At 41.6% G+C, this 144,179-nt stretch overlaps 3 protein-coding genes, 2 long non-coding RNA genes and 2 pseudogenes across 11 annotated transcripts; 3 read left to right on the plus strand and 4 right to left on the minus strand.

Annotated features, from left to right (window-relative positions):
* Positions 1–380: 380 nt before the first annotated feature.
* Positions 381–2,854, plus strand: LOC134474004 (uncharacterized). The gene is made up of 3 exons (XR_010044546.1): positions 381–802; positions 1,488–1,595; positions 2,518–2,854. It is a non-coding gene; the product is annotated as an uncharacterized LOC134474004 (long non-coding RNA).
* A 5,757-nt stretch (positions 2,855–8,611) lies between these two features.
* Gne (glucosamine (UDP-N-acetyl)-2-epimerase/N-acetylmannosamine kinase) lies at positions 8,612–56,634 on the plus strand. 4 transcript variants are annotated; one of them, XM_063225394.1, is made up of 12 exons: positions 8,612–8,747; positions 24,014–24,219; positions 33,210–33,661; positions 36,682–36,834; positions 39,168–39,380; positions 41,239–41,326; positions 42,370–42,580; positions 44,782–44,911; positions 45,450–45,671; positions 48,897–49,079; positions 51,719–51,835; positions 54,200–56,634. In XM_063225394.1, the coding sequence occupies exons 1-12, from the start codon at positions 8,697–8,699 to the stop codon at positions 54,433–54,435; spliced, it is 2,262 nt and encodes a 753-aa protein (XP_063081464.1). In that variant the 5' UTR covers positions 8,612–8,696; the 3' UTR covers positions 54,436–56,634. The 4 variants fall into 4 exon arrangements, with proteins under 4 accessions (XP_063081464.1, XP_063081476.1, XP_063081469.1 ...); XM_063225406.1 differs by lacking the exon at positions 8,612–8,747 and adding an exon at positions 20,479–20,603; XM_063225399.1 differs by lacking the exon at positions 8,612–8,747 and adding an exon at positions 20,646–20,784.
* Positions 16,884–20,426, minus strand: LOC106027876 (uncharacterized). Its single transcript, XR_010039542.1, has 3 exons — positions 20,010–20,426; positions 18,523–18,701; positions 16,884–18,344 (listed from the first exon to the last, which is right to left on the minus strand). It is a non-coding gene; the product is annotated as an uncharacterized LOC106027876 (long non-coding RNA).
* On the minus strand, positions 46,393–48,899 carry LOC106027915 (large ribosomal subunit protein eL37-like; annotated as a pseudogene).
* A 2,135-nt stretch (positions 56,635–58,769) lies between the features above and the next one.
* Positions 58,770–79,014, minus strand: Clta (clathrin light chain A). 4 transcript variants are annotated; one of them, XM_003470871.5, is made up of 7 exons: positions 78,673–79,014; positions 71,610–71,647; positions 70,500–70,617; positions 66,408–66,519; positions 61,356–61,409; positions 60,170–60,205; positions 58,770–59,218 (listed from the first exon to the last, which is right to left on the minus strand). In XM_003470871.5, the coding sequence occupies exons 1-7, from the start codon at positions 78,869–78,871 to the stop codon at positions 59,047–59,049; spliced, it is 729 nt and encodes a 242-aa protein (XP_003470919.1). In that variant the 5' UTR covers positions 78,872–79,014; the 3' UTR covers positions 58,770–59,046. The 4 variants fall into 4 exon arrangements, with proteins under 4 accessions (XP_003470919.1, XP_023421289.1, XP_003470922.1 ...); XM_023565521.2 differs by lacking the exon at positions 60,170–60,205; XM_003470874.5 differs by lacking the exon at positions 61,356–61,409 and having other exon boundaries at positions 78,673–79,013.
* Positions 79,015–79,173: 159 nt separating this feature from the next.
* Positions 79,174–85,305, plus strand: LOC100731107 (Y+L amino acid transporter 2-like; annotated as a pseudogene).
* Positions 85,306–118,100: 32,795 nt separating this feature from the next.
* LOC100734261 (calicin-like) lies at positions 118,101–120,027 on the minus strand. Its single transcript, XM_003470870.4, has one exon. The coding sequence runs from the start codon at positions 119,894–119,896 to the stop codon at positions 118,130–118,132; it is 1,767 nt and encodes a 588-aa protein (XP_003470918.1). The 5' UTR covers positions 119,897–120,027; the 3' UTR covers positions 118,101–118,129.
* Positions 120,028–144,179: the final 24,152 nt, after the last annotated feature.

Here is a 144,179-nt window from a genome sequence, read left to right on the forward strand (position 1 = left end):
CTGGAAATGTGGCTCAGTGGCAGAGCACTTGCCTAGTATAAAAAAATTTTTTTGTTGCAAATTTAAGTTTTGTTGTAGGCAGAGATTGCAAGGACAAGACAACACAGGACACAGAATTTGTAACAGTCACCCAAAGAGTTAATTACAAGAAGTTCAGGAAATCTGTCCACACATGAAGACCTAAGGAATCCAGCTGAGGGCCTGGATCCCACAGCGATGTCCTGCATGAGTCCAGCTGAAGCCCTAGGGCCCATAACAATGCCCCTCCACCATGAGTCCCACTGGAGGCTTGGAGCCCACAACAATGACTCATGCAAGTCTGTTGCACAGATCTGCTCTGGGAAGGCCCAAAGGTCAGCAGTGGAAGCTAGAAAGTCTGTGCAAGTGGGGTGAAGGAGCTGTGCCAGCAGATGAGGGTTCTACAGTGGAAGCAGGAAGCAACACTCAAAGTTAAGCTCCCCTGGAAAGTACCACAGCCACCCTCAGCGACAGAGAAGTCTCAAGCTATACCAACAATGAAAACAGCCAAGTGATACCAGGAAGCCAGCGATACAAGCCTCTGCTGGAGATTAAACAGCCCACTATCTTCCCCTCTGGAGCCAGGAAACAGTAAAGACCTAAGCTCCCCCAAAGTGAACCGCAGCCATTCGCAGCAGCACCAGGGTCCTGAGCTCCTCTGACCATGAGAATAGCGGAATTTATATCAAGAACAAAGCTCAACAAGCTCGTCTAGGAGAACCCACGCCAACAGGAGAGCCAACAACGCCAGGAAGAACCAACACCACCCCCACTTCCTCTCCAGGTCTGCTTTTAATCTTGGCAGCAATCTTCAGGTGGACCATCCACACTCAGCACTACGCTGATTCGGTTCAGCTGGTGTTACAAGCTGACCACTGGTTATGGGTCCACCACAAGTTTATAGTAACACTTTCGGGGGAGGGGTGTTGAAGGTGTGCAGGGGTGGACGACTGAGGGTTTACAAGGAAGGGAGCAGTCTGTGGAGGGCAACCTCTAATAATGACTGCTTCTCCCCAGGGCTGCCCCATGGAGGAACAAAATGGTTAATGGTAAAACTGGCCCCCCAGTACCTCTCCCTAATGCCCATCATGCTCAGTGAGAGGAGAATCCCTATAATCAGAGGCTGAGAGTGAGCAGTTGGTTATGGTAGGAACCAGGGTGTTAGATCTAGGTAGCCCCAAGCTGACTCTGTGGTACCCTAGAGTGAGAAAATGCCATGTCTTCCTCCTAGAGCACACTGTTTATGGATAGTCACTAGTAGTTGGGGGGAGGGGTACTGGGGATCGAACCCATGACCTTGAACTTGCCAGGCAGGCACTTACACCACTGAGCTAAATCCCCAGCCCCTCCTAGACCACATTGTATGTGTGTAACTTTTATCTGGAAAATGTGTCCAAAATATGGAAACAAATTATAGGTGACAGGAGTGAAAAAGTGAAAAATGACCTTTTTTTTTCCTGCAATACCAGGGTTTGGACCTAGGACCTCACATACGTTAGGTGAACTCTTTAAGACAGAGCTGTATCTTCAGCAAAAGTTCCTGCTTATCCATGGGGAATGCACCCGAAGAATCCCAGGTGATGCCTGTAACCATGGCTTTTATATAGACGTAGTTTTGTATTCACTATGTATATATCTAGTTGTTTTCTAATACATACATACCTAAAGTTTAATTTATGCCACAGTAACTGATAACTAATTGAAGACTTGCTCTGGATGGTATCTTTTCCCCTTAATCAACTTCTTCAACTCAGGAAAGTGGTGTAATCTTAAACCAAGGAAAGCTGAGGCGGGAGGTTTGAAAATTTGAGTCCTGCCTGGTCAATTTTGTAAGGCTGTGTCTCAGAAAGAAAAAAAGGTAGGGATGAGGATGGAGATATAGCTCAGAGTGCTCTTGGAGTAGGAAGAAAAAGAAGGAGGAAAAGAAGAAGGAGCCAGGGGTTTAGCTCAGCAGTGTAAGCGCCTGCCTGGCAAGCGCCAGGTTGTGAGCTCGATTCCCGGTACCAAAGAAAAAAGAAAAAAAAAGAGAGGAAAAGAAGGGATAATAATGATAATAATAAGTAATAATGCAGTAGAAGTTTCCTCATCAGCAGATGCAGGCTGTCCAGTATTCTTATATTTTTCGGCCCAAACTTATTCCTGGAAGACCAAGAGATAGTGGGAGAGGAGAAGAGGAAACTCAAGAAGAGCTAAAGTGTGTTAGGTCCACGTACCAACTGCCGCCATGAGTGTAATCATTACATGCCATAAATATGTGCCAATAAGAATAAAAGTTAGAAAAAGTATCCTGCACTTGTGTAGCCAACCCTCACTTCCAGTAAGAAAAAAAAAAAAAAGCTGTGAGCTGTGCTGAAATCCTGGGATAGCTTCAGTGCTAGAAATAAATAGTCCAGAAATGTAAATTAATTCTTATTATGGCACATGATTCTAATTGCCCTCCTATATTATTAGTTATTAATGTTTTTCAGTGCCTAATTTTTCAATTAAACTTTGCCACAGGTACCTATGTATAGGAAAAGACATGGGAACATACACAGTTCAACACTGGCCACGCTTTCAGGCATCTGAGGAACATCTTCAAAATTCTGCAAATAAAAATCTGCAAAACCATTAGCAAAACCATTCTGCGCCCCCATTGCCTCTCTTTTTCTCAGATTCTCCTTTGAATCTGTATCAACATCTTACTGATACCCTCAGTAATCAGTGAGTTGAATAAAATCGTTAGCCCTCATTAATTTTTTGTATGCACAGAATTATATTTTTATATTTAAAAACATTGTAGAGCTGAGACAGGGTTCAGTGGTAGAATATTTGCCTCGCATATATGAGGCCTTCAGTTCAGTCCCCAGCACCACATACACATATGCAAAAGGCAAATAAATAATAAACATTTTAAAAATTACACTTTAACAGTTTTAATTCTTGCAGATTTTCTTATAGCTAGGCTGACCAGAAGGAAGCAAATGTCACAATTTTCACAAAGAAACAAACGATAACTTCTAGAAACTCTTCCTGGTGTTTGCTGGTTTTTTGTTTTGGTTTCTCCTTTGGATTCAGTCCTTCCTGAGGATTGATCCTAGGGACATTCCATCTCTGAGCTACCGTCCTCTTTTATATTTTTATTTTTATTTTCAGTCAGGGGCTTGCTAAATTGTCCTGGATGGATTGAATTTGCAACCCTGCTGCTTTGGTCTTCCAAAATTCTGGGATTACAGGCATGTGCCACCACACCCAGCAACTTCAGGAATTCTAAATAGATTCCTAAATAGAAACTTTGAGAGACTAAAAAAGTGGGAAAAACCCATTTACTATGTAATTGTCAATTACAATGCTAAATAATTACATACATTAATCTTCCCTCATCCTCAGGGAATCTTTGAAACAGTATTATTGTCCTAATTTTGCAGTGGGTAAGGAAGTATTCGGAGCAGGTTTAGTAACATCCAGGTGCAAATCAAGTCTTAATATAAGTGGAGAGTTACAGGAATGGCTTGTGAACCCCATTGTTAAAATGGCACAGTGTAAATAAGGTTATGAACTCCAATGAACAGGTGAGTGAGAGGACAGCCAGCAAGATTAAAGTCATAAACAGAGAACCCATTGCTTGGGTGGGTGCTTTTAACTACCTGAGCAGAGCACGAAGGTGTTTCCAGATATCCTGTTTCCTTAGGCTCCGTTAGAGTGACCTTGCCGCACCTTCCCAGCTGGGAAGGAAGCTCCGAATTCACTTCAGAGCCTGGCTTCCTGTGTCAAGACTCATACTGTGATTCTTCAGGGCCATGCATGCCAGAGTCAGAGTGGCCCCAGTGACCAGGAGTGACAGAAATGAGGTCCTCCTTTCTGTGTGTACGTGTTTTATTTAACACTCCCACCACACACACACACACACACACACACACACACACACCACTGCTCAGATTGGTGCTTCAGGCTTACTAAGAGTTCTTTGAAAAGGAGCCTGGTATTTTGAAAAGGAGCCGGCTTTTGCAGAGTAGCCCGCTTGCTTGCATGGCACATGACATTGCGGTGGGCCTGGCCACACAGTGGGAAGGAACCCGGGCTCCAGCATTGTGCTACCCTAGGAAAGCACCCTGTGTTCCTCTGCTAGGCACCTGAATGGCAAAGCACGGCAGTTTCTATTGGCTGTAGGCAGAACCTTTTGTGTTTAAAAAGATTCTGCTGCCGCCTGGCCCACAGGGGCATCTGTGCGGCACTCAGACAGCACTAGTCATTAGGGTGGCCCTGAAACAGCCGAGAGGACCAGCGCCTGTGTCTGGAGTCCCCTTGATCCTTTCTTCCCCTTCAGCATCACGTGATTTCGGTGTCCGACAGGAGGGAAAGAGATTCTGGGGACACATAAAGGGCAGTGTAGGGCACCGGTGTGCTTGGTTGGTTTTGGTTTTGCCATAAAGGTAGATGTTGGTACACAAAAGAGAAAGCCTGAGGAAGAAGACAGAGATATAATCACGTAAAAAACAAAGGAAACTCTGGACAGCCAGGACTCAGGGCAGGAAGCGGTGAGGAGCCTGACCGAGACTGTGACACTCCAAGGTACAAAATCAGGCACTACCAGGCTGCGATCTCAGCTACCCTAAAGCTGGCATCTCCTAGCCCCAAATCTGCATCTTGAGGTCTGATCAGGGAAGGACACTGGGTCCCAGTGCAGTGCTGTGTAGAGGACAGAGGGCTGCGGGGGACGGACGAAGGGTAAGCATGGCTGGCTTCCCAGTCACTGCAGCTCTGAGCCGATTCATTCTGGTAGCTGCCGAAAGGAGAGAAAAAGAGAACGCACACAGCGCCAGACCACAGAGCAGACTTCAGTCTGCCTTCAGTCACCTGAAGGAAGAATCAGATGAAAATCAAGAATAAGGGACTCATCTTGAGAGGCCACTAGATGCCCAAATGTTGGTGAAATGCGCTGCTCTGGTCCTTGGTGTCGTAGTCCGGATGTTTGCGGACTATAACCCCGAAGCAACAGTATTAGGATGTGGTGCCTTTGGAAGGTTCTTGTCGTGGGTCCAGAGCCCCTGATGATATCACCTCTTATTACAGAAGCCCAAAGCAGGACTCCCCTCATCCCCTCTTCTCTGGACAGTGAGGAGTCCACTATGGGGCCAGAGACCTCACAAGACAGCAGACCTGCTGGCACTTTGATCCAAAGGTCCAGCCTTCCAGAATTATGAGAAATTCCTGTTGTGTGCTGGCCACTCGGTCAATGGCAAGTTATTACAAGGCCGGAATGGAGTAAGATGTCCTTTCTGAGCTACTGGTCCGCATCAGGGCACTCCAGGTTTCTGCCCGGAGGGGAAGGCAGGTGGGGCAAGCTCCTCCGGTGACTGCCCCTCAGCACCCCCAGCCACCCCGTTTCCTCCCACCGCCCCACTGATAGTGGCCGGGCGTGGAAAGCCGGGTGAGCAGGACCTGCCAATTACAAGAACCGAGGCAGCTGGGGACCCATGTGTAGAACTCCTTGCGGGCTCCCAGGAGATGTGGAGCCGCAGAAGGCCACTGCCCCAGGGAGTTTGCTCCACAGTCCCCATTTCTCAGACCCCGCGAGCACTTTTACTTTTGGTTTTATCTTCTTTTTCTCTTTATTCGGTCCAAGTCCGTTCCGCAGAGCTGGTGCCTCTCGTACCCATTTACCCACACTTTTCCAATAAACATTTGTCCTGCTTGTGGCTTATCTTGTCCATTTCTTTCTTCCAGGCAAGAAGGACTGGAATCCTTTGAGGGCTGGCCTTGCTGAGGGAGCTGCCCTGAAGCACAGCCCAGCGTCTGACTCTCCCCTGCAGCTCAGGGAAAGACAAGGGCAAGCAAGTCTTAGCTAGATGTGCTGTGCAGCCCACCGTGAAAACATCCTGGAGCCCCAGACTGCAGAATCCCAAACAAAGCCACTTGTCCACCTGGGAGCAGAGACCAAAGCCCCGATTTCACTTTTGTTGTTTCTGTCCTCCACGGGGCAATGTCTTATTGGAAATCACAAAGCAGTAGTCCCAGGGAGGTGAGCTACACCGAGTTCCCCAGGCAGCTCAGCTGTAGCTGACTGAAGCTGTAGTATAGGTTGGCCTTGAACTCACTATGTAGTCCAGACTGGCCTCACACTCAAAGCTATTCTCTTGCTTTAGCCTCCCAAATGCTAGGATTATAGGCATGTGCCACCACTCTTGGTTAAAATAAAATTTTAAAGCCTGCAAAGTAAAAAAGCTGGTGTGGCAGTGCACATCTATAATCCCAGTACTTGGGAAGCAGAGCAGGAGGATTGTTAAGAGTTTAAGGCTAGCCTGGACTAGGTAAGTGAGCTCAAGATCAACCTGAACTACACAGAATGACCCTGAGTAATAGTAATGATAATAAATCAAATCAAAATCCCAGTTGGAGTTTTTCATGGAATTTGCAAGTTAACCCCAAACTATGTAGAAGAGCAAAGAATAGGGAGAAAAGAGCAAAAGGCATCTGACTATGAATTCTTTTTCAGTTCCTAAGAGCTAAGTGAAGACAACATTTTCTGTTTGTGCTCTGTTGAGTGCTGACTTGCTTTCAGAGTGAAACATAGTTCATGACTCCAGTAGAACTATTTATCGATTTATAAAATGTATAGAATACCAGACAGGGCATGGTAACACAAGTAATAAATAAGCTTGCAGAGGGAAAAAAAGCAAAGAATTTCTTCCAAAACTTACCTTTTTCTTGGCTTTTTTCCCTCTGCAGGCTTGTTTATTTATTGCAACATGGGCAGGGACAGGGAGCTGAGCTCAGGGGCACTCTATTCTTGAACTACATCCCCAGTCTTATTTATTTATTTATCTTTGATACCGGGGATCGAACTCATGACCTCACACTTGCCAGGAAGATGCTTAGGCTGCTGAGCCAAATCCTTGGCAATAAGACAGTATCTAAGTTGCTCAGCTGGGCTTAACATAGTGACCCCCCTACCTCAGTCTCCTGAGGAGTTGGAATTATAGGAACACCTTACAGTTTGTTTATATCATATATTTTAGCAACTCTTTATAGTTATTAAACCTATAGTTATTATATATGTGGAACATCCTTTTTTCTTTTATTTGGCAAATATTTTCTCCTCTTTCACTATGAGGAGTTTAAATTTTCTATTTAATAAAATTTGTTTTTTCTTAAGACTTTTGATCTTTACCACCTCATGATTATAAAGATATTCTCTTTTATTTTCTTCTCTATATATTATAAAGTATATTCCTTTATACTGCTATAATACTACTATGCTATAATGTACACATTCTACTTTATAATGTAGCTTTGAATCAGTTTGTTGCTCACTTGTGCCATAGTGGGGATTGAGCACAGGCCTCCACATTAAGCTACACCTGCAGCGCCTTCCTTTTTCTTTTTAAAAACTGGGATCTCAGTAAGTAGCTAATTTGCCCAGCTTGTGTGCAAACTTCCAATCTACCTTCCTCAGCCTCCTGGAGTGCTCGGATCACAAGCGTGCACCACTACGCCTGCCTGTGGAATTTATTTCTGGTAATGTGAAATATGCATTCACTTTATTTCTTCCTTATGAATTTCTTATTGTCTCATAACTAGTTTTTGAATAATCCTTTATTTTTCCCCTTTAAGGATTCTCTTTTAGTTTGTTTGTTTTTGAGACAGGGTCTCATAAAGCAGCCCAAACTGCCCTCAAAATCGAGGTAATCATCCTGCTTCAGTTTCTGACGTCCTGGGATTAGAGGTGTGTGCCCCACTCCGGGTGAGACACAGACATCAGTTGGTCATTAAGCATGATCCTTATCATACATTGTTACTACTATTTTATTTGGGATCCTTTAAATCGACTTTATACAACTTCAGTGTGTGCCAGTCTCTGCCAGTTCAGTAAAATATGTTAGTTGGAATTATCGTCTGTATGCTTCCCATCCCAGTCATTCATTTTAAACCGGAAGTACACTCCTCTTAACAGCGGGTTACTTTATTATAGCTTTACTTACGTGTCATGCAAAGCCACGTGGCAGGTAAGGCTAAGTGTGGCAGGGAAGTGTGCCAAGGAGAGGTTTGTATCGGATAACGAGTAGCCCATCAGCCAGCATTCCTTGCCCCTGATCTGGCTTTGGGAGTCCCTAAAGACCCAAACTACAAGATGTGTGCTTTATAAAATGTAGTACGTTTTCTATCCCAGTGTAGCTTAGATGAAGTGCAACAACATTGATTTTCCTTTAATTTCATGAAACTACAGTACTGTATCTTGACGTCTGCGGCTATTAAGGAAGCTGTAAGAAAATCCTCCCATTAAATCTCTTTATTTTTCTGCTTAAAGTAAGGTATCAATAAATGTTTTGAATGCACAGTACCCATCTGTGAAAAGGACTACTGAGATTTTGATTACAGAGTTTTGCTTTTATGTTCAGAAACTCAGAAGGAAAATTTTCTAGTGAAAGAAAAAAAAAAGCCACTGGGTAGAATGAAAACATTCAACACAGGGAAGTAACGCCAGGTGCCAAGAGTTCTCCTGCTTTCAAGGCACTGTCCAGGAACACAGGAAGCATTCAGAGCCACGGTTTGTCCTTCCTTTTCAGAGAGGCGGGGCTTCAGAGTGTCTACAGTCAGATGCTTATTAATGACTGCTCCGTGGCAACTAACCCAGAAGGACAAACAGCTGCTCTGGCCTTTCTTTCAAACCACACCAGTCGCAGAGCTGATGCTACAAGATGGAAACCAACCTGTATCTTTCCAAGGAATCTTGCTATCTAGGACCTCACGTAAGTAATTCAGCAATTCTACAGAGCTTTGTAATTGGCACTGCTTTCAGAAAGGGGATGAGTGATTCAGGAGGAGGAGAAAAGCTTTGTCTTAAATCTATCATATCCAATACTTTTTAGATTTTTTAAATTGCTAACTCAGGTTAGTCATGCTCTGGCTGCTATTTGTTTCTCAGTTGTTGTGCATTGTCAAACTGAAAGCTGAAAATAAATTCTTTCCTCCAGACACTTGATGCTTTCATTAGATAAAATGGGTTAGCTTTTATTTTTTATTCTCCTGCTTCAAAAATAGTTTCTCTCTCCATAGCTTTACACATTGTGAAGTTATATGTGCTTTTACTTTTTTCTCTGTATTTGTATTAATTTCTCTAATAAACATGCATTATTTTATTAAAAAATAGATTATCTTCAAAAGACATTACAATATTTGCTTTAATTTTTCTTTGTTTCCAAAACATGGCGTGTAGAGCTACATAGTTTATATCTCATTTCCCCCACTTATTTCACCGACCACATGGAAAGGAGGTACAGAACTCTGAGTTAGTGTGTGAGCCACAGTGAAAGAAAATTTCTCTGTGTATCAATGTACACACATGCCACGTAGTTTATTTAACCCAAGTTTGTTGAGGTTTGTGGCTACCTAGATGTTTTAGAAAATCATCACATTTCCAGGACATATTTTAAAGACCACTGCAGTCAAGGAAGGGTTTCTAAGAACTTTTCAGACAATGTTGTTCCTAAGTTACTTTCCATAGTGTATTTCTGGCTATACTACTAATGCAGTAGCAAAACTAATTTCAATTTTCTTTTTTTCAGTGAGACTATCTTATTCCTCAGTATTACGTAAATATAAATTCAAGGTCAGATTTTTTGAGCTTCTAGCTGGAACTTCTAAGTTGTTTTTTTGTTTTTGTTTTGTTTTAGTCTTCAGTGAAATTTAGTAAGAAATCTTTGTCTCTACTCACAAAGGTAGCAGTTACTCGAGATATTACTTTATTTTTCATATAACTGACTTTCAAACTGTGGCTTGAATATACCATTTCATTTGACTGCCTAATGTTTGGTGGTTTCTATGACCACATCAACTATGAAATTCATTATGTAGTCTGGTCACTTGATAATTCAGTTATATTTCCCAGTACTCCTCAATGAAACATTTCTCCTGTTGGCTGAGTTTCCCCTTTCTACACTTCTTATTCTCGTGTTTTGATTTTTTGTATTCGATTACACTGTGTTCTCCTGTAGGAAAACTCTCTCTTAAACTGCAAAATTGATAGATTTCATAGCATATTGAATGTGAGAAGTAAAGGCTAAGAAGGAGTCAAAGGTGTCTGCCAGGTTACTGGGAAGATGATACTGAGCATGAGAAGAGAAGAGAAAGCCAGGAGGAGGGGAAGATGAAAATTTTGAACAAGCTGACTTGAAGGGCCTCAGGGCACATCAGATAAAGCTGGCCGATAAGCAGTTGGTTATTGAGTTTGGGCCGAGAAAAGCGGGCTGGAGATTCAGATTTAGGAATAATTTTACATGATTGTTAAGTCATGTAAGCGAATGAGGTCAAGATGCAGGAATACTAACATGAGATACAAGAAAGCTCAGTAAGACTTTGGGAAACAACATTTTATACAGGGGTTTGAGGAAATATGGCAGCCAGAGAGATTGGAGGTAGACAGGAAATCAGGTGGCTTGGAAATCCAGGAAGCAAAATGTTCCAAGGATGAAGCAATGACCGACAGTGAAAAGGATGGGTTAAATGAAGCTGGGGGCAGAAGAGCTTTAAAGGTGTGTGGGCAGCTGGAATAAAAGAGCCGGAAGAGAAAATAGAGCCGGACAAGCACCCCTGAAAGTTTACCATAACATACAATAGCTCGGGGATTTCACAGAAACTTACACCTTATTAAACTTAACAATGCCTAAGAGATTTATGTCTAAAGCTGAGACAACTACTTGTAAAATACCCGTGTTGCTGGGTGTCTCCAGCCCCACCAAGGAGCTGAAGTCCATAGGTGCTCAAGTTCCTTACGTATAATGCTTGTATTTGTGTACAACCTACACACATCCTTCTGTATACTTTAAGTCATCTCTAGATTACTTCTAATGCTTACCACAATGAAAAGACCATGTAAAAAGTTGTTATATGATATTATTTAGGGAATAATGAACAAGATGAAAGCCCCTACATTTCAGCACATTTGCAATTTTTTTCTGAATATCTTGATTCAGTTGTTTGAATTCACAGACGCTGAACCTGCAGCTCTAATAGGCTGACCATGCAGTAGAGGAGTTGTAAATTGACTAAAAATGAGAGTATTTCAAATCAGTAATAAGGTACAAAAAAAAATCCAAGGAAATGGACAAGATGAACAGGGTAGTTGGGTGTCTCAGATGAAGAGTGACTGTGCAATTTTTCTTTTTGTTTCTGTTGTTTTAAAACTGGGGATTGACCCTAGTAGCTTCACTTAGAGCTACACCCCCATCTCTGTCCCCTGCCCTTGTGTCCCAGAGGGGTGGGATTGCAGGCCTGTTCCACTATGCCTGGTTTTCCAGATACTTAGTCTCATTAAAACATCTTGTAGTGCTGCGAGTTTGTATCCAAAGTTAGCGCTCCCATTTTCTCATTTATTCCGGCTCATGCCAAAATCCATCCCGCTGCCTGCAGCACAGGCCTTGGTCACCCGCTCTCGCCAGTCTTTCACCGTTACCGTTACCTGTGCAGCGCTCCCTGCCTTTCTCTGCATTCTTAGAGCCCTCTTAATTCCCATCGCTATCAGCAGGTCCTGAAATATTATTCCTAACGGGTGTCACTCCCTCCTCACCCCGATCCAACAGCCACAATTCTACATAAGCAAGTTTAATCCTGCCGCTTCCCTGATTAAGAACTTGCTCAGTTACAGTAAAATAATCTGATCTCCTTCATATGACATCATCCACGGATTCACGCCACAGTTTTTTAGCCACATCTCTGGTTACTCTGTTTCCACACATCTGTGCTACACCACACTTCCTGCTCTTCAATTCTCCATTTATTTTATTTTATTTTTTTGTTTCTTTTTTTTTTTTTCTTTTGAGACAGGGTCTCGCTGTGCAGTTCAGGGCTCACTTCGTAGCCCTAGCTGGTCTCAAACTTCCAAAAATATGCCTGCCTCAGCTCCTGAGTGCTGGGATTATAGGTGTGTGCCACCATGCCTGGCATTTTTTTTTTTTTTGTATCAGGGATCAAACTCAGCCTCAAGCTTGCCAGGCAGGCACTTGTGCCACAGAACTAAGTCCCCAGCTAGTTTTGTCTTTTTGAGACAGGGTCTTGCTATTCAGTTCAGGCTGGCCTTGAACTCACTTTGTAGCCCAGGCTGGTCTCGAACTTGCAACGATCCTCCCACCTCAGCCTCCTGAGTGCTGCTTGTGCTCTCTCATAGTTGGTTCATTATTGAGACTGAAAAATACTATTGTAGTGTTAGGGTCATAACCCCAGATGTTGGAGAATGGCCTAGGAGGGAAGCTGAATACAAGTGACATGGACCATAGAGAAGAATAGAGATGGTGACGAATCTTTGGTAAATACTGTAATCCTCCTTTGACTCAACGCTTAGTGGCTGTTTCTTTTTCTTTTCTTGTTTTTTTTTTGGGGGGGGGTGGGAATTGAAGTCATGACCTTCTGTTTGCCAGGCAGGTACTGACTGTTACTTACATAAGGCACAACACAAGGATCAGTCCAACACGCATATGTAAGGGGCTAATTTCAAGGAATTTATGATCTGGTTAAAGAAATAGGTTATATATAGCAAGGCGAGGTGATTGACTGTATATATTCAAAGATGCCACATAATTTACAGTAAATACTTAAGCCAAGTGCTACAGGACTTCAAAGGAGGAAGGATCATTTTGGGAGAGAGTGCTAGGGTTGCATTTCAGAATAGAGGATTGAAGGCTGAGGGAGGTGTAAGTAGCAGAGATAAGAAATAGCCTGCTGAAGGGAGCCAGGGATGGGGAGGAGAGGAAGGAAGGGAAAAGAAAAAAATGATGAGAAAAGAAGGAGACAACGGAAACAAACTTTTATAAATGGGGGAGGGGGATTTAAGGGAGAGTAAGAGAATGGAAAAAGAGAATCAAGTTGTGTCATGTACAGGGTCAAATTCCCTGTGATGAGTGTGATCCTTATGTATATCTCAAATGTACAATGAACTTAATTAAAAAGAAAAGCAATAGCTGTCTACTGCAAACAATGGCAGAGAGACAATGTCCTAGACAGAATGACGTGGGGAGAGGAATCATGGTGAAATCAGCCAGAGACCATGGTCCTCAAGTGGTAAACTTGATACCAGCAGAGAACAAGCCACACCTGGTTTTCTTTCTTTCCTTTTTTTTTTTTTTTTTGTACCAGGGATCAAAATCACAACCACATGGCAGCTTTTTTGACTTTTTTGTTTTGGTTTGGTTTTTTTCATTTTTATCGGTACCAGGGATTGAACTCACAACCCCACACTTGCAAGGCAGGCACTTACACCACTGAGCTAAATCCCAGCCCCTTGACTTTTTGAGACAGGGTCTCACTATGTAGCCCAGGGTGGCCTACAAATCATGGCAATACTACTGCCTTGACCTCCCAAGTGCTGGGATTACAAGTGTGCACTAGTGCACCCGGGTATTTTTGTTTCTTTGTTTTGTTTTGATTTTTTTTTTGTCTTTTTTGAGACGGGGTCTTGCTATGCAGTTCAGGCTGGCCTTGAGCTCACTTTGTAGCCCAGGCTGGTCTCAAACTTGCAATGATCCTCCCACCTCAGCCTCCCGAGTGCTGGGATTACAGGCGTGAGCCACCACGCCCGGCGCTACATAACTGATTTTTGTAATTACTAACTATACATCAATATATACATTAATTATAAAATAAATCTTGACTTTAGGTTTATAAAATCATAGGAAAAATAGGCATCTCAGAATTAAGGAAATAAAATGATACAGAAGACTTGAACAAAGAGTGTAGGAACGCAAAGGGAAAAACACATTTGAGAAACATTTTTAATTTGGTCAATTGGGTGATAGAAATTAGAGTGAGATTAAAATTCAACTTTGTGATTTTGAGTGTGAACGAAAGTGTAGCAGGGCAGGACCCATAAAAGCATGCCGGGCATAGTGGCACATTCCTGTAATCCCAGCACTCAGGAGGCTGAGGCAGGAGGAGCCTTGCAAGTTTGAGACCAGCCTGGGCTCAACGTGAGCCAAAGGCCAGCCTGAACCCTACAGTGAGACTCTGTCTCAAAAAGGCAAAAATAAATAAATTTTAAAGAGCAATAGGGAAATCAGAGTTTGAGGCCACTGAAGGTATGAACCTGGAGTTAGGAGGAAAAGTCAGCCTGGGATAAGTATCTAAGGAATTACATGGAAATCCAAGTGGGAGACTTAAGCATGAATGAAATTCTGGCTAGGTATGGAGCCACACAGCTGTAATCTGGATACCAGGAAGGCTGAGGCAGGAAGATCACCAAGAGTGTAAGTTTCAGGCCAGCCTGGACTCCATAGTGAGATCCTATCTTAAAAAAAAATAAAACAAAACAAAAATAAACAACGCAAACAAACAAATAAAAAATAGTAGGGCTGGGGATTTAGCTCAGCGGCATAAGCGCCTGCCTTGCAAGCAGGCAGTCGTGAGTTCGATCCCTGGTACCGGTAAAAACGAAAAAGACAAAAAAAAAAAAAAAATAGTGAATATAACTCTGTCAGATTGCAGAAGCAAGGGCAAAGCATAATCATGAGTGTTCACACTCGCGTAGGAAGAGATATAGGGAAGAAAAGTAATTTGAAAAGTAGGATTCGATTCGTTCAAGAATAGGGGTATGAAGGACATGAGAATAGAGAGGCTGAGACCTTCTGTTCATGATTAGGCTTTGAGGATGTTAATTATGCATCTCTGTCTGGAGGTGTCTTAAGCATCTGTGCAGGATGGTGTTGTTTGTGATGAGACCTTGCGATGTTACTCAGGTTGGTTTTGAACTCTTGGGCTTAAGAGAGCCTCCTGCATCAACCTCCCAAGTAGCTGGGCTACAGGTGCATACCAAGGGTGCACAGGTATGTGTACCTTGCTTTATGCAGGTATTAAAAAGCCTACTTGAGTGTCCCCAAGGAATGTCCCTGTGAGACCCCTCAGTCTGCTGCTTGCTGACTACTGATGGTGGGTTATTACTCAGCGGCAGGAGTTCTGGTTATTTCCTTAGCTTATGTTGGGAAGTTCTAAAATTTCCCCAAAAGCCTGTTGCTGTTATTGTGTGCTGTTGATCCCTTAAAGCTGAAAAGAACATGCTTCCTATGTAACTTTTAACGGGTACCTATTTTAGAACATAATTGTGCAGATCCAACTGTTTATAAGAGAATCAAAGTTAAAGGCAAACTAGTTTTCCACACTTTTTCCAGTCCTGCTGGAAGAGTTGTGCCAGTTAAACTTTCTAAATTTCTACCAGTCAAAGGTAACTGTGTGCCCTCTGGTTTACGTCATTTCCCTAACAGCCAGGTAATAAAATAATTTACCTTGTGGTCCATACAGAAATAATACATTATAAAATCCAAGTAGAGGACAATATTTCAAAAAACAAACACTAAGTTATATTTACATGTACCTGTATGCAACATTTGGAAAAGCAAATGTGGAGATAGCTCACTGTCACGTGCTCTAAAAAGCTGACCAGCCTGGGCTTGGTGGCACTACCTACAATCCTAGCACTTTGGGAGGCTGAGACAGGAAGATCAAAAGTTCAAATACCACATGGGTGACAAAGATTCAGTCTAAAAATAGGGTTTGGGGGGCCCTGGGATGGAACTCAGTGTGAAGGCCCTGGCCTGAGTTCAATCCCAGGACTGGGGGAAAAAAAGAGCAAGCAAGCAAGCTAGCTGGGTAGTGTGATAAGATGATAGCAATTTGGACTATGAGCAGGGATTAAATGGCTCTAAAATAAGAATTTCCAAAAAGCTTCTCTTCCAGCCTGGAATATTTTAATCAGTACATCTGTAAGCATATCTTTCATTCTCATGCTTTTGCAAACCAGAAGTTGACATGTACAGTTTAGGGTGCTACTATTTCAGCCAATGTAATCTTAATTCTTGAATGTTTTTTCCCTAAGGGAAAAAAATGCTTCTCCTGTATGGTGTAGGCTCACAAGGCTGTGCAGTGTAATAGGAGCCAGTGTGTTGTGAGGAGGCTATAAATGGTCTGTTCTGCCGGTGCTATCTGGTTTGTAAGGTGTCTTTGATCTCCATACACTAGACACGCTGACAACTAACAGTTGTCCGGGTGAGGAGAACAGCTAAAGGAAATCTTTACTAACCAGACTGTCCAGCTTAGTATGGCAATTCGTTGTTTCTCATCTTCTTTCTGCATCTCTTGATCGATTGCTTTATGACACTGGCTCAGGACAGAAATGGCAAGCAAATAAATGATACTCTCTCTGCCTCCCTTCCACCATTGAACTTTTTCTTGTTTCAGAGTCATTTTTGACACTCTAGGCAACCATTATCAATGAGTTGGAGTTTGAGACTTAAATATAGTAATGGCCAGAAAATCTAATTTAAGGCTTTGTTTTTAGTGTCTTCTGATCCCATGGAACAGAGTATCTTAAGACCAAGAGGATTTATTTTAAATTAATTGAAACCAGAAAGTTGTTTACATGCAAAACAAGTCAGGTACTGGGTTCTCTCCCAGCAGCACACCTATCCCAGCACAGGTGTGTCTGTGTATTTTATTTCATTTTTGGTCTGAGACAGGGTTTCACTCTGCAACTCAGGATGGCCTTGAATTCACTTTGTGGCCCAGGCTGGCTTCAAAAGCACAGTGATCCTCCTGCCTCAGCCACTGGAGTGCTGGGATTATTGGTATGCACCACTCACGTGGCCTGTGTCTGTGTTCTTAATGTGCATTTTCCCTCGCATTCAGATAGCCAACCCTATTTGCCCCTGTCCAAATTCTCCAGAGAACTAGTTTAACATATTTAGTTATTACCATTGTATTAATTAAATAACCAGAGCTTTGGTGCCAGTTTTTGGACAGCTCTTGAGTTACCATGGCCACTGGTAGCATTTTTTTGTTTTTGTTTTCTTTCACCTGGCAGTGTTTTTTTTACTCTGTGAAAATGTAAAATTCAACATCTGCTTAGGTATTTGTAAAAACTTTTTAAAAATTAATTATTTATTGGTACATTTTAGGTGTACATAATGATCACATTCATCATAGGGAATTTATACCTGTACATGACACAATTTGATCCTTCTTTTCCCCACCCCCAGCTGTCCCTTAACCCTCCTTCCCCTCCTTATTTACAAAAGCTTTGTTTCCAAGTAAAAATTTATTTCACAAAAAGCTTGTGTAAACTGGTATCATTTTTTTAAAAGACAGTGTAATTTCCTTTTTCCCTTTCGATACGGGGGATTGATGCTAGGGGCTATGCACATTTTTGACAAGTGCTCTATGTGTGAGCTGAATGTTCAGCCCACATTTTATTTTTCTGGAAGTTTTATTAAACAGTAGATCAGGAGATTGCAATACACATTTATATTTTGATTTTAATGAAGTTATATTTAAACATATCTTATAACTGATATAATTTAGAGATTTAAGATGGATAACAGAAGAAGCGTGTGAATTCTTAAGTAACCAAAAAGTTCAGACCAATTTGAGCACAGGTTTCTGGCGTAATATGTAAGGGCTGACTGCGACACCTTCACTTTCTGTGTGTTGCTACCTTTATTTACAAAATGACAGAATGCACATCTTAAACTGGTTATGAGTAACGAGTGAATGTAGATATTTAGAATAGTAGGCAACTAATATTGTAAGGGCAAAATGATAGAATAGCAAATTATAGACACTTTATAATAGAAGTTAAGAAATCAGTTAATGGCCTGTAATTATGCTCACAGGTTATCCTCTAAGCTCAGTCAGCCTTGGCTGTGTCCAGCTGCTTCTCCCAAATAAGACATTAGGTCCACCTAACTGTGTCCAGTTGTAAATGCTTGTGTTTTTCCAGCTTGCTTCAACGCCTACCTGTCTGGGACAGATAGTGTGTCCAGTTGGGGACACAGTGAACTCTACCTGCTCCACTCAGGCTCCCTGCTTCCTTCTCAGAATGTTCCTACCTTATGATAAATAATTCCTTTCAAGTAAACCTACTTGGAACTAGCTCGCTTGACAACGTATGACTTAATTCATGTAATTGGTCATGTAATAACTTGCCATTAGCCTTGTGCTTCTGGCTTGCAAACTACATTTAAACTAATGTACGGCTGGTGATTTGGAGCTAATTTCCACCAGCCTGTTAGTGGACTACATCGTCTTCCAAACTCCTCAGTGGGAAGTGCCTTCCCTTTGGTTCAGTACCAGGTTTCTGCAGCAATACATGGCTAGAATTTACAGAGTAGCAGAGCATTTTATAATAATGAAATCACCAAATAAAAGCCAAAAGTGTTTCTGAAGTGATCGGTGAGCATCTCCCAGGAGTGCTGCAGAAGCATCCCCTCCTTCGATAAGACTTGATTAGACATTCTCATAAAATACAGGATTCTTTGGTAGGCTCCTTATATTAGGAATCCTGTAAGTTATATTTCAGTTTAGGAAGTTATCTGTAGAAAAATAAGATTTTTGTTACACTGCAAATCCACAAGTACCTTTTCGCGTCTTGTGGAGCACTCATACTAAAGCCAAATGACATCCAACAAAACCACTTGGGAAGATTTTCAATATATAAATTAACATGTTTAGATAGTAAGGTAGCAGATCAAAAAATATAATATTATTTACCCATAGAAAAGCGATCTTGAAAAGCAGGAGAAGATACCTCTTAAGGGCAACTTGCTACACTTTCAGCTCAAGAGTACAAAGGGAAAATTTTGATTTTTTGGTACTGGTAATTGAATTCAGGACCTTGCACTTATCAGGTAGGTGTTTGTGCCACTGAGCTATGTCCCACAGAAGAAAACCTGAAAAAGAAATGATCTCATTTAAGGTTGACTCCATGAGAGCTACCTGACTATACATGGAAATACACAATTTTCAATGTTGGTCAAACATAAAATTTAATAGAGGTCTAAAAAGTGTGCACAAATTCCCAAAATGTGTTACTTACTGTTAAAAGTGTTTATGTTTATAGTTACATTTTTCCTAGATTCGATCTTAGGCATTAAGTATTTTGAAAATATATTTCAGTATAACACACATACAAAAAGGTACACATATATTATGTGTACTATTCGAATTTCTTTTTCTTTTTGAGACAGGGTCTTGCTATGCAGTTCAAGCTGGCCTTGAATTCATTATGTGGTCCAGGCTAGCCTCAAACTCAAGGCAACCCTCTTGCCTCAGCCTCCCCAGCGCTGAGATTACAGGTGTATGTCACACCCGACTTCTTCGTGTGTGTTTGTGTGTGTGTGTGTGTGTGTGTGTGTGTGTGTGTGTGTGGTATTGAGGATTGAATCGAGGGCCAGGCAGTGAGCTACAGCACCAGCCCCTGCCCCCTTTTAAATTTTGATCCTACTAAGTCACTAAATTGCCCTGATTGGGCTATGGCAGTCCTCCTGCCTCAGCCCACCAGAGGGCTGGGGTTACAAGTATGTGCTACCACACCTGGTTTACAACTTAAATTTTTACAAACTAAACACACGTATGTCATTAGCATACAGATTTTAAAAAATAAACATTAAGCACTATTAGGCTATCTTACAGGATTTCAATCACAGTATCCCAATTTAAAATTTTACTCTTTTCCTTTCCAAGCCCATTTTCTCAGCCTTTTCCACCTTAGTAAATGACACAACCAAGCATCAGTAATGACAGAAACCTGAGTCATTCTTGATACCTTCCTTTTCTACCATTTCCTTATTTCTAATCCAGTTGTTTCATTAAATTTACTTCCCCCCAATATAAAGTGCATCCACTTGTTTCACTGACCACAGTTTCATTCCTAACCAATTTTCCACCCAACAACCAAAATAATACTTTTTAAAAAAGAAATCTGACGGCACTTCCTTGCACAAAACCCCTTAATTTCTGCACTCTTAAGGGTTTTCACCTGTAGTAAATCATTTTAATGGCTGTATTGGAAAACCTTTTAATATCTTGGGTCATCAACTCAAATTTCCATTAATGGTGATACAGGCATTTAAAAACATCAAAATTCTTCATCAGTATCTATTCCTGCCACACCTCTCTGAACCTCCCTGGGCCGGAGCCCCTAGGTAGGGCTTTCCTGCAGTGGAAATCGACGCTGAAGCGACCGCAAATTCAGCTACCTCTTTGCCTGGTCAGGATTCAACCTGGACTACAGGAGACGCGGCCAAGAGAGGCGAAGCTTACTCTAGGGCCACCTCCGGGTCGGGCGGGCTGCACGGCAGTACCGCTTGGTGACGCTTCTGAAATGACTGAAGGAATGGAAAGAGTAAGAAATCCCAATTTGGTACAAGGCCAAAACGACTATCCCTTGGAAAGACGTCTATGGCGGGCGAACAGACCGCGGAGGGTGACAGGTCAGCGAGCAGCTCCAGGAAGGGGCAGCACAGCCACGACCACGGAAGACTTTCATGCCCGCCGGGCATCCGGCCGCCAGAAAAACCTGGGAACTGGGCGAGTGGAAATCAGCCAATCACGAGCGCTCTCGCCGATGACGTCACGGCGCGCTCGTTGATTCGACGCTCGGGGGGGTGCGGAGGGGCGTGCGGAGTGCGGAGCCCGAGTTGAGCGACGAGTCATCGGCCCGCGGGCCCGGGGAGCGGAAGCCGCGGGGGGCGGGCCTGCGCCCAGCCTTTCTGGCGCTTCATTGTGCTGCGGGCTTCCAAGTACAGCGGCAGCTAGAGGCAGCGTAGGAGAGCGCCTCTGACCCGCACTCGGTGAGAGCCGGCGCTGCGGAGCGCATCCTGCTGGCCCCTGGGGCCTCCTCCTCGGACCCAGTTCTCCGCCCGCTGCCAGCTCTGCGCCGCGCCCGCAGCCGAGCATCCCGCGCCGGGCCTCGCCTTGTGGCCCGCAGGACTGTCCAGGGGACGGCAGGTGGCCCGAGGCAGAGCGGCTCGTGTGAGTGGGGCTGGAGGGAGGCCTGGCTCTGCTCAGCCCACAGGCAGTGCTGTCCGGCTAGGAGAGGCAGTGAGTGGTGAGGTGCGCGGCGCGCGCGAACGGTGGAGAGCCGCGGGCACGCGGGCCCGGGGTGTCAGTGTGGCCCTGAAAGATGGGCTTGAAGGCCCCGCCCGGCTCTGCCTGAGTCTCGGCTGCCTTGAAGTTTGATGGGCGGGTGTTGCTCCACCCCACCTGAGCGCCCTTGTAAAATTGTTCAGAACATGAGGAAGTAGGCTTTGCTCCTCTGATAGAAGGTGGTAGGTACAGCGTAGCAGTTCGGTTAACTGGTTGAGCCAACTTTCGGAGCTCTGAAAGGACTCAGACCAAATTACTGCCTGGGAACGGGGTTTCAGATCTCTTTAGCCCTTTTGTGCTTATGGCTGTGAGTCATTTCTCCTTGTGGAGCAGGATAGATAAGAAACCGTTACAACCGTAGCTTAGCTCCCAAGGTGAAGCATATGGTTGAGGAGCACAAGGTCTTACCTGTGTAGTTCAGGTTCGCTTTGAACTCATGTAGCACAGACTGGCCTCCTACCTCAGCCTTCTGAGTGGTGAGATTACAGACGTGCGCCCTACAGCTTTTCCATTTTAGATCATGTAAATATACTGCCTAATACTATACATATATCTCCATCCTTTACTATTACAGTGTTGTCTTTTTAGTATCATTTTTTTAGCCTTGGTGTTGAAACTAACATTCTTATATTTTTAAAAATTGATTTATATGGCTGGCTTATTCTACTTAGGTAGAATCCTCCTTTAGTAACCTGGTCAATACTGAGCACTGCCAGATGGAAAGTTTACTGATGTTTATAAAACAAATAAAAGTGGATCAATCATGAATAGTTTGCTTTACCTCACCTCCTAAACTGAGTATCAGCAACAGTGTATTCAGTTCAAAACCAGTGTTGATCAGTGCAAGAAGGCTTAGGTAACTGGGCATGGTGACACATGCCTGTAATCACAGCACTCCAGAGGCTGAAGCAAGAGGGTTGTCACGAGTTTGAGGCCAGCCTCAACTATATAGAGAGACAACAAACACTGAAACAAACAAAAAAGGATGATGTAAACAGACACTTAAGGTAGCCATTTTGCAAGTACATTTTTACCACTTTCTGACTAGTGCTTAGGTTTTCTGACTATGACTCTCTTGGCAGAATTCTCATTTTATTATCTAATAATGCATTCCACTGGGGAAATTAGATTTTACTAGGGACTAAAATCTGAATTAGCCCAGTAATGGGGCATTTGGCCCAAAGATGGAGCAATAGGCATGTTCTAGATTGTTTTTTTTTTTTTGGCACTGGGGATCAAACAACCTCATGACCTCATGCTTGCCAGGGAGGCTATTACACTGCTGAGTTAAATCCCCAGCCCCATGGTCATAGATTCTTCCCTTAAGGGGATGGAGGATCAAGGGGAAAAGGCTACTGATGGGGTTTCCAGTGAATTTCAGAGAGAAACCCTCCTTGGTTGACATCTTACTCATGGCTCTGAATTCCTGGTTACAAATTAGTCTCAGTATTTGTGCACTTTTTGAAATCTAAGTATTGAGATCACAGTCCTGACATGAAATTTTACATTGAAGTAGGGATGTTTAAAATGATAAAATAAATCTCTTATCTCTTGCCTTGAATTTTACTTGTTGAATGGAGGGTAATGGTATGAGGCAGAGGAGGGGCAGAGGAGTTGAACAATAGTGTATTTGTGTGTGATGATCCACGGTCCATGATAGCTGGAAAGGAAGGTAGCATCTTGGTAGGTTTGGGTGAGAAAGAATGAAGTTTATAAGAATCCTTTCCATAAGAGGTAACACTTACACTTAGTTTTGAAGGGTGAGTAGGCATCTAGGTAGGAAGGAAAGGTTTGGGTAGAGGTACTTGTGTCTGTGAAGACATAGCCAGGAAAATTGAAAGTTGACCTGCAGGCAGTTTGGTATGGTTGATGCTTTGGCACAGGGTAGGGCTGGGTTTAGATCAGCACAATGGATTTTATAGTGCTGCACTGTGATACATTGTGATGTAATGTGACAATCAGATATGAAATTTGAAAGGATCACTTGCAAGCTGTGAAAGGCTTTGACTGGACAGACAGGTAAATCACTTACCTGTTTCAGTAGATTAGATCCAAGGTCAGAGACTGTACTAAGGAAGCTTTGGTTGGGATGAAAGGTGTTCAGGAGGAGAATTGAGAGGGTTTAGGTGGTACTGGTGAGGAGCAGAAAAGGCAAGGGTGTTAAGGCATTTGGATGAGTGGATGTGCACAGCCAAGAGAACAGTTAAGGGGGAACAGGTCTGGTAAAGAGGAGTTCAGTTTGGGACACTTGACGTTCAGTGTTCATGGGACACACAGCAAGATCTGGTGCAGGTGTTCAGTTGTCAGTCCTGCCAGCTGCTGGCATGTGGGTACTAATGAGTTGTTAAAGGTAGGTTTTTATCTTACTCATCTTTCTATCCCAGTGCTGCTTTAAAAGAGTGCAGTATGAGGGTGAGTAGATTATATTCCTTATAAGATGTGATCTTGAATCTTGGGGAAGTACTTTTCCTTCTCTGGACTTGTGTTTCCCTTTCTGTAAAGTGAGGCAGTTCAACTACATCAGTGGTGTTCTGTAACAAAGTTTTGTAATAGTCTCTTGTGTTGGGCTCAATTATAAGATATGGTAGGTAATTTTTAATAATAAGGAGCTAATATCTGTTTGTCTTTAAAATGAGAGTTAAAGCCAGGCACTGAGTTGGTGCATGCTTGTAATCCCAGTATTCCTGGAGGCTGAATGGCAAGTTTGAGCCCAGCATAGGTAACATTGTGACTTAGCAAGGCGTTGGCTCAAAAGAAAAAAGGGACAGGTGATACAGCTTAGTACAGAGGTCTTGAGTTCAATCCCTAGTACAAAAAAGAAAGAAAGAAAGAAAGAAAGAAAGAAAGAAAGAAAGAAAGAAAAGGAGCGTTGATTGGTCACTCCTTATTCATTGCATTGCACTGTTTTTCTTGACTGTGAGGGGAATAGGTGGAGTTACAATTAGTGCTGGAATTTCATAACTAGCTATCCTAGCGGGAATGTAGCAGCAGTGGAGAAAACAGAAGTTTGAGAAATGCTGGAGTAAATGGTAGGACTTAAAATTGAAAAGTTCTGTTTTTATATTGAAGAATTATTCTGATTAGAAACAGTAATTTTTATTTTTTGCAACTTCAGGAACTCTATTTTAAGAAACTCTTGCAACGAAAACATCAAGTCATGGAGAAGAATGGGAATAACCGAAAGCTTCGGGTTTGTGTTGCTACGTGCAACCGAGCAGATTATTCTAAACTTGCCCCAATCATGTTTGGCATCAAGACGGAGCCTGAGTTCTTTGAACTTGATGTGGTGGTCCTTGGCTCTCACCTAATAGATGACTATGGGTAAGATCAAACTTCTCTTGTTCTTCTTTGAAGCAGTGTACTGAAGAAGTCTTGGACTTTGTAGCCATATGGATCCAGCTGCCTATCTTAGTTTTAGCAGAGTGTGTGGTGTTCGCCTATATTCCCAGCACTTGGGAGGCTGAGGCAAGAGAATCACCGTAACTTCAAGGTCAGCCTGAATGGCATAGCAAGACTGTCTCCAAGAAAAAAAAAAGCCCGTAAAACTCAGGTTTACCACTTAGTTTTTATGTGACCTTGGAAAAGTTGTCAGGCATCTCTGAGCCTCCTTTTTTTTCAGATGTAAAATGAGCAAAACGCTAGATTGTAAGTTATCGTGAGGAATAGTTAAATGTCCGTCACAATGATACTGCCTAAATATTTATAAATGATAAGTATTGTTATTACATTTAGGAAAATTGTCACTTGTAAATATAGATAGGATATGATTCCATGTAATCTGTTCTGTGAAGTTTTTGTTGTCATTCTTTTGTTAGGAATGGAACCAAGGACCCTCTATGCATGCTAAGCAAGTCTTCTCCTATTTAGCCATCACCCAAGCCTGTTTGACAGTTTCTAGTGGCCATTCTTCAAAACTGGTTATAGGTCAAAAGAATATAAACTGCTATGTATGGAACAAGATTTTAAAAATTTTATGAGGTAATGTAGAAATCTTACCAAGATCATTGATAACTATCTTTGTAGCATTAAGTTTGTATTGATCATAAGGTGTATTTGGAAAATGAAGGTTGAGTGATTTTGGTGGGAACAAAATATATAACACACAAATGAACTTTTAAAAAAATTTTTATTTTGAGAGAGGGTCGTCTTACATATTTTAGACTGGCCTTGAACTCACTGTGTAGCCCAGGCTGGCCTTGAATTTGCACTTCAGCCTCTCAGTGATACGATGCCTGGATAATTTTGCGTTAGGTAGTAAAGAAAGATGTAGTGCACCCTTGTGGCATTAAGATGTTCATACAGTCTCCAAATATGTTAAGAAGTATTTTGTTATATAGGAAAGAAGTTTACATCAAAATTGTTATTTTTAGGCTATTCTCTATAACCCAGCTGAGCATGGTGGCACAGGCCTGTAATCCTAGCCTTGAAGAAAGAGGATGTCAGTTCAAGGCCAGATGGATCACATAGCAAGACCCTTCTCTAAAGATGAACTTATATATAATAAGACAAGCGAACAACAGTAAAGCAAACCTTCAAAAACCAGCTTGACAATTTGCTCTAAAACAGTATTTAAAAAGCAGAGAAAAATGTTATGGATAGCTCAGGGATCCATAGAGTTTTTAAAAATGTAAAATGAATTCTGAGTACCTATGAAAATCTGTGGGTGAGAGGACAGCAGAAGAGAAGTTTTACCTGGAGCCAGATATGAAAGTCTGAGTCTTTTACTTCTGTAATGAAACTCTGATAGAAAGACTGGTAGGAGAGAGAGTGCCTGGAAAACTGCAGTAGGTTTCTTAGCTCCTACGATAGTAATCAAGGGTAAAAAGGTAGTTTGTCTGGTGAGATTAATGAATAGGAAATGTTACTAGTACTTAATGAAAACATATATTTAAAATATTTTGGAGGCCGAGGATTTAGCTCAGCAGTGTAAGCACATGTCTGGCAAGTGTGAGATCATGAGTTTGATCCCTGGTATTCCCCCAATTTTTTTTTTTGGCTGAGTGTAGTGGTGCATGCTTGTAATTCCAGAACTGGGAAGGCTGAGGCAGGAAGATTGCTGTGAGTTCAAGGCCAGCCTGAACTGCATAGTGAAGCCTTGTCTCAAAACAAAACAAAAATTCTAACTCAAGAGATTGATTGCTTCTGGGGAGAGGAATTGGATGACTAGAAGACAAAAGTAGGAGACTTTTTACTATATAATCTTTTGAATTTTTTTCTTTTTCTTTTCTTTTGAGAAAGGATCTCACTATGTAGTTCGAACTGGCTTTGAACTCACTATGAGCCCCAGCTGCCTTTGAACTTGCAGCAATCCTGCCTCAGCCTCCCCAGTGCTGCAATTATGGAGAATGCCACCATGGCTGGCCTTCTTTTGAAATTTAACTATATGAATATATTATTGTTTTTTTCTTAGGAGATGAGATCTTGCTATGTTGCCCAGGCTGGCCATAGACTTGTGGGCTCAAATGATCCTCCTGCCTTGGTCTCCTGAGCAGCTGGGACAGTAGGCACCTGCCACTACATGAGGCTGCTATTAGTTATTTAAAAATACTAAAGCAACAGAAAAAGTAAGCTACCTTCTGTTTCAACTGCAGACAGTCCCAGATTTACAGTGATTCAACTTAGTTTTTCAACTTTATGATGGTTGAGTGGTGCATATGTGATACGCATTTAGCAGGATTTTACGTTCAGAATGTATTGCACAGTTTGAATTGTGATCTTTGCCTGGGCTAGTAGCATGCTGTATCATACTTGTTCAGAATGCTGGGCAGCAAGAGCCAGCCTCAGCTCCTGGTTAATCATGAGATCAAGGGATAAATATCCACCTGGGTTGTAATCCTACCACTTTGGAAGGCTGTGGCAAGAGGACCTCAAGTTTGGCCCAATCTGGGCAACTTAGTGGTTCAGTGAGACTTCTTAAAGTAAAAAAGTTTGAAGAGGGGTAGGGATGTAGTTCAGTGCCAATGCCCTGGGTTCAATCCTCAGTGCCAAAAAAAAAAAAAAAAAATGATGATGATGATGATGAAGAAGAAGAAACAACTTACTCTCTACCATGTACTATTTTTCTTCTTCTTCTTTTTTTTTTTGGTACTAAAAATCAAACTCAGGACCTCATGCTTGCCAGGTGTTTTTGTGCTGCTGGGCTATATCCCCAGCAATGTAGTGTTTCTCTTTCTTTCTTTTTTCCCCCTCAAATCCCTTTTATTTCAAGGATAAAAAGAAAAAGAAAAAAAAAACTATAAGGAAATTTCAAAGCATATCAATCAGGGGTAACAATGGTGTCATCCCCAGATTATTCACCCAGGGAACATAGCATCTGCATTCAGCTGTCTGTACTGTGTTTCTTAGTTACAATGCTTGGTAGTTAGCTATGTCAGATACATTTTCAACTTGTGTTGTTTTCATTTTAGAGTTGGGTTACCAGGACATAATCCCATAATAAGTTGAGAGGATCCATACTTGGGCATTTTTTAAAAATCAGCATTTATGGGCCAGGGTTTAGCTCAGCAGCATAAGTGCCTGCTTGGCAAACATGAAGTTGTGAGTTTGATCCCTGGTACAAAAAAAAAAAAAAAAAAAAAAAAAAAAAAAAAAAAATCAGCATTTGTGTTTTCTGAAGAATTGAGTAAAAAAGTAACAACAGCATACTTGGAAATTCATTTCTTCAATTTTTCATTTAACAAATAGTGTTAGGTAATTGGCATGTGCCAAATGGCAAATAAGATGGAAACAAAGTCCTAGTTTTCATAGAATTTACATTCAGATGGGGGAGATGGATGATATTTAGAGAAGTCAAAAACAAAGAAAAGAATAAAATGGAGATAAAGTGATAAAGGAAAACCTGTACTAATTTATGATCTAACATACTTTGATTAGCAGGGAGTAATTGAACTAAATATTCAATTTGTAAAATACTTTCTAAAGAAAAAGCCCAGGCTCTAGTAATGGCAGGGAAGTTTCTATCTGACTCATTCCCACAGTGAGCTCTTACAAACTCTGGAAAATATTTTTGAAAATGTTCACAAGCAGTGGAAAACAACCAGCAACAGGCAGAAATTGCAGGAGATTCAATCTCTAAAAAAGAAACAAAAGGGAGTAGATAAGATACACGTTTAGTTCTTCCTCAGAGTGTCCTATAACCCACATGGTGTAGGTTGGCTAAAGCTCAAGCAAAAAAGCCACCATTGTTTAGGCGGGTACTTGAAAACGGAACTTGGAGGTTATAACATCTGAAAATTGAGAGGAATAATTCTAGAAATGAGGGGTCACAGAGGGGAAGTCCAGAACCTGCACATTAATTATTTTCAAATTCTTGGTTGACTGCTGAGCTGCAGGTGCGTGGGACTCCAAGAAACTCATCGGAAAACAATAGCTGGAGGCCCAAGAAACTGAGAGCAGTTTCATCTGTTGTCTGTTTCAGTGGAGACTGTTTAGAGTTTGAATCCTACCAGGTTAGAGGGCCTTCACAAGTCTCTCAGGCTTTTCACGGAAACCCCAGAAACTTGTATCCTGAGAATATAAATTGTGTCCAGTTTACTCCTTAGGAAAAAAACTAAACCAGATTTATCCTAATAACATTCATTCATTCATTCTTTTGAGACAGGGTCTCACTATGTAATTCAGGCTGGCTTCAAACTTGTGATCCTGCTGCTTCATCCTCCCAAGTGCTGGGATTATTATAGACGTGCACCAGTATCATAATAATGTTTTAAACCAAGTTTCTACAAATTGCACATCTAGGAATGTTCTGCCCACTCAAATGAAAGTAGATCTTACGAAGAGGATAACAGAACTTGGAGCTGGAAGCTCTTCAGTGTATCAACCACAGTGTTCAGTGTATAATCATCAATTACTAGATTTGTGTAGAAACCAAAAAATTTGATCCAATGTCAAGAAAAACAGTAGTCAGTGAAACAGACCCAGGGATGATCAGATGTAATTAGCAGACTCTCAACAAGCAGCTGTCACAGCAGAGTCAGGGAAACTATAAAAAATAATGTAAGACTGAAAAGCACAGTATATAATATAAAAATTCAATTGATGTAGATGCCAAAGACAAGATAGGGTCAGTGAACTTGAAGACAGATAAATAAAAATTAGGTAAAGAACAGATCAACAACAAAAATTACGTAAAATGAAAAATAGAGCTTCAGTGACTTTTGGGACTGTATCGGAAGCAATCTAATAAAAGTGCTATTTCAGAAAGGAGGAAGAAAATGGGGCAGCAGTCTTTTAGAAGAAGTAGTAGCCAGAGCTTTCTAAATTTGGTGGAAAAAAAAAAATCAATGTGTAGGTCCAGGAAGGTCAATAAACTCCCAAAAGGTAAATACAGAAAAATAACACCAAGGCACGGCATAGTCAACTTGCTGAAAACTGAGAAAAATCTTGACAGCAGCATGGGATAAATGCTGCTTCCTGTAGGGGACAGTGGTGTGAAAGATAACTCTAAAATAACAGAGACCCAAAGATAGTGAACCATCTTTAATATGCTCAGAGGGAGGGAAAAAAGCCCTGCAGAAATACTTATTCTGTGAAAGTATACTTTAAAAATAAAGGTGAAGCAGGTTGAGTGTGGTGGCAAATGCATGCTCTGAGGCAGGAGGATTGCAAGTTCCAGTCTAGACTGAGTAATTTATCACCTTAGTAAGACCCTGTCTTTAAAAAGGGTGGGGGGGGGGAATATATATATATGGAAAGAGAGAGAGACAGACTTCTGACAGACACTGGTTTAATCCAAAGGCCCCAAGTTCAGCACACAGAGATGTAAGTAGATTTAAAATTATGACAAGAGTCATACAGATAGGAAGGGGTGTTTATTATTATGAAAATCTTATCTTGCCATACATAAAGTGGTGTAATAAGGTAAACGGGAAGATGTTCACTTCCCTAGGAACCCCCCCCACACACACACACAAAAATACAGAGATGTACAGATAAAAATCCAGCAGAGGACCAGGCATAGTGACGTATGCCATGATCCTAGCACTCCAGAGGCTGAGGCAGGAAGATGGCTGTGAGTTTGAGGCCAACTTGAACTACATAGGGAGAGTCTCTCTCAACACAAAACAAAACAATTATAAAAGCCCAACAGAGGAATTAAAATGGCCTGCTTAAAAAAAAATTAATGTAAAAGAATGCAGGTGTTTTGGCCACCTTCTTCCCATCCCTGGACACAGTGTCTGATACCTGCGACTTAAGGAGGAGTTTATTTTTACTGGAATTCAGTCCATGGCTGGCTGGCTGGCTCTGAAACAGAATGGAGGACTTGGGCGTGTGGGGAAAGGGGGCTCTATCCCAGGTGGGTGGAGGAAAAAGGGCTCTACCCCAGGTGGCTGGGAGCAGAGAGGAGCCCAGACAAGGACATCCCTTTCCATGTTACACCTGCCCGGTGGCCTGCCTCTTCCAGCCAGGCTGGATCTGTGATTATGAGGCTTTCGGAGGGACATTTTAGATCTAAATCATAATAACAGCATCAGAGGAACAATGACAAAATGCATAAGGGACAAAAAGGAAACAAGTGACACAAATACACTTAGTGATATCAATAATTCTACTCAATGTAAATGAATTTATTCAATTAAAAGGCAATGATTGTCAGAGCAGATGAAAAGCCTGCATGCGATTTACTAGACACAGAGTATAAAGGTACTTGCTGATCTAAAATAAAATGAAAAAGGTAACACCATGCCCAAAGTAAACATGAAAGCTAGAGTGACTGTGTTTATATCTAGACTCTCATATAGTGACTAGGACGACAGGAACTGCTATTCTTTTTTTATTTTTATCTTTTTCTTTTTTTATTGGTACCGGGGATCGAACTCACGACCACACACTTGCAAGTCAGGCACTTATGCCGCTGAGCTAAATCCCTGGCCCCAGGAACTGCTACCCTTACAGATATTAAAATGGTACAAGATTAACTCCTTAGGAAGCTGTAACAGTCCATATGCATCTCATAACAGTTTTAAAATACGTGAAGCAAAACCTGAGATAACTAAAGGAGATCCAAACAAACCTGCAATTAGAGTTGAAGATTTTAACTTTTTTTAGGAATTGATATAATAAGTAAATAGAAAATCTCCAAGGATTCAAAACCCTGGAGCAAAACAGGTGATGACCTTTAAACCTAACTGACATTTAAAGACAAGTTTTCCCAGTTACTACAAAATACGTGTTCTTTTCAGATGTATATGAATATTCACCAAGATAGAGCAGGTCATGGAGCGTCAGCTGAATCTGTGAATTTCAGAAGACTGAACATTAAGAGAGTACATTCACTGATCACAAAAGTTAAATTAGAATTTAATAACAAAGATAACTAGAAAAGCTCAAAATATTTGGAAACTCAACATATTTCTTCAGTAGTCCATGGCTCAAGCCAGAAGTCACAAGGAAAATTAGAAAATATTTTAAACTGAATATTGTGGCATATCAAAATTTGTGGAGGGCAATGAAGCAGCGCTTGGGAGAAACTTACAGCTTTAAATGTTTATATTAAAAAAATTTTTTTTATCGGTACTGGGAATCAAACTCATGACCATGTGTTTGTTTGCAAAGCAGGCACTTATGCCGCTGAGCTAAATCCCCAGCCCTAAAATTTTTTTTTTTGTTTCTTTGCTTGCTTGCTTGCTTGCTTGTTGAGATAGGGTCCCGCTGTGTAGTTCAGTTGCTCTGGAACTCACTGTGTAACCCAGCTGGCCTTGGGCAATGCTGCCTCAGTCTTCCAGGTGCTGGGATTACAGGTGTGCACCCCACACTTGGCAAAAAAGGACTTTAGAGTTAGTGAGCTGTTTCTGTTTCAATACACAAGAAGATGAGAACTATTAAACCCAGAGCATAAGGGAGAAAACTTAAGAATGGCAATGAATAGGATGTAACAATAGATAAACAATAAATTAACAGAGCCAATGGTTAATTCTTTAAAAATAATAATAAAACTGACAGACTTCTAGCAATGCCTAAGGAAATAAGAGCATAGAAGTTACTAATATAAAAATGACAATGGGTATATCACTGCCAACACTGACAGGATAAAACGGGACTATTTTGCCAATAAGTATGACAAGTCAATTTGGATGAAATGGACAAATCCCTTGAAAAAAAGTGCTGATTACAAAACTGATGTTGAAGAAGTAGGAAATTTCAATGGCCTAATATCTGTTAAAGAAATTGAGGTTGGTACAGTGGCACACGTCTGTGCTCCCAGCACATGGAGGCTGAGGCAGGAGGCTTGCCAGTTAAGGTCAGCCTCCACTACCTTGTGAGTTCGAGACCAGGCTGGACTGCAGAGCAAGACCTTTTTTACAAGTCTATCTCAAGATTAAAGACCGGAGTGGAAATTTTTATATTCTATAATTATATTTTATGATCTTGTCTGATGTAGATGAAGTAGATTAAGAAATTGTATGTACAGTGTGTTTTTAACTATGTTAAAATATTTGCATAAAATGGAAGAAAATTATATTGTTGATTGGTAGATTTGTGAATAATTTCCATATTGTGTGTTTTTAAGATAACATATAAAGAAAAGATCCTATCTTAAAATTTAGTCATGACAAGAACTTTCAGGCATTGAGAGTTGATGTTAGTATAGCATGAAGTAATCTTGAAGTTGCATTTCACTACTGCTTTAATTCTGTGAAAGCTGCTTTTTCGTTCTCTACAGAATTATCCTTGCATTAGTGGTACCATAGAAAGCAAATTGGGAAGATAATTTCCATTATTCAAAAATTCATAGCACAGTGACATGTTGGGCATCCTGATTTCCTATTCTTTTTTTCCTAGAAAAAAAATAAGCTCCGCTTTCAAAAGTAATATTTTTTCTTATTAAAGTGCACATTTCTTTATAAAAATTGCTATTGAAAAACAAATGGCCACTTTTAATGTTGGATTCTTTTTGCTTAATAAAAAGAATTTTGTCTTCAGATGTTCTCCCTCCAGCTGCTGCTGAGGAGGGTACAGGGAGACTCCTGAGGGGAAGCATGTGTTTCATCTTGATCTGGGTGATTGCTACACAGCATGCATGTACAAATTAACCAGTCTGCAAGTTCACCTATAGTCTCTGCTCTTTATTTTCTGTTTAAGATATATCTTAATTTATTTACTTTGTTTCAGCTAGCAAAAATTTGAACATGTTTCTCCCTACATGCAGCGCTTTTTGGTGTGTTAAGAATGTGACTGTAGGGCCAGGGAGATAGCTGAGCAGTACGGTGCCTGCCTGGCAAGCGCAAGGTCATGAATTCAACCCCCAGTACCATGAAAAAGAAGAAAAAGTGTGAACACACTCTCAGAGTGTTATTTTTCTCCTTCTCTAGAAACACGTATCGCATGATTGAACAAGATGACTTTGACATTAACACCAGGCTGCACACAATCGTGAGGGGGGAGGATGAAGCAGCCATGGTGGAGTCCGTAGGCCTGGCGCTAGTGAAGCTACCAGACGTCCTCAACCGCCTGAAACCGGATATCATGATTGTGCATGGGGACAGATTTGATGCCCTGGCGCTGGCGACCTCTGCAGCCTTGATGAACATCCGCATCCTTCACATTGAAGGAGGAGAGGTCAGTGGGACTATCGATGACTCTATCAGACACGCCATAACGAAGCTGGCCCATTACCACGTGTGCTGTACCCGGAGTGCAGAGCAGCACCTGATAAGCATGTGTGAGGACCATGACCGCATCCTGCTGGCAGGCTGCCCCTCCTATGACAAACTCCTCTCAGCCAAGAACAAAGACTATATGAGTATCATTCGGATGTGGTTAGGTATGTATGTCAGGCTTTGTCGGCTTATGGCTGTTTGGTCAGAACATGTTGGTTATCTTTCAGCTCTTTTAGAGACTCAAATCAAATATTCCATCTGCAATCAGAAATTTAACCACTTACCAGTGTACCTCAAGCCTCTCGGGCAGTACCTGTGTTTACTGATGAAGCATTGCTGGGCCACATGTCATTTCAGCAGGTTGATTTTTTTTTTTTGTCTTTTTGAGACTGGGTCTATCCATGCAGTTCAAGCTGGCCTTGAGCTCACTTTGTAGCCTAGGCTGGTCTCGAACTCGCAATGATCCTCCTGCCTCAGCCTCCCGAGCGCTGAGATTACAGGTGTGCGCCACCATGCCTGGCAGCAGGTTGATTCTTGTACTGAATAAATTTTTTTTTTTAAGTTTTTTTTTGGTCTTTTTCGTTTTTATCAGTACCAGGGATTGAACTCACGACTGCCTGCTTGCAAGGCAGGTGCTTATGCCGCTGAGCTAAATCCCCAGCCCCTGTACTGAATAAATTTGATAAAATTGTGGTTCTTATATTTCCTGTTATCTTAAAAAAATTAACAACAAATGCAACTTCTGGTTTTTCTGTATTTAAATAATTGGACTGGTGATTATCTTGCCCTATTATATATACTACTTTATCTCTGAGATTCACTTTTTCTGTAAAATAGGTTTTCTGACTGAACTTTCAAAAAATCTAGTCTATATTTATAGAATGGAATGCTTTTAATTCATTAAATATAATAGAGGTGAATAGTTACAAGGACAGTTCCTAGCCAGACATGGTTGTGCACACCTTTAATTCCAGCACTCTGGGAGGGTAAGGTAGGATTGCAAGTTCAAGCCCAGCCTGAGCAACCTAGAATGTTAGAGAAACAAAACAAACCAAAAATCAATGACAGCTAAAATAAGGCCCTAGATTCATTCTCCAGTACGTACCCCCACCAAAAGTTACAAAATTACATGTGTAATATGGTGCTCCCTCCTTTGCATACCCAGGGTCTTCCTACTGAGCTACATTCCTAGCCCTCTTTTTAAAAAAATCTCTTAAGTCACCCAGGCTTGGGCCTTCTGCCTCAGCCTCCTAGAGTGCTGGGATTACAGCTGTGCGCCACCACACCTGGCTTATTTTTATAAACACTAAATCGGTGAGAAGGTTAGGAAGTGTGTACACCAAGTCATTTATCATGTTTATGATGTGTGTGTGTTTATTTATTTTTGTCTTGTGCATTTTATTCTTTACTACAAAGGAAAAATTATTTTAATTTTCAGTGCTTTTTTGGTGATACCGTTGGAATACTCAGTGAGATAATGAATAGTAAAAGTAGTTAACAAGTCTTAAATTCTTATCACTGTAAGACAGTTTGATAATTATTGTAGAAAAGCAAGTCATCAGTTTGTTGTTTTTGTGAATAAAGTGTTTAAGTCTTTAATTTTTCAGTGATCAGTGATCTAGCTTTCTGAATGTTATCTTTTGGTAGTGAGGGATAAAGTAACAAGTTTACAAAACAATGCTAATTGGTTAGTTTATAGTTAGACTACTATGCAAGAGAAAAGTGAAGACTGATTGTGATAGGAATTTTTTCTAAAAAGTAAATGTATTGAATAATGGGATAGAAAAAAGGATTGGGTGATTGTGTAATCAAAGAAATTGTGTGTATTTTTGTCCAGGTCATGTTAGAACAGAAAAAGAATTGGGCTCTCTTATTAAATTAATCCATTCTATTTATTTCTTATTCTTGGGCAGATTTATAGTCATCAAAGAACCTGCCAAGATAATGTTGGATGAACAAATTTTTGTCACTTATTCTATTTTATTTCATATACTTCTGAGTCATACTATTAGCTCTCTGTGTATCAGGAAAGACTTGTGTCACAGAAGAACTTAAAATGAATCGGGAAAAGAACATTAGAAAACAGACTGCGGCAAGATTATACTTACAGGGCTTACAGTCTTATTTGGGGTCATTTAAATAGTTCTTTATGAAGGGAAGGATGATAAAATAGCAAAAACTGGATTTTGTTTTGTTTTTGAAATCATGAGGAAGAAACCTCCAGACGGTGAGCCAGAGCCATCCATTCGTGGCAGTGGTATGTTTTGCACAAAGCTTGTACTTGCTTCTGGATGAGCAACTCCTCCAGTTATCATTGCCTATAGGAGAGCAGGGCTCGGGTGGACACTTAGAGCATGCTGCTTTGTAACTAGACCAGTAATTGGTATAACAATCTAATTAAAATACTAGCAAAGTGAAAAAGGGTGGAGCCTAACCTGGACAATTTAGTGACTTAGACCCTGTCTCAGAAACAGAAGTGAGGCGGGTAGCTGGGGATGTGTTGTACTGGGTTTAATCCCCGGTGCAGGGCAGGGAAAAGTGAGGGTAGCTTATTTTTAGTTTTATGGAATAATATAGGCCCTGGGATACATGTTCTATATTGTTTGGCATAGCATTGTGAATCCAAACTGATTTCACTTTAAGTATTTGCTAAGGAATGTCTTGGTATCCCCAAAACAAATGAAGTCTTTTCAAATCTTTGAACAGAGTTACAGACACCTTGGCATTCATTGACTCTGGTAGGTGATGATGATTCAGGGAAATGCAGTACTTATGCATTAGTTGAAATATGTTTAATGCTCACACAATCTCTGAATTCCTTCATTTTACAATATACTATTAATAATGCTTCATTAAAAATAGAAATTGGAAATACTTTTAGTATTTTGGAGTATTTTGGGTTTTAAGACAATGAATTTCTAGTTTGTGCTTGTTAAAGGTATATTTTGTTTATAGCATTAATTATTAAAGTTTGCTGATTCCTTCACCACTTGCTCAAAGTTCTTATTGTTTGTTCCTAATTTGGATGCCCTGCTTAGAACATGACAAACTGGTTTGTTTGTTTTTTTTCACTGTAGAATTTTTTAAAGCACAAATGTTAGGGCCTGTCTTGCTTTTAGAATTTGCTGTTGCTTTTTAGGATACTTAACTATTGGAGAAATGTGATTTGCTTTTTTTTACACAGGTGATGATGTCAAATGTAAAGATTACATTGTTGCACTGCAGCACCCGGTGACCACTGACATTAAGCATTCCATAAAAATGTTTGAATTAACACTGGATGCACTTATCTCATTTAACAAGCGGACCCTTGTTCTGTTTCCAAATATTGATGCAGGTAATTGAATCATGTCACCCGTCTCTTCAGATTTTGTTTCTGTTACCTCTTGGTTGCCTTCCTGTCTTGCCTATCTCTAATGGAAGGCCACTGTACTCTGAAATGCATTCCAGTTTTCAAAGAGTTACCTGTTTTTCTAAGATCAAAGAGTTGTGATGTTTTTGTTGTGTGGTAGAAACTTAATTAAAAAAAATAGATTTTTTAAAAAATCGCTAATCTCTACTTTAGCCTCATTTGAGTTTTCACCAACAGCCATGAGACATAAATCTTAGAAATCAAAGTGAAAGAGTAAAGTGATTCCCAGGGAGTGATTCCCCTGCTCACAGTAAAATGTCCATAATTATTATTCCTTGTTGTTTTTGTTTCTAATTTATGGTAGCTGTACCTTAAAGTAATCTCGAGCATAAGCAGTTTGGATCTGGAGTCCCCAGCCAGTTGATCCTCAGGCTGCCCTGGTTGTCATCTGCTGGTAGGTGGTACAGTACTGAGGGCTTGGTACTAGGGAGAACTTAGGACCAGCTCATGGACAGATGAGGTACAAATGAGAAAAGCTGGAGCAGACTTGCCACAGAGGAACTATCAAATACTAATGGTTATTGTTAGCCGAGACTGTTCATTGCTGAGTGCTTAGGCGTTTTTTGATAAAGAAGGATTTCTCAGCAATGCCCACATCCTCACCATCTGACTCTGAATGAATCGCCCTTTTAATGTCCCTTGAATAATCTTTTATGTTAAGAGAAACAGATAAGGTATTAGTTGAAAAAAAAAAAAACTACAGTTATACCCCAGTTCATGAGTGCTTCTGTTTGCAGATGATTTAGTTTGCAAGCAAAAGTGTTTGGCAAAATTTTGCTTCCCTTTGCAAACTCTGTATTGGGTGATAAACCATGGCAATCTTCCCACACAAACACAAATGCAGCCATCTTCCTCCAAATTGTGAAACACATTAAGTTCATAAACTGAAGCACAATTGTACTGGGTCCAGATTTTGTTCAGGTAATGTATAAATATTTCAGAAAACTAATATTCTTTCCTAATCCTTTAAAGCTGTATAAATATTTATAGTGTATTTAAGTATCTTTCAATGATACATTCTATTTGTAATGTACTTTTCTGAATGTATACACCTTAGAGTAGAACTATGTTTCCTCTGTAAAAATAAAGGGCCCCATTATTTAAAGGTGAGTATTTAAATCATGAATGCCACTATGGGTTTTTTGATAAAATGTATATAGGGAACAATAGGGAAGTATAAAAGCTTCACTTTGTCCTTATCTGGGCCCTATTCCCCAATATAGAGTTTTCTAGGAAACTACATTAGTGTACATGGATTATTGCTAAGAGTCCAAGTCTGAATCTTGGAGTAGAATACCTCTGCTGCCCACTAGTAATTACAGATGAGGACTGGTATGCTCTGGTAAGACCTTATATAGAAACAGATGGCCTGGTGTGATCCAAGGAGTGAGACCCTGTCACGTAGAGGAAGTTAGAACACACATGCACAGCTCCTGCTCATTCAGTGGCACCTGCCCACTCTGGGCACCTCTCTGTCTTGTAACCATTCAGAATAGCAGATTTTCCTTCCTGGGCTAGAAGAAATAAACCAGAGTCACAAACAGAGAGGCAATGAATAGAAGTTCCTCATCATAGATCTTTCAAAAAAATTTAAATCAGGCATTTAAGATAAAATACCAATCTAGGGGTATAGCTCAGTGCTTAAAATGTTTGCCTAGCACACTGGGTTCAATCTCAGCACTGAAAAAAAAAGTGTGAAAGAAACACAAGATAAAACAGCAGCACACTGTGTTCTTGGAGCTTTGTCTGCACACGTGGGGTGGACCCTGATGAACTGTTAGTATGAGTGTGAGCAGAGCTCAGCAGGGGGTCTGATCCCCTTGGGGCTGGAGCCTGTGATGTTTCTGTTTAGAGATGGCTGTGCCTGTTTAGGATAAATGTTTTTACTGGGTTCTGTTTGAGGATAGGTTTTTTTTGTTGTTGTTTGTTTGTTTGTTTTTTGGTACCGGTCATCAAACTCAACTTCAGCTCACCAGCCAGGCGCTTGTACTGCTGAGCTAAATCTTCAGCCTGGCCCTTTACTGGGTTCTGTTTGAAAAGCTCCTACTGCTGCTGTTTGGAGACCCTAAAGGAATTGAAACAGAACTGGCCACATGTTTTAGATGCTTGTTATTCATGGAAATGCCACTGGTTACAATTACTATTCCCCAGTAACTAAGGAGAGTGTTTGGGGAGATTTCTTTAGGGGGACACTTGCCAATGAAGAGGGCTTCTTTGTCTCAAGAACTGTTTCATAATCATTTCTTTCCATTTCACAGGGAGCAAAGAGATGGTTAGAGTGATGCGGAAGAAGGGCATTGAGCATCACCCCAATTTTCGCGCAGTTAAACACGTACCATTCGACCAGTTTATACAGCTGGTTGCCCATGCTGGATGTATGATTGGGAACAGCAGCTGCGGGGTACGGGAGGTTGGAGCTTTCGGAACACCTGTGATCAACCTGGGCACACGCCAGATTGGAAGAGAAACAGGTGTTTGCTTTTACTTATGTTTTACCTACTTAGGCTTTTCATATTTGTATGGTTTTTATGAGGTGTGTGTATGCCAGTGAAGATGTATATTCCTATGAAGTGTGAGCAGATGAGATGAATATTAATAGCCTAGGATCTACAGATAATCTATAAATAGCACATAGTGATTACCGAAGTTTTTAGGGTTCTACTTAGGTTTTATTACATTTGTAATATTAGGGCTAAGTGATTGTGAGTTAATTATGATCTCTAGCCAGGTGAGATAAGTCACACCTCTAAGTCCAGTACTAGGAAGCTGAGGCAGGAGGACTGTTACAAGTTTGAGGCCAGCCTGGGCTACACAGTGAGTTCAAGGCCTGTCTGAATTATATGGCGAGACCCTGCCTCAGAAAAAACCCAACAAACAAAAAACCCAAAATAAAATACCGTCTCTGATGGCCTTGTTCAAGAGAGAATAGTAGCACACACCTGTAATCTTAGCACTTGGAAGGCTGAGGTAGGAATGCTGCAAGTTCAAGGCCAGCCTGGGCTACATAGCAAGACCCTGCCTTGAAAAACAAAACAAAATGAACAGAGAGGGAGAGAGGATGTGGCTGAATCTGTCATGGATGTATGAGTACTGCATTTTCATGCACTGGACCTAGGGTACTTTCAGCTCATACTTGAGAAGATGGCGATTCTCTGTAAGGTGCTTCCTAGTTACAGTGTAAGTAGTGGCGGTACTGATGACTGTGTTGAGGTAGATCCTGTTAACATTCGCCCCTATTCTGATAACTGTCCACATGCGGGTGTCTTTGTGTAGCTGAGAGAAACATGTGTGATGTCATGGAGAAGGAGCTGGACTAGGACCAGGGGACCAGTTCCACTGCTGGTCCTTCTTCTACTCTCCAGAAGTGCCACCCTTACTTTCTGTTATCTTCAGATCTCTCAGTCTTAGAATGCTTAACGCTTAAGAGTTCTGGTGAAGAGGGAAGGCTGGCAAGGGAGACTGAAAAGGAGCTGCCAGTGAGGTCAGAGGAAAACCAAGAGGTGTAGTATCATCAAAGCCAAGAAAATGAAGTGTTTTGAGGTAGTGGTGCTGAAAGCTGCAGAGTGTTCACGAAAAACAGGAAAGGGATTGGTAAAGTGGTCTCTGCTTTCTGCCCCTGCATGGACATACATGTGGGCACCCATCTAAGAGTCCTCCCCTTCTCACCTTTAGAGTGGAGTGGGGAGAGAAGTGCGTGTCTCCTGCCCGTCACAGCTCGTCCTCCTCCCCGCTGTGCTCTAAGCCCCATCCCAGCTGCCTCCTCAGGAACCTGCCCATCTGTTATGCTTTCTCTTCCTGTGTGGTTAGCCTTGTCACCACTTAAACATGTAGCTGCCTAGCGGCCTAGAGACGGTACAGACAGCCTTCCTCTGATCTTGCATCCCTCTCCATCACTCACTACTCTTCCTCTCTTCATGGCCAGGCCGCTTGACAATTGTGGCTGTCCTTTCCTTGCTGCAGTCACTGTCTCACACTGGTCAGCAAATGTGTGTGGAAAAGTGGCTGCTTGAGCGGCTGGCTGGCCAGCTCTGCCTGCCCAGCTGAGTAGACACATGGAGGGCGGGGCGGGTTGAGGGGTGGACTTGATAGGTGACAGGGAAGTTGGACATGGGATGCCAGATTCAGCCACTTTGTTTATGCCAGTAAACAAGTGAAACTATGCTTTACACCTTTGGGAATTTGCCCTTAAATGTGTAAAAATTATACCAAAAGTGCTTGGCAGTCTGCTGGGTTTCAGGATTGAATTATAAACATAACACACTGCTGACTGTTTGTTCTTTGGATGCTTCTACTTCCAAATCACTGAAATGTGTCACTGGATTTACCCAGGGGAGAACGTCCTTCATGTACGAGATGCTGATACTCAAGACAAAATACTGCAAGCACTGCACCTTCAGTTTGGTAAACAGTACCCTTGGTGAGTATGGCATCTCTCTTTTGGAGTGGTTTAAAAGGAGAGTGCCTCAGAAACTATTTGAAAGCTCCATGTTGCATCATCTGAAGAGGATTTTCTTCTATGCTTAGGGTGCCTTAGCTGCAGTGAGACGGAGTAGCAGATACATCTTTCTTAGTGCTCTGCCACAGTTCCAGTGTCTTTTTTTTTTTTTGTCTTTCTCGTTTTTGTCGGTACCAGGGATTGAACTCATGACTGCCTGCTTGCAAGGCAGGCGCTTATGCCACTGAGCTAAATCCCCAGCCCCCATTTTCTGTTTTTTTTTTTTTTTTTTTTTTTTTTTTGTCATTTTTATTGGTACCAGGGATCGAACTCACGACCGCCTGCTTGCAAGGCAGGTGCTTATGCCGCTGAGCTAAACCCCCAGCCCCCTTTTTTTTTTTTTTTAAATTTGTCTCAATTAAGTAATGTAGTACTTTGGCTGGGAAATACTTCTTTAGCATAATTTGATGTTCTATAAGAATATAAAATTGTATATAATGATTTTTCTAGGTGGATTTATGTTTTGAAGTGTGTATACATTATAGAGATGTTACTGTATTTTTTGAAGTTCTGGAGATTGAACCCAGGGATGTGCAAATACTAGGAAAGTACTATATAACTGAGATACATCCCAGCCCAGAGATGTTAGTTTGTGTGTTTTTTGTTTGTTTGTTTGTTTTTTGGTGACTATATTGGAAATTCAGTCCAGGTCCTTCTCACTAGCTTTCATGAAGTTGCCCAGAGTGGACTTGAATTTGCAATTGTAGTATATGTTAGGATTATAGGTGTGTACTACTATACCCAGCTAAGATGTTATTTAAATTTTTTTTTTTTTTGTTAGTACTGGGAATTGAACTCATGATCTCGTACTTGCCAGGCAGGGGCTATGCCACTAAGCTATATCCCCAGCCCTAAGATGGTATTTTAAAAAGCAGACCATGAACACTTTTTATATTAAATCCTGTCTGTAATACAGTGTAACATGCATGGCAGACGCACTTAATTGTCTTTTTTGAATACTACAGTTCAAAGATCTATGGGGATGGAAACGCTGTTCCACGGATTTTGAAGTTCCTCAAATCTATTGATCTTCAAGAGCCACTACAAAAGAAATTCTGCTTTCCTCCTGTGAAAGAGAACATCTCCCAAGATATTGACCATATTCTTGAGACTCTGAGTGCCTTGGCTGTTGATCTTGGAGGGACAAACCTTCGCGTGGCAATAGTCAGCATGAAGGTAAAATCACTGCTAAGCTCTTGGGAGTAATTGATTTTTAAAACTTATGTTTAGAAGGGAGGATTGTCAACAGACAGAATCCATGGAGGTCACCAAAGTAGAAGTGGGGAGCACTGACTCACTTCATCCATAGGGTGGTTTAGAGGTTCATTGACTCCCGTTTTCAGGACATGTCAGTGGGAGGCATAAAAGGCTTTTTTTGGCAGAATTTTAAAAATACACACGAGAAGAAATAGTCTACGGGCCCTCGAGGGAATCTTGTGGTCTCGAGCTGGGTATATTTATAGGGATTTGAGGATGTTCCTAAAATGGGCTGTCCAGAATGTGGATCCTAGCATACCAGGTCTTGCCCATTTGGCGGGCTGTGTTAAAAGGTAAACCATTTGTGTGTGTGTGTGTGTGTGTGTGTGTGTGTGTGTGTGTGTGTGAAGTTGAGATGTGCTGTGTTCTTAATAGCATGCTTCCTGAGTAGGGGTGGGAAAAAGGCATAGTCAGGCCCAGAGCCAAGTTTTCAGGTTAGTTAAGGCTCCTAGGTTTGGTGTTTTTTTTTTTTGTTTGTTTGTTTGTTTTTTCCCGTCTTTTTCCTTTTTATCAGTACTGGGGATCGAACTCACGACTGCCTACTTCCAAGGCAGGCGCTTATGCTGCTGAGCTAAAGCTCCAGCCCTCATAGGTTTGGATTTTTAAAGGAATCTTTAATACACAAGAAGTCATTTCTTGTAGTGATTTTAAAAAGTATGAGAACATAGAACAGAGGTTAGTACTTTAAGATTTAGTTTTGTAAAAGCATGTTGACAAATATTAATTTTATCTGCAGTTGAACACTGAAACAAATTAAAACAGAAAAATTCAATGTCAATACTGATCTTTCATGCCTAATTGGATTTAGGTATTGAGTAATTTATATTTTATGGAAAGAAACTTTCAAAGTTTCTTCACTTCTTTCATCGTGTGCTATCATTCCTTACCAAAACCTTCACTGAAATTTTAAAACGTGCTGTTAAGAGTAATATTTCTTTTCTTGAATATTCTATAATGTACCGTTTTGAATTAACTTTCAAAATTTTAGACCATGAAATATACATGAATAGAGTACCCAAAAATATGTTTTAACACAGGTTAACTTTGTTTATAATTATGACAGAAACATCTTTACCTTTAAGATAGTAAAAACAAACTGAAAAATCCCCTTCAAATATAAAAGGTGTCTTGGATCAAGTTATTTCCTTGTACAAATAATAGTTTCTCAGTCAAATTCACAAAAAAATTAAAAAGTTATACTTTATTATTGTTAAGCAGTGCATTTAATGTAGTGGAAAAAGATACAAGAATTCTGATTTAAAATCTCAAACTATTATAACTTTTAAAATAAGAGATGTAAAAGTGCTAAATTTTTTAAAATGTCAGCATTTCCCAAGTTGTATTATAAATTTAGCATTAGTCAATATTTCCATTGGATTTTTCAAGTATAACAAAATTATCATAAATCACAGTGGGAGTTTTGAAAGTTTAAAGGCATTTCTAAAACTTGGTTAAAATAAGCTGGGCGTGGTGGCTCATGCCTGTAATCCTAGCACTTTGGGAGGCTGAAGCAGGAGGATCATTGTAAGTTCGAGACCAGCTGAGCTCAAGGCCAGCCTGAACTTCATATTGAGACCCTGTCTCAAAAAAGACAAAAAACAAAAAAATCCCCTGAGTTAAAATAATGAGATAAGCAAAGAAAAATGTAAAAGCAATAAGTAGAGATTATACCTGTTTAGTATTAAAACATATCACGAATGCACAATAATTTAAATGATGCGGTATTTGAACTAGCCAGCAGGGCATTTAAAAACAAATAAACAAAGAGTATTTATAGCATTATTGGCTTCAAATATGGGAGATGTTTAAATTTAGCTACTTAGGACACTTTGACTCAGTATTTAAAAGAAAATTTTGTCAGCCAGACAGAGCGAACTATGCCTGTTTAATAAAGTAGATTCAGATTACTCACCATTCACGTTGGTTTAAGAGAAGGCCATCTCCTGGGCTGTTAGGCGGTCGTGGCTGGGGCAATCCTATTAGGACAGGTCCCTAACACTACTCAGGTTACTCAGCTGCTCCCTCCCCAGGAGTCTTCTCAGGCTGCAGAAAAAGACCAGAGGAGTCACAGCATGCTCCCTAGCTAAGATCAGTGAGAGGTTTTGTTTTTTCTCTTTTAGGGTGAAATAGTTAAGAAATACACTCAATTCAATCCTAAAACTTATGAAGAGAGGATTAATTTAATCCTGCAGATGTGTGTGGAAGCGGCAGCAGAGGCTGTGAAACTGAACTGCAGAATTTTGGGAGTAGGTGAGAGTAAATTACAAATCCAGGAAATGTTTACTTTAATGCATACCGTCTCTTAAGTGGTTTGCTTCGCTGGACATCACGTCCGAGTCTGCCCTGAGTATAAATAGTTCCACTTTCTGTCTGTGACCACAAGCAACACAGCAGGCATCAGGGAGAAGCATGGAAGGTTCTGGTTTTTTGGTACCTACGATTGAATTCATGACCTGGGACTTAGCAGGCAAGTGCTTGAACCCCTGAGCTAAGTCCCCGGCTCTGTGTTAACAGTTCTGTACATAGGTGGGGAGTTACAGATTTAAATCAAAACTGTCCGGGGCCTGGGATTTAGCTCAGCGGCCTAAGCGCCTCATTAGTAAGTGCAAGGTCATGAGTTTGATCCCTGGTACAAAAAAAAAGAGAAAACTGTCTGGTGTTTTGTCGTAGTCCTTGGTAATGTTTGTGTTAGGAGTTTGGGGTGCTGTAATTTATGTTTGGAGCTGAGAGAAGTTAGCATTACTTTCCTAGGATTGCTAATCCGAATTATTTCACTTGTGGGTCTCAGGCATTTCCACAGGTGGCCGTGTAAATCCTCAGGAAGGAATCGTCTTGCATTCAACCAAACTAATCCAAGAATGGAACTCTGTGGACCTCAGGACCCCACTGTCTGACACTTTGCATCTTCCTGTGTGGGTGGACAATGATGGCAACTGTGCCGCCATGGCAGAAAGGAAATTTGGTCAAGGGAAGGGCCTGGAAAACTTCGTGACACTTATCACCGGCACAGGTATGAGGGGAAGGGAAGCTTGCTTAGGGAGCTGTAGTGTGCACAAGCCTGAGTCCCTTACTCAGCCGGTCACAGCTCTGCCTCAGGCTTCACTTGCAGCTGGAGTGGAGCGCTAAGGCACGAGGTTTTCTGAAGTCTTTTTGAGCCTTGCTGCCAAGCTGGGCATACCTGTGGACATTCTAAATTCCCAGGAGCTTTCAGCTGTTCAGAGTTCTCACGTTCCAAAGCTTTTCATTCCGGTTTACGTTCCAGTTTTTGGTTAGTCTCTTTGGTTACTCTCTTTGGTTATGTCTCAGCTGTTATGCTTTGTTCTGGGAAGCAGAGAAAATATATTTGTCTTTAAATGTTCTTATTCGATCTCCAGTACAAAAAAAATGTTCTATATAAACCTCCCCATGCAACTTCCCTGAGCAGAGGGATAGACCCTAGTCAGGTGAGTGTAAAAGCAAGCCTTTAAACTGCCCCGCCATTTGCAGCCAGGTAGGTCAAAACAGTTTTTGAGTAAGTCATTTTTGTTCTCTCAGTTACTGGTACACAGTACTTATATCTGTATATCAGTGCTGGAAACATGGCTGTTGTTCAAGGTGACTGTCAACCCGGGAAGTGAGTGCTGGGATGAGGGTAAACCTCCAGAAAGCTCTCCAATTGGGATTCAGCAGATTTTCTTTCTTTTCTCCTGCTCCCCGCCCCCCCCCCCCCGTTGTTATAATTATTGGTTCCTTTTAGGCTCCAAAAAGGTTGATTCTGTTTTACCAGATAGTTCATTGTGCTAGTAGCAGGGTAAACCTAGGGAGTTCCCTACTCTGTTTCATAAATATCCTAATTTGCTTGTGTTTTGTTTTCTGTTTTATTTTCATGGTGTATGTCATAGTTACTTTTCTCTTGTTGCTGAGACAAAGTACCTGATGCCCAAATTAAAAGAGAGAAAGGTTATATTTAGCTCACAGTTTGTAGAGGTTTTAATCCATAATCAGCTGACTCTAAAGCAGGGTTGTAGGCTAGAGATGTGGCTAAGTAGTAGAGTGCTCACCTAGCATGCACAAGGCCCTAGAGTTGAATCCCCAGTGCCAAAACAAAGCAGGGTGTCATGGCTGAGGGGCAAAGCAAAAGAGGGAAGCACAAGTCTCTTTTCCTCCCTTATAATACTATAAGCGGGATGCCTGCCTTAGGGAGCAGGTAGCACTCACACAGGATGTTTTACAAAGTGAAAACCCTGGCCCCCTGCTGAGTCATTTGGTTACCCTTCTAAACTTCTCAAATTGACACAATGAATTAACCATTACAACACCCTACAGCTTAAAGAGTTGCCCTAGGACATGTCCTCTACCCCAGGATGTAGAGTTGCTAGTTACTTAGTTAAGCTTTTAAGCTCCTCAAGTTGACACAGTGCATCAACCATTACACTGTATGTTTAAGTGCATACTTTGTTTTTAAAATGAGGACACAGACTTAGCTTGTGATTGGGTCTGCATTTCATCTTAGATGTGCCTAATTTTAAAACTCAGGAGTACTTAAACATTATACCACCTCCCCTTTTGGCTTATGTCCACATACACTTCTTTAGCTTAAACTCCTTTTCCTAATCAATAGTTGTCAATAAGTTGCAAATGAGATGAGTGGGGGTGGCAGAACACCTCTTAAAAAGCTGAGGCTATGTCTGCAGGAATACAGCTCAGTGGCCTCAGTGTCTGCCTGGCAAGTGCAGGTCCTGAGTTTGATTCCCAGTACAAACGAAAGCAAAAGCCCTTCTAAGGCCAGATGTCCTTTACTCCGTAGAAACTCTAAACTCCATAATAAAAGACAGCAGTCATTTAAACTTGCAGCTTTTAAAAAAATCTTTTAAAACCAAGGCATTTAATTGTTGAAAGTCTCAAGATGAACCAGATGCTATGACAGCTGCTCTCTTGGGTGTAGGTGTTGTTCCTTCACAGATCCATGGCTGAATCTGCGGTACACAATTTTTAGGTGCCTCGTCTGCCCGTTTCTGGTGGTATTTCCCCTTTAGCCTTTGTACTCCAGCTATATATTCTCTTGCCCCTGGCAGTTCAGCCACGTTTGCACCTGGTCTGCTTCTGAAGGTGGCAGGCCCTAGAGCCACAGCGGCGGCACAGTGTGTGTGCATTGTCACAGCGCTTTCCAGAGGGCCACGTTCCCTTCTTCATCTCTCCTGTGCTGTTAAGATCAAAGAGCTAAATTTGTAACATTTGATTCACAGATTCTTAGACATGGCAGCATCAAGAAGAGGCAAAAATCAAATTTCATAGTCCTTGTTTTAAGAAGCAGGTGCTATGTGATAATATTCCAGGTTTGGCGGGGGGCAGTTACCAGAGATTGTACTTTTCACTGAGCTACCTCCCTAGCCATTTTTTTTGGACAGGCAGTCGAACTCGGGACCTTACACTTGCCAGGCAGGTGCTAAGCTGCTGAGCTATGTCTCCAGCCCCCAGCCATTATTATTATTAATTTTTTTTTTTTTTAAATTTTGAAACAGGGTCTCACTCGATTACTCAGGTTGGGCTCTAACTTGACAGTTCTCCCGTCTCAGTCTCCCAGAGTACTGGAATTACAGATGTGTACCACTTCAGCCAGCTTAGAAAAATTTTTCTTACTGTAGTTTTCCCTCAATGCAGAGCCCAATACAAGGACTGAGGAACAGGTATTTTCTTTGGGAGGTGATCCTGAGAAGCAGGAGGTAGGCAGAACAGGAGGAAAGCTATTACAGGATACATTACCAGTGCTTCAAGGACAGGGAGGGCTGCAGGCTCCTAGGCCTCTGAAAAGCCTGTGGAGCACCATGAGAGCCCCATCTCGTCACCCCTGGCTGCAGGTGGCTGTGTGGCTGACAAGACTTCCTTGAGTGTAGAAGGTCTTGGTGTGTGCCTGCAGGAAGTCCCATTAACTGAGGCTGAGTCACATGTCCTGCGCTGGCTGCTGCAGCTTTATCTGAAATCATAGTGCACTAAGCAGATGTGACACAGGGGATCAGGAGATCTGCTAGAAATATTTCCTGTCAAAATGCTGCCAAATAACATTGTGGTGCTCAGTAAACTTAAAAAAGTGAAGGGGGGTTTCTGGTGTGGGCATCCTCGCTGAATGGAAGATGAGTGTGAGCAGGATAGTTCCAGAGTGACTTCCAGGTTTCTGGTTGGACTGCAGTTGCAGCACTGCTGTATCGTAGCTATGCCCATGCAAGTGCCTCCGAGTGATTACCAGGTCTCACTACAGGAATTGGAGGTGGAATCATCCATCAGCACGAGCTGATCCACGGGAGCTCCTTCTGTGCTGCGGAACTTGGCCACCTTGTCGTGTCCCTGGATGGGCCTGACTGTTCCTGTGGAAGCCACGGGTGTATTGAAGCATATGCCTCTGGGATGGCCTTGCAGAGGGAGGCAAAAAAGCTGCATGACGGTTGGTATCTTTTTAGTGATGAAGGGGCCGAGTAAAAGATGGGTGCTTCAACATAGAGGTTCTAAAAAGAGCTGAATACTTTGGACCTCCTGGAAGATGAGCACTGCTCCCTCCTAAACGAGGAAGTGTCCTCGGTCCTAACCCAGGTTAATCCTCTTCCTCACCGAGGGTAGAGGTCTTCTCTTGGCTTTCCCCCGGAATAGAGCCAGGCATGGCCTACAGACATTTTGTTTTTTTGAGGTGACCCTGAGATGCACAACGGAGTGGAAGAGTAGAGCAGGAACAAATCCATGAAAAGATGTGTTGTCAAAGCTGAGCCGTGAGGACCTGGAGCTTTAAGACAGCAGGAAGGTTTTCATGTTTGTTTTCTCAGCTGTCAACACAGAGTGGATACTTAGTACACATTTTAATGAAGAAATAAGTAGATGAACATGTTACAGTTGTTGCACACTGCAGGATTATTTGAATTAAAGGCATTTATAGACATGATAAAAGTCAGGGTGGTTTCTAATTAATGCAAAGGAGCTACTGTCATCATAACACAATATGCCAGCTGTGTTGAGAACAAGAGCTAAGGAACACAGATGCACATAAGGACATGGAAGTCCCTCCCTCCCCAAGGAAGGGCGTGCCAGGGTGCCATCCTGGGAGTCAAGCATCAGATTCATGGATTAGCCAGTATGGCAAGCATGGATGGCCAGTGGAGGTCTTCTGGGCATGGAAACAGTGCTGTGGGTGCCTGAAGGGCAAGACAAAGTGTAGTGCTCCAGGAGGAAACCAGAACCAGTAGGTCATAAAGCATTAAAAAGCGTGCAGGGAAAAGGCAGAGATCTGCATGTTAGATTCAGTAAACTGACTTTTTGTTTCTGGGGTGGGGGATCCTAGCTGAATTGAAGATGAGTGTAAGCAGGGTAGCTCCAGAGTGACTTCCAGTTTTCTGATTGGACAGTTCAGGGTTGAGAGTCTTAAGAGGAGGAACAGGTTTAGGTGGAAGATGATGATGGTGGGGTGCATGTGGGACCTCCAAGTGGAAATGTCAGGGAGGCACTGGAAATGGATCTGCAGCTCAGCAGAAGTGACTGGATTAGAGGGGACTTGGGACTCGTCAGTACGATATGAGGATGGTAGTGAGGCCAGGTGTGGTGGCATATGCCTGAATCCTCGCATTCAGAAGGCTGAGGTGTAGGGGGCTTACCAGGGGTGTGAGGCCAGCCTGGGCTACATGTCGAGTTCAAGTCCAATCCAAACTACATAGTGAGACCCTGCCTCCAAACAAAGAAGCAAATGGTTAGGGTGGTGGGAATGAGACCCAGGGAGTGGGGCAGTAGAGGAACAGGAAGAAAAGTCACAAAAGGAGAACAGCACTTACGTGTGGTGAGGTGTTGCAGAGAACGTGTAGTTAGCTGTGTCCAGTATTGGAACACTGGAAAACTCCACTGGCTTTGGCCCTCAGGACATCATTTAGTGCCCTAAAAACTGCACTTCTTACTATGTTTTCATTATTACCTGATGACACTTTTAGATGTTTTATAATTATTTCTTTTCCACAAAACATTGACACCTTGGATCCACTGCGTATCTGTTAGTGTTCTATGTGTATGTCTGTGTTTTCTACATAAAATGAGTAAGATATTTTGCTTTCAAAATGAAAGTGTGAGCATAGGCTGAAGGGAAGGAGACAGTAGGCTTGGACGGCAGGTGGAGCACGCTGTCAAGGACTGGTGTGTGGTCCCTGGAGAGGTGGGGAGAGGTGAGCTGCACAGTGAGAGGGCTGCACAGTGAGAGGCTCCAGAGAGGACCAGAAGCGCAAAGGTGTGCAGACACTGGTGTGTTTATTTGTGGGGGCAAAGGAGTAGAGGAATCCTTCCTGGTGGTGTCTTTTAACTGAGGTAAGGAGTATGGAAATCCAGAATGTGAAGGTAAAGAGAGCAGGAGGGAGAACAGGAGAGAACTGGAAGCTGCAAGGCCCAGGAAAGAGAGAAGAGCAGAAGTTGCAGTTGGGGACTTTATCAGAGCCCCAGAGCAGATCAGGTGGCAGACTGAGCTGGGTTGACACCTGACAGAGAAGGACTGGTTAACAGAAACTCCCGCCACTCACTTAGCATTACTTTGGCCAGCAGTGTAAGTATTTTGTGTCCATTGTCTCATTTAGTCTTCCAAATAATCTGAGGTATCACTGCGCTGGTCTTTTAGAAAAAAGAAACATGTCGAGGTGGAGTGACATGACCAGGTCCGTGGAGCCAGCAGTGGCACAGCTGGACCTGCATAGTCTGTCCCCTGGACCATGGGCCCTGGGGAGCAGTGCAGTGTCCTATCCAAGATGGCTGAGCAAGGAGCAGAGTGCAGAGTCTGATCACCTGGGAGCGGGGCAGAGGAGTGAGGGACCCTTAGGGCCTCTGTCAAATACTGCCACTGAGAAGCAAAGGAGCCAGAGGGGAACGGGGCTCTGGTGAGACTCAGGGTCTCCTAGCTAGGCCCCTGGCCTGTGCACTATAGCCAGCTAACAGGAGGGCAGCCAAAGCATGGGGTAGAGCCCGTGAGTGTCTATGCTGAGTGGCTCTGAGATAATGAAAAGGAGCCCTTCTCACTGGGCTCACTGCCAGCAGGCACTAATGACTGCTTCTCCTCACTTGGCTCAGAGGATCTGCTCCTGGTGGAAGGGATGTCAGTGCCCAAGGATGAAGCTGTGGGTGCACTTCACCTCATCCAGGCTGCAAAGCTTGGCAATGCCAAGGCCCAGAGCATCCTAAGAACAGGTGAGTCTGGTTCCTGTGGGCCTGCTCGTGGTGACTCAGACACTGCAGTGCTTCCTCTGGGGCATGGTACTTTGCATTGTCTGTTCAGAGCTATTTTTTCCCTGAATTGAGAGAAAAAAATGGGAATTCATTTAAGGTATTTGTCAGCACTACCGCATTACTTTTTTTTTTTCTTGAGATAGGGTCTTGCTGTTTACAGGTTCAACTCAAACTTGTGGCAGTTCTGCCTCAGCCTCCCAAGTGCTGGGATTAAGGTGTACACCACCATGTCTGATTAGCATTGCCCGTTTGGTTTTGTTTTTTGAGACAAGGTCTTGCTATATAATTCAGACTGGCCGCAAACTCACGATGTAGCCAAGGTTGGCCTTGTACTCACTGCAATCCTGCTGTCCCAGCCTCCCAAGTGCTTGGATGCCAGGCGTGCGCCACGACGCCTGGCTCTAGTGTTGTGGGTTTTTTGTTTTGTTTTTTTAGAATAAAACCAAACAAAAATAAAATAGGATAAAGCCAATCAAAACACAGGATTTCAAAACAAGATAACAGGAAATCAATAATGGTTACCATAATGCCACTTGTCTTCAAAATAGCTGCCATATCTTCAGTCATAGTAAAATCAAACAAAACAGAATAGAAAGAGTAAAACAAAACAGTGAATGCAATACAGCACTTCCAAACAAGATAACAGTAAATCCAAAATGACTATCCTAATATATCATCTTTGAAATAGCTGCCCATACCATCAGATACAACAAAAATCACACAAGATAAAAAAGAATAAAACCCAACCCAACAGAACAATGAGAATGATCAAAACAAGATAATAGGGAATTCACAATGTCCACCGCCTTGGACATTGAACATAGACATAGACATTGAACATAGAAGGAGATTCCTCACATATGCTACATTGCGTATTATCCTCTGAATCAGGCCATCAGCTTTAGGCTGCCGAGTCAGTGAAACCCTAAACACTGTTAGCATTCAGTTGTATTTTACCTCATTGGCTATCATCACTGCCTGTGTTTCTCTGGATCAGCCATTCCCTTGTGGGGTGAGGTGTGGGGGTTGGGAATAGGACGCAGGCTCTTCTCTCTGCCCGCATGCAGGAAGGGGCTGGCGTCCATCTCTTCCCCCAGTCAGCTGCATGGTGTCGACTCACAGGAGGTCGTGGCTTCTGGTTGACTTCTTGCTCTCCTCCCCTGCAGTTCGTGAATGGCACCAACTCATGAGAGCAGACTGGCATCTGGCTCTCCCCCAGTCAGCCTGCACATAGCATTGTCTTTTGAAACAAGTCCTCGATTTGGTCTTACAACTACTGAAAGTAATTTGTGGAATGGTCTGTTTCATAGACTATTCTATTCTACTTTATAGAATATTTTTTTTTTTTTGTCTTTTTTTTTTTCATTTTTATCGGTACCAGGGATCGAACTCACGGTTGCCTGCTTGCAAGGCAGGTACTTATGCCGCTGAGCTAAATCCCCAGCCCCATAGAATATTTATAGAAATATAGGTGAGCAGTAATAACAAGTATCACAAGTTTTGTCATTCAGAATTATCAACTTATTAAAATCTTTTCCAGTGTATTTTATACTTTATTTATAACAGATTATATTGTATAGTACAGGCAATTTTTTTTTTTCTTTTTGAGACAGGGTCTTGCTATGTAATTCAGGTTGGACTTAAACTCACTGTGTAGCCCAAGTTGGCCTCAAACTCACAATGATCCTCCTGCCTCAGGCTCTCCAGTACTGTGATTACTGTTACATGCCACCCATGCTGGCTAGTATAGGCAATTTTATACCCCACTTAATGCTGTCACATAAGCCAGGAATGGAGGTACATGCCCGTAGTCCCAGCACTCATAAGGCAGAAGGAATATCAAGGCCAGCTTTGACTACGAGCAAGTTCAAGGCCAGCCTGGGCTACATAATGAGATTTTTGTGGTTTTCTCATATCAAGAATAAGTCCTGGCCTGTGCCTGGAGGTCCTACTACTACTGACGAAGTGCTGCAGTAGATGGGTCTCTTGAGCCTAGAAGTTCAAGGCCAGCTGCAGTAATAGACTCCCATCATAAAAAAAAAAAAAAAAAAAGGCCAGCTGCAGTAATAGACTCCCATCATAAAAAAAAAAAAAAAAAATAAGAAAAAGAAAAAGAAAAAGAAAAAAAATCAGGAATAGTCTTTAAAATAATGTTTCTTAGCTAGGGATACAGTTTATTGGAGAGCACTTGCATAGCATGTGTGAGGGCCTGGGGGTCAATCCCTACCAAAAATAAAATGTTGCTATGTAATGTATTTTACCTTTTTTTTTTTTTTTTTTTTTTTCCCAGTTCTGTCCTGGAAACTAATTTGTGTTTTCTTGTAGCTGGAACGGCTTTGGGTCTTGGGGTTGTCAACATCCTGCACACTATGAACCCCTCACTCGTGATCCTGTCCGGAGTACTGGCCAGTCACTACATCCACATCGTCAAAGATGTCATCCGCCAGCAAGCTTTGTCCTCTGTGCAGGACGTGGACGTGGTGGTTTCGGATCTAGTAGACCCCGCCCTGCTCGGTGCCGCCAGCATGGTTCTGGACTACACAACACGCAGGATCCACTAGGCCTCACGGGAGTGGACACGGACCGAGACTCTGTCACCCTAGTGGAATCTACTGCTCTTTCAGATGAACATTTCTTAAAAATCAAGAGTGATATTTAACTGTAGGTGATGCTGGCAAAGTACTTTTGCTTTTTTTGTATCCTCTTCCAAATCTACCTTTTCCTATGCCCACTTTTGTAGATGCTGCTTTCTGATGTTTTCCTCATAGGAATCACTTTAGTGTAAACCCCATAAATTCTAGTCACCACTTTCTGTGCCAGAAGGAGCCACAGCAGTGGACCCAGAAGCCTTAGGACTCTTCTTGCCAAGGTACCACTGAGACCTGCAGGCCTGCTTTGGGATGCGAGCGGTCTGCGTATATTTGGTTAACAGTCTTCCTTCTCTCCCCCACCTCTCACATAAAAGGAAATCCAGTCAAGGAACAGAAGAAACTTACAGGAAAGGCTTTTAAAACTTAAAAAAACAGCTTTATTGACTTATTTTTAAAGCATATAATTTAATAAGCTTTGGCTTATGTATTTACCTGGATACCATCAAGCCATCAAGACATTGGACATTGTCACCCTCAAATGTCTTTGTGGAAAGATGTTATTACTCTAGCAGAACTTGAAAGGCTTTAAACAAGGGATGTAAATTAAAGTGGCCTTAGTGACCTTGTCCTTATCTTCTTAGAGACAGCTAAGAAGCCACTAGGATTTAAGAGCCTCTAAAAGATTACCCCAAAACAGTCTCTGCTCCTGACCAGCACACACTTCTCCTTTGAAGAGCTTTTCGTTCTCTGTGGATTGTGACCCAGAGGGGCTGTGAAAGCAGTGTTTGCCTGTTTTATACCCACAGCCCAAATCTGAGGGCCTGGACTCTTGACTAAAGAAGATTTTTTTAACCGATGGCAACCCCTCCCCGCAAAGTTCTATTAATTGTAAACTAGAAGAAATACCGCAGCCGCTTTTTTTCCTATCTTTTTGAGACAGGGTCTCGTTGTGCAGTCAGGCTGGCCTTGAGCTCACTTTGTAGCCCAGGCTGGTCTCAAACTTGCAGTGATCCCCCTGCCACGGCCTCCTGAGTGCTGGCATTACAGGTGTGTGCCACCGTGCCCAGCTGCAGCCACTTATTAAGTGCCTACTGGGTAGCAGGCTCTACACTAGGTGCTTCATATACATTCTTAAATCCTTATGACCCTTGAGATAGGTTTTGAATTCTCACTTTATAGAATCCAGCGCTTAAGTGTGTTTAAATGACATACCAACAGCTATGGGGTAATGAGTCTTAAGAAGGTTTGATGGGTCTCTTTCTGCTAAGCCACACAACATTCATTTCAAAAACACATGCAAAATGCTAATACTCAGTTTAGGCTAACAAAAGCTTTAATAAGAATATCTGATTTGCAAATGACTCAATTTATTTTTGATCCTCTTTCTCAGCGATGGAAGTTAATCAAATATTCTTCAGTGCTACTGAACTGTTGCCAGTACAGTATTTGGTCTTCTGACAAGTTTTTATGAGTATTTGTAGATGATCTAAAATAAGCATATATTTTTCAAAAGTTTATTTTAGAAAGCTTGAAGGTTTCCACAGTGCATTATTTCAGGCAGGCATTGTGCCACTGAGCTACATCCCTGGCCCTTACAATGTATTATTTCAAGTGCTGACATAATTAAATTAAAGCAATCAGTGACACATTTGAATGACTTCCTTCCCAGTGAGTTGCCCTTCATTTCCAGGGTTTAGAGTCTGGTTTTTAGTGTCTGGTTTTGTTTCAACATTTCAGGTAGATCAGGCCAGTCCTGGAGTGAGGTTGTCCACCATGGAGGGACATTAGTAGGTCCTTGGTTAAACCTGTTAATACTATACACCAAACAACTGTGCTGCTACCAAATTTCATGTCAAATAGGTGAAGGGGTGGATGGTATTGAATCAAAAACCAAATCTTAGGTTTCATTAAATTTGTACACGTTATTCTGACATAAATTATTGTTTAATCACATCCCCTAATTTATTTTAATGTAAATATTTTTATGTTACTGTTCTGATCCAGATTCTCAACAAATATATTTGCTTGCTGAAATTGTAACACTGTTACATAGTTTTGTTCTTAAGCATTTCCCTTCCCAGAGACCTGTATTATTGCATTATTTAAGGTTATATAACCTAAGGCATCTAATCAGTGTTTTCTTAATAAAAGCCTATTAATAGAAAGCAATTATACAACATTTAAAATTTGATGTAAAAAAGTAAAGTGCTCCAAAAGAGGTTTGAAACTAAATGTTAAGCATCCACTAGGTCCCTCCTTTTATGCAGCCCCCAGGTTGGTAAAACCTGCACTGAAACAATCCTGTTAACACTACTGTGCAGCATCTGAAAGAGCTGCCAACAGTTGTTCTGAGATTCTGTGCGTCCAGAATTTGGGAGAAGAGCTGTACTTGGCAGGTCTGGCTCAGAGGACTTGCACTTGTTAATGGCTAGAATAGCAGGCAGTTATGGTATCTAGGAATTGGCAGGGCATCAGGTGTTGTTCTGTGGGGGCTACTTTGGTTTCTTCACAGTACGGCAGGTTCACGTGCTAGAACAGTGGTGGCAAACCTTTGGCACTCATGCCATAGCGTTACGTCATTGACAGCTCTGAAAGGTCCCCCTTCGCTGTGTTAGATCTTTTAATGTAATGGCTCAGGGCTACCAGCTGGTATGTTCCAACAAATCAACATTTTATGACTCATCATTGAAGGTCACACAGCATCATTTCTGTCACATGTAGTTAGTTACCTCTTGATCTAGACAATGTCAGATTTTGTTTACCTTTTAAAACTACCACATTCCCCTCAAGTCCTACCTGGTATGGGAAATGAGACTGGTTAGGATTATAATACCAAAGCAGTACCAAGCAGGCTTTCCCAGGCAGAGGGTCATGGGCTGTAGGAGGGAGTAAAGGCAGGCATTGTGGAGGTGGCCTTTTGAGTGGTTCCTCAGATTGTGATGTCTTGAACAGCACTATGAAGATTCTATAGTAACAAATGGTTTGTGAATGGCACGGACTGCTTAATTTAGAATGTGCCAGAGACTGGGAAAGCAATCCTGCTGTGACATGTCACCCCACTGATGGCCAGGATTGATGCGGTTGATGTGGCTGGCTAAACAGATGTCCTTTCTTACTGATCCATGTACATCCTTCCCAAAGCTGTATGCTCAGTCCAGAGGATGCCATCCCCAGGCGGGGAAGTGCCTTCCTCAGTCGGGGATACAAGTAGCTGCTTCCCTGCTAGAACCTCTAAACAAGCTGTCAAGAATGTGCCAGGTATGGTGGTGCATGCCTGAAATCCCAGCACCTGGGAAGCTGAGGCAGGAGGATATTCATGAGTTTGAGGCCAGCCTGAACTACATAGCAAGACCATTTCAAAAGTGATACAAGAATGAACACAGTGAATGTGAGCGAAATCAAAGAAAGCCCAAGCAGCCAGTGCAGTAACAAAAGCTCCACAGGTAACTAGCAGTGGAGGGATGATGAATTAACCCAAGTGTGGTATTACTGGAGTCTGCCTCAGTCTCCAGTTTGGAAAGATCAGTAACTATGCAAAAGGTCACTGTAACACAGCTTTATTACTTGCTTGAAATATCAACAAAGAAGTGAACTACATCAGGGTCTGAGGGCAGGTGATGGATGTGTTAGAGCACTGTCTCTTAGATGCACCCATTGTGTACACTGATGTAGTCCAGGAGCTTTCTGGGAGGAGGAAATGTTCCACAACCTGCACTCCGATACCACCTGCCCACTTCTGGCTAATGAGCACAGGGAATGTGACTGGTGCCCATGATTATTTTTAATCAAATAGCTACTGTGCTTACAGAGTACTATAATGGACAGCCCAGGTTTGGATGGAGCTCTTTATGAGAGAAACAACGAACTAAGAACTTCAACATGTTACAGGAACTGAGGAGGGGGGATTACCCCATATTCATGCCAGCCTGACACTTCTACTGCTGATCTAAGAGAAGATGAAAGGTCTTACTACAGACCACACCCTCCAGACAGATTGCTAGGGAAATATATGGTCCCAGAACCTAAACCAAGGAATGGTGACAAAGTACGAAATGTCTAGGTTGGTGAAGGATTCGGGATGTGTCTAGGTGACAGGGAACTAATGTTTAGCATGCAACTCCCTTTTCTGATGAGAATTTCTACAGAATTCTACTATAGGAAACAAACTTAGAGCTGTTTTAGTTTAAGGTAGGGATGGGAGCCCAATGGCTGTGCTTCCTCAGTCCGAGAAAGGATAGAAGAGAATCCCTCTTACATTAAAGCCTCACTCCAAACTACATCTTGAGGTCAATAAAGAAGCTTCATTTATATTGTTTGAAACAAATTTATTCTCAGAATAATGCACGAAAGCACAGGTTTGAGGCTACTGCTGGCAGCTTCCACCCTTCCTCTTCTTCCCCCCTCCTCTCTGAATGCCAGGGAGAACACAGTTGAAGGAAACATGCAATCACAAACAATGATCAACTCTAAAGACAAAAGGTTTGGTCCAAAAGAACTCAACATAATTAATCCAATTACTGTGAACAGCTTCACGGAGTAGGATTAAGATATTGCAGATGTAGTGTTTCCAAGGGTGGCTCTTCAGTGCACCAGGGGGGCCTGCTTGAGGGAGATGAGGACCGAGCGCATGCGGGAGACGTCTTTGGCCTGCTTGCTGGACTTAGGATTAAAGTCACACAGCCGGGCCACCCGTTCCCACTCTGTGCCTGGGGACGACTCATCAATGTCATTTACAAAGGCTTCTTCTGCTGCCCTGGAAGCAACAACAAAATATGTTGGTTTAATGTAGAACCCTCTTTGAGTAACCTCTTGGCTGCCTTGCTACAGAAAGTAACTGTCTCTTTAAGCTTGACTCAGGGTCCTTCCAGCTTTCCCAAGAGTAACTGTCCCTGGCCCAGGTCAGACATAGGGGCAGATACATGGCCGGTTCTCCTAGGCACAGGGTGCCAGGCTGCTGTGTAAAATGGTGGAATACAGGTGTTTGGTTCGGGTTCACTCTCTCCGTCTAGCTCTCTTTGCTCCTAAGGAGCGTTACAAAAGCAAGTCATTGGCCAGCTATATACTGCTTTCACTAACAGCAAAGCAGTAAGCTGGTCAAAGACTTGGCCAGTAGCTTACGCTGGGCTGTAATGCGTTTCATGGAAATTTCAAGACTTCTAAAAAGCCCGCAGGCCACTGCACAATAGCCTCTAGACTTATTCCTGAGGCTGGAGAGAAATAGGGCAGATAAAAAAAAATTCAAGACAAAGCTCCCATGCTAGCAGGCACTGAGACTACAGCCATTCTGGAAGGGGTTTATTAGAACATTCTCAAATTCAGCCAAAAGTTTGCCATTTTTCTCTCCAATCAGGTGCCTGGAGCCACTCAGGGTGCATTCTGGCAGGAGAGGCAATGTGAGCTGCTTTTTGGGAGGATGCTGCTCTAAAATTTTTCACACCAGTTAAGCCCACCCCCCAGTTGGAAACTAACTGGTGGGAGCTACAGCCCAGAAGGACAGAGGTTAAGAGGTGGGAAGACACAATTCATCTACTCCAACAAGCATCACGGGCAAAGCAGAAGCAATGGAGATGACCGGTCCGTGGGGACAGAGGGGTGGCACTATCACAGGGATGGCCGTGGCAAACACCGCTGAAGCCCAGAGCCACTACAACACTGCGACTTCATGGCACACACAGGTAGGGGCAGTGAGAAAGATTTACTTAACTGTTCTAGGCTGTAGCAAGGATGGTTTATGTTTGTGCTTAAAGGTGAGAAGAAAAGAAACAAGGAGAGAAACTTTAGGTCAGATATAGAAAGTGAGAATGAGCTCAATGCAGATGGTCAGTAAGCTAGACATGCCCTTGCCACTCTATCTACGCTGGGGAACGTGCAGTTGGCTTTGCTGGGCCACCCTGCTGCCCAGCAAAACCAGACTTGACCTTTCCATCCCCAGAGAGAATGTGTAAAGAGTCCAATCAAACAGCACCTGTAAGTCCAACATTTCACAATTCTCATTGCAAACGTGCCTGGAGGCCCAGAAAGCTCAGTTCTATCTTTCAATGGGTGAACATCAAGGTCGCAGGCCCTAATCTACGGAACTTAGGTCTGCCACCTCCATTCCGTCCTCATCTCCCTTTCATAAAAAGCTGGACTCAGTTTTTAATGAGGAAATGTGAGGACTGTTTCTAAATCTTCAGCAACGTTGCTCTGTCAACAGGAAAACTTCCAAAGAGGATGCAATATGAGGGGGAGCTAATGTCACCTATTTCAGACAGTCTTGGGTATCTAGATCTTCTTATAGGGTTGGGGAGTGGGCATCTGAAGCTGGCCACTGAACAGTAATTTCTGACATGTAAGATCATGGAGAAACAGTGACAGACGCCCATCAGACAAACCTTTCTGCCTCACCCTGAGAGAGGCAAGCAGCCCCACATTTTTGAAAGACTGAGTGCAGAAATGACAGTGCTCCCACAGCTGACTTTGGTAATGCAAGGTGCTGCTGCTCCCTGGCTCCTAACCTCTGGGATTTTTACCTGCTTCCAGGTGGAGAATCTTCTCTTTCCTACCCGGAGCAGGGAGGCAACAAGGCCATAGTAGCAGTGGCAGCAACAGCAGAAGGTCAGAGTTCACCCAAGTCCTAACCCTTCCCAGACACGATCACAAAGGACCCACATGTTTTGTAAGGGAGTTTCCCTCCAAAACCCCAAATATGGAAAATGGCCATCAGAAGGTGCAGGAAGTGTTAATTCTTTAAGACCAGCAATGAATCACACCCCAGTTACCGACTCTCAGGCAGCCCCCACAGTGCCAATTTGAAATATTTTAAAATGCAAAGCATCTTGTGACATAAAAGGAGCATTAACTCTAAACAAGAAATAGAATCAAAACAAGGAATTAGTTTTGCAACATACACATAACCAATCACGTCAGCGAAGGGTTGTCTGTAGAAAGCTTCATCTGCCACCCTAGACAGCAAGAGGTCCCAAAGGCAGGCAAGCAGGCAGGAGAAAAGAGAGAACATTGAGAAGCAGTGACATCTCAAATCCACAGCAGAGGTGCGGCTCCCGGCTCTGTCCTGGTCCCTGGGAGGCTTCCAGCCCTGGACGCTCCAGCGGGCCGAAGCTTCCCACTGGCCTCCCACATGCGGCTCCTCCATGACAGCAAGCAGGCAGCTTCAGCTCTGGGGCTTCCCCACAACACTTTAAAAAGCACCCACTTGTGAGCTAAGCCCCTTCACATACGGTATGTTGATTCAATCCTAAATAATCTATGCCACTGAGCACTCTCAGCCCACTTCACAGATGTGGGTAGCTGAGGTTACACTGAGATAAAGCAACTTGCTCAGTGGCAGCACAGTGGCAGTATTCAGAAGCCACAACCTAGGCAGCCTGGCGGTAAGTTCATTTCACTACATCAAACCTGTTCCCTAGCTGGTGTGTGCTCAGGAAGCCAAGTCACCCTTTTGCCAGCCTTGAGGCAATATCACTGGGCAAGAACACTGCTGGTCACCAGATGCCATTGGTCCTAAAGATGTAACCCTAGATCTCGGAATATCCAAACATCTTGCTTTAATACACTGGCTGGGAGGGTAACTTTCTGGTCTCTGGAGAAGAGCCCTGCTTCAGAGGAAAAAGCAGCTGAGGCTGGTGGTGCAGGGAAGAAATGTGGGCTCAGTCCTAGTTTCTGTGTGTCCCTACTTGAGTAAGGCTGGAGTGCTTTCTGCAGACCACGCTACACCAGACTTGGTGGCTTTGACGAAGGGCAGCCTAGATGCACAGCTTTATCCCTCCCGCTCTCCTCCCTTCCTTCCCTCCCTCCCTCCCTCCCTCAGAAGAGACAATGGACCAACATGGCAGGGTGCTAGCACTTCTGTGCAGGAGGGGGCACACTGCAGAAACAGGCCGGCTTTGACTTTGCTGCCCCAACTGAACTCCGAGCCCAGCCTCGCTCATCCACTCCCCTGGCCCCGGCTGAGCTGGCGGAGGGTGGAGACAAGTGGGATGGTACTTTTTAAAGGGTAATCATGCCCAGTCATTAACTTAAATACACATATTTATTTGAAGACAAATTCTAGTAATCTTAGCTTCAGTTTATTTTGAAACTCACACATACCCTTTTCTCTTCCATTTGGTTTATACACAGGAGGTGTTTTGTAGAAATTTAGAGAAAGCAAAAAGAGCAGCCTGATTGTAAGTCAAAGTGACCCAGCAGGGAAACAGAGTTGTTTGTGGATCAAGTGAGGAGAAGGGACAGGAAAGACAGGCCTGAGATCCTTTATAACCCTGAGATCCTTTCCTCCTTTCCGTTTACACAAAGGGCTATCCCTAAGCGATTTCAAATCAGCTTGCTCTTGACTGGAAGAGAAAAAAGGCTTGGTGACTCTTGTCAAGGCATCACCACCAAAAGGCCTGAGTGCCAGCCTCTGCTCCTCTGTGGCTGGCCTCAGGACCAGAGGGCTTGTCAGCAACAAGCACAGCTCCAGAGGGACAAGCAGAAACTTCCACACACTGGGCATGGGCAGCAGCATCTCCTCTGCTCCCCACTTCTAGGAGGCCCTGAATGTGGTGACTGTCAGCCTGGCAGGGTGGGCCCAGGGATCCATAGAGGACAAGGAGAAAGAAGGCCTGACCAAAGACAAGCTCTGGAGGCCTAAATACAATGCACAGCTCATTCGATAAATAGCCCCAAACAGACAGGTAAAAACAGAAAGAAAAGTGTGCCACTGCTGAAGAGTCATGGGTCCCCAAACTTTATCACACCTCCAAAGAGCTCGAAAGTCTCAGCACCAGTCACCCATAACAAAGCAATCTTTCTTTTGGCTTGGAAAGGAACCTGTTCTGGGGTTGCTCTCCATCAGTGAACTGCAGGAAAGGTTAGTGCTCTGACCCCTGAAAAAGGAGTTCTTTTACACTGAATAATTCATGACTATGCAGTGACACTTAGGCCCTGACTGATTAAAAGGAGACAGATGCAGTCTAAGGACTATAGGCCGCAGACTGTGCATGTGGGACAGGACTCACCTCCCTGCTGGATACTCTGAACCTCCCCTGAGCTTGGCCCAGCTCTGCTACCAAGCCTTGGTGACTGAGCAGGGAGAGAATCCAGACAGCAGGCTGCCTGGGACACACAATGAGCTACACCCCCCTTCTGTCTCTGAACCTCCTCTTTTGAGCTTTTCTGGGGTTTTTGCTTCATCTCTGGGGTTCTCTTAACATGCAGCTATTGCAGAAGTCACCAAGGGAGAATGACACTTGTTTCAAATGAGCACCCATCTTCTTTTCTAAAAATATTATTTACCTACACACAGATAAGGACGATGCAGCACTTCACTGACATTTACGGCAGCTTGTTCTTTAGACTCTAAAGTTTAGAGCCAAACATGGGTGGAGGAGGGGCAGTAGTTAGCAACAGCAAAAATCTCTAGGGAGGGCACATGCCATTAAAAGCAACTCTCCAAATGGTTCTTAAACAGTTACTGCCTCCACCCACTGAGGAGCCATTGAAATAAAGTGTGAAGACCATCCCTTCTGTCCTGGTTACGACGGCTAACATATCACCACCTGTAAGAATACAGTCTCAGGTGCATGTGGCAGTTTCCACAAGACAGATGACCTGGTTTCTAAACAGCTCTGTGCAGTGTGTGCTGGGAAAGTCTCTGCTCTCGGGAATTTGAGAGGTCTTAGACCAGCCCTCTGATATCCCACAATTCCATGTAGGCCTGGGCTGTAGCTCAATGGTAGTGTGCTTACCTAGCATGTGCAGGGGCTGGGTTCATTCCCCAGCACTACTAAAAACGAAAAAAGCACCGACAACCACACACAGAGTTCTAAGCAAAGAAGCTATTATAACCCCAACCCCAGAGAGAGTCATCACAGGCTGAGTGCTCATAACAGGTGTGCGTACTCTCCCATGACACCTGATTCTACACAGAGAGGTAAGCCTATTCTTTAAAATTTTTTTTACCATTTTTTTTGGGGGGGTCTTTTTGAGACAGAGTCTTGTTGTATAGTTCAGGCTGGCCTTGAGCTCACTTTGTAGCCCAGGCTGGTCTCCAACTCACAACAATCCTCCTGCCTCAGCCTCCCTGAATGCTGGGATTACAGATGTGCACCACTACACCTGGCTTTTTTTTTTTTTTTTTAAAGAGAATAAAACCAAACAAAAATAAAACAGAATAAAGCCAATCAAAACAGACCAACAGAAGCAATACAGGACTTCGAAACAACAGGAAATCAATAGTGGCTACCACAAAGCCTCTTGTTATCTTCAAAATAGCTGCTCAATGGGGCTGGGGATTTAGCTCAGCGGCATAAGCACCTGCCTTGCAAGCAGGCGGTCGTGAGTTCGATTCCCGGTACCGATAAAAAATGAAAAAGACAAAAAAAAAAAAAAAAAAAATAGCTGCTCATTTTAAATAGCATTGTAGCAAATAGGACTTGAAAGTATCTCTGCAACAGGAAGCTTGTTTCCAACATATTTATTATTTAAGTCTGAAAATCTGTGTCCAAGTGTTGCAGCCTTGGAGACCCTGTATGGGGAGTGTCAACCCACTGTGCCGAGTACAGTGGGGCAGCCCCAAGTGCTCAGGCAGCTTGCTGGGAACATCACCGCGTTCCCTCCTCTTTTGTTACAGCCCTGGACTTGCACCCGAGGAAATCCCCCAGAGCAGACACGTGGCCCAGGGGCCTACTTCATGCTGATCATAAGCTTACGAAGAAGTCCCAGACTGCTGGGTGGCAGCTACTGCTTCCTGCACCTGAAGCTCACCACTCAACAGTCCCCACCATACCTCCCTAAACTATCAAATGGACCTGACAGGTACTCAAGAAAACATCCCTTAGAGGAAGATGACCAAGACAGAGGTATGTGCCTGGCACCGAAGAGGCAGCTGACAGAATAAAAATGACCAAGGAACACAAAGAATGAAGGAAGGGCCGCTCCATGAAGAGTCCATCTAATCGGTCACAGCTGCTGCCTAACGGCATCAGTTGGCTGGTGAAGGTGGTGAGCCCACTTTCCCACAGACATCCAGCCAACAGAGATGCCAGAGACAAGGGCACATCACACAATCCACTTGCTTGACTACAGAAACCTAAGTTTCTATTTAGAGAATTAAAACCGTTTTCACACAAGGTGAGAGGAGTGACGACTCTTCAGCAAGGGTGAGCTCTGAACCTAGCAGAAGAAAGTGACCAATCCGCCTTTCCCAAGGGAAGCAGGCTGCATAGTTCTCTCTAAGCTACTTCCAAGAAGGAAAGACTTCTCAGAAGTAAAGTGTATTAAACACCACGGTTGGCTTGATAGTGATAAGAGAATGAATGAGTTTTCGCCCAAGTATTTAACCATCAGTAAGGGAATAAAAGATATTCTAAAAAAAATATTTTAAGATTTTCCTGTGGAATACAGTTTTCCTGTGGAATACAGATTTTTCTGTGGATACAATTAAGTATCCAGTGAGCTAAATTTTGAAGTCACTGTGTTGGATTATTCTTGGCTACCTAATTACAAAGCCTATTTCCATGGTAATGGGTCCTTTTACAAAACACCCTTTAGATGGGCAGGGTTGTATTCAGGGGATCCAATCTAAGCAAGTCTTTATCCACCGCTAAAGTAATGAGACCCTTGTCCATTCATGAAAATGGCCAGCTGAAAATTCCACATCATCCACAAAGACTTATGAAAGAATTTTCCCTTTCCTGAATTGCAAACCAAAGTTTAGAGCTGATGCAAACCAAAGTCTTAAAGAGTTAAACTGGCTACCATTTGGGATGACTCAAGAGGGCTGAAATTGTGCTCACTAAACCGAGGAGCCTTGTGACCACTGTGTTTCAAGTACCTTTTTGCAAACCTGCAAAGACAAGGCACACTGAACCAGGCAGCACTGAGAACCGAGGCTGAGCGCTCGGCCATGGACCCGAGTCAGCCCTGGAAAAGCAGCAGGGCCGGAGCTGACACAAACTCACCTGTTGTTCGCTTTTGTTTTTTGCAGCTGCTCGTCCTGCCTTGCATACCACTCTTCTAGCTCCTTTATGGCTTTTTCTTTCCACTCGGCTTCCTGCTTCCGAGAATTGGCGTCTTTGAAGGGAAAGACGGGATAGATGAAGGAAAGCACAAATTTAAGTTTTCTTCCATTTATTTTAATCTTACTAAATTTATGGTGGGTGTGGGTATGGGAGCCTATGTGTGTCTGAGGAAGAACAGAAGGGAAGGGAAGATAAAATTCCATTTTCCTCTTTTTTAATGATTAAACCCAGGCCCTCTGCAACTGAGTTACATCCACAGCCACTTTTTATTTTTGAGACACATGTCACCTAAATCACCCAGGATGGACTCAAATTTGTGATCCTCTTGCCTCAGTTTCCCAGAATGCTGGAATTACAGCTATGAGCCACCACACCAAGTTCTATTTTCAAACTTTGTACAACCAACCCTTTAGATTTTAGCAATCCTCTTTCTGGTCTTTCAGCATATCCCAGTCCACTGATACCTTGAGGAGTCATTAATTGACCCTAATTATGAACCAACTGAATTCAAATCAGGAAGCAAAAGGAGGGGAAAGGGTGCAAAAATACCAACTCTTAATAAGGGTGGGTGGAGTCTTTTGGTGCACCAACTGGGGAAAAGACAATCAGAGATGCCGCTTTAGTAACGGTGTCAATATTAAGTTTGGACTGAGGTATTCACATTAGATGATCAATACAACTACAGTCTTCATCCCAACTTTGACAATTAGTGGTTTTATAAAATACAAGATGCCACTCTTATAACTAAATATGGGAGAAGTGCTTCCATGAACCAGGGTCTGTGAGGAAAATTACCAGAGATAGAGCTGATTCAGGACTCCACGAATGGCAGATGACAGAACATTAAGGTCAGAAAGAACCGGTCCTAGACAGACTGCAGAGACTTCTTGGCAGAGCCAGGGAAGACTTACAAAAAAGAATTCCAATGGAAAGACTAGCATGGCTTCCAGTTACCAGTTCACCAAAGGCTCTAGAAATAACAGTAAGAAATGCACACCAGGCATGTTTGCCAGAAGGAAGTCTCAAACCAAGTCTCTTAGGCCTAAATAAAGTTTTCCCTACAACACACAGTTAAGTCAGTACACATCACCTCAGCTGATGTACTTGATACTTAAGTTACTCTACTTCAACAGGCTACCAGTGATTGAGACAAAGTTCTAAACATGCAGAGCAAGAGCCAACCTACAACTAGTATCTTTGCGAAGAATAAGAACATAGTGACAATGTCAAGTGGCAATGTCAAGTAACTACTTGAAGGGAAAAAGAAAAAAAAAAAAGCCAGTGGCACTCTTGGGTATTTTTAGTCTTTGCAAGAAATGTCTTACAGAAGTAAATTCTAGAAAGCTGTTTCTACAACTAGAAGAAATAGCCTCAAAAGCTGAAAATTCTCTTAAAGCTTCAGACTACAAAGAACTTTTCAGAAATTATCTTACTCAGACTTTCTACTGATGGCTGTAAAGTGGATCATTAAACTCCTGCAATGCGCCTAATCGCAGCGGAGTGTGAATGTGTAGTGGGGTGCATGCTGCCACAAGGTGCTATGGGTGGGGATGCCCTGTGAGCAAGACGCTGAAAAACACCACACACTTTAAATGCAAGCTCTCCTTTGACAGTGGGGAAATTAACTTCAGAAGAGCATTTTATGACTGGGGAGTACTCACTTTCATTGTTCTCTACCAACCTTTAATAAACCTTTTACTATGTACTAGGACTATCATGGAATTTTTCAAAAATAATTTTGGAGGGGGCTGGGGATTTAGCTCAGCGGCATAAGCGCCTGCCTTGCAAGCAGGCAGTCATGAGTTCGATCCCCAGTACCAATAAAAAGGAAAAAGACCAAAAAAAAAAAAATAATAATAATAACAATAATAATAATTTTGGAAAAAGCATTCTAAATAAAAACTGAACCATTTGTAACAGAGGATAGTTACTGCATAAAACACTTCACTGTGACCTGGCACTGACATTTAAGAAGTGCCACTGGCAATAATAATTCAGTTTTTCAATGTTTAGCCTGACAAGATAAAACATCCATGCCTGGAACAATCTCTTTTGAGGCCAAAAGGGTGGAAAAGATAAACTGTCCCCCTTAGCGAGCAAGGCACACTGACAGGTACCTCTTCTGACTACTTCATTATTGTCTGCAGACAGGAAAATTATTTCGGAACACAGTCAGCAACCACGCTGAAAGCCACTGACACTGATTCTCTCTTAATGTCTTGTGCTTTTTCACAGTACTCACAGGGAAAAAGGTGATAATTGAAGAAACACCTTATTTGCAAACCAATTCAACTGGAATGTAAGGCCAAATGTCCACCTTTCCTCAAGAAGGTCTTAAATTAAGAGAACAACTCTCAGCCAAGCATGGCGGTACACACCTATAATCCCCGGATTTGTAAGACTAAATCAGGAGAATCAAAAACTGAAAGTCAGCCTGGGGTACACACTGAATTCAAGGCTGACCTGGACGATATCGGGAGACACTGGCTCAAGAAAGAATGAAAGAAAGGATAAAAGAACAAGAGAAAGTTTTCCACCACCAAAGAATATCTCTATGAAGAGGACAAATTTTGCTAATGTTAGGAAAAGAAAAGATAAACTAGGTTCAATAATGCTAAATATATGAGTATCAGCTAAGTACTGTCTTTAAATCTAACCAAAAGATACACAAAGAATAAGTAAGGACTACAGTTGCTAGCATCTTAAGACCTATGTTCACTTTCCTAAGCTGCACTTATCTGACAGAGCAGCTACTATGCAGCTACTTTCAATAAATTAATTTCTCAAAAGCTGGACTGGTGGTGCATGTCTGTAATCCCAGCACTCAGGAGGCTGAGGCAGGAGGATCACTGTGAGTTTAAGACCAGCCTGGGCTACAAAGTGAGCGCAAGGCCAGCCTAAACTACATAGTGAGACCCTGTCTCAAAATAAATAAATAAATTCATTAATTAATTTCTCAGTCACACTAACCACATTTCAAGTATTTAAGAACTGTATGTCGGTCAGTGGCTGCCATGCTGAATAGCGCAGTATTGAGGATTTCCATCATTAAAGACTATTATATAGTACTGTTGTTCAGGTTCAAACTTAGATACATCTTTGTTCTAAAAACTACATAAACTAGATACAAAAAATATGGCATCAATCAGCTTTGTCATCTGGGCTAAGTCCTTTCCTACCTCTGGGTGTCAGCTACCCCATCTGAAAAAGGAATCATGTTTTCACTAGGTCAGTGGCTACCAAGAAGGAATGATACACCTCACATTACTGTTACACAGAATGCCACTGATTCTAGATGTACAGTGAAATTATTTAGACACAAATATGTATCTTTTCTTTTCTTTTTTTTTTGGTCTTTTTGAGACAGGGTTTCACTATGCAGTTCAGGTTGGCCTTGAATTCACTTTGTAACCTAGGCTGGCCCCAAACTTGCAGCATTCATCCTGCCTCAGCCTCCCAGAGTGCTGGGATTACAGGCCATGCCATCATGCCTGGCTGCACTTTTTCTTTCTTTCTTTCTTGCTTGCTTGTTTGGCTTGCTTGCTTTTTCTTTCTTCAAAACAGGGTTATAAGGTCAAATGTAGCCCAGCTCACTTTGTAGCCCAGGCTAGCCTCAAACTCGCAGTGACCCTCCTGTTTCAGTCTCCCCAGTGCCACCGCAGTATGTACCTTAAAGCAGATAGGCTAATAAAAAGTCCAGGTAGTCAGGTGTGATGGTACATACTACACCAGCACTCTATGGGGATTAAACAGGAGGGTCACAAGCTTGAGTGTGACCTGGGCAACATAGTGAGACCTTTTCTCAAAACGTAAAGGGGCTAGAATATAGAGCACAATAATCCCAGGACTCAAAAAAAGGGGCCAGGGTGTAGCTGAGTGGCAGAACACTTACCATACATAAGGCCAGGGTTCCATCCCTAGCATCACACAGAAAAACTCCAGACCCTCTGATTAATACAAATTAAAAGGGGATAGAGGTAGAATTCAGGTCAACTACTCTACTGAAAACAAAGATAGAAAGGGAATCCTTACCAAGGGCTTCCAAACGTTCGGTTTGCTCTTCTCTCCATTTACGGATACTTTCAGGTTCTGACTGCAATCGATCCACTTGTGAAACAGCTGCATAACTGTCTGTTGGACCATTACTCTCCTTAACACAAAACATAATTGTGCTTTATCAGTGCCCAAAACTCCTTGCAACGAGTTTCACAGAAACTAGAACCTTTGGTTACATACAGCACTGGTGGTTGTTGTGAAACATTAAAAGATTACCTTAATAGCAACAATACAACCTTATGTGTCAATGGAGTACTTTCAACACCACTGCACTGAATCCTTACAATCTCTGGAAGAAGAATAGCTGTTGTCTTAGCTGTTAACACGTGGGTGTTAAGTGGAAAAGCTGGGGGCCAGTAGTTAACAGATATAGTAAGAAACTGTTAAATTTGCTTCCTCATCTGACAGAGATTATGTGGTACCTTCAAAGTTAACAAAGTACACAACAAAGCAAGTTCCACAGCCCCAGAATTCTAAATGCTATTATATCATCTATAAAAAGGTCGATACCATGTAATCATAATACAGAAAATTCTAAAAAGGAGTCCAAAAAGAAATGTATCAGTACTATAGGTATACCAGGGAGCAGGCAGGCAAATACAGGGGTACGGCCTGGGGTGACCCCCAACACAACTCTTTACAATAGGTAAGATTTGGGAATTAACAGATAAATTGGTAAGGGTCAAAGTGATGGAAAAAGGCTCCAAAGACTAACATTTGTTGAACTAGAGAATATTATCAGCTTAATGTAGTAGACTACAAAGATGGAAAGAAACTTATTTGGTCATTCACTTGTTACTGTATACTGATACAATACATGACACACAGGATTGGCTATTGTCATTAGTGGGAAGGGCCATTTCTTGAGAATAAATGTCATTTACACCAGGGCCAGGTCAGTAACATATTAACAGTTCCCTTCCTATTAATAGGACCTCTTTTTAAAACCTTTTACTTTGTTAATATAACAGCAACTACTATATCCAAAAAGTCAAAGGACTGGCTTTTCTTTGTAACCCAGTCAACTGAAAGTACAGGAAAAGGATAGCTCTTAACCATTATCATAGAACATAATGTATTCTATACCTGGTAGTATTCTCCATTCATCACTCCATCAACAGCATCTGCAAGAGATAAGATTCCAGTCTGTCAGTCAGGGCTCATCAAATGCTGGGCCAAAGAATTACATAATGGAACTGCTGTATGTGGCACATACTGTGAACTACAAAATGTTAGCCCTACCATCGGTACTAGATGTAACCACTTTTTATTGAATGAAACTAAGATGCACTTAAATACAAATGACAACTACTGTAACTTCATCAAAATGTGAACAAGCTGTTCCTAACCTCCCAAGTTCAAAACCTTTTAAGATTTTGTATTTTGGGGGGCTGGGGATTTAGCTCAGTGGCATAAGCACCTGCCTTGCAAGCAGGCAGTCGTGAGTTCGATCCATGGTACCAATAAAAAAAGGAAAAAGACAAAAAAAAAAAAAAATTTGTATTTTGGCTTAAAGATGGCAAATGGAAGCCTGGCAGAAGAGCCACATAGAGCAAGTGTTTCTCCAGGAAAGATCTGGAGAAAGTAAAGTTTGGCCCAGAATCATCAACAGTGAGCAAAGCCATCAGCTTCCTTTTCAAACCAGGGTGCTTTCTGGGACTCTATGCTATGGCTGGCCCAAGTTTGGTACCTAAAGGTCCTCAGTTGAGAATTTTTGTTAATTCCTCTAGTCCAGTGATAGGTTCTCTACCAGTAGCCCAAAGCAATCATGATTTGAGCATGCCAAAAGTCCACGTTTTTAAGGATCTAAGATACAGCTACTCCAGGCATGATGTGCAAGCCTTTTTGGCACATGAGTATTCGTGAGATATGTGAGAAAGTCCACCTTAAAATGTTTTTCCTTTAAGTAAGACCTATACATCTTTTATTCATTTAACACAAAATGGTCCCACAGACTAAACATAATTTAAAATACATAGTACCAAGTAAAAGTTTTTTAAATATCAGAATTTTCGTAACAGTCTGCATGTCCCTCTGAGGAGCTGCCGGCCTCCTCTTGAAAGCCTCAAAGTAATACTCTATCAATATACTCTATTGTCTATTGGTTTTGCAAATTTACACTACCTATTGTGCAGGACCTCTATTATCTTAACCTCAACTTTTCGAACTTTGGCAGTGACCGTCTTACTGCATGAAGATGGATGCAGAAGAGAGAAGAGATGCAAGAGCCCAGGTAACAACAGAAATGCCAGTCAGCCAGCATGGGCCACCATTATGAGGCTCTCACAGGGTGGTACATGGCAACACCAATTTTCTAACGGTCTGAGGCAGGAGACTCTGTCTTGATTGTTCCCTCCAAGGAAAACATTGCATCAAATCATTTTGCTGGCTTTCTTGATTCCCAACTAGTTAAACCCAAGTTAAATTGCCTAATACCTCATCAGTTCTAACATTTTATTTATTCTTTTTCTTTTCCCAATTCCTCCTGACTCTGAAGCCACTGAAATTTTTATAGTTTATTCCTCCACCATGCTCTTCTTGATACAAAACATGCCTTTTTAAGAAAGAAAATGGAGACAGAAGAAAATACCATGTGATCTCATCACTCAGCCCATTGGTTTGCATCTTTTTTTCCCCTTGCAATACTGGGGCTTGAACTCAGGGCTTTTGCACTTAGCTACATCTCCAGGCTTTAAAAAACAAAAATTGCATTTTATTTTGAGTCAGGGTCTCACTAAGTTGCCCAAGCAAGGCTTAACCTTGGGATCCTCTGGCCTTAGCCTCTCAGAGTACTGGGGTTACAGGCATGCACCACCATGCTCAATGAAACAACAGGCATTTAATGTCACTTACTTTATTTTTTTCTTTGCCAATATAAAGAAAAACACTAACTGCCTTTAAAATGTAGTGGTGAGAGTGGGCGGTAGCTCACTAGCACGTGTGAGGCCCTTGGTTCAGTCCCTAGCAATGCCACCTCCGCCCCCTCAAAAAAGTGACAGGAACCCTGAGTAAGCCAAGATGCCACAGCATCTATTAATGTGGTACACGATTACAAAGTCTTCTAAGCACAGAACCCACCTCAGCACTGACCTGTACTGAATGCTGGTTTTATGTATTTTATGTAAACATACCTCCCCCATTGTTCCTGACCTTATTTCTGTTTCATATTTGTGTTTTGCTTGTTTTTTCTAGTGTTGGAAACAGGAACTATGGCTTCACACAAGCTAACAACCATTCCTGTGCTTTACAAGAGTACAAAAATGAATTCCTCTCTCTTTCTTCAGACACAGTCTCACAGGTAGTTCAGGCTAGCCCTGAACTCACTATATTTAGCCCAGGCTGGTTGTGAAGTTGTGGTGAGCCTTCTGCCTCAGTCTCCCAAGTGCTGGGATTATAGGTGTGCATTCACCATGCCCAGCTATCCTTTTTTAACATTTTCTGAAATTTGGGTTTATTATGTAGCTCAGGCTGACCTATTTGAGGCATATTTGATCCTTTGCCTCAGCCTCTTTAACAAAAATATTTTATACATTTTTTGCCAGTGACCTTTTACCACGATATGCTTTAAATATAAAAGAAAAATGATTTTATTTTAAAAGCAAAACAAAAAATAAAGACAATGATACAGAATTTTTTAAAACAAAGTTATAGGAATTTAACACTAGTTAATATATTACATATTGTTATCTTCAAAGTAGCTGTTCAGTTGAAAAAAATGATCAAACAAAGCATAAACTCTTCTTTCTGATGAACAAAGATTAGTAGTATAGTTATTATCCACCAAGTTTTAGAAAGACAAAGTTCATCAAAAAGTGAATGAAAGTGCTCTAGAGCACGTCAACGGCTCCTGGGTCGGAGCACTGCTAGGTCACAGGCTTCGCACCTGGGAGACTTGGGAACCACCACCTCCTTGCCCAATCAGCTTGCTAGTTCGAGTTACTAACATGCGAGTGCGGTTCTCAAACCCTCACTGACAGGAGACTGTGATATCATGGTTTTAATTTTCTGCTAAACTGATATTAGAAAATAATAGGCTTGGTTGTGCCTATTATATACCACACCGGACACAGGATTTTTCTTCTTTACTAAACTGAATCTTGCTCATTCTTTTCGCTATCACTGGATCTCTAAGTATTTTCCATTAGTAATTCTCTCATATTGCAGTTATTACCTCCCTCTTGTCTTTTAATTTGATTTATGGCATTTAACATCCAAGAACTACTTAATTTCTATGTAGACACTATCAGTATTTCCTTCATAATCCCTGCATCTGCTTTTATGCTGAAGGCTTTTCCTACGGTAAGGTAAATACTCACTTTTCCTATAGTCCTTTTTAGAATGCCACTCTTTAATCCATCTAGATTTATTTTTACGTTAAGTTTTAAATCCTAGACCTACAATGGCTACTTTGACCAAGTCGGCACTATGGTTAATATATTACAGCTTCACATACCAACTATCCAGTTAATATATTCCAGCCCAGGGCCACTTTCAGAAGGGTAAACACGGATCACTACCTCATATACAAAACTAGAAACAACCCTTATCTTATGTCTCCTAAATTACATATTAGTTGTTCTTTACGTCTCTGAAGACTCATCCATATCCAGTGTTTGGGGTGTGCTCTGGATCTTTATTACTGTAGTATTATAGTAACACTCATTTTGTTTGTTTTTTGAGACAGGGTCTCGCTATGTAGTTCAGGCTGGTCTTTTTTTTTCCAGGCTGGTCTTGAACTCACTACGTAGCCCAGGCTGGCCTCGAACATGTGGCAATCCTCCTCCCTCAGCCTCCCAAGTGCTGGGATTACAGTATGTGCCACCAAGCCCAATTTATACTGCCATTCTAATATGAATCGACAACTGATCCAAGTCAAAGGATAGTCCGTAAGTAACAGAAACATCTAGGCCCTTAACTTACTAGGACAGCTAAGCTAAAACTGAGCCACTAATTAGCTTATTACTTCAGAAACACTGTTTAACTTTAATGGGTCACTTCAGCAGTGACCCATTCTCACGCAAAATATGATGGCATTACCATTCAACTTACAGAGCATACATAAATGTACAGTACACTTAAATAGTATGTATGAGATTTCCCTAAATTTCCCTCTACCACTGCTACCAATAAAATTCATCCACTTCTTCCCTCCTCCAAGAAAGGACACGTCAGAAACACAGTAACGAGCGCCTTTATCACTTTTCCTCTGCCCTCCATCCCACACTCCTCTAAGCCCTTAGGAGTGACGGCCACCTCTGCTCTACTGGCCCTTCCTTCCTTTCCATTTTTTTGGTTGGTTGGTTGTTGTTTTGGTACCACAGATTGAACTCACGATCTCACACTTACCAGACAAGTACCTCCCAAACCACTGCACCCAGCTGACTGTCTCCTACCTCTACACTTGAGTTTCTTCTCTGGATCACCTAACAACTGAGGGAATCATCCAAGGCTCAGTTGTTTCTGCCTGTGCCCATTCTCTTTGAGAATTACCTCTTTACCTCTCTCCTCTAACTGTTATAGCCAACTACCGGCATCTTCTGGTTGAAACAGAGGACCTATCTAAAATCTCAATTTACTCAGTATAACGCAAAGCTAATAAACTCCTTCATCCTGCCCTCCAAAAAGAACAGCATCTAAGATTCACTGTTTGCTTACTAGTAAGCACTTTACAATACTCTTTAACATGATCCTAAAAATTACATACGGCATGTATTATGCACCTTTTATACAGAAGAAAACTAAGGCAACAGTGATAGTTACATAAATTATCTAAGACCACAAAGTTGCATTCATATTCAAATGGATGGGCATGACGGTACACACCTGTAATTCCAGCACTTGGCTACAAAGTGAGTTCAAGGCCAGCCTGAATTGCACAGAGGAAACTTATCTCAGAAAGACAAAAACAAAAAACCCCAAAACAAACACTCAAGTAGCAAAGGGGTGCACAGAATCCTATCACTAGGGTGACAATGGGGGTGGGGAGTGCGTGCATGAGTAGATCAAGTTCTCTAATCCCAAAAGGAACTGCTGACCACTGCACTATTACCAACCTCAACCACACAGTCAGGGATCTGGCATTAAGTCACTGAATGCTTAGTCCTTTAAGAACGCCTTTTCCAGGAACTAAGTCAGCAATCATCCCTTTCCTTCCCTTTGCTGAAGGCTTGATACACAAAGGGCTCCATCCTATCTTCTTCCTTTTACTTTCCCAAATTGCCTACCAGCAAGATTCACACGTTCTATACATACAGGACTCTCTTGGAGCAAGTATATGAGCCTGTGCTAAGTGCCAGACACAACAGTGAGTAAGAGTAACATTATCACTGAACCACGACAGCCCTCTAACTCTGGGTCCTCCTTCTCCCAATGCTGTGCTAGCCTGAACAGTCCCAAGTGGTTTTCTTTCATCCCACCATACACATGTTTGTAGGTGGCTAAAACACCCACAAAAGTGTAGTACAGTCTAAAGTTGGGGAGCCAGACAGAAGCCTACCCTCTTGCCCATCACATAATGCATGCTTGTGGGAGCCTGGAGTTCTGCCATCTATTGAAAGTCAGCCTTAACAAAGGGTTTGTAAAAGAAGATGAAAAAATCAATGATAGAAAATGTTTTTAAAAAGTGGGGATACTTGGGGCTTGTCTATGAATACATCCTTTTTTCTGAAGCAAGTCCCCTCTTTAGGATTCAATTTGTTCTTCTACTAAATGAAGGGGTAAACTAAGGATCTAAAAAGTAGGAATGTTTTCTGGTAAATGTTAGAAACTTTCCAATAACAAAAAAAGGCCTAGGTAATTATATTAGCTCAGTGACATAGCGCCTGCCTGGCAAGCGCAAGGTTGTGTGTTCAATTCCCAACACCAGACACACACACATACACACACACTCTAATCGCGTAAAGCCTGCTTCAACTTTCAGTCACTTGCCCAGTTCTGTTCCACCTGCTGTCTGTAAACTGCATACTGAGTTTACCACATGTTGTTCTGGGGAACTGATTTGCTTAAGGGGTGGCAAAAAAACCCCTCAAGACTGCAAACTACTCTTTACTCCCTGCAAAAGGATTCTGCCTGGCTGGCACAGAAATTCGAGAATTGTCTCAAATACACACAGATCACCACTCTACTTCGCCAACGTTCCTTATTGCCTCAAGCCCCACCTAACTCTCATGTGGCACCTCAAGGTTTGAGTTTAGGGCGGTACAGACCCTCTCATCTGCCCTAATAGGGCTCTTTTTTCCTTTAGTTGGAATGTTTTATTAATTAAAAGTCACGTCTCCTTTCATCTAGCTAATTTTCTACTCTATACTACTGACAGGTACAGTCCGCTTAACAACCCCCACCCCAATCCAAAGCATCACACTAAGGCAAGGCATTCAAAGTTCAAACTGTCATCCTACCCACCCCCACCGTCCACCTCGTGGCGGGGGGGGGGGGGCGCACACTGCATTCTCTTCTTCCCTCGCTGATTGGCCTAGACTAACCTTGGGGTCTTCTAAGGCAATTCTGCTTACCAAAGCTGTTCCTAGAGGAGGAAGAGCTCTTCTAGGAACTCAACAATGACAAAGTCCTAAGCCCTCCGGTCCGGAGTTTCTCTCTGCACGGCTTGAGCATCTTTCCTGAGTTCCTTACTCCTCCGTTCCTCCCCACACTCCAGCACTGTACATTTTAAATGCTGAATTACATCGCCGTTTATGTTTCTATGTCTCAAAAACGCTACTATTATTCTAAAGATAGCTAAAAATAAATCTTTCTGCCTTCCCTTCCAGTAACTGGTTCTTTCCAGGCTCAGAGCTGCCTTTAAATCTGACCGAACTGCGCCAATGCGGCTGCTTCAGACACCTGGCTTAAAGCACTGCAACTGCTTGATGAAAAGTTAAACGGAAGGGGCTTCCTCCGGTTCCTGAGCCTCACAGCAACCCAACCCTATCTGGTTTCTCGCTCCGCCGCGCCCAGCGACACCCGATACTCAGAACGGGACAGGCTTCCCGGGCTGAGGCTTCTGCATCACTGGGCCGGGGGCTCGTTTCCGCTTTGTGGTCTTCCCTAGCCTGGGGCTCGGGAGAACACGGGCCAAACGGAAACTCTCGGAGCCACTCTGGGCTAAGTTTCTCCACAACTCCTCCCGCCCCGAGCGCGCCCGCACTCTCACCCGGACCGCCCGGCGGCTCTCCGTGCGGCTGAGGCCCGGGGGCACCGCCGTCCAAGATAGCGAAGGCCTCGTCGTTCTCGATGCCCGCGATCTCACTCTCCTGCTGCGCCAAGAAGGCCGCGGCCGGGTCTTCCTCGCCGGCCACCCCGTTCCCTAACGCGGAGCCGGCGGGGGCGCCGAACGGATCTAGCTCAGCCATGGCGGGCAAGTCAACGGCACTGACGACACCAACGCAGAGAGTCCTGCTGACTGACACACGTCCACGGCACCCGGCAGCGGCCGCTGTGGTGGCGACTACCGTAGGAAGACGAGCCGGAGGGGCGGAGCGGGGGAGAAGGTAGAAACGGAAGCCCTGCCACTATATCCGGTCGGTCTGAGCCGCGCAGAGAGCCGGAAAGGGAGCAGCCAATCCGGAGTGAGCAGCTGTCCAATCGGCGCGCAGCAGGGCGGGCCTCGGGGAAAACCCGTGACTGGGAGGCCAGTGCGCCCCGCGGCGGGGGCTGGGCAGGCGGAAGTGCAGTCTTCTGAAAGCCAGCTGGCCTTGGCGGCTGCGGGCTGGAAGCTGACGCGGCTCGGCCCTCTTTGAGAGTCTCCAGATGAGGTGAAGTTTGGATAGCTGCGGCTAGCGGGCTTCAAAACAAGCCAGTTAGGCTTTTTGAATCTTAGTTCCCTGGTTTTAAAAATGGGGATAAGCCCGCACTGCTTCCCTCCTGGGATTGTTGGACTGGGTTTATTTTACAGACCTGGACTGGATTTATTTTTATTAAGAAAAAATAGTAACTCACATAGTATAGGTTGTTTGCTCCTTGGGGCCGGCTGATGTAGATTAAATATAATTGATTTTATGTCTGAATTTTCCCACCTGTAATTCAGCCGAGACCAGAGGAGTGCGAGTTCCTTGAGGCCAGCGTGTGAGACTTGGCGAGTTCAAGGCTGGCCTGGTCTGCCCAGAGAGACTGGTCTCAAAAACAATGAAAATGTCATTTTTACAAAAAAGCGGGCCCCGAAGAACTTGTTTTTTCTTTCTCTTTTTGAGACGGGATCTTGGGATGTAGTTCAGGCAGGCCTAAAAGACTGAGACAAAGAATATATCTTGGGCTAAGGGCTTTTGAAGCCAATATAGTATGCCATTTTGAAGCTGGGGTAGGTTTCTAGGAGTGGAAAATTCCACAGTGAGCACCTGCTTCACCTAGTGTTTCAGGGGATAGTGGCCAAGAGGAAACCCGAATTTCTTGGGACTTCCGTGATAGTTCTATTCACAGCCCCTGTGTACAAACCGTTCCCAGCATAGAACAGCAGAAACTTTCTTCATGTCGAGTTCTTCACTACCTGGGCATGGTGACACTTGGGAGGCTGAGGCAGGAGGACCACCACGTGCTGGAGACCACCCAGGGCTACATAGTGAGTTCAAGGCTAGCCCGAAGTACATAGGATTTAAGTTAAGTGTTTTTTTTAAATCAAGGACATAATAGTAACATGGCTAATTTTTCCTACACCATAGGACAAATAATCCCAATTAGTCATGCTCACGTTGAGGAAGATTTTGTCTTGAGGAGCGAGTGCAGGGTGCTTATGCAGTGACAACAGAATCTTTCTCATTCACCACCTTAACAAGTAAAGACAAAATACGTCAGGTGGCACCAGTCTGTAGTCCCAGCAGCTTGGAGGTTGAGCCAGGAGGATCCCTCGGTTGAGGACAGTTTGAGCAATAGAGAGACTATTTCAAGGGAGGGGAAAAGAGGTAAAACCTAGAAAAAAGACGAGTGTGGAGCTTAGGGACCTTGGCCTTGAGCGACAGTATCCTGGATGTGTCTATAATTGGAGGCTACAGTAAACACAGGTATTTAGAAACTATTTGCCATGGCAGCCAAGGAGTTTGAGAGTCCCACGCCCATCTACCATCTTCTCCCTGGTGCTAGCCAGTCCAAGATAGATGATGTCAGCTCACTACCTACAAGGTCCCCAAAAGCTGTGCAGCTGAAGAAGGAGATCTCCCTGCTGAGTGGGGTTAGCCTGGTGGTGGGCAACATGGTTAGTTGAGCGATTTTTGTCTCTCCCAAGGAGGTGCTGCGAGACACTGCCTCTGTGCCCCTACGGGTCATATCACTGGTTATGTGAGCCTTTGGTAGTCTCTTCTGTTCTGAGTGCCCTTGGTTATGTGGAGCTGGGGACCACCATCACCAAGTCAGGGGCCTGTTATGCTTATGTTCTAAGGCCTTTGGAGGCTTTGCCTTCATCCTGTGGGTCTCATTGCTGATTGTTGAGCCTAGCAATCCGGCCATCATTTCCATCACCTTCACCAACTGTGTCATTAGCCCTTCTTCCCCTCTGCGATCCCCCATCCTGACCTGCCATCTCCTTGCTGACATCTGTGAACTGCCTGTGTCAACTGGGGCACATGAGTACAGACAGAGTGCATTCACTTAGCCTAAGGTGCTAGCACCAGTCATTATCACAGGCCTTGTTGAGCTGCGTCAGGGTCACTGAACACTGTCAAGATGCCTTTGAGGGTTCTTTTTGGAATGTGGGAGACCTCTCTCTGGCCGTGTACTCTTCCCTCTTCTCTCTTGTCATACTTGGGTTAGAACACCCTTGATTTTGTAACAGAAATAAAAAAAACTCTGAAAGAAATTTGCCCTTGGCTATTGGGATCTCCATACCAGTTGCAATGCTGATTTATATCTTGAACAGTGTGGCCTGTTACACAGTGCTGAGCGTTTCAGATGTCTGGATCAGCGATGCAGTGGCTGTGACATTTGCTGACCAGACGTTTGTCGTGTTCAGCTGGATCATTCCCATTGCCGTTGCCCCATCTTGCTTTGGGAGCTTTAATGCTTCACCAGGGTTGTTCTTTGTGGGCTCCCAAGAGGGCCATCTCCCAGACCTGTCCATGGTCTACTATTAACATTTTACACCCATCCCTGCTTTATTGTTCAGTTGCACTATGACCCTCATGTGCCTGATTGAAGATGTTTCCTTGCTCATCAACTACTTCAGCTTCAGCTTCTAATTTTCTGTGGGCCTCTCTGTTGTCCAACTCTGCTGGAAGGAGACTGACCAGCCCCTGCCTCTAAAGCTGAGCCTGTTTTTCCGAATACATTTTGCATATGCTCCATGTTTCTGGTGATTGTGCCTCTCTTCAGTGATACCATCAATTCCCTCATTGGTGTTGGAATTACTCTCTGGGGTTCCTGTTTACTTGCCAGAGTCCTGGAGACTACTCTTTGTTCAGAAAGTCCTGGCTGCTATTACCAGCTTTATTTTTGCATCCTGACTGAGCTAGATGCAGCCAAAGAAAGAAAGGCTGAGAGAAGATTGACTGGAGGCTAGAGGTGACATCCCCCAAGATTCACAAGACTGACTACCCGTGACCACAGCCACATCCTTGAATTAAAAGAACTTGTCCATTTACATTCTGTAAGGGTGCTCCGGGCCACCACTCACCCATTGGTAAGCTATGGGGGCATTCTCAGAGTTGGGACCTCAGGGGAAATTGAGGAGAGAGAAATGTTAGTATCCCTCTTGATAGATAGGTACAGTCCTGGAAAAACATTTGATAAGTTGCAGTGGGGAAGAAGGAATGCTAGGCTAATGACCAGGGCTGGTGGTTTACAGCAGTTTGAAGCAGGAATCTACCAGAGGCTACTTTTGGGGAAGTTTTCCTCTGATCTGGTCCATCCATCTGACTTACAATGTTTTTTCGCTGGCTCAAAATTCTTCTCTGGAGAGAGGGTTATAGGGCTTTTGGGTTTTGAGGGAATGGACAGCAAAACTTTATTTAAACAATATGAGAACAGTGTTTTTCCCATTTCCCAAATTCTGCAAGGAGAATACATGTCTTGGATCTTCACACTCCAGCAGTATGCTGATGGAAAGAGATCATCAGCATTTCAGCAGTGCCCTCTGAAGAATTATGGGAGCAGTGTTGCTTTCCGTTGCTAGAGGCCTGATAGGGCTGTCGACTCGGGAAGCTCTTGTTAACTCGTAGACTTTCATTTTCTCTATGGACATCATTGAAGATCCAGGGAAAGGCTGCTTCAGCCTCAAATGACTGACTGTAAGAGTGGAAGCAACTACTTTGGTGCTCAGATTGGGTCATCAAGTCAGGCTGGCGCAAGAATCTTCTTGGACAGGATTGCCACACTGGCTTGTGTAGCAGTTCATCTTGGGCCAAAAGAAGCTGCTTGCTTAGCACCCTTTATGGACTACTTGTCTTTAAAATTGGTCAATAGTAAATATAAGAACTATGAGGGGAAAAACAAAAAAAAATGACAACAGGAAAAAAAAAAACCCAAAGCAAACCAGAAACAACAAAAACCAACCAGAGATCAAAGATGCCTTCAGAGATAGTGAGAGGTAACAAAACGAACTTCTAAAAAAAACATGCATTTTTGATGGGAAAAAAAGGTAATTACTTAAAAAAGATAATCACTAAAACACTTTTGGTGTTCGTTTGTTTGTTTGGTTTGGTTTTTGGAGACAGGGTCTCCCTATGTATTTCAGGTTGGCCCTGAACTCTATGTAGCCCAGACTGGCCTCAAACTCACTACCACATAGGAGACCCTGTCTCAGAAAGATGGGGAAAAAAGTGTGCTGGAGCTCAAACTCTGTAGGGTTTGATTCCAAGGTGAGGATTATTCCATATGTACAGAGGCCGTAAGGAGCCCTCAAATTTGGCCAGACCTCTATTTTGAAAGTTGTCGGTAGTTCATCAATTCTAAGCATAAGGGAGGGCTCAGAAAGCAGAAAAAAGAGCTGCAATGTCAGGAAAAAGGCGACGGGTCACAGATGATATTCTAGGGAATAGAGTAGAGGGCTCAGGTGACAGAAAAATAATGGACACAAGCTGGGATCTTGGCACATGCCTATAATCTGAACACTCAGGAGGCCGAGGCAAGAGGATTATCGTGACTTGAGCTATAGTGAGTTCAAGGCCAGCCTGAACTAAAAGTGAGACCCTCTCTCAACTAAAGAACAAAAACAGAATGATAGCTTATGGAGGTGGGGGAGGGAGACAGGGAAGAAATATTCACAGATTAGATTTATAGCTTTGAAAACCATGACCAGAAAGAACCACAACAGGAAAAGCAAGTTGGGTGATTGGGCAGTGGGTGAGGCAGTTGGGGTTTAATGTGAATGCAGTGAGCACAGAACCAGACACACAGAGGGGGCTTTCAGCAGGATACTGGAACTGAGGCTGAGCTTCTAGAGACAGAAGGTTCTGTGTCCAGAAACAGTGGACAGCTTTACAACTCCTCTACTGAGAAAAATTAGAAATGCTAGGGAAAAGTTTTCAAGCCCTGTCTGAAGGCATCAGAGCTGCACACAGCAGTGTGGAATTATGGGATCGTGTTCCAGGGGAAGCGGGAGGATGAGGTGAGCCTAATGTCTGGGGTCACTGTGCCCTAAGTCTGTTGAGGGTTCTGAAAGCGTGGGTGAGAAGTTGAGCAGAGCTTTCAACAAATGAGGCTGGGGCGTAGGCAGTAGTCGAAGGCCTACCAGAAAAGAGGGACCCTGGTAGACAGGCCTGGCTCCTTGTTGGGACCATGAAGGATGCACACAAGGAATAAAGTGAGAGTAGAGTGAAGCCCAGCTTCCAGTCATAGCCTGGGTGGAACGAAAGTGACTCAGGCTTCCTATCACTCTTACTCTAGCTTCCTTCCAAAAGCAAGACCAAATAGATCATGAGAAAACAATTTCATGCAAAAATAACTGAGGATGCAAACGCAAAATATAAAAAGCAAACATCAGGGACTGGGAAAGAATAGACAATAAAAAGAGATCCCATGGGTCTCATAAAATAGTTACCAAAGCATCAATTTTTTTTTATACTGGAGATTAAACTCAGAGATTTCACACTGAGTTATATTCCCAATCATTTAAAAACTTTTTAAATTTTAAGATAGGATCTGCGTTCCTAATGGTTTGAACTCATGATCCCCCTGTCTGAGCCTCCCAGAGTACTAGAATTATAGGCAGGTGCCACCATGCCCGACTCAGACCTGGATTTTAAAACAAGTAGGATTAGTGAGTTCAGGTAATTAAAATATTGAGAACTTGGCAGTTTAAAAGTGAGAAACCTAGGCCAGTGATATACCTCAGCAGCACAGTGCCTGCCTGGCAAGCATGGAGATTGTGAGTTTGATTCCCAATACCAAAAAGCAAACAAACAAAATACAAATATAGACTTAAAAAAATAAAATTGTGAGAACTAAAACTTACATTTATAATACCTGATCTTAAGAACTCAGTAGATAACTTAAGAATACTAATGTAGCTGAAAGAAAATTAATGAACCAAGAATAGCACAGAAAAATCTGGAAGCTGAAACATAAAAAGGATGAAAAAACTGGCAAAGGGCATGGAAAACATGGGATATGAGGAACAGGGTTAATATACATGTAGTTTTAGCTAGAAGCAGAGGAGAAAGAGGAGCAATGTGTTAAAATGGCTAAGAATTTCCAAAAATTGATAAAAAAAAAATCTAGTCACAGATTTATGGATCACCATGAGCTCCAAGAAGGATAAAAATAGCTAGTGTGGAGACACATGCCTGTAATCCCAGCACTCAGGAACTGAGGCAGGAAGATCCCTGCGAGTTTGAGATCAACCTGGGCTACAAAGTGAGATCAAAGCCGGCCTGAACTGCAGGGTGAAACCCTGCCTCAATAAATAAATAAATGAATAAAAATTTTAAAAATTCAACTTTACAAACTTTGTTAAGACAAAAACAATGGAAATTTTATAAAGAAATAAAGGCCTTATAAGCCTACAGAAAAAGTAGATGAAAGGTTGGACAGTTGTCAGTTTGTTCCCAGATACCTGAATCTGTGGGATATATAGAACTATGAGAAAAGGTAAGATTGCCTAGTGAACTGACTAGTAGCCTTGGTAACACCAGGTTACAAGGAGAAAGCAGATGAAAAGGAACCCGGAAAAAGAAAAGATAAGGAGACCGGACAGCAACTAAATGATCAGAAAGAATTTAGCAAAGTAAGAAATAGAATAAGGTCAACAACGAAGATTCTGAATTGTACTCAGATTTTATCTGGGGAATTTGTTTAAAATAATAAGGTCCCTAAGCCCCACCCCACAGACTCAGTGCTCCATACGTTCTGGGTTAAGAATTGGCCTGATAGTGCAGGATACAATAGTTCAGTGTACAAACTTGAGTACAAAGAAAGGATTTTTTTCCATAATACAATTTGTATCTTGCATCCTAGTTCATCTTATAGCAAGAGATTTATCTGAATGAATTATAGTTCAAATCAATTAGGTTAAATAATTCAATTCCAGATTTTATGCTTTGCTATCTTCCCAGGCTGGCATCTATGACCCAGAGACTTACATACTGCTATGGCATTTAACTTGGGAGGAGGACAAATCTGAACACATATGACCTGTGATCTCAGCAGCCTGCATCACTCCCACGGAGATGTAACTCAGTTCACTGGGTATTAATCAGTCACCTTCCCATGCGCTGGGAGGCACTTGCTGAGTTGTAGAGTCCTGAGTCCCTGGTGGTCTGTCCTCACCCAGAGTGCTGTAGATTCTCTTGCTTTCCCCTCTCTGCTAACGTTGGGGTCCACCTTGAGGACAAAGAAAACTGACCTCACCAGAGTCACTCCAGGACAATGGGAGGTACATCAGTGCTGCTCGGAGCTTCTCTGCTCTCAGCACCTCCCAACAGTTATCTTACCTTCAATTCTACATCTGTGCTTTCCAGAATTCCAGACAGAAAGCCAGTTCAGACTTTGATGGTTGTTATGGTTTATGTTTGGATGGCCTTCCTAAGCCTCATGCAGTCATGGAAGTGGCTGAATCTAGTGTTTGTGAATGATTCACTGTCTAGCACTTGGCTTGGTGTGAATACTGCACCTGCCTGGGGCGGGGTGGGGGTGGGGGAAGGGGGAGAGATAATCGGCATACTATATAAGGAAGGGAAGGAGGCATGCTTTTCCCTCGTTGCTTTTGCTGTTTGTGGTTGCCATGAACAGCTGCCTCTCAGCCATGCCACCCTGCCTTGGAGCTAGCTGAGTATGGACTGAAACCTCCAAAAACCTGTAAGCTAAATAAACTTTTCCTTGCTTCACTTTGGGCAAGTATTTTGTTTCAACAACGAGAGAAAAGTAACCAGACAATGGTCAACCAAAACTCCCCGTGGGTCATCCGTTCACCCAATCTAGGGATGAAAGCAGCATTCTGAGACTTTCATCAAACTGGAATTCTCTAGCTCCCTTCTCAGCTGCCTGCCTTTTGCAGTCAGGGGCAACTCTTACATGGAGAAGTGGTTCATATACTTTTTTTACTCTTTTAGTATGAACTGATATGACTTTACTCTTTTCTGGGTTTTGCTCTAATGCTCAGAAAATGCTTGGAAAAATACCTTAGTCTTCTAATTCAGTCTTTTGGATGTGTGTGGGGGTGATACCATACCATTTAGCTCTGCTTCCAGTTATATTTTTTATATATTTTATTTTATAGATAACTTCCTGCTATTTACCCAGGTGGGACTAAAACTTGGGATCCTGAGTTATCCAGAGATGCAGTTTTTGACAGTTTGACTGGGGAGAGAGGTAGAGAACCCACTTTCACAGGCTGGCAGTATAGCTCAGTGGCTCAGTGCCTGCCTGGCAAGTGCGAGGTCCTGAGTTTGATTCCTAGTACCAAAACAAACAAATAAAAGCAAAGTCTTGCACATAGCTTTGGCGAGAAGCTCAGGGCTCTGCCTGATGGGCCTCTCTCACTGCAGGCCGGTCACGACTCTCCTGAGAGTGAGGAATCCAAGAGAGATTGAGTGAGAGTCCTGATCTCTCCTTAGCTGCTTCACTGAGGTGAATGCATAGTCCACACAACTCGCCCATTCAAGTGTATGCATGGGGTATATGTCTGTCAGTGACGGCACACTCGAATTCAATTTAGAACATTTCACCACCCTCAGAAGGAGCCCTTTCTCATTAGTAGTTACTTTCTCAAACCTTTCAGCCTTAGAAAACCAGTCTACTTTTATCTCTATAAAGATTTGTATATTTCCTACATTTCTATAAATGGGATGAAACAATCTGTGGTCCTTTACGACTGGCTGCTTTCACCTTGTATATTTTAAGGCTCATCCATGTTGTATTATGGATCAGTATTTCATTCCTTTTAATGGCTAAATATTACTCTGTTGTGTAATTGTGCTACCCTCTAACCATTTATCAGCTGATGGCATTTGGGTTGTTTCTACTTTTTGGCTGTTATGAATAACGCTGCTATGAACATTTTGTATAAGTTTTTACATGAATATGTATTTTCATTTCTTTTGAATACATATACCTAGCAGTGAAATTATGGGTTATATATTAATTATATTTAACCATTTGAGAACTCTTTAATACTATTTTCCTAAGTGGTTGTACCATTTTACATTCCTACCAACATTAAATGAGGATTCCAGTTTTTCTGTGTCCTTACCAACACTTACTGTGTCATGCAGGTTTGACTTGTTTTTCACTGGGAATCAGTGATATTGAACATTTTTTCCCATGGACTTGTTAATCATTTTTGTTTATTTTTGAAGAAATGTCTATTCAGAACTTCTGCTTATCTTTGAATTTAGTTATTTGCCTTCTTATTGTTGACATGTATGGATTTTTAAAATACTAAAACACAAGTCCTTTGTCAGATACATGCTTTTCAAGTATCTTCTCAAGTCTCCTCTATTTACCTTCTTTTTTGGTACTGGGGATCAAATTCATAATCTCACACTTGCCAGACAGGTACTTCTGCCTGCTGAGCTAAAGCATCACCCTTCTGTTTACCTTCTCGTCTTTTCATTTCTTTGATACTGTCTTTTGAATTTTTAATTTTGATAATGTCTAGTTTATCTAGATTGTCTTGAGATTTTTCTCTTTCTTTCTTTTTTTTTTTTTTTTTTTTTTTTTTTGACAAGGTCTCTCTATGTATTCCAGGGTGGCCTTGAGCTCATAATAATCCTGCAGGCTCAGCATCCCAAATGCTGGTATTACAGGTGTGGCTTCCTTTCCCTATATATGCTTTTGAAATCATGTCTAAGAAACCATTGCCCCTCTCCAAAAACATGCAAATTTATATCTATGTGAAACTTATCAGTTCACATAGATATAAATTTTTTAAATTTTCTAAGACAGGATCTCCTTATATAGTTAGGTTGGCATTGAACTCCCTGTGTAACCCATGCTGGCCTCAACCTTGCTGTATTCTCCTGCTTTGGCCTCCTGAGTGCTAGGACTACAGGGGTACACCACCATGCATGGCAAAAGTTTTTTTTAAAAACGGTTAAAATCAGGAAAGTGGGAGCATAACTAAAGATCAGAAAAAACAGAATAATCATAAGTTATACAATCTATGTTAGTAATTTCGAAAATTTAAGCGACAGAAATTCTAGGAAAATACAACTTTAAAAATATAAGAAGAAAAATTAAATATTCTTAGAATCAGTATAAGCAATTTAATTAAAAACCCTCTCATAAAGACAATCCCAGTTGGACTTATTAAACTTCCAGCTTTCAAAAACTCTTTCAGAGAATTTTGTTTGTTTGTCTTTTTTTTTTTTTTTTTTTTTTGAGACAGGGTTTCACTCTGCAGGTCAGCCTGCCCTTAAACTCACCTTGTAGGCCAAGCTGGCCTCAAACTCCCAGGCATGTACCACCACACCCAACCCAGAGGATTTTTTAAAGGACATACATTCCATGGCTCATAAGATTAGCATCATCTTGATAAAAATCACAAAGATACTCAAAGAAAGAAAATTTACAGACTAAGAATAGTGTTAGAAAAACCATGAGGGGGGTAAAGTGACACAAGTACACACCTCTTGTGTTTTCTCACTTAATGCAGCTGCAAAACCTACACAGAACGAATGGAAGAGACTGAGGACTGAAAAGTAAATAGTGGCAGAGGCTTTGGAGCAGAAGACCCTAATATGCAGCTTTGAACTGGTACTGTGTTTACTGTCTTTATCCACCAATCTTCTGCCACTTGGCCTTACATGAACTAGATGGTGGAAGAGCTTTGGAGAGTGGCTTAGGTAAAGCTCTAACTTTCTTTCTTTCTTTTATTTAAGGAGAAAAAGAAAAAAACAAAAAGGGTACAAATAATACAAAATTTTAAAAATAAACAGTAAGAAATCACTAGTTAATAGATTACATATTGTCATCTTAGAAATAGTTGTACAAGTTACAAAATTAAAGCATATAAAGTGGACTTTCAAACAGTGAGAGTGCAAACAGTTTTGTTCATTGATCCAAAAAAACGAAGTAATATGGTTATCTATCTTATACACTTAAACATATATGCAGTTATAACCTTTAGAGCACTTTCTTTTCTTTTGTACAATGACAATTACACATTTTGGGTTTTATTACTCCCACAGTTCTTATTACTTTTTTTGAAGAGAGTGAAACCAAATGCGACATTTCAGAACAGAGTTAGTCAAATCAAAAGGATGGACATAATAGATAATGTAAATCACAACAATGGTTACCATGCTGCTTCTTGCTATCTTAAAAAGAATTGCCTATATCATCAGTCATAATAAAATTGAACAAAACAGTAAAGAATAAAACCAAAGCATTGGAGACATTACAGGACTTTACAAGAAGATAATAGTCAACCAGAATGGGCATCATAATGAATCTTATTGTCTTCATAGTTGTTGCCTATACTTTTGAACTTGGTACTATCCAGCAAAGTAGAATAGGGGAAAATCAGTCAAAACAAGATGGTGAGGGCAATACAGGATTTCAAATCAAGTTAATAGGAAATCAAAGTACGTTACTATAATGTATTCTGCTATTTTTAAATTTATTTTTCCCTTAATTAAAAAGATAAAAATAAAAAAGTAAATAATTAAAAAAGGGGATTGAGATAAAAGAGGGCATAACAATAGAACAGCGCAGTTCAAAACATAACCATTTAAGCAAAATAGTGTTTCACCACAAGATATCCTGACATAAAAAGTTACCATAGTGTCTCTTTCCTTGAAATCTTTGAGTATAACTTCATATACTGTTGCACCAACATATCAAGACACTATAACACCATTCAGGAGAATGACATTATTACAGGGTATTTAGAACCAATTGACAGAAAATGAACAATGGTTTCTATATAAACTCCTTGTCTATAAAAGTTTTTGCTTATATTATCATATATAATAAAATCCAATAAGATACAACCTTTTAAGACCAATGGAGACAGAAGAATACAAGTTTGATGGGACTTCAAAACAAAATGATACTAAATCAGCACTAGCTATTATGATGTCTTGTTTTCTCCAAAATAGCTGTTCCTACCATCCAGTCTTCTCTGCCTCATTTCTGTTGGGCTCTTTTTCTGTTGTTTGTTGTCGGTTTGTCTTCTTCATTTCGTTTTCTGTTTTCTGCTCCATTCATTGTGGCTTCTCTGCCACTATTTCTGTAATCTTGGTGTTTTCCTTTTTTAAAATATCCTGCAGTATTCTCTGTGGAGTTGAATTGGTGGTTGCAAATTCCCCTAGTTCCTCTTTATCCTGGAAGCACCTTGTTTTTCCATCAATTTCTAGGGGCAGTTGTGCAGGATATATCAATCTTGGCTGGAGGTTATTATCTTTCAAAGCTTGAATTATGTCCCCCCACACTCTTTGTGATTTGATGGTTTGTGCCGAGAAGTCTGCTGTAATTCTGATGGGTGTTCCCTTCTAAGTGATCTGTTTCTTGTCTCTGATGGCTTTTAATATTTTGTTCTTATATTGGATTTCTGGAATTTTGATTATTATATGCCTGGGTGTAGCTCTGTTTGGGTTGTAGGTGGCTGGGGTCCTGTATGCCTCATACATCTGAGTATCTTTACCATTTGCTAAATTAGGGAAATTCTCTTGGATTATTTCTGTGAATAGCTTTTGTAGTCCATTTGTTTGTGTCCCTACTTCTTTTATGTTCTTAATTTTTAAGTTATAGATCCTCTTATCATCTTCTAGCCTTTGTATTATTGCTGTTTGTTTTTTTGTTATTTTTAAGAAGTTTTTCATTTCATGCTCCCATATTACAAATCTTCCCTCCAGTTCAGATAATCTGTCCTTAGTTTCTTTCAAGCTGTTATGCCAGTTTTCAATAGAGTTTTTAGTTTCCTGGTAATCTCTTTGAACCTGTTTCACGTATTCTATGTTTTCTCTATTTTCTCCATCAAACGATTCTCCCCTTTTTTTCTGTTCTTCCATTCTATCATCTGTTTTTTTCTTGGGCGGTGCTTAGCATTTCTCTAACTATTCTACTTATATCTTGCTTTAGGTCATTAATAACTTCATTCCTGAACTCATCTATGAGGCTCTGGAGATATCGCTTTATGTGTCTATTGGTGCCGTGTCTGATATTGCATGTTTATCAGGATTGGAGGCCGAGGACCCTTTCTTGTTGCTCCCTCTTCCCATATTTTTTGTTCCTTTTATACAAGCATATATAGGAGGCCCAGTATCTTTCTTTGTCGGTTACAGTTTGTTTGAATTGTGCCAGCTAGGTGTTCCCGCCCACTGCAGTGTACTAGGGAGACACAGACCTGGGCAGCCTATGCTGGGCCCGCCCTTCCAGGTCAACCTACTGAAGGCTTCACTGCTAGGGTGCACCTCCAGGCGCTGGGACCTGGTTTGGGCTACCTACTGGGTCTTAGTCAGTGGTATCACCCAAGCCAGGCACTCCCCACCAATCCTGCTTAAGAGGGGAATATGTGACTGAAGTCACTGCAGCACCCTGTTCCAGCTAGTCTGCCTGGTCCCAGTATGTCCTTTGCTGAAGACTCCTACTCTGTGGAAGGGTCCCTGATCTGCTCACTCACCACAGGTTGATGCAGGGCTCCCGGCCTATCCCGCTCTCAACTCCATTCATCGCTTTCCACTCTCAGAACTTTCATGCCTCTCTCCTTGCCATGCCAATTGGGCCGCAGCAGCGGCTGCAGGAAATTCAAATTGCGGCTTCCAGTGGGGCGGGCTTCAGCTTCCATGCTGAGACCTTATCTGTTCCTGTTATATCACCGGGGTTGCATTTCCAGTTGGTTTCTCTTAGTTTAGTTCTTCCTGGGTCGGCAAAGTATATCTCCCTTTGCTTAGGACTTCTTGCCCGGCACAATTCCTGGATTTTAAGTGTGGTTTTTCAGAGAGCCTCTGAAGCTGCTGCTATCTATCCACCATGTTCTTCCCAAAGCTTTAACTTTCTAGCTGAAGAACCAAAAAAGAATCCTAAGAAATTAAACAGTATGAGAGGTCATGGGAAGGAAGAAGTTAGAAAGTAACCCTATAAAATTTAGAAACCCATAGGCTCAGCTCTTGAGTTTTGCCTAGTTTGCTGTGTGTCTAATCAGCATATAAAAGACTGAAAACTAAATTTACCCTCAGCCAGGTACCAGACTGGCCACTAGGTGGCAAACAAGGACCAGATCCCAGTGCATAGATCAGTCTTTGAAAACCAAAACGCAATTCTAACCAAGGCTCACAGAAGGATCTTACAGCCTGAAACCTAATTTGGTCAACTGTGTTCTAAAGCAAGAACAACAATGTTCTTTATATGGCTTAATATAACATTTAACATTAATAACATAAATGTTTAGGATAAATCCCGCAAATAATTGGCATATGAAGAACCAGGAGAATTGTAACTCACCAGTAAAAAGGCAGGGCACGCATGTCAGTACTGCAATAATTCAGATATCTGTTGAATTACCAGAAAAGTCATTAAAGTAGCTATCATAAAACTTCCATAACAGGACAAAATTTTAATGGGCAGAATGAGGATATTACAAGGTATTTCACATTTAAGAGACTTGGTAAGTAACATGGCATTCATATGCAAGAAGAGTGTTCAGTATCTTGATATGGATGGTAGTTTTACTGCTGTAAATCTATATACTGTAGATATATATATATATATATTTAAATGCATATATTTTAAAATTTTGTGTACTTAAAATTGACTAATCCTTCAATTAAAAAGAACATATGTAGCAAATAAACACCTTCTCTAACTGCAAGCTGTTCATTGTTTGTTTGTTTTCGAGACAGGGTCTTGCTACATGGTTCAGGCTGGCCTTGCACTCACTATAAACCCAGGCTGGCCTTGAACTCACAGCAGTCCTGCCCCAGCCTCTCAAGTGCTAGGATTTTTTAGGCATCTACCATCCTGCCTGGCTGTAAAGTACCTTTGGAATAAATGGAAACTAGAAAGTTGCAGTAAAGAAATAGAAAATATACAGGAGGATTAGAGAAGATAGTGGCTTGCTACGTTGCTGGGTGGAGAGCCTCTCTGGAAAAAAGCTCAGACACTGGAATTTGACAACATGGAGAGGGCTGGACGAGCGGAGAGTGACTTTCACAAACCTAGGAGGAAACTGAAGTGAAAAGGAAAAATAGGAAGAGGAAGGAAAAATGTGAGTGCAGGGCTGGAGCCCGATGCACTCACTGAGACCGGTCCACACTGTGCTGGGAGCACAGTGGAGTTGGGCGATTCAAGGTCGCACTGAAGCCATGGCCACAGATAACTGGAATTGGTGAGTCCCAGGCCCTTGGTGGGAGGACATGGTGCAGTGTGGAGTGGAGCCAAGGTGGAGAACTACATTGATTCCCTGGTGAGTGCTAGAGATTGGGTCCTGTGGTGGGTATCGCTGGCTGGAGGGAATCTTGGAGTGGGGCAGAGCCCGATGCCGTGGTGGTGTCAGTTAGCCGTCCCTGGCCCAGAGAGGACTGGTGGGATCTGCTTGGGCTGTGGCATGCCTCTGGTTGGGACCCCGTAGACAGGGATGAAACTGTACCAACCCTGTGACGTCCACAAAGCACAGGCTAAATTGCTGAAGGCACTTGTGGGTTGACTGGCTGAAAGGCTAAAGGCTAGCCTCCATGGTCCCTGTGTGCACCTCAGATAACAGCAAACTGGAGAAGGCAGCAAAACTCCAGTCAGCATGCTTCAGAAAAACCATAAGCAATACAGAGAGGGCCAGGGACCTCCAACACACCTGTCTGAAAGAAACCAGAAACACGACAAGAGATAGAGATTTAAAAAAAAACCTCCAGCCACTGACCCTGGGAAAATAATCCCAGGAGAAGTAAATACAGAAGAGAACCAGTGCAGCAGTCATACAATATTAGCCACAACATCAGCGGACATAAAGAAATACTTTGATGACCTCATAGATGAACTTAAAACTGAAATTCTAATCCAAGTGAGGCAAGATATATAAACATTAATTAAAGAAATGATAAGCCACTCTCAAGAAAACACAGATGGAAGAACGAAGGAACCCAGAAAAGGAAGAGAAATGAAGAATATAAACAAAACCTAGAAGACATGAAACAGATCCAAAGAGATTACTAGGAAACTAAAAACTCCATTGAAAGCTGGCAAAATGCCTTGACAGAAACTAAAGTTAGCCTTTTAAAACTTTGGAGACATTTATAATGTGTGATCATGCAAGAAAATATCTCTTAAAAATAACAAGGAACCAGAAAGAAACAATTAAAAGGCTAGGAGACAACAAGAGGATCTATAATTTAAGAATAAAAAACGTGAGCAAAGAAGCAGGAATAACCACAAATGAATTACAAAGACTATTCACAGAAATAATTAAGGAAAACTTCCCAAGCATAGGAAAAAGAAATGATATCTAGATAAATGAGGCATACAGAACTCCAGTCACCTACAACTAAAACAGACCTACACCCAGACATATAATAATCAAGGTCTTAGAAATCCACCACAAGAACAGAATATTAAAAGCAGGCATAGAAAAGAAGCAGATCACCTACAAAGGAAAAATCACCAAAATAACAACAGACTTATCAACACAAATTCTCAAGTCGAGAAGAGCCTGGGGGGAAATAGTCCAAGCCCTGAAAAAAAATAACCTCCAACCCAGACTGATGTACCCAGAAAACTCTGTCTCAAAATTAATGGAGAAATAAGATATTTCCAAGACAAGGAGGAACTGTGGGAGTTCAGGGCTACCAATCCAACCCTACAAAAAATACTGAAGGACATTCCATAGAGAGAGAGAGAGAGGAAAAAAAAATACCAGGATTCCAGTAAAAGTGGCAGAGAGGCCTCAATGAATGGGGCAGGCAGTGGAATGAAGGAGTAAAGTGGACAAATAACAATAGAATAGCAGAGATGAGGCAGAGAAGGTAGGCTATAACCTTTAATATAAATAGCCTTGATACACTAGTAAAAAGAAACACAGGCAGAGTAGATTAGGAGGCAGGATCCATCGAGATGCTCTGAATAGGAAATATACTCAACCTGAAAGAGGGTTAATAAACTGAAAGTCAAAGATGAGAAAATGATGCTATATGTGTCAGGAAACCAGAGAGAAATAGGGACAACTCGTCCTGCAGCCGCAGATAGATTGGAAAGTTATGATACTTTTGGGCAGTGTAAAACTACACAGTTGGAAGGAAGGAAAACCTTGTGGCTTTACTAAGTAGAGGAATACAGCTCAAGATCAAGCTCAGGAGTAAAAAGGTTCAGCAACACTCAGATATATAACAGGCTGACCCCTAATCTAAAGTACCCAAAGTATACAAAGCATCCTGAGAAGGGGAAAGGTGAAAAATAGCTTTAAGAAGGAAGGCAGAGACATTGTTAATAGTGTATAAAGATTTAAAAGTCACAGTAGTCTGATCACTCTGTTTAGTTTGATTTTAGTTTGGTCTGTCTACTCATACTAGATTTGAGGGCACAGACAGCTATCCCAAAAATAGCAGGCTATACCATGGTAACTATCCTTAATTTCTTTTTTTTTTTTATCTTTTTATTGGTACCAGGGATCGAACTCACGACTGCCTGCTTGCAAGGCAGGTGCTTATGCCGCTGAGCTAAATCCCCAGCCTCCTATCCTTAATTTCTTATTAACTTAAACTGAAGCCCTATTACTGACACTGTCTTACTATGACTGATCTTATTTGAAGCTGGTTTGTTAAACCACTGTTTTGCCTTGACTGTTTTTATTTGAATTTGGTATGCTTGATAGTATCAAGTCTAAGAGTAGAGGCAACTACTCTGAAGATGACAAGATATAAAAGATACCCATTCCAGTTATTAACTGCTTTTGAAGTTCTACAATGTCTCCAAAGATGTGTTTTTATTAAAATAGCTATGTAATGCTATGTTCAATTATATTATGTCTGATGATGCAGACAATTCTATTGAAAATAACAAGAGAAAGCCTAGTAACTACTGTAGATCACCTAATATTGTGGTTTTACATGTCTTTTTCACTTCATGTTTTTCTAGGAACTTGTTTTGTTGTCTTGTTATGATCTGTTTTTTCCTATAATACAGAAAGGATAGATATACATATAGAGATTCTAAACTATTTATAGGAACAGATTATATAATGCAAGATATAATGAACAGATACTCTGAAGAAGAAGAGACACTAAGAAACCCAATGCTAATTCTGTAGCATTATGATGTAAAATCTAGCAATACTATTATTCACTGTTCAAAGTGATATTAGTCTAGTCTCTTATGTTCAATTTCAGCATACATAAAGATAAGGACAACTACTATGAAGAGAATGAGATGTATTATGGCAGTCAATATCAGGTCTTGAAGACCTAAGAAGCCTTCATCATCCTGTAATGATTTGATTAGTTCTATAATGTTCAGTATGTATTCAATGTGTGTGAAAATGGGGACAACTATTTGGAAGAAAACTAGAGACAATAAGATAGACAGTGAAGATCTCCAATGGACTTGATTTGAAATCTGTATTTCTTTAAATTTTTTTCTTGTGATCTGTTTTGTTCTGTTTAATCTTATCCTCTTTAAAATAAAATTTAAAAAGGAGAGGAAAAGAAAGTGCTCTAAAGGGTATAACTACATGTATGTTTAAGTGTGTAGGATTGATAACTATATTACTAAGTTTTTGTTGGATCATTGAACAGAACTGTTTTCAGTCTCACTGTTTAAATGTTCACTTTGTATGCTTTACTTTTGTTACTTGAACAACTATTTCTAAGAGGACAATATGTAATTTATCAGCTAGTGATTTCTGTTATTTTTTTTGAAATTATGTATTATTTCTACCCTTTTTCTGTTTAGATTTTTTTCTTTAAATAAAATTTTCAAAAAATGCAAAAAAAAAAAAAAGAAAATATAAAGAACCACAAAATGGAAATATTTGAACTAGAAAGAGAGGATGGGTACATGCAAAAGAAGAATGGCATCAACAAAATCAATGAACTTGAAGCTAGACCAGTAGAACTTAGTCTGCACAAGAGTAGGGCTGAAACTGAAAGAAGAAAAAATCCTGAAAAAACCCCCAAGATCCTGTGAAACAAGCTCAACACTTGTATCATTAAACTTCAGAAGGAGAAGAGTGAAGAATTAAGAAAACTATTTGAAGTAATAACATCTGAGCACTTAGACATAAACCTACAGATTCAAAAAGCTTGGTGAACACCAGACAGGATCAAGACGTGTCTGTATCCATACCCATCATTAATAAAATGGTTGACTTGCCTTTAAGATAACACCTCTAGGGCTGTAGATTTAGCTCAGTGGCATAAGTGCCTGCCTTGCAAGCATGCAGTCGTGAGTTCAATCCCCGGTAGGACTTAAAAAAAAAAAAAAAAAAAAAGAGAGAGACACTTCTAAAATAAAATTCTGTTCTAATGATGACCTGAGCCCTGGCACCTGATGGAGAATTTGTAGAACCTGTAGGATCTTATTTGGCAGTGTGTGTGTGTGTGTGTGTGTGTGTGTGTGTGTGTGTGTGTGTGGTGCCTGATGTTTTTCTTTTTTTCAATACTGGAGATTGATCCTAGGGTCTTGTACGGAACTACTTACCTAGCCCTTTTTATTTTTTAAAATTTTGAGATAGTCTGACTAAGTTGCTCAGTTGCCTAGTGTGGGTTTGAACTTGTGACCCTCCTGTCTCAGCCTCTAGGGTGCTGGACACACAGAAATGTGCCAGCTGGTGTAGTTTTCATAATATGTAGATGTAAAGATATAAAACAATTATAATACGAAAGGAAGAGGAGAACATGATCTACAAGATGTGATCCACAAATACAGTGAAAGCTAAAAAGTTATTACAGTAAAAGACAAATTGCCATTACTCCCCCTCACAATATCCCTCACTTACCCCAACATTCTTGCCACTTTCTGGAGAAGGTATAGAAGTCTCCTGTAGTTGTACTGCTGTGGCTGCCTTGCTCTCCTAAGTTGGTTCAAGATTTTTACTTCTCATAGTCATTTTGAGTTTGGGACGAGCACTAGGCCACACGGCCAGGTTAGGTGAGTAAAGTGGGAGGGACGCTGTGACGTGTTATGAGCCCATCTTTACACAGAATGGCCTTACTTTCAACAGCAACGTATTTTTTAAAAATCATATCTCTCGAAGACAAAAAACAAGAACTTCCAGTGCTGCCTTAGAACGTGGCAAGAAAGGTAAAAATGTTTGAGGCAAGAGAGGAGTGTTTTGAAGAGGATTAATGGTGATGTGTCTTTTACTGTAAAAAGAAATTTTAATTCAAGCATTCACAGTATTTGTTGATCAATCCCATATAGATGGCTTAGGCTTTTACATTCTATTTGAGTGGGATATTTTAAATAGACTAAGAAAAGTTCAGTACAACCAGAACTTTATTTAGCACTAAATTAAAATTGAACACTAAAGAACAAGAAAATAGAAAACAATGGCAGTTTTAAATACAAGCATATTTATAATTACATTAAATTTAACTTCTTTTTTTTTTTTTTTTTTTGGTCTTTTTCCTTTTTATCGGTACCAGGGATCGAACTCACAACTGAAATTTAACTTCTTTAAATATACCAGTTTTTAAAAATGAGAGGCTGTTAGAAGGAATAAAAAGGTTGGGACAAATTTATTTTTCCATATACCTCATTGTAGGTTAAAAGTAAAAGGATGGTAAAGTATATGTTATGCAAACACTAAATCAGACAAAGTATACTCCAAGCAAAATCTGAGGATGCACAAGCATTATATAATAATAGAGGATCAGTTTACCAAGAAGACATTCCTATTCTAAATATGATTTTAAAAACGAACATGAAAGAAGTAAAAGGCACCTAAGTTGGAAAAGAAGAAATTATATTGTCCTTGGTTTTAGATACATTAACTCATACAGAGGAAATTCCACCCAAAAATCTATCAGAATGAACAAATTCAATAAAGTTGCAGGATACAAAATCAACATGCAAAAAATATCAAGGAGACTATTTTGTTGAAATTATCTACAAAAATACCTAAGAAAAATTTGTTTATTTATTTATTTATCTATTTTGAGACACGGTTTCACTTTATAGTTCAAGCTGGCCTTGAACTCATGGCAATTCTTCTGCCTCAGCTGCCTGAAAATTGGGAAAAAATTTAGCCAAAGTGAGAGATCTTTACAAATGAGAACTATAAAACACCGATGGAGAGACTTCCTGAGAACATGGCGGACAGACAGCAGCAGCTACTGAAGGCTCTCTAAAGGCTCGGCTCAGAGGCCAGGAATGATGCGGACTAAGGAGATACGAACCAGTAGAGATATGCTCTGCTGACTCAGGAACGAACTGGGCTGAGAGAATCTAACTTAGAATACAGTCCTGGCGCTAAAATAGGAACAGAAAAATCTCGGTGTGGAGGCTCGACCCCGCGCCATTGGAAACCACGGTTTGGATTTCCCGCCGCCCAGCGGCTGGCTGCCTCCACAGCGGCTCGGCAAGGAGAGACGCGCCGAGCTCTGGGAACGGGAGTCTGCGAACGGAGTCCCTGCGCCATTGGAAACCGCGGTTTGGATTTCCCGCCGCCCAGCGGCTGGCTGCCTCCACAGCGGCTCAGCAAGGAGAGACGCGCCGAGCTCTGGGAACGGGAGTCTGCGAACGGAGTCGGAAACAGGACGGACAAGGCGGAAAACTGACTGGTGGCGAGGTGAGCAAGAAACTGATCCCCTACCACAGTTTGACTCCAGCGGAGGTTTTTCTGGGCTCGGGCAGTCCTGTAAGAGCAGGGCGCGGTGACAACTCCAGCCGCACATTCCCCTCTCGGACAGGATTGGTGAAAGGTGCCTGGCCTGAGTGACGCTGCTGGCGGACTCCCTAGGCTGGCCTAACCCAGATCCCAGAGCCTGACGGTGGCCCGGAGGAGCGACCGACTCCCGCGTAGGCTGCCTCCTCCACAACTCCCTGGGGTGCAGCGGTGGGCGGGAACAACTAGCCAGCGCAATTTGATCAGGCTGTGGCTGACAGGCAGGGAAGCCGGGCCTCCTATGTAAGATTGCATTTTATAAGGAACAGAAAATATGGGGAAGGGAAGCAACAAAAAAGGCTCCTCGGCCCCCAATCCTGAGAAACAGGCAATAGTGGACACCGCACCAATATACATTAAGCACCATCTAGAGAGCCTCATAGACCAATTCAGGAATGAAGTTATCAATGACCTGAAGCTAGAAGTATGCAGAATAGTTAGAGAAATGCTAAGCACCACCCAGGAAAAAGCAGATGGTGGAATGGAAGAACAGAAAAAGAGGGGAGAATTGCTTGATGGAGAAAACAGAGAAAGCATTGAGTATGTGAAGCAGGTTCAAAGAGACTATCAAGAAATTAAGAAGTCTATCCAAGACTGGCATAACAGCTTGAAAGAAACTAAGGACAGACTATCTGAATTGGAGGGCAGACTTGAAACATGGGAGAATGAAATGAAAAACTTCTTAAAAATAACAAAGAAACACACAGCAATAATACAAAGACAAGAAGATGATAAGAGGAGCCATAACTTAAGGATTAAGAACATAAAAGAAGAAGTAGGGACACAAACAAGTGAACTACAAAAGCTACTCACAGAAATAATCCAGGAGAATTTTCCTAATTTAGCAAAAGGTAAAGATACTCAGATGTATGAGGCATACAGGACCCCAGCTACCTACAACCCTAACAGAGAAACACCCAGGCATATAATAATAAAAATTCCAGAAATTCAATACAAGAACAGAATATTAAAAGCTGTAAGAGACAAGAAACAGATCACTTACAAGGGAATACCCATCAGAATTACAGCAGATTTCTCTTCACAAACCATCAAATCACGAAGAGCATGGGGAGAAATAATTCAAGCTTTGAAAGATAATAATCTCCAGCCAAGATTGAGATATCCTGCACAACTGTCCCTGGAAATTGATGGAAAAATGAGGTGCTTCCAGGATAAAGAGGAATTGGGGGAATTTGCAACCACCAATTCAACCCTACAGAAAGTATTGCAGGATATTCTAAAAAAAGAAAAATACAAAGAACCCAGAAATAGTGGCGGGGAGGCCACAATGAATGGAGCAGAGAACAAAATGAAGAAGACAAACTGACAGCTACTGACAGAAAAAGAGCTCAACAGAAATGAGACAGAGAAGATTGGATGATAGGAACAGCTTTTTTTGGAGAAAATGACATCTTAATAGGTAATGCTGATTTAGTACCATCTTGTTTTGAAGTCTCATCTAGCTTTTGTTCTTCTGTCTCCAATGGTCTAAACAGGTTGTATCTTATTGGATTTTGTTATGTACGATAGTATAAGCAAAAACCTTTTAAGGACAAGGAGATTATACAGAGACCATTGTTCATTTTCTGTTAGTCGATTCTAAATACTCTATAATGCTGTCATTCTCTTAAATGTTTTTACATTGTTTTGATATACTTAATGCTAAAGTATATGAAGTTGTACTCAAGGACTTCAGGGAGGGAGTCAATATGGTAACTATTTTTGGGTCAGGATTATCTGGTGGTGAAACACTATTCTGCTTAAATGGTTATGTTTTGATCTGCCCTGTTTCGCTGTTATGCCCTCTTTTTTCTCAATCTCCACTCCATTATTTACTTTTTTATTTTTATCCATTTAATTAAAGGGAAAAATATAGCAGGATATAATATAGTAACCCACTTTGACTTTCTATTATCTCGATTTGAAGCCCTGTATTACTCTCACCATCTTGTTTTTGACTGAGGTTCCTCTATTCTGTTTTGCTGGATAGTATCAGGTTCGAAAGTTTAGGCATCAGCTGAGAAGATAATGAGATTCATTATAACTCCCATTCTCATTGACTTTTATCTACTTTTGAAGACCTACAATATCTCCAATGTTTTGGTTTTGTCGGTTTTATTCTTTACGGTTTTGTTCAATTGTATAACAACTAATGATATAGGCAATTCTATTAGAAATAGCGGGAGGCATTATGGTAACCATTGTTGATCACCTTGTATTATGTTTTTATATTATCTATTATGTCCACCCTTTTGACTTGACCGATTCTGTTCTGTTATGTCACATTTGGTTTTACTCTCTTCCAAAAAAGCAATAAGAACCGTGGGAGCAATGAAACCCAAAATGTGTAATAGTCATTGTACAAAAGAGAGGAAAAGAAAGTGCTCTAAACTATAAAAAAAAAAAAAAAAAAAAAAAAAAAAAAAACACCGATGGAAAAACTGAGGAAAGTTCAAAGGATTAGACAGATGTCCTGTGATCATGAATTGAAAAAACTAATACTGTAAAAATGTCCACACTACCCAAAGCAATCTAAAGATCCAGTACAATCCTTGTTGCAACAGAAATGATACTCTTCATAGACCTACATGTGAGATATTATACTTGAGAGGCCAAAGCAGGAGAAACACAAGTTTAAGGCTAGCCTGGGCAATTTAAGACCCTGGCTCAAAAATAAAATAAAAAAACAATTACAGAACCACTGGCAAAGTAACTCAGTTGTAGTGTGCTTACCTAGCATGTGCAAGATCCTGGCCTCAAAGCTCAGTACTACAAAAGAAAGACAGTTCTAATATTCAAACAGATCTGCAAAAGACATTGACTTATCAAAGCTACCTGTGGCCAATCAGGAGCAAAAAGAACAAAGCTGGAGGCATCACACTGCCTGACTTCAAAATGTGGTGATACTTTGATACTCATTGTTAATTGGTTCTGGCAGGCATGGTAAGTGCCATCATATGTTTCTTGTGGCTGGAAAAGGTACAATTAACTGACAGTTCCTAGCTGTGTCCAGTATCAACCAAAGGTGAATACTAGGACATATTTTTGGGGGTGAAATGACTTAGGTACTGTACCAAATTTAATGGATTTCAAATCAGTCAAGTACCAAAGTATGACTATATACTCAAAGCTACAGTATTTGACAACATTCAGTATATATCATGATATTGTAAACATAGCAGTTTTCCCTGAATTGACCTATAAACTTAAAATCACAACCAAAATCATAAACCAGCAGTATTTTTGTGGATATGTTTTAGAATCATGTGTTAGACAACCTAATTGTGAGGTACACAGGCTAGGAAAAACTGTAGTTGTGGAGACTGTGATACTGGGGGAAGTCAGGCCTGTGGAATGAGGGAACGCGTGGGCATAGCCACCCATGCATGGATGAGTGGTTTGCAGCATGGGTGACACGCAGAGGAGTGAGCATTGGGAAGTCTGAATGGCTACGTGGATAAACAAAGAAATTGGATTCTGCTTAGCACCATAGGCAAAAATCAACTCCATGCAGATTATGGACTAAATATAAAAGGAAAAACAGTGATATTTTTGGAAGGTAATATGAAGAATACTCCAGAACCTTGTTAAGCAGAAAGTTAGATGTTAACAGGACTGGAGACAGGAGGCTGGGGGCTACTTGAAAAGCAAAGATGTGTTTGTTTTTTTAACTTTTTCCTCCACTTTCTTAATCATTACCTGTAGATAAAATCCACACAAACTTGTGGTTTCAAAGTCTAAGTCAGAGAATATAATCTCCTCTGAGCATGCTGGTAAGGTCCAGGGCCCGTGCAAAGTCCAGACTGTAGCTGAGGGACTCAAAAAACAATGAAGGTCTCAAACAAACTAAACAGAAACCACCCATCTAAGGAGTGAACAAGGACCTAGTAGCTTAACACAGCCATTTGCCTTGTAAAAGAACAATGACCTTGGAGGAAGGAAAGGCTATTCTTTGACAGACCCTGCTCATCATAGAAATGCAGCCTGAGGCCTCATTTAGTGCAACTGCCAATTTGTGCTTGCTTACTTTCATGCTTGAAGGTATATTCGCTTTCCCTCTCTGAAGATCTATTATCTTGCAGTAAACTCTACCTGTACTGTATAGGATGGACTATGTTTCTTATCTGAAATCTTTCACTAAACACACAAAGAATTGACCTGTATCATCAGTTTCTGTCAGTTTTAGGACCTGGATTCCTGATGACATCCTCTGAATAGATAGCAATGTCTTCAAGCATCAGAAAAGCAGGAACAACAACAGAAAATCAGATTAAAATATGCCACTAAGAGTAAAGAGCAAGACATAGCAAGAGGAGAAATCTACAGTGTGTAACTGAGAAAGACTTCATATCCAGACTATATTAAGAAATCCTGGGGCTGGGGGATTTAGCACAGCAGCATAAGCTCCTACCTAGGAAGCACAAGGTCATGAGTTCAATCTGCAGTACCAAAGAGAGAGAGAGAGAGAGAGAAAGAGAGAGAGAGAGAGAGAGAGAGAGAATTCTACAAACAAAAAAAGGGAAAAAAGAGACAACCAATTGGAATGAAGAAGCGGATTTCCAAAAGAAATTTGGACGAATAAATATGATAAGGAGCTTACTTGAATTAGCAATCAATGCAAGTAAAAACCACATTGACATATCACTTCAAATTATATTAGAAATAATTGAAATATCAGACAATACCAAGTTTGGCAAGCTTCAGAGCAAAAGGAATTTTCATATATTGCTAATGTCCGTATAAATGGGCATACACACTTTGCAAAATAGCATCGTAGGAACAAGACAGCGGTTCTATTTATGGTGTGTAATTTGATACACAGGAGTACATGTGCACCCAGATACTTTCAAAGATCATTTTTTAAGGTAGGTGTGGTGGTGCACAACTGTAACCCCAGCACTCTGGAGGCTGGGGCAAGAGGACCACTGTGAGTTTGAGGCCAGTCTGGGCTACATAAATGAGTTCAAGGCCAGCCTGAGCTACATAACAAGACCCTGTCTCAAACAAAACAAAATGAAACAGCAACAAAACATCACATTGTTTGTAATTTCCCAAGTTAGGTATCACCAATATATCCATCAGAAGGAGAATAATTAATAAAATGATATATGACAGAGTACTATAATGAAATAGAACAATATCTACATGCAACAACATGGATATTTTCTAGGCTATTTTCAAGAAATCAGGAATATTTGAAGAGAGATCAATAGGGAAGGCCATCTGGGAGATCTTCCACCATTCTGTCCTCTGATAAAGTATCATAGTGTTGCATTTATATGTCATTCTGTCTTTGTTTCTATTTATGCAGATTCATTTCACTTATGAGTATGGTCTCTAGTTGCATTTGTTTACCTATAAAAGCCTTGAGTTTATCCTTCTTTATAACTGCATAGTACCCTATTATATAAAAACACCACATCTTTTTTACCATTCTGTTGTTGATGGGCATTTGGGTTGTTTCCAAGACTTAGCTCTTACAAATTGTGCTGCTAAAAACATGGGTGCTCATGTGTCACTGTGGTATGATGTTTTAATCCTTCTGGGAAGATACCCAGAAGACAAATAGCTTGGTCAAATGGAACCTTTAATCCTAGTTTTTTGAGTAATCTCCACACTGGTTTCCACAGTGTGTAGTATCAGTGTATACTCCCACTAACAGTGCAGAAGGGTTGCTTTTCCCCCAGAGCCTTCTAGCACTTGTTACTGATTTCTTGATGATGGTCATTCTTTCTGGGGCAACACAGAATCTCAGTGTTATTTTAATTTGCATTTCTTGGATAACTAATGATGGTGAACATTTTTTCATGTATCTATTTGTCACTTGTATTTCTTCGTCTGGGACATGTGTATTCATCTCAGATTCCCATTTTTGGATCTTTGAATTTTGGGGGTCTGACTTTTAAAAATTCTTTATTTATTCTAGATAGAAGCCCTTTGTCTGAGGGACAGTTGGCTAAAATTTTTTTGCTACTCTGTGGGTTTTCTTTTCAGTTTGTTGGTGATTTATTTTGATGTGCAGAAACTTTTAAATAAGATGAGATCCTAGATGATTCTTTGAAGTATTTCCTGTGTAGCTTGGTTTTTGTTCATGAACTCTCTGCCTACCCCTGTGTCTTCTAGATTTCTACCTACTTTCTCTTCCAGTAAATTCAGTTTTAATATTTCAGTTTTAATATTTAGAACTTTGATCCATTTTGACTTTAGTGCATGGTGATAGACATGGGTCTAGTTTTAGTTTTTGGCATGTGGAAAATCATTTTTTCCAGTGCCATTTATTAAAGAGACTTTCTTCCAGTGAATGCGTTTGGCCTCTTTGTAAAGGATAAGGTGGCTGAGTGTGTTTAGAGCTGTGTTTTCATCTTCTAATCTGTTCCACTGGTCTGTCATTTTGCAAGTACCGTACTGATTTTATCACAGTAATTTTGTAGTATAATTTCAAGTCAGGGATTGTGATGCCTCCTTCCTTGGCTTTGGTGCCCAGGATGGCCTTTGCTATTATAGGTCTCTTCTATTTCCAAATGAATATTAGGAATTTTTTTCCTAGATCTGTGAGGTATGCTAATGGTATTTTGGTCAGGATTGTATTAAATCTGTATAACAGTTTTGGGAGTATGGCCATTTTCACAGTGTTGGTTCATCCTAGCCATGAACAAGAGCTATCTTTTCATTTTCTGATATTCTCCTTGATCTCGTTTTCCAGAGGGCTGTAACCTTCAACATATAGACTTTGTATTTTCTTCATTAGATTGATTTTAGGTATTTTGGGGGGGATGATATTGTGAAGGGTGTGGGTTCCCTAATTACTTTCTCAGTAGGTTTGGGTTTGTATACAAATACTAATTATTTTTGAGTGCTGAATTTGTATCCAGCTATGCTACTGAATTTGGTTATTAATTCTAGAGATCTTTTGGTGGAGTTTACTGTGTAGAGATTCACGTCATCTGTGAATGATGATAATTTTTTTCCTTTCCTATCCTTATTCCTTTTATTTCTCTCTCTTGACTAATTGCTTTGGCTAATATTTCCAGAACTGTATTAAGCAGGAGCGGTGATAGTGGATATTCTTGTCTTGTTCCTGATTTTAGAGTGAAAGTTTTCCATTTTTGTCCATTTAAAGTGATGTTGGCTAGGATTACTGCATTTTTGAACAACACAGTTAGGACAAGATATCCCATTTTTAATGCTAGCCTTTGTACCTTAAGAGGAATAATGTAAGGTAAAAACTTAAGGAAACTGTTCTGAAATAAAGTTTCATGACACGTTTTACCCTTATGTGGCATCTTGGAGCAATGCATCTAGGACTCTCTGGAGAACAGTTTGCGTCTCCCCAACCTTGGCCTCAAAGTTGGGAAAGAATGAAACTTCAGCACAGATGAATATTTAGGTTCATATTGGAAAGAAGTTGAGTATCTCAAATCTGATACCCTTAAAATCATGCATGTGTGTCTGAATTGCCCTTGCTTGAAGTCCTGGGTTGAAATGCAAATGCAGTCAACTAGCAAAGCTCCCCTAGCCACAAAAGCCAAAATGACTCTTGCATTCACCTTTGCCAGGTTTCCAAGGTGATAAGGCTTTCCCAGCCCATGAGGGTTAGCCCTGGTGGTCTACTTTCAGTGTGGGATGGGCTTATAGGAAGGATACCACACTAGTCAGTATACCAAATCATAATGGTACTACGCCAGAGATCTGCCACTGTAAAACAAACAGCCTATGATTCCGACCCAGGCAGGCAGTTTTGTCTTTTCCTTCAAGGAAAAGTATGTGACTGAGCAAAGGACAAAGAGGGAGACTCTGTCAAGACAGTTTGGGAGCACGGTGGGAACAGAAGCCTGAGGCAGCAAGCTAGAGATTGATTTGAAGGTGTGAGATAGAGTCAGAGAGCACAGATGACACACAGGAAGCTTCACGGGGGAAACACAGGCAGACAGCAAGAGGTAGACCACAGAGCTGAAGGAGCTGTGTGTTCAGAGCAGGAGAAATCGGAGCAGTAGCATGGGTGAAGAGAAGAAATGAGGCTGAGCGTGGAGACGGAAGAGAACCGAGGAGTCTCAGAGGCGACGGGTGACAGGAGAGACAGGTGCAGGGCTCAGCTTTGATTCATGAAGCACAGCTTCCTCTGTGCCAAGGAGAAGGAGCAGAAGCTCTGGGGAGATTGTGGTCAGTGTGAGACTGTTTATGGAGCTCAGGTCACTGCAGAGCTAGGGACAGAATAAAAGACAAGTGACGGAGAAGGGGGCAAGGGGAAGCGTGGGGTCCCCTGACACCAGAAAGGGTAGGAGGGTCAGCTCTGAGAGCTGGTGTAGGTAAGTGACCCAGTGGGCAGCTATGCTGGGGACAGGGTGGTTGAGCTTAGGCCACAGATGGGTAAGACCCTGTTTGTTCTGCTGGGTGGTAGCAGGGATGTGAGCAGAGGTGGGGCTGTCCAGGGGTGCAGAAGTCCAAGTGTGGGAGAAGTCTCAGGAGAGGAGAGCAAAGGTCATCCGTGAAATCGAAGGTCCTGGCTGCAGGGAGGGAAGTGAGCTCTGGCAGGGGGCAGCATTTGGAGGTCAGCAGAGGTCAGCAAGATGATGCTCAGCAGGTTAAGCATGGTAGAGAGGGAAGAGGGGAATAAGAGGATTTAAACCAATATAGTGCCACTAATCCCATGGGCTGTTTATACAGTGTGTGTGGCTATACCGAACTGAGCTGTGCTGTAATGTAAAATGTGCCACGTACCAGTGCAGCTCTCGAAGTTCCCTGCGGGGTAGCAGGGTGAGGGTGGCTGTGAGAAGATGGGAAAATAAAAGAGCCAAAAGTTGAGGTGAGAGGGAGCCCTGTCTCCTGATGGGAGAAATGCAACTGTTCAACTGCCACAGCACATTCACTTACTCACTCAGAAGGATGATGACAATTTCAACCCCTCTTTTAGCAACTTGTTTGCCTGCTGGCTTGGGCACCTTTCCTTTTCCAAGCTGGAACGAGTTTTTGTTTCTGTGGCTTGCTCTGGTCTCCGTGTTCTCAGGGCTCGCCTTGCTTTAGTGTCACACTGCTGACCAATCTCCAGCTTTAGCCACTTCCTTCCAAAATGCACAATGAATTCCGAAGATTTAGTATGGATATTAAAAAGAATGTTAAGAAACTTTCAGGAAAATGAGATGGTGAGCAACAACTCAGCCTCTTCAAGATTTGGAATCCAGACACTGGAAAGTAACAAGTTGGTGGGGAAAAAAGAGGGAAGTAGATCCCCAGGAATCAGGAATGGTCTGAAAATTAAAACCTATGAGAATTTGAAGAAATAGAACACAACACAGAAAAGGGAAGGAAAAATTTGCACTTTCTTTCTCACTCTCAGCTCTTAGCTTGTGAGAAAGAAATCTCAAATCTACAGACCAAGTGAAAGTGGGAAACTCCAGAGAGCTTAGGGAGAAAGAGGCAGAGGAACAGATGGGCAGGTGGTATGAGCTGCTGGTGAGTGACTCCAGTTCAAGCATCCACCGTAGCCTCTGGAGAATGCTTGCATGGATGCAGTGACTGAACTGGAGATGCAGAGTAGCCACAGTATGGCCTCAGTCCAGGGCTCCCAGTGTTGTATTTCCATAGCAACTGGGGAGGGATAGCTATGAGAGATAGCCATGGTCAGGGAGCTGACTTCAGGCTGGCAAGAGGCTCTCTGAAATGTTTAAGCTAAAGGACATGGGCACCTCCCCTATGGCCACAGGCCAAGCTCAGCCTACATTGATCTGCATTTGAAAATCAGAATGATGCCCTTACCCTAATCCTACTGCCTGCTGATGCCTGCATTCATCACAAATGTGGGGATCGACTAATAGATGTGACCCCTGTCTGCACCCCTCAGTCACACAGTTCCTGGAATAGTTGATTATTAGTCCCCTGAGCCCAGGGAGCAGTCCCTACTCTGCTAGGACACAGCATGCCTGCTCCACCTGGTCCACTCAGTCACACCTGCTAGGTCACCGTGCCCCTGCAACAGATCATTAGCTGTTACCATGGCCCATATACCCAGCTATTCCTGCTCCCACAATCCTACACCCTTTGCCACACCTAAACCTGTCCCATGAACCCCCTCACCTTACCCATAAAAGACCCAGCCTGATAAACTGGACTCAGAGCCAGGCGTGGTGGCACATGCCTATCTATAACCCCAGACTCGAGAGGTTGAGGCAAGATAATTGCCATAAATTCTAGACCAGACTTAGTACATAGTGAGTTCCAGGCCAGCCTCACTACATAGTGGAACCCTGTCTCAGACAACAAAAACAAAAGCAAAACAAAACAAACTGGACTCAGACTGTCCTTCAGAGCTATTCCACAAGGTCCTGCCCAGAGCTCCTGATTTAGGCTGGCTGATTCTTTACTGGGTCACCACACTGTTTACCTAACACTGACCTCCTCCTTTATTGACTAGTATGATCAAGGACATGTCTTGCCCTGGGCACTACCCTAAAATTGTAGGTCTTGGGAAGAAAACAATACATTCAAAATTACAGACACACTTTTTTTATTTTTTTCTTGTACATTTGTTATTGTTGTTTTGTATTTTTGTGTGTGTTGTTTTCAGAGATTTTTGGTATTTCTTTTCCTCCTTTCTTCTTCAGTTTATTTGATTGTAGGGAATTTTTTTTTGGTCCTTCTTCCTTGGTTTTTTTCTTTCTTTATTATTTGCTCCTCTTTTGTTTTTTTCCTGTTACTGTTTCTCTTATTTTTACTCCACATACTTTGTTTTCTTTTTTAATGTTTTTTATTTTAAAGAGATTAAGATAAAAGAAGACATAACAAAGTAGATCAGAACAGAAAAATTTAGGCAATACAATATTTCACCACAAGACAACCTGATATAACAGAAGCTACCATAATGTCTCTTTCCTTGAAATAGTTGAGTATACCTTCACACATAATAGTATCAAACAGAACAAAATAGTATAAAACCATTAAAGAGAATGAAACTATGTACAGGGCATTCAGAATCAAATAAAAGAAAACAAACAATGGTTACTATATTATGTCATTGTCCATAGAAGATTTGTTTATACTATCACACATAATAAAATCCAATAAGATACAACATGATACAACCAATGGAAACAGAAGAGCAAAAAGCATGGTCGGACTTCAAATCAAGATGATATTAAATCAGCACTAACTATTACAATGTCTTGTTTTCTTCAAAATAGCTGTTTATACCATCACAGATAATAAAATTGAACAACCCAGGATCAAACCATTCCAACTAATGAATGGAAACATTATAAGGCTTCAAAGCAATGTAACGGGGAGTCATGATTACCATAAACTTTAATGTACTCTTACCATTTCTTACACTAGGGAGACTATTCAGTATTTATACATGTGAGTTTGACTTATTTCGCTTATGAGTATGGTCTCAAGCTGCGTCCGTTTATTTATAAATATCTCAATATGATCATTCTTTATAGCTGAGCAGTACTCCATTGTATAAAAATACCACAACTTTTTTATCCATTCCTCAGTTGATGGACACTTAGGTTGTTTCCAAGATCTGGCTATTACAAATTATGCTGCTATAAACATAGATGTGCATATATCACTGTGGTATGATGCTTTTAGTTCTTCTGGGAATATGCCTAGAAGTGGAATAGCTGGAACAAATGGGACTTCCAATCCCAGGTTTTTGAGAACTCTCCAGACTGACCTCCACAATAGTTGCATCAGTCTACACTCCCACCAGCAATGCAGGAGAGTTCCTTTTTCCCCACAGCCTCTCCAGTATTTGTTGTTGTTGGTTTGCTTGATCCTAGCGATTCTTTCAGGAGTGAGACGGAATCTCAGTGTGGTTTTAATTTGCATTTCTCTAATGACTAATGATGATGAACATTTTTTCATGTATTTATTTGCCATTGTATTTCTTCATCTGAGAAGTGTGTATTCATCTCAGATGCCCATTTTTGGATTGGATCTTTGAATTTTGGGGGGGTCTGACTTTTTTTTAATTCTTTATATGTTTTAGACAGATGTCCTTTGTCTGAGGGACAGTTCACTAAGATTTTTTTTCCCAGTTTTTGGGTTTTCTTCTCACTATGCTGGAGATTTCTTTTGACATGCAGAAACTTTTTAATAAGATATGATCCCAGTTATTGATTCTGGGAAGTATTTCCCATGTGGTTTGATTCCTGTTCATGAATTCTCTATCTACCCCTATGTCTTCAAGATTTCTACCCAAATTGTCTTTCAATAGATTTAGTGTTTCTGTTTAATATTCAGATCTTTGATCCATTTAGATTTTAATTTAGTACACGGTGATAGGTATGGTCTAGATTTAGTTTTTGGCATATGGAGAGTCAATTTTTCCAACACCATTTATTAAAGAGACTTTTCTTCCAGTGATGTACTTGGGGCTATTTGGGGCTATTCTTCCAGTGAATATGTTTGGCCCATTTATCAAAGATAAGGTGGTTCAGTGTGTATGTAGTTGTGGTTATATATTCTAATCTATTCCATTGATCTTCGGCTCTGTTTTGATTCCAGTACCATGTTGATTTTACTACAGTTGCTTTGTAGTATAACTTCAAGTCAGGGATTGTGATGCCTCCTCCTTGCCTTTGTTGCTTAGAACTGTCTTTGCTATTCTAGATCTCTTCTGGTTCCAGATGAATTTTAGGAGTGATTTCTCTAGATGTATGAGGTATGTTGATGGTATATTTTATTGGGATGGCATTGAATCTATATAATAGTTTTGAGAGAGTGATCATTTTCACAATATTTATTCTTCCTATTCATGAGCAAGGGATGTCTTTCCATTTTCTGAGATCTTCTTCAATTTCTTTTTTCAGTGTATTATAATTTTCCCTATATAGATCTTTTACTTCTTTTGTGAGGATAATTCCTAAGTATTTCATTTTTTTGGATGCTAGTGTAAGGGTGTGACTTCTCTTATTTCTCTGTCATTTTGTTGTTAGTGTATAGGAATGCTGTTGATTTTTGAGTATTGATTTTGTATCCAGCTACATTGCTGAATTTATTATATTTAGGAGTCTTTCAATGGAGTATTGGGGGTCTTCTATGTAGAGTATCATGTCATCTGCAAACAATGATAATTTAACTTCCTTTTTTCCTATCTTTACCCCTTTTATTTCTCTCCCTTGTCTCATTGCTCCGGCTAGTATTCCCAGTACTATATTAAATAAGAGTGGTGATAAGGGACATCCTTGTCTTGTGCCTGATTTTCAGGTAAAGCCATTCAGTTTTTGGCCATTTAGTATGATACTGGCTGTTGGTTTGTCATATATGGCCTTTATCATATTGAGGTAAAGACCATATATTCCAATATTCTGTAAGGTTCTTATCATGAATGAATGTTGGATCTTATCAAAAGCTTTTTCTGCATCTATAGAAATGATCATGTGATTCTTACTTTTGGCTTTATTGATATGGTGGATTACATTTATTAATTTACATATGTTGAACCATCCTTGCATGCCTGGGATGAATCCCACTTGGTCATACTGTATAATCTTCTTGATGATTTGCTGCATTGTTTGTCAATATTTTATTGAGGATTTTTGCATCTGTGTTCATTAGGGAGATTGGTCTATAGTTTTCTTTTTTAGTTGGGTCTTTCCCAGGTTTTGGTTCTAGAGTAATATTTGCTTCCAGGAATGACTTAGGAAGAGTTGCTTCCCTTTTGATTTCATTGAAGAGTTTAAGGAGTGTTGGCATTAGGTCTTCTTTGTATTTCTTGTAGAATTCTGCAGTGAACCCATCTGGCCTGGGCTCTTCTTTGTAGGTAAGGACTTAATTATATTGTCAATTTCATTAATAGAAATTGGGTTATTGGGTTATTCAGCAGGTTTACATCTTCTTTACCTAGCTTTGGTGCTTCATATGTTTTTTTAAAATTTTATTTAAAAGGAAAACGAGAAAAACAAAACAAAACACTGTAATACAGAACTACAAAAACAAAACATTAAGAAATCACCAGTTAATAGATTACACATTATCATCTTAGAGATAGTTGCTCAAGTCACAGGATCAAAGCATACAAAGTGGACAGTCAAACAGTGAGACTGCACACAGTTGTGTTCAATGATCCAACCAAAAACATTAATATGATCATCTATCTTAACACATCTAAACACACTTGCAGTTGTATCCTTTAGAGCACTTTTTCCCCCCTCTTTTTTACAATCCTAACCCTAACTCTATAAAATTACTATTGTATTATTTTCTACATTAGGGAAATAGTACATGTTAGTTGTAAGTCAGTATCTGAATTGTCTTCAATATGTTTACACCATATTGTGGATTTCTTAAGGGTGGTACATAGTTGGTTCTTTTAGTATATTAATATTCAGTTTGTCTTGAATGATAGTACAAGTTGATCCACTTGATATTACCATGGTTGCACAATTCTTGCTATTTATTTGCAAATACTCAGATTACCTTTGTGACATTACCAGTACTAGAGTACTTTCCCAGGGAACTCAGTGTTGAGCTCATTACCCTGTCTTTTCCCCTAGCAAATTAACCAAGGTGGTCAGAATTGGGGGCTGAATCAAAAGACAATATTTAGCCATGCCCCAAATACATCACGGAAAAGCAGTTAAAGAGATCTCTATACCAACAACAAACACTTACACTGTCAATATTCACAAATCTCAGCATAAAACCAAACCAAACAAACAAAAGTTATGGAAATTTGAGAAGACAGCCACAGAATGCCTCCCAAAACTCCAATCCATGGTATATTGAGGGGGAAAATAGCATAAGCCACACATGTGAAGCCCCCTATAGAATAACAAAGAGGATTAGAAAAGAAATCAAGGAGACACTCTGCAACATCAGAGGTGACATAATTGAACAGATAATAAAAGCAATAACCAAAATGACTCAGGAGCTTTCAGAAGACACTAGTAAAAAAAAAAAAAAAAACAGATTAGCTAAATAAAACAACACAAAACATGACCAATATAGCAAAAATAGAGTCCATGGAAAGCTTTCAGTCAGAAATGCAGGAGATTAAAAACTATATTAAGCCAGGCATGGTGGCACATCCCTGTAATTCCAGCACTCGAGAGGCTGAGACAGGAGAATCAATTTGAGTTTGAGGCCATCCTGGGCTACAAAGTAGGTTCACAGCCAGCCTGGAATGTGTAGCAAAACCTTGTTTCAAAAAGACAAAAACAAAAAACAATGATATTTAAAGTCTGGGCAACAGAAATGACTGGTTTAAGGACAGAATTTCAGAACTAGAAAACAATGATGCTTTCAATATCCAACTACGCAAAAACCCCTTAAAGCAACCAGAGAATATGATATAAATGGATCCAGCAACTGCTAGATGATGTACAAAAGACTAAGAGTAATTGGAACATATGAAAAATCAGAAGAGAACACAAATGGCATATGAAACCTGTTCACAGAAACAATGACAGAACTCTTCCCACATATAGGGAAATAAATATTTAAGTACGGGATGGGGGCCTCAAATAGCCACAACTAAAAGAGAACCTCCCTGCACCAGCTTATATTAAAGGTACCAGAAGTCAATCACAGGGACAAATTCTTAAAAGCTGTTAGAAAAGTAGAATGAATCACATATAAAGATAAACCTGGTACAACTACAGCAGACTTTTCTGCACAAACCTTGGAGCAAAGTGTTTCAAATCCTAAAAGATAACAACTTCCAATCCCAAATTATCCATCCTGCAAAACTTTCCTTTAATATTAACAGAAAAATAAGGTCTTTCCATGAGAGAGTACACCTCAAAAAATGCATGACCCCAAATTAGAACAAAAAAATTCTCAAGGATATTCTAGGAAGAAACAATAAAACAATGCAAATTAGTAAAACAAAACCCAAAAAAAAACCTGAATATAGGATGAGCAGAGAAACAAAAGTAGAAAAAAATGAAGAAATCAGCAACAGGAAAATAATTCAATGACAGAAATACCTTTCAGTGTGAATGGTCTCAGTTTCCTAATCAAAAGACAGACTTGCAGAATGGATCAAGAACCAAAACTCAGTGGTGTGCAGTGTTATAAGACACACATTTAATTAAAAAAGAAGCATTCAAAACCAAAGGATAGAAAACAATATTCCATGCAACAAGAACCCATAAAAAAGCAAGAGTAACTAATCTAATTTCAGAATCAGATTTCAAACTAAGCCTGATCAGACAAGACAAAGAAGTTCACTATATATTAGTTAAGGGATGTTATATATATATACTAGTTGACACAATGAATTCTTAATGAATATAAATTAATGAAATTACACAACAAATGCAAATTGCTTAATGAATGTGAGCATTGACTGTTGCAAACCTGTACTAATAAAAATAGAAATTTTTAAAAAAAGAAAAAAATCTCATTCATTTAATTTTTACCCTAACTACATATTAAAATGATACTGATTTTGATATAATTGGTTACTTGACCAATTTTTTATTGACATATGTTACCTTCCTGATGTGTGCAGGGCTGTGGCTGCGACCTTTGCTGGCACATGTATGGTCTGGGCTGCACTGTGGCTGGGACACTTAAAGAGGGAACCAGCACGGAGGGGCCTCAGTGAAGGTGTGTGTTAACAGATGAAAGAATGGACGGGTAAGTAAATTCATGAATGATTAGGGTGTGAATGAATGAGCGATATATAGTTTTCAGGGTCAGTTTCTCCTACATTATTGAGGATTATTCTGTGACTACACAGCAACTGAAAGGGAAACAGAAATAGCTATAACCCAGGAAAGCTCACCTACACTTTCAGATAGAGAGTCTCAAAGAACATTTCAGGGGGCCTTGCTCAACAGATGGGCCTAAGAGTCAAACTCTGGCCTCACACTGTTTTTAATCCTTAAACACAGTGCTTCTGCAGCACTTTGGAGCACGCAGGGACTGTGCTAAGCGCTCTGTGTGGATGAACGCATCTGAACTCACATTTACATTGTGAAGGCGGCACACTTACTACCTCTTTTTTAAGGAAAAGGAAAACGAAGCCCAGAGATGTTAAATGACTCGTGCGGGATTAGGACACAATGGCATTCACAAAGGCCATCTGGCCCTGAAGGCACACCTCCACAGCACAGGGGACTTTGCAGATAGCACCTTGGCCAGTACCCAGGAGGTGCCTGCATCCCGCCCTGCCAGGGACCCTTCTTTCCAGCCTCAGTCTGGACATCTCACTCGAGGCACAGAGCAGCCAAGAATCCCACCCGCAGGTAGCAGTGCCCAGGAGACGCCCGAGTGACACCACCAGAGACTCCAGGCCAGCCTCTGTTGGACACCCCCAGGGACACCCTGGACTAGACTCTCCACCCTCGCGCAGCAGCCCTCGCCTAAGGAGGCCCCTTCAAGGCCACGCATAGCCTGGAAGGGCCAGCAGGAAGCGAAAGGCCACCTCCCTCTTCTCTCAGGAAACTGTGAACAATAACGCATTTACTTATTCTCCCTCTTAGAAAGTTGTTTAAATCCTTTGAAGAATCTTGCAAGGCAGCTTGACTAGACAGCAGGCAGGACAGTCCAGCGCCTCGGGCGGGGAGGCCAGGGTCTGCCACTGGCCTGTCTTTTGGTCGAGCAGGTAGGCATTGGGGTTGATGGTGTAGTCCTTCGTCTGGATGTTGCTGGTTGTGGTGACACCTCCACAGACAAACACTTTGTCGTCTCCGATGGAGCATATGGCATGGGACACATCCAGGGGACAGTCGTTGGGCAAGAGAGGCACGGAGGCGGTGGTCTTGTTGGCCTTTATCTTCTGCAGGTTGATCTCCACGCTCTGCCGGTGGCTGTGCACGCAGAGGATGTTTTCCTGATGGAAGGACAGCAGGGGCCGGTGGTTGAACTCGATGGGGAAGGTGATGCACTGGACCACCTCCCCGGTGCTGGTGTCGAAGCAGTCCACCACCCCGACACGCGAGATGTAGCCCTTGACCAGGCAGCGGCCGGTGACGATGTAGAGCTTCCGGTCGCCCTTGGTGATGACCGCGGTGCCGTCCATGGGGATGCTCATCTTGCCCGCCAGGGACCAGGCCTCCTTGCGCTGGTCATAGCGGTAGATGTTGGACACGTAGCGCCTGGGGGCGATGCTCCCGCCCACCGAGTACACCGAGCCCCCGCAGGTCACCATGGTGTGGAAGACCAGCCCGATGGGCAGGTCGGGCAAGTTGGTCCAGGAGTTGTCGTCCATGTCGTAGCGCCACGCCGTCTTCAGGCCTGAGATCTGTTCCGTGGTGCCCCCCGAGACGTAGATGTAGCGCCCCGCGGAGGTGGCGCTGAGCGCCGCTGCCCGGTAAGGCATCTCGGACAGCTTCAGCCACAGGTTCTCCTGGATGATGTAGGCGAACACGCCGTCGTTGAACTTGCCCTGGGCCTTCTGGCCGCCGAGGATGACCACGGAGTCCAGCAGGGAGCCCTTGCGCTGGTAGCCCAGCAGGCTGCAGGGCCGCTCCTGCTTGCGGTCGCCCAGGACGCTCTCGATGAGGGTGAGGTGGCACGAGTTGCTCTCCATGCCCACCAGCTTGTTCCTGGTGAAGGCCAGCGTCTTGTTGGTGACCGCGTTGAGGTTGATGTAGCTGAAGAACTTCTTGAAGTACTTCTCGCGCTCCTCCCTGCGGAAGGACACCCAGTTGAGCAGCGCGCTGAGCGCCTGGTCCTCGTTGAGCACGTGCAGGTTCTCGTCGCGCAGCAGGCGGCCGAAGATGACCGGCGGGCAGTGCAGGAAGTGCGCCGAGCCCTCGGGGCCCGCCCAGTAGTGGAAGTTGTCCCGGATGCCCGAGTAGGCCAGGTCCGACACCTCTTTGAGCTCGAACAGCTCGGCCAGGAAGAGGTAGCGCAAGCAGTTGGCCCGGCGGATGGACTTGATCAGGAAGTCGGTGCAGTGCACGCGGAGGTGCGGGGTGTTGAAGTACTGGGCGCCCCGCAGCAGCTCCTCCACGTTCTGCTCCGAGATCACCACCTTGCCGCTGTAGAAGTAGTCCAGGAGCTGCTCCACCGTGGCCGCACTCAGGTAGTTGGGGTCGATGGAGATGAAGAGCTCGTCGGAGGTCTTCACGTTGTTGCTGGGCAGGAGGTTCTGCACCAGCGGGGAGACGGCGGCCAGCACGTTGCGGTGTGCAAAGAAGACGTGGTTGTCCACGGTCAGGGCCATGTCCCAGCACTCCCGTCGTTTCCGCTGTTTGTTCAGGCTCTGTAGCACAAAGCTGTTGTAGTTTTTCTCAGTGAACTCCAATTTCATGGTGCTTCTGGCTGGCTGGGCCAGAAGATCGGCAGCAGCTACCAGAGAACAGAATTTCTGGGGCCTGGCGATTCAGATTGATGGTTGCTTGCAGGGAGCGGGTGACCAGAGGGGAGTGGGGGCGGGAGAGAGGGTGATGTCATAGAGTGGATGAGGTCATCACAATTCAGGGCCCCAGAGACCTAGAGACACAGAGTGGGCTTTCAGTAGGATGCTAGAAATGAGGCTGAGCTTCAGGAGACAGAAGGTCTGCTCCCAAGAGCAGTGGACAATTTTAGGACTAACTCCTCTACTGAGAAAAATTAGAAATGCTGGGGAAAAGTTTTCAAGCCCTGTCTGAAGGCATCAGAGCTGCACACGGTAGTGTGGAATCATGGGATCGTGTTCCAGGGAAGGAGGGAAGATGAGGTGAGCCTAATGTCTGGGGTCACTGTGCCCTTAGCCTGTTGAGGGTTCTGAAGACATGGGTGAGAAGTTGAGCAGAGCTTTCAACAAACCAGACTGGGGCGTAGGCAGTAGTTGAAGGCCTACCAGAAAAGAGGGACCCTGGTAGACAGCCCTGGCTCCTTGTTGGGACCATGAAGGATGCACACGAGGAATAAAGTGAGAGTAGAGTGAAGCCCAGCTTCCAGTCATAGCCTGGACGGAACAAAAGTGACTCAAAAGCAAGACTAAATAAATTATCAACAAACATAAGGGTCAGTGGCTACCTTTAGGGAAAAAAATATAGGAGAACTATTTCAAAATATGACTGAAAAGCCAACATTTTCAGGGATCGGGAAAGAATGGAAAATAAATAGAAAAAGGTCCTAGGGGTCTCGTATAATAGAATTATCAGACCTTGTTTTGTTTTGTGCTGGGAATTGAACATGGGACTTTCTCACTGAACTACATTCCTCAAATTTAAAAATAATTTTGAAAAGTCATTTTGATACAGTGTCTTGTTGTCATCAAGCTGACCATGTTGAGCTTGAACTTGTGATCCTGTGTTCGCCTCCCATCGTGCTAAGTATGTGCCACCATGCTCAGACCTGAGCTTAAAACAACTAGGTTTAATGAGTTCAAGGAATTAAAAATGCCGAGGATTTAGGCAACTTGAAAATGTAGTGTACAACATGTACACTAAAATGAACATGTACAATAATTTAGTAGACAAAAAGCACAGAAACAAATTGAAGCTAAAATAATATCAAGAATAAAAACCAGTTAAAGGGCATGAAAAACATGAGATATATAGAACAAGTTTTATACATGTCATTTTTTAAAAATTTTATTTAAGAGGAAAAAGAGAAAAACACAAAACAAAACAAAGCGGTATAAGGGTACACGTAATACAGAACTACAAAAAAAAAACATAACAGTAAGAAATCACCTGTTAATAGATTACATATTATCATCTTGAAAATAGTTGCTCAAATCACAGTATCAAAGAATACAAAGTGGACATTCAAACAGGGAGACTGCAAACAGCTGTGTTCAATGATCCAAAAACATTGATATAGTCAGCTATTTAACACCCCTAAACACACTTGCTGTTATATCCATTAGAGCTCTTTTTTTCCCTCTCTTTTTTACAATAAAATTTACACATTTTGGATTTTATTACTCCTTAGTTCTTATTACTTTTTTGGCGGGGAGAGAATACAGTCAAATATGGCAAAACAAAGCTGTCAGTCAAAACCAAGGATAGACATAGCACATGGTGTAGAACAGAGTACAAGGTTATCAACAATGGTTATCAACGTTGTCTCTTGTTTCTCTAAAAAGAATTATCTATCTCATTAGATATTATAAAGTTGGTCAAAACAGTAGAGAACAAGACCAATAAAACTTAGGCATTGTAAACATTGTAGGACTTCCAAAGGAGACAATAGTCAAACCAGAATGGGCATCTTAGTGAATCTTATTGCCTTCAAAGTAGTTGCCTATACCCTCAAACTTGATACTATCATACAGAATGGAACAGAGTCTAATCAGTCAAAACAAGATCGTGGGAGTATTACAAGACTTCAAAACAAGTTAATAGGAAATCAAAAAGAGTTACTATTATATATCCTAATTTTTTAAATTTTTCCCCTTATTTAAGACAAACATAAGAAATAACTAAATACTTTTTTTAAAGAATAAGGGGGAGACTGAGATAAAACAGGACATAACAATATAACAATAGAGGTCAAAGCTTGACTGTTTCAGCAACCTAGTACTTCACCACCATATAACCTGACTTAATAGTAGTTACCATAGTGTCTGTCTTTTTCCTTGAAGTATTTGGATAAAACTTCATATACTATAGCTTCAAATATTTGCATATCAAGAAGCCCAGAATAAAGCCTTTCTAATTAATGAGTGAAAACTTTATAAGGCTTCAAGGCCACATAATGGGGAATCATCATTACCACATATTTTTATATATTTGAATCATTACTTACATTAGGGAAACTATTCGGTATTCACACATGCGAGATTGATTTATTTCACTTATGAGTATGGTCTCAAGCTGTGCCCATTTATTGATAAATACCTCAATGTGATCCTTCTTTATAGCTGAATAATACTCCATTGTATAGAAATACCACAACTTTTTTATCCATTCCTCAGTTGATGGACACTTGGGTTGTTTCCAAGATCTGGCGATTACAAATTGTGCTGCTATAAACGTAGGTGCACATATATCACTGTGGTATGATGCTTTCAGTTCTTCTGGGAATATGCCTAGAAGTGGAATAGCTGGAATAAATGGGATTTCCAATCCCAACTTTTTGAGAAATCTCCAGACAGATCTCCACAAAGGCTGTACCAGTCTACACTCCCACCAACAGTGCAGGAGAGTTCCTTTTTCCCCACAGCCTCTCCAGCATTTGTTGTTGGTTTTCTTGATCCTGGCCATTCTTTCAGGAGTGAGATGGTATCTCAGTGTGGTTTTAATTTGCATTTCTCTAATGACCAATGATGATGAGCATTTTTTCATGTATTTATTTGCCATTTGCATTTCTTCATCTGAGAATTGCGTATTCATCTCAGATGCCCATTTTTGGATTGGATCTTTGAATTTTGGAGGTCTGAGTTTTTTTAATTCTTTATATGTTTTAGACAAGAGGCCCTTGTCTGAGAGACAGTTCACTAAAATCTTTTCCCAGTTTGTGGGTTTTCTTTTCACTATGCTGGAGATTTCTTTTGACATGCAGAAACTTTTTAATAAGAAGTGGTCCCAGTTATTGATTCTGGGAAGTATTTCCTGTGCGTTTTGAGTCCTGTTCATGAATTCTTTACCTACTCCTATGTCTCCAAGGTTTCTACCTAATTTGTCTTCCAATAGATTTAGTGTTTCTGTTTTAATATTCAGATCTTTGACCCATTTAGATTTTAATTTAGTACATGGTAATAGACATGGGTCTAGCTTTAGTTTTCAGCAAATGGAGAGCCAGTTTTTCCAGCACCATTTATTAAAGAGACTGTCGTTCTTCCAGTGAACCTGCTTGGCTCCTTTATCAAAGATAAGGTGGTTGAGTGTGTTTGTAGTTGTGGTTGTATCTTCTAATCTATTCCATTGATCTTCAGTTTTGTTTTGATTCCAATACCATGTTGATTTTACTACTGTTGCTTTGTAGTATAACTTCAAGTCAGGGATTGTGATGCCTCCTGCTTTGTCTTTGCTGCTTAGAATTGCCTTTGCGATTCTAGGTCTCTTCTGGTTCCAGATGAAATTTAGGAGTGATTTCTCTAGATCTATAAGGTATGTTGATGGTATTTCTATTGGGATTGCATTGAATCTGTATAACAGTTTTGGGAGAATGGCCATTTTCACAATGTTTGTTCTTCCTATCCATGAGCAAGGGATGTCTTTCCATTTTCTGAGATCATCTTCAATTTCCTTTTTCAGTGTATTATAATTTTCACTGTATAAGTCTTTCACTTCTTTCGTAAGAGTAATTCCTAAATATTTCATTTTTTTTGCTTGCTAATATGAATAGTCCAGTTTCTCTTATTTCCCTCTCTGTGATTTTGTTGTTTGTGTATAGCAATGCTATTGATTTCTGAGTATTGATTTTGTATCCAGCCACATTACTGAATTTATTTATTGTATCTAAGAGTCTTTCAATGGAGCTTAGGGGGTCTTCTATGTAGAGTATCATGTCATCTGCAAACAATGATAATTTAACTTCTTCTTTTCCTATCTTTACTCCTTTTATTTCTCTTTCTTGCCTAATTGCTCTGGCTAGTACTTCCAGTACTATATTAAATAGGAGTGGTGATAAAGGACATCCTTGTCTTGTGCCCGATTTTAAAGTAAAGGCTTTCAATTTTTGGCCATTTAGTATGATGCTGGCTGTTGGTTTGTCATAAATGGCCTTTATTATATTGAGGTAAAGACCATTTATTCCAATTTTCTGTAAAGTTCTTATCATGAATAAATGTTGGACCTTATTGAAGGCTTTTTCTGCATCTATAGAAATGATCGTGTGATTCTTATTTTTGGCTTTATTGATATGGTGGATTACATTTATTGATTTGCGTATGTTGAACCATCCTTGCATTCCTGGGATGAATCCCACTTGGTCATGGTGTATAATCTTCTTGATGATTTGCTGGATCCTATTTGCCAATATTTTATTGAGGATTTTTGCATTTGTGTTCATTAGGGAGATTGGTCTATAGTTTTCTTTTATAGTTGGGTCTTTCTCAGGTTTTGGTACTAGAGTAATATTTGCTTCCAGGCATGACTTAGGAAGGATTGCTTCCCTTTCAATTTCATTGAATAGTTTGAGGAGTGTCGGCATTAGGTCTTCTTTGTATTTCTTGTAGAATTCTGCAGTGAATCCATCTGGGCCTGGGCTCTTCTTGGTGGGTAAGGACTTAATTACATTTTCAATTTCACTAGCAGAGATTGGGTTATTCAACAGTTTTACATCCTCTTGATCTAGCTTTGGTACTTCATATGCTTCTAAGAATCTGTCTATTTCTTCTGTGTTATCGAACCTTTGAGAGTAGAGGTTTTCGAAATAGGTGTTGATGATCTTCTGTATTTCTATTGGGTCTGTAGTGATTTCTCCTTTTTCATTTCTTATTGCATGAATTTGAGCTTTTTCTTCCCTTTTTTTAATAAGGTTGGCTAGGGGCTTATCGATTTTATTTATTCTTTCAAAGAACCAACTCTTTGATTTGTTGATTCTTTGGATTGTTTTCTTAGTCTCTATTGCATTGATTTCTGCTCTGATTTTTATAATTTCCTCTCTTCTTTTGGCTTTGGGCTTGACTTGCTCTTCTTTTTCTAGCTGTTGAGGTGTAGCATCAAGTTATTTATTTGTATTCATTCTGTTTTCCTGATGTGGGAACTCAGTGCAATAAATTTTCCTCTCAGGACGGCTTTCATTGCATCCCACAGATTCTGGTAAGTTGTATCTGCATTTTCATTTTCTTTTAGGTATTGTTTAATTTCTTCTTTAATTTCTTCTGTGACCCACTGCTTACTCAAGAGTGTGTTATTCAGTTTCCATGTGTTTGCGGGATTTTTGCATGATCTTTTATCATTAATTTCTAATTTCAGAGCACTATGATCCGATAACATGCAAGGGATGATTTCAACTCTCTTGCATTTGCTTAAATATGTTCTGTGAGCTAATATATGGTCTATTTTAGAAAATGATCCATGTACTGCTGAGAAGAATGTGTATTCTGATGTTGTTGGGTGGAACATTCTGTATATGTCCATCAAACCCATTTGTTCACAGGTGTGATTCAGTTCTGTTATTTCTTTGCTCATTTTCTGTCTGGTTGATCTGTCCCTTGGTGTCAATGGCGTATTAAGGTCTCCTGTTATAATTGTGTTACTGATAATTTGAGTTTTCATTTTTGTTAATAATTGTTTTATATAACTGGGTGCTCTGGAGTTTGGTGCGTATATATTTAAGATAGTTACCTCTTCCTCTTGGAGTTTTCCCCTTACGAGTATGTAATGACCTTCTTTGTCCTTTATGGTCATTGTTGGTTTAAAGTTCACATTGTCTGCAAACAGAATGGCTACTCCTGCCTTTTTTTGGATTCCTGCTGCATGAAGAATTGTTTTCCATCCTTTGACTTTCAGTCTGTGAGTATCCTTCTGGGTTAGATGGGTTTCCTATAAACAGCATATGGTTGGATTTTGTTTCTTGATCCATTCTGCTAGTCTGTTTCTTTTGGTTGGTGCATTGAGACCATTTACATTAATGGTTATTACTGTTAAATGCTGGTTAATTGTAGGAATGGTATCTCTCTGCTGTTGCATCTTTATCTTTCTGTTCTGTTTAATTATTTGCTTTGCTTAGTGGTTTTTTCCTTTGTGTATCTAAACTGTCTTTCAATATTTTTTGCAGGGTTGGTTTGGTGTTCATGAAGTTCTTCAGCTGTTCTTTGTCATAGAAGTATCGTATTTCACCATCTATTTTGAATGATAGTTTTGCAGGATATATCAGTCTAGGTTGGAAATCATTTTGCTTTAGATCTGGAATACTTCACTCCATGCTCTTCTTGACTTTATCATTTGTGCTGAGAAGTCTGCTGTGATTCTGATAGGTTTTCCTTTATAAGTGATCTGTCTTTTCTCTCTGACAGCTTTTAATAATCTATTCTTGTGTTGGATTTCTGGGATGGTGATTATTATATGTCTGGGTGTAGTTTTATTTTGGTTATGACTATTTGGAGTTCTATATGCTTCACTGATCCTGATGTCAGTTTCTGATCTCATGCTTGGGAAATTTTCAGCTATTACTTCTCTAAATATCCTCCTGATATCCTTCATGTTGTCTCCCTCTCTTTCATTAATCCCTATCATTCTTATGTTATTCTTCTTTGCATCGTCTTGCAGTTGTTGATTTGTTGTTTCCTGATTCCTTGTTATTTTCAAAAGATCTTTCCTTTCCTGTTCACTAGCTGCAATCCTGTCTTCAAGGTCTGAAATTCTATCTTCACTTTCATTAAGGCAGTTTTTACAACTTTCAGTGGAGTTTTTTATTTCCTGTATATCTCTGTGCATCTGCATTATGTATTCTGTTTGTTTCTTATATTGCTCGTCTAGGGATTCTATCTTTTTGTTTAGTTCCTCCAATTTTTTATTTGTGTTTTCTTTAGATATATTTATAATCTCTTTCATTTCTTTTATCATTTCTTCTTTTATCTGGGAGATTATTTCGAGTTTGAATTTCTTTAAAGCTTCCTGGAGTTGCTTGTCAATTTCAGTAGCTATTGTGTCCAATATATGAGGTGGATGGGATATATTTTCTTTCAACATCGCTTCTAGGGTTTCTTGAGATGGGCTGGAGGTTTGAGGTTGTAATTTGGTCTTTCGTTTTGTCATTTTCCTATATTTCTGTGTTTTAAAAAAGTGTTATTTGAAAGCTTCCTCAGGATCTGTTGAAAATCCCCTTCTATGTTTGCAGCTACTGAGACTCTGGCACCACACTACCCCAAGCCATTGGGCCTGCAGAACCAGTGGCCCTCCTCTGCCTGCTCAGAACTCCGCAGTTCCAGACAAGCTGGGCCTCAGGGACACTGTGCGCCCACCTGCCCCTTGGAAGCTCCACAGTTCTTCAATCGCAGCCGGGTTAGGGTACTCACCACAGGCCGCGGTGCCTCAGGAACCTGTGATCCCTCACTGCTTGCAGAGATATCCACAGTCCTCCAGACACACGGAGAGGCCAATGCAGGCACCCCAGATTCGCCTAGCTCCTCCTCTGTACACTGATGGCTAGGTGTGGCAGCAAAACAGGCTGGGCTCGGGTGATAGTGTGGGCCCGCCCACCCGTCGGGAGCTCAGCAGTTCTCCAAGTGCAACCGGGATGGGGAGGCGGATGTAGAAGCCTCAAACCCACCTCTCCCCTTCACTGTACCTGGAAGCCTGGAGGGACTCCAACAGTCTGGGCAGAGATATCCACAGTCCTCCAGACACACAGAGAGGCCGATGAAGGCACCCCAGATCTGCCCAGCTCCTCCTCTGCACACTGATGGCCAGGCGCGGCAGCAAAACAGACTGGGCTCGGGTGATAGTGTGGGCCCACCCACCCATCGGGAGCTCAGCAGTTCTCCAAGTGCAACCGGGATGGGGAGGCGGATGTAGAAGCCTCAAACCCACCTCTCCCCTTCACTGCACCTGGAAGCCTGGAGGGACTCCAACAGTCTCTATACATGTCATTTTTAATTAGAAGCAGAGGAGAATGAAACAGAGCAGTGTTTTAAGAGAAAATAGATAAGCATTTTCCAAAAATGATGAAAGAAATGTAGCCACAGATTCACAAATCATCATAAAGTCTTAGTAGGATAAAAATAAATTCGGTTTTAGAAATTTTGTTAAACCACAAAAACAATGAGAAAGTTTTTAAAAGTTAAAAAAAAAGGCCTTATAACCTTCAAGAAGCAATAATAAGACAGCTGACTTTTCAACCCATGAGTAGATGAAAGATACAGCCTGAACATAGCAAGGTGATAGCTATTTATTCCCAGATAATCTAACCTCTAAGATAGATAAGTGTGGGAGAAGGAATGTTAGGGGACAGGCAGGGAAAGTTCTCAGTGAGGTTTCAGGAAAATAAAGTTAAATCCCTGCTAGAGAGGGTAGCTAAGAACAGAATGAGCTGATAAGAAGGCCTGGCTCACTTCATGCCAAACATAATTCCCTCCTCCCTCCATTTCCAGTGAAGCTCAAGAGAAACAAAGTAGGGAAGCAGGGACTATATTGTAAAAACTCAGCAGAGAAAATATGCACCAACACCTAGACACCCACATATGTGTGTATATATATATATATATATATATATATATATATATATATTGTTGTTGTTGTTGTTATAATCTGTCCCATATTAATACAGTAAAATGTATATGCATCTCCTTTTGCTAACTCATCCTTGAATGTGGGTCTGTGCTGTAAATCTCACCAGATAAGCACTTGGACCACACAGAGGGATCACAGAAGTGCTTATCCAAAAAGTGTACATTAGGCAATGGGAGGCGCAATGGCCAAAACAGGAGTCTCAGAGCCAAAATAGCCAGTCAAGCTATAACAACTCCCAAGGGAAATACTTCCCTTCTCATCATTAAGAGACATAGAGCAAAGAGCCCCCCGGAGTTCTGGCTCGACTCCCCTACCTTAACGCCAGCAAGGTAGCTACCTATCTACTTATTTTTCTCTCCTTTTCCCAATAAAATGACTTTGCTTCCCCATTTCTCTTCCTTTTCTAATAAAATGATCTTGTTTCTCCTAAACATGTATCTTTAATTATTTTATTGACACAGCTTTTCTTACAGATTCTAGATAAAAATTACCCTCATGAAGTATAACATCTCTTAATGCGTTGGTTGGGAAGGTAAGTCTTTCCAGTTTTTTATTGGGAAAAGTTTTATGATCCAAGGACTTCTCAGTCTAGAATCGAAAATCTCTTCATCTAGCAGGTATGAAAACTTGAGACACCGTGTCCAAACGTATGGGCCAAAATGCATGCTATGTAAGGGAAGGATTTCTGAATTGCTCTTTCACCTCCATATTTGAATCAAAGGACATAAATTCAGCTTAGAAGCCATAGCTCCCCACTCTTGGGTGGCTGAGAACATATTCTAAGCCATGCAGACATACCTGTGACTTGGTGAAGCCTGTGGACTTATACCTAGGAGGAGTCTAGTGGTGTCTTGATTTTCTGTGAGACAAAATACCCAACACCTAAAGTTAAAAGAAGAGAAGTTTATTTAGCTCGCAGTTTGTAGAAGTTTCAGTCCATAATCAGCTGACTCCAAATAGAGTGGTGTCTGATGGACGGGCAACCATTCTTGGTGGGAGAAGACACAAGCCTCTTTCTGTACCTTATATTGTACCCGGTCTACTGGGATTAAGGTGGTGCCAGTTCAATCAGTAGAATTATCAAGCAATCATCCACCCTTAACCCTAGCACCCCTAATCCTAGCATTGAGCCATGAATCATTCACAAAGTCTAGATTCAGCCACCTTCAAAAATGCCCCATCTAAAAGTGCATGAAGTTTTGGTGGGACATCTAGACACAAACTGTAACAAATGGTTTGCTCTTTGTCACTTCTTCACTCTCAGAGAAGGCCAGATCTTGTTCTGCCCTCTCCCTCCTGGTTCTGGTTCTCATAGGTACATGTTGGCAAACTGATAAATATGCCTTTACTAATGTATACTTTATAATGGTCAGACAATGGGTAGAGTGAAGGTTTGGTTTGGTTTTTTGAGACCAGGTCTCACTATGTAGTTCAAGCTGACCTTGAACTCACTGTGTAGCCCTGTCTGGCCTCGAACTCATGGATCCTCCAGCCTCAGCCTCCCAAGTGCTGGATTACAGGCATGTGCCATCACACCTGGTTTAGTCTGTGAGTTTCTTAAATGTGTTATAGATACCAAGGCATAAATTCAGAGTGGGTTTAAGTAAAGCCTAGCCAGTGCTGCTATAGAGGGAAATTGCCTAGGTGACTAAATAGTGTAACAGGTACCAGAGGCCTCCTTGTCCTAGGGCCTGGGGCTGAGAATTTTTCTGGTTTCTTACCTGTCTCTACCCCTAGAGGTGATAGAGCTCCTCAGCAGGCTAGGATTTTCTAGGACACCTTGCTCACTTTGCTACTATTCATTCAGAAATAACTGGGCCATTGAAACAAGGCCATGGCCAAATGTCTCCCATAGCTTCCCTCTCACCTTCCATTTGTCCTGTTACCAACCCTTGACAACTCTCCTTGACAAATTGATTTAAGACTGCAAGAGAGAATTATGTCTATATAGAGAACAATGTGTCAGGGAGCTCCTATTCTTGATTTATATTTTAGAGATCCCTTGGGTTAAAATCTTGGGTTAAAACTAAAGACAGGGTCAAAAACCTAGGCCACACTTAGCTGGCCATCATAAACCATGATTTCTCAACAGATATAAACCGAAGAAGTCCCTGCCCACTTTGAAGTCTGATATTAGCAGGCCCCTCAGCCACCTTAAAAAGCCTTTGGGAACTCTCTGCATTTGAGGTGTGGTGTGATCACCATTACCGGGGACATAAAAAGGGTCACAAAGGTCCTGGTCCAGTTCCCCAAAGTGAGTGACTCATCAGGGACACTGGCCTACAGTAAACTCTTCAGTGGTTTGGGGCCAGGTAAGAAGGATACCAAGGATGCTCTTGAATTTCCTGCGAGGTGAGAGAGTCCTATCTTGGCTTTCAAGGCAGGAAGAGATACCTAAGTAGTACCCTGCAGCAGAGCAGGTTGGGGCCCAGACAGGTTGTCTTCCTCATTTTAGCCTTGGAATTAGGGCAGACTTTCCCAGGGGGCTTCCTGAAGACAAAGAGACCCTCACACTTAGTCTTTCTTTAAATGGGGGCTGGACAATGGGTATTCTGCCAGGTTCACCCCTGGAATGTTTTCTTCAACAGTGAAAAAACTTGGATCCCCAAATTTTTTTATTATTTAAAGAGAAACAAACAAAAAAATAGAGGAAAAAAAAGGGTAGAAATAATACAGAATTACAGAAAAATAAACAGTAAGAAATCACTAGTTGATGAGTTACATATTGTCATCTTAGAAATAGTTGTTCAGGTTACAAAATTAAAGCATACAAAGTGACATTCAAATAGTGACACCAACAACAGTTCTGCTCAATGATCCAGCAAAAACTTAGTAATATGGTTATCAGTCCTACATACTTGTTTCTTATCTTAAGAGGGTGAGATTAAACATATCAAAGCAGAACAAAAGTTCATAAAGAAACAATTTAATGAAATACAGATTTTTCAAAGCAAGTCCAGGGGAGATTTTTACTATCTTATTGTCTCTAGTTTTCTTCCAAATAGTTGTCCCCATCTTTGCACACATTGAATACATACTGCATATTATAGAACTAATCAAATCATTACAGGATGATGAAGGCTTTTTAGGTCTTCAAGATCTGACATTGGGGAAGTCAATAATGACTGCCATAATGTCTCTCATTCTCTTCATAGTAACTGTGCTTGTCTTTACATATGCTGAAATTGAACATAAGATACTAGACTAATATCACTCTGAACAATGAATAATAATATTGCTAGATTTTATACCATAATGCTACAGAATTAGCATTGAATTTCTTAGTGTCTCCTCTTCTTCAGAGTATCTGTTCATTACATCTTGCATTGTATAATCTGTTCCCATAAATAGTTTAAAAGATTCTTCCCATATGTGAATTTCTACATGTATATCTATCCTCTCTGTATTATAGGGAAAAACAGATCATAACAAGACAACAAAACAAATTCCTAGAAAAACATGCAATAAATAAGACACATAAGACTACAATATTAGGTGATCTACCGTAGTTACTATGCTTTCTCTTGTTATTTTCAATAGACTTGTCTACATCATCAGGCTTAATATAGCATTACATAGCTATTTTTATAAAAACACAACTTTGAAAACATTGTAGGACTTGAGAGTGGTTAATAATCAAAACCAGTATGGATATCTTTTATATCTTGTCATCTTCAGAGTAGTTGCCTCTACTTTTAGACTTGATACTATCAAGCATACCAAATTTGAGTAACATCAGCCAAGTCAAAACTGCAGTCTAATAAGCCAGATTCAAATAAGATCATTCATAGTAAGACAATGTAAGTAATATAGGGCTTCAGGTTAAGTTAATAGGAAATTAAGATAGTTACCATGGTATAACCTGCTACTTTTGGGTTAGATATCTGTGCCCTCAAATCTGATATGAGTGGACAGACCAGAACAAAATAAAATCAAACTAAACAGAGTGATAAGGCTACTGTGACTTTTAAATGCTGATACACTATTAACAATGTCCTCTGCCTTCCTTTTTAAAGCTATTTTTCATCTTTTCCCTTCTCAGGATGCTTTGTATATTTTGGATCTCACTAGCCCCTTTATTTTTTAGATTAGGGGGCCTGCATTGTCTGAGTGTTGCTGAACCTTTCTACCCAAGCTTGATCTTGAGCTGTACTCCTTTACTTACTAAAGTCATAGCGTTTTCCTTCCTTCCAGCTGTGTAGTTCTACAGTGCCCAAAAATGTCATCGCTTTCCAATCTATCTGCAGCTGCTGGATGAGTTGTCCCTATTTCTCTCTAGTTTCCTGTCACACATAGCTTTGCTTACTCATCTTTGATTTTCAGTTTATTAACCCTTGAGTGTATTTCCCATTTAGAGCATCTCGATGGAGCCTGCCTCCTAATCTACTCTGCCTGTTTTTTTATTTTGATGTATCAAAGCTATCTATATTAAAGATTATAGCTTACCGTCTCTGCCTCATGTCTGCTACTCCACTTTACTGCTATAATTTGTCCACCTTAATCCCTCATACCACTGTCTGCCCCATTCATTGAGGCCTCTCTGCCACTGTTGCTGGAATCCTGGTATCCCTTCCTCTCTCTCTCTCTGGAATGTCCTTCAGCACTCTCTGTAGGGTTGGGTTGGTGGCCATGAACTCCCGCAGTTCCTCCTTGTCTTGGAAACATCTTATTTCTCCATTAATTTTGAGAGAGAGTTTTTCTGGGTATATCAGTCTTGGTTGCAAATTATTTTCTTTCAAGGCTTGGACTATTTCTCCCCAGACCCTTCTCAACTTGAGAGTTTGTGTTGATAAGTCTGTTGTTATTTTGATAATTTTCCCATTGTAGGTAACCTTCTTTTTTCTGGCTGCTTTTAGTATTCTGTTCTTTTGATGGATTTCTGGAATCTTGATTATTATATGTCTGGGTATAGATCTGTTTTGGTTGTAGGTGGATGGAGTTCTGTATGCTTCATTTATCTGGATATCATTTCTTTTTCCTATGCTTGAGAAGTTTTCCTTTATTATATCTGTGAATATTCTTTGTAGTTCATTTTTGGTTACTCCTGCTTCTTCACTCACATGCTTTATTCTTAAGTTATGTATCCTTTTGTTGTCTTCTAGCCTTTGAATGGTTTCCTTCTGGTTCCTCGTTATTTTTAAGAGGTCTTTTCTTTCACGATCATATATCATAAATCTCTCTTCAAGTTTTGAAAGGCTAACTTTAGTTTCTGTCAAGGCATTTTGCCAGTTTTCAATGAAGTTTTTAGTTTCCTGGTAATCTCTTTGGATCTGTTTCATGTATTCTAGGTTATGTTTAAATTCTTCATCAAAGGTTTCTCTTTCTTTTCTGATTTCCTCCAATCTTCCATCTGTGTTCTCTTGGGGGTGCTTATAATTTTTTTAATTAATCTTTTTATATCTTGCCTCACTTGGATCAGAAGTATAATTTTAAATTCATCTATGGGGTCATAAAGATATTTCTTTTTGTCCACTGATGCTGTGTCTAGTATTGGATGGTTACTGCGCTGGTTCTCTTCTGTATTTACTTCTCCTGGGCTTATTTTCCCAGATTTGGCACCTGCAGATTTTTTTTTTTATTTCTATCTCTTGGCATACTTCTGGTTTCTCTCAGACTGGTGTGTCTTGGGGATATCTGGCTCTCTCCGTATTGCTTAGGGTCTTTCCAAAGCGTGCTGACTGGGGTTTTGCTGCCCTCCCCAATTTACTGTTATCTGAGGTACACGCAAGGATGCAGAAATGGTGCAGGCTAGCCTTGTCAATCCGCACATTAGGCTGTACCTTGTGGATGTCACAGAGTCGTGACTATTTTGTACCTGCTTATTGAGTCCCAACCAGAGGCATAGCTCAACCCCAGCAGACTCTGCCAGTTCTCTCTGTGCCAAGGCTGGCTGACTGATGTCTCTGCAGCACCAGGCTCTGCCCAACTCCAAGATATCTTGCAGCCAGCGACAGCAGCCACAGAATCCAATCCCTAGCACTCACCGGGAATCAATGCAGGTCTTCCTCTTGGGTCCACTGCACACTGTGCCACGTGTCTTCACTGCATTCCCAGCACAGCATGGTCCGGTCAGAAAACTGCGCAGTCCCCAGCTTCATAACCCAGGTGTATGGTTCTCTCACAGTCTCTGGTGTGGCCAGGTGGCTCTGGCTGCTGCGAAGGGCCCCAGGTCCCAATTTCCAGCACTCACCAAGAGCCAATATAGCTCTTCCCCTTGGATCCACTGCTCACTGCGCCACCTCCTCCCATTAAGGGCCTGGGATTCGCCAACTCCCGTTATTGGCAGCCACGGTCTCAGCGCAACCTTGGATCCTCCAGGCGTACCTAGTACAGTGCAAAATGAGTCTCACTGAGTGCATCAGGCTTCAGTTCTCCAGCCACACTTTTCCTTCCTCTTCCTAGTTTTATTTTTCCCTTCGGTTACTGCCTTGGCTAATAAGAATCATTATCCATTCATCTGGCCCTTTCCATGTTGTCATATTCTAGCATCTGATCTGATTTCTCCACAGAGACTCTCCATCCAGCCCCCTAGCAAGCTGCCACTTTTTTCTCCAACAGATCCCCAAATTTTGAGGAAAAAAGGCTCTTGTTTTTTATGGTATTATGGCTTTCTAGGAAACCAAGAAAGGTGGCCTAGTAGGGAGCTACCAATTAGAGTATCATACACCAATTAGACAGATTTTGCAAATAAGAAAGGAAAATGGGGAGAAGCGGTTTACATCCCATTATGAATGTCTTAGTGTTCCATTGTCTCTCCTCTGGCAGCATTTTTGGAACAGCCTCTGCCTTTGTCCCAGTGGTGAGAGACCCAACTTTAAGGTCCCAACAGGAAAAAGGCAAAATGCAGAAATTCTCCTAGGCAGGGCATCTGCACCTGCATATCCTGGAGTCAGGCTAACCTGATGCCACTTGATTCCAATCACAGAGGACAGGCTGAGCCTATTCTGTTCACTTTTGCTAAGCTATGAGAAATTAAATTAGATTTGGGAAGTTTCACAGATGGTCATGACAGATATGTCCAAGCCTTTGAGACATACCCACTTGGGATGACATGATGTTTATCTTCAGGGAGACAAAACCCAAGAGAAACAGAGAATTCTGAGAACTGCAGTGAGGACAGGAAATGGCTATCACGAGACCTAGAAACATGCCATCAGTGAGGCAAATGAAGGTGAGGAGGAGGAGGTTTACGCCCCAATAAGGAAGCCTGGCCCTCTGCCAAGCCCTGCTCAGCTTGTCACACCTCCAAGGAGGGAGTCTTACACTTTCTTTACTGCATCAGCCAAAGTCAAGCCAGTAAACTGTACTGTGCTGTGCTAATCCGAGTTTATCAGAAGAAAAAAAGAGCTCCAAAGGCTCAAAGCTGCTGTGACCAAACATACAGTCATAAATCCCAATAATAATGAAGAAAAAGACCTCACAAGGACAGATTTCTCCCTCAGTCTGCTTCTGGCATTCGCCCCAAACTCTCAAACCCTGATGGAAAATTTGGGCTGTGTGATTGCCTCTGAGAGACTACAAAGGTCCTTTATAATGGGGATGGGAAATTCAGTAGCTAGGACTAAACAGATTCTGAGAGTTAGTTACTGCTCTCCAGGCCTGCCCATTAAAAAGCCCCAACTTTGCTATCATTGTAAAAAGCCCAGACTGTTGGGGGTCACAAACTATAAACGGAATCTAGAATATGTCCATAGCTTGTTCTAGTCTTATCCTTGGGCCAGGTTGGAATGCAGAAGCTCTCTGTCTTTTCTGGTCACAGCTGGAAGCCCTGGGGCTAGTGATGGCTGTGGTGCGCACAGTATGAGGCAAGACCTGCTGGAGCTGATGAAGCATCTAGAGAAACTGCAGTTTCCTCATTGCTCACCTGGATTGCCTTCCTTGTCCTTGCAAGAATGCTTTTTTTTTCTTATTTGTCTGCTATAGTCACCATTATTGTTCCTGGAAACACTCACTGCCCTTCATGCATTGTCCTTGACTCGGCAGTCATGAGTAAATAAAGTTCTGAGTACTGTGAGGCCTTTTGTTCCCCTAGGTTACCCTAGGTCCCTGCCTGCATTCTTATTTTGTCTCTTGCTTTTTCTTTCCACTATGTACCTTAACCCTTGGTAGGAGACTGGGGACTCCCTGCAGGTGTCTCTGATAACTGGCACTGGGGAAAGAGTCTCTAATACAGGACACTTTGAAAAGGATTGCCGCCTTGCTGGACACGGTGGCACACACCTGTAATCTCCACACTCAGGAGGCTAACACAGGAGAATCACCATAAGTTCAAGGCCAGCCTGAGCCACATAAGTGAGTTTGAGGCCAGCCTGCACTACATAGTAAGACCCTGCCTCAAACATACACACACACACACTGCCCTCAACAGGAGGAAGTTCAACAAAGGCTTTCTTCAAACCCAACAGAGACTTGTAAAGTTCTCAAGGGAGCTCTACAAGGCTCATGTAAGCTTCCCAGCCCCTATCCCTCCTGCTAGGAAGATCACTAGAAAAATCAATGCCCTCTTTTTACCAAGAAAACTTCCAGTGAAGTTCTCTAGACTTCACTCACTCTTGTTCAAACATCTAAGCCCTGGGTTGACCAAAGGTAGGGAGCAAGCTCATAAGCTTTTTTTTTTTTTTTTTTTTTGGTGCCAGGAATTGAATTCATGACCTTGCTCTTGCTAGGCAGGTGCCATGCAACTGGGTATATTCCTGGCAAGTTCATAAGCTTTATAGTGGCATTGGTGCCCAGTTTTCTGTTCTTACCTTCTCCCATGCTCTACACAGCTAAAGTCTAAGGTTTCTCAGCATGCCCTGTGGGAAGATTCTTCTCTAAGCCTGTGGCATGTACCTGGAGAGAACTGCATTCTTTTCTGGTAATACTTGGAACTTCCCAACTCCACTGTTGGGAAGATATACACTGTATAGCTTAGGTTTAACCTCTATTTCCGCCAGGGCACAGCCCTATGGGAATTTTTTCTCTCTTAAGAATTACAGGTGGGGGCTGGGGATTTAGCTCAGCGGCATAAGCACCTGCCTTGCAAGCACGCGGTCATGAGTTCGATCCCCAGTACTGATAAAAATGAAAAAGACAAAAAAAAAAAATTACAGGTGGAGGGGCTGGGGATTTAGCTCAGTGGCATAAGCGCCTGCCTTGCAAGCAGGTAGTCATGAGTTCAATCCCTGGTACCGATAAAAATGAAAAAGACAAAAAAAAAAAAAATTACAGGTGGACCCAGCTATGTGGACACATGGATACACCGTGGAGAAAGCAAAAACAACTACACTAGTTCAGATCCATTTCAAAGATCCCACTCACTTTCCCCACTTTGTCCTGAAGTGAGAGAGGGGCTAAAGCTTGTAGTCCAAAGACTACTTAAACAGGTACTATGCATGCAGTTCAGGCTGGCCTTGAGCTCACATTGTAGCCCAGGCTGGACTTGAACTTGCAATAATCTTCCTGTCTCAGCCTCCTGAGTGCTGGGATTAAAAGTGTATGCCACCACGCCTGACTCTTAGGAGAGGCTATCAATCCTCACAATATACCTATCATTAGAGTTAGAAAGCAGTCTAATAAGAAGAGGTTGCTTTAAGACTTGCACCTCATTAATGAGGCTATATGCCTCTGCATTCAGTCATGCCCAATCCCTATCTTTGCTGACAGATTCCAGCCTCAGCCAGTTGCTTTTCTATCTTAGATCTTAAGAATGCTTTGTTTTGCACTCTTTTGGCACCTAAGAGTCAAAATCCCTTTGACAATTGACCTGGACTGTCCTCCCACAAAGGTTTTGAGCCTCCATATTTTTGCCTAGTCTTAGCACAAGGCCTGTTAGAATCGGAGGGTAGAAAAGATGGTAGATAGATAACAGCTGGCTACAGAGGATCCCTGAGATAGTCAACTTATAATTCAACATAATACAGCATGGGGAGCCCCAAACAGAGGGAGATGAATTCTCTCATCCCAAGAAGAAACTAAGGTGAGAAGAACCAATCAAATGTACAGTCCTGGTGCTATTATTGGAAACAGCTAAAGGTTCAGTGCTCCCACCACAGTAGGCAACTTGCCGAGCCATCCAAGGTCCTGCCACTTCGAATCACTGGAGGCACAGTCACACTGAGGTCAGGTGTCAGCCAGCTGAACAGAGAGCTGAGCTGGCAGGGAGCCTGCATCGATCTGTGGTGAGTGGTGGGAGTGGAGCCATTCCACAGAAAGGGGGGCTCCGGAGGATGACATTCTGGGACCGGGCAGGACTGGCAAATACAAGGGGCAACAGTGACTTCAGTTAGTTGTTCCCTTCTTGAACAGGATTGGTGGAGTGAGCTAGGCCTGGGTCACGTGACCTGGCTGAGACCCAATAGGTTATCCAAAATCAATTCCCTACAGCGGCGGCACACACTAACACAATGAAGCCTCAGAAGTTTGACTGACCCAGAGAGGAGGCAGCACACAGTAATACAGTGCAGGCTTCAGCTTGACTGATCTGGAGGGGAGGGGCCAGCATATGCTGCCCCTCTTTGCAACTCACTAGCACACTGCAGTGGGAAGGGTCACCTAGTTAGCGAGTCATAAGAATTGTAGCCAACAAAGAAAGAAACTGGAGCCTCCTGGAAGAAACAAAAAGGAAGAGGAAGCAACAACAAAAAGTCCCCAGGTCTCAACCCTGAGAACATTGACCCAGGACAGGTAAATACAAAGGAGAATGAGAACAGCAAACATGCAATATCAGACACGGCACCAGTGGACATAAAGAGATATCTTTGGGACCTGATAGACAAGTTCAAAAGTGAAATATGTAGCCAAGTAAAGCAAGATATAAGAAGATTAATAAAAGAGATGCTAAGCACCCCTCAAGCAGACCCAAATGCAAGGGAGGAACTCAAACAAAGGAGAGAACCATTTGATGAAGAATATAAAGAAAATATAGAATACATGAAGCAGATTCAAAGATATTACCAAGAAATTAAAAACTCTATGGAAAGATGGCAAATCTGCCTCAAAGAAACTAAGAATGGATTATACAAACTGGAGGACAGTTTTGCAATGTGGGAGTATGAAAGGGAAAACTTAGAAAAAATAAACAAGCAGTAACAATACAAAGGCTAGAAGACAAGAGGATCTATAACTTGAGAATAAAGAATGTGAATGAAGAAGCAGGGGTACAAACAAAGGAACTACAAAGGCTATTCACAGAAATAAGGAAAACTTCCCAAATATAGGAAAAGGAAATGATATTCTGATGTATGAGGCATACAGAACTCCAGCCACCTACAACCAAAACAGAACTACACCCAGGCATATATAAGAACAGAATATTAAAAGCTGTTAGAGACCAGAAACAGATAACCTATAAAGGAAGGCCCATCAGAATCACGGCAGACTTCTCGACACAAACCATCAAGTCAAGAAGAGCCTGGAGTGAAGCATTCCAAGCCCTGAAAGAAAATAACCTCCAACCCAGATTGATATACCCTGCTAAACTGTCTCTACAAATTAATGGAGAAACAAGATACTTCCAAGACAAAGAGGAACTTGGGAAATTCGTAACCATCAATCCAACTCTACAGAGAATACTGCAGGGCATTCTAGAGAGAGAGAAAAGTACTAGGATTCTAGGAACAGTGGCAGAGGGGCCTCAATGAATGGAGCAGAAAACAGAATGAAGAACATAAGCAGACAACTGATGGCAAAAAAAGAGCATAACAGAAATGAGGCAGACAAGGTTGGTTATAATCTCTAATATAGATGGCCTTGATACACTAAACTAAAAAAAAAAAACCACAAGTGGAGTAGATCAGGAGGCAGGGTCCACTGAAATGCTATTTATAGGAAATATAATTAACATGAAAAAGAGTACATGGGCTGAAAATCAAATATGAGAAAACAATGCTCTATATGACAGAGAACCAGAGAGTAATAGGGGCAACTAGACCAGTATTTGTGGATACGTTGGAAAGACAGGCTATAAAAGGTAAAGGAATACAATTAGAGATCAAGTCCAGGAGAGAGAAGGTTCAGAACCACTTAGATAAATAGCAGATTGCCCCCCCACACACACACACAATTTAAAACCAAGGGTCTTGATCAGACCCAAAAATGCACAATGTACCCTGGGGAAGTGAAAGGGGAGGGAGAGTCTTAAAAAAGATGGCAGAAGATATTGTCAATAGTGTATCAGGATTTAGAACCCACATTACTTGCACCACTTTGCTTAGATAGATTTTATTCTGTCCCAGTTTGTCTGCTTTCATTAGATTTGAGGGCACAGACAGCTATCCCAAAAACATCAGGATATAGCACAGAAATGATCTTTAATTTCCTATTATCTTAATCTGGAGCCCTGTATGACTTATACTGTTTTATCATTACTGATCTTAGTTAAATCTGATTTATTTGATTGCTGTTTGGTATTGACAGATTTTATTCAAAACCGATATGATTGATAGTATCAAGACTGAGAGTACAGGCAACTACACTGAGGATGACAAGACTCTGACACACATTCTGGTTTGATAACTGCCTATTTTTGAAGTTTTATACTATATACAAAGTTGTGTTTTTATTAATAGTTATGTACTGATATATTCAATTATACTATGTCTGATGATAATAGCCAATTCTATTGAAGATAACAAAAGACAATGCAGGAACTATGGTAGAACTCCTTGTACAATGGTCTTATATGTCTTTTTCATTTCCTGTGTTTTATAGGAATATGTTTTGTTTTGTCTTGCTTTATTTTGTTTCTCCCTCTAATATAGAAAGGATAGAAATACATGTTAAGACTCATGCATGTGTGGAATCTATAAACAGTTAATGAGAACTGATCTTATGACACATGATGCAATGAACAGATACTTTGAAGAAAAAGAGACACTAAAGTACCCAGTGCTGATCCTGGAGTGTCATAATGTGAAACCCAGCAATAGTATTATTCTTTGTTCAGAGTGATATTAGACTGCTTGGGTTTTTTCTGTCTCAACATAATTGAAGATATGGATAACTGCATGTATGTTTAAGCGTATAAGATTGATAACCATATTTCTAAGTTTTTGTTGAATAGTTGAACAGAACTGGTTGCAGTCTTACTGTTTGAATTCCCACTTTATATTCTCCACTTTAGTATCTTGAATAACTATTTGTAAGAGGGAAATCTGTAATCATCAACTAGTGATTTCTTACTTTTTTTTTCTTTGAAAGTATGTATTATTTCTAGTTTCTATTTTATGAAACTAGAAATTATGGAAGTATGTATTATTTCTATTAACTATTCTAATTAATATTTCTATTTCTAGTTTCTGTTTTGTTTAATCTTTCTTTAAATAAAATTTTTTTAAAAAAAGACACTACAGTACCCAGTGCTGACCCCAGAGTATCATGATGTGAAATCCAGCAATACTATTATTTTTTGTTCAGAATTTTAGCCTGCTTTAGTTTGTTTAATCTAAACATAAATGAAGATATAATAACTGCATGTATGTTTAAGTGTATAGGGTTGAAAACCATATTACTAAGTTTTTGTTGGATAGTTGAACAGAACTTGTTGCAGTCTTGCTGTTTGAATTCCCACTTTATATGTTCCACTTTTGTATCTTGAACAACTATTTGTAAAAGAACAGTATGTAATCATCAACTAGTGATTTCTTACTGTTTATTGTTTCTCTGAATGTATGTATTATTTCTACCTGTTTTCTGTTTTGTTTAGTCTTTCTTTAAATAAATTTTTTTTTAAAAAAGACCTGCTAGAATGGAAAAAAGAGGGCATTACTCTCTTATAGTATGTAGGTGATTTGATGCTCTGTGGATACACAGAGACCCATATATAAGAGAGAACTTCTTGACCTCTTGAGGTTATAAAGTGTCCCAAGGCCCAGTTCACCTATTTAGGGCTTGTTATGGTTTGGGTCTGGATGTCCCCCATCGCCTCATGCAGTCACAGAGGCAGGCTTCTAGAGTCTGTGAATGACTCATGGTCCAATGCCTTAATTATGGGTGTGGCCTACATACAGTATACCAGGCTCCTCCCCTTTTGCTTTTTTCTGCTTTTGTTGCTTCTGAGCACCACAAATAATTGCCCCTTAGCCACACAACCCTGCCTTGGAATCAGCTGACTGTGGGCTAAAACCTCCACAAACTGTGAGCTGAATAAACCTTTCCTTCCTTCATTTTGGGTGCTGGATATGTTGTCTCAGCCATGAGAAAAGAAAGCAAAACAGGGCTGCTCATATATCAGGGCGAAAACACACTAATTCCAGAGAGAATCTGACCCATCCTGGACTTCCTTTAGCCAAAATATGTTGACCATCTGGGAGTTTTCTTAGGGCTGACTGAGTTTTGTAGAATTTGGTTTCCAGGATATGCTGAAAAGGGTCAACCCCTTTCCTAGCTTCTTAAAGAGACCCAAGATACAAAGATTTATCTCCTTGTTTGGAGCCCAGAAGCCCAACAGGCTTTCCAAATTCTCAAGAAAGCTCTACAAAATCCTCCTGTGTTAGGGCTCCCAAGTCAAGAAAATATATTCTGTTCTTAACTGAGACAAGGGGTGTCTTTTGGGGTGGGGCCTAGCCACCAGTCAATAGTCTATTTAAGCAAAGAACTGGACACTGGCCAGATGATAGCCAGGCTGTTTATGGGTTTAGGAACTGCTGGTCTATTAGTTCCAGAAGCTCCTAAGCTCACCCAGGGCATCAGGAGACTCCTAATCTCCCACTCTACCCTTGAGTCTCTGATGCATGGATTTTAAAGTATGATGTTCTCATCTTAGAAGGACCAGTTGTAAATATTAAAACTTGCCAAAGCCTTAACTCTGCCACCTTCCTGCCTGATCCCAGAGAGCTGAGAAAAAGTGAACACAGTTGCACAGAGGTTCTAATCCACTCCACAGTAGAGGAAAAGACTAAGCAATCAGCATCTCAATGACCCTGAGGATGATAGAAGCTCTTTGTACAGGACAGACTCAGGGAGGCAGGATCTGCAGTGATTGGACATGCAGGAGTGTTATAGTCAAGCCTGCTGCTTCACAATACAAGTGCTCAAAAGGTAAAACTGATTGCTCTCACCAGAGCTCTGACACTGACAAGAGAGAGGAGAATAAACATTTTTACTAATTCTAAGTATGCATTCCATGTGATCCCTGAGCGTGCTGCAATTTACAGAGAAAGAGGCCTTCTGACTTCTACTGGATCTCCTGTTAAACATACCCTAGAAACTCACTGAGGCTGTTCACCTGCTGTGAGAACTGCCAGTCATTCACATCCTGGGACGCCAGAGGGGAAGACATCCTTTGCTGTGGGAAATAGAAGGGCAGATGAGGAACCCAAGGCAGCACCTGCTTGGCAGCTGGACCGCCCCACTTGTAGTCAGCTAGTTTGTTACCTATTAGGCCCATCTATTTATTTCGATAAAAAAATCTGCATGCCAATGCCAGGGATGGGCTCCTAATTCTGAGGGATGGTGGGCCACCCCTGAAGGTTGCTTCTTTCTACGAAGAGGCTTGGCGTG

Source organism: Cavia porcellus, unplaced genomic scaffold, assembly GCF_034190915.1.
Source record: "Cavia porcellus strain 051 isolate PalLab524CR breed Dunkin Hartley unplaced genomic scaffold, mCavPor4.1 scaffold_1, whole genome shotgun sequence".
In the NCBI taxonomy this organism is placed as follows: Eukaryota; Metazoa; Chordata; class Mammalia; order Rodentia; family Caviidae; genus Cavia; species Cavia porcellus.

What these genes read in the sequence shown, in the direction of transcription:
- Gne (XM_063225394.1), top strand. Translation starts at nt 8,697, where the DNA reads ATGGAAACCAACCTGTATCTTTCCAAGGAATCTTGCTATCTAGGACCT. An exon ending in TTTGGTAAACAGTACCCTTG is followed by an intron (nt 41,327 to 42,369) that starts GTGAGTATGGCA and finishes TGAATACTACAG; the next exon opens with TTCAAAGATCTATGGGGATG. An exon ending in GGCAAAAAAGCTGCATGACG is followed by an intron (nt 49,080 to 51,718) that starts GTTGGTATCTTT and finishes CACTTGGCTCAG; the next exon opens with AGGATCTGCTCCTGGTGGAA.
- Clta (XM_003470871.5), bottom strand. Translation starts at nt 78,871, where the DNA reads ATGGCTGAGCTAGATCCGTTCGGCGCCCCCGCCGGCTCCGCGTTAGGG. An exon ending in AAAACAAAAGCGAACAACAG is followed by an intron (nt 61,410 to 66,407) that starts GTGAGTTTGTGT and finishes CTTGCTGTCTAG; the next exon opens with GGTGGCAGATGAAGCTTTCT. An exon ending in CCTTGCTACAGCCTAGAACA is followed by an intron (nt 59,219 to 60,169) that starts GTTAAGTAAATC and finishes TGTTGCTTCCAG; the next exon opens with GGCAGCAGAAGAAGCCTTTG.
- LOC100734261 (XM_003470870.4), bottom strand. Translation starts at nt 119,896, where the DNA reads ATGAAATTGGAGTTCACTGAGAAAAACTACAACAGCTTTGTGCTACAG.